The sequence below is a fragment of the Sapajus apella genome, unplaced genomic scaffold (genome assembly GCF_009761245.1).
Source record: "Sapajus apella isolate SASKATOON/1434 unplaced genomic scaffold, GSC_monkey_1.0 scaffold86, whole genome shotgun sequence".
Taxonomy (NCBI): Eukaryota; Metazoa; Chordata; class Mammalia; order Primates; family Cebidae; genus Sapajus; species Sapajus apella.
Window position 1 is genome coordinate 8,957,750 of NW_022437026.1, and position 127,906 is coordinate 9,085,655.

Here is a 127,906-nt window from a genome sequence, read left to right on the forward strand (position 1 = left end):
CACACACACACACACACACACACACACACACACACACACACACACACTGTGTCCTGTACAAATGGAGGCGCGCGCGCGCACACACACACACACACACACACACTGTGTCCTGTACAAATGGAGGCAGAGCTTAGAGTGGCCTGGATCTGTGTGTTGTCTCAGTTCTGGGTGCTCCCATGAGCCTACAGAGACTGCAGGGTCTTCCTGAACATTGCCTGAGGAGGAAAGAGGGACTCAGACTAGTGCCCCGCCCTCCTTCTAAACTCTGCTGGGCTCTCCCACTCCCCCTGGAAGGCTTCCCCTGCTTACTTCTGCCCTGCAAGTTGACCCCTGCCTTTTCAAGTGCCACCTGCCGCTGTGAACTTGAATGGGTTCCTCTGTTCTTTGCACAAGGGCAGAAATGTCTGCCTGGGCTGCAGCTTGTCCTAGTGGCTGGGACTTTCCTGACACACAGCTCCCCCCACCTGCTGTGGAGTGGTCTCACTGACATCTGGGCAAGTGACGGGAAGAAGCCACAGCCCCAGTTCTAAAGGTTCACAGTGACTGGTGTTGAGACAGACCCGCCTTCTGCGGGTGGACTTTGGCACTGGCCTCGGTTGTGCTTTTATAGACATTACCTGTTGTGAGGGGCTCGACTTTCACCCTCCTGCCCAGCCAGTGTGGCAGTGCATTTTTTATTCTTTACATTTTACTTATATTTTATTCATGTTATTTCTTGTTCAGTTGAAGATATACTTCTTTCTGGGTGTGCCTGTGGCACAAGAGGCTTTCTGAAGGAAGTCACTCAGGCGACGGCCTGGAACTGGGGCAGGCTGCAAGGAGGCATTTTCTTGAGCCCTCAGTATGTCATCCATGAGGGATGGGGTGGGCTCTGGGATCTTGTTCTTGACTCCTTCCAGAGCTGAGACCAGAATGAGGCAAACTCAAACTCTGAACCCTAAACACCGCCTCCCCAACCCCCTTCTTCTCACCCCATGCCACGTCAGTGTTGCACAGCTCTGCTTAGAATCATGTTTCCACTATAAAAGCAATATTTGTTTCACTGTAGGAAGTAATTAAATCACAAATTTTTTTAAGGAAAAGAAAAATCACTCACCCCAGAGATAACACTGCTAATATTTAATACCTGTCCTTGCAGTCCTTTTTAAAAAAAAAAAAAAAAAAAAAAAACCTAATATTGATAGACACAGATGAGGAAAGTCCCAGACATTAAGTCAAGTCACACGCCCACGTCCCCAGGCTTCTGACTCATAGAGCTGGTGTGGAAACTGATCTGGCTGGTTCTGAAGCCCCTGCTTTTCCATTTCACCGCTGACTTGGAGGAGAGAAAGGACCCTGAAATATTGTTTAGTTCAATACTCGACTCTCTGGTCAAAGAGCTTGTAGTGACACACACATACAAGAAATAAGGACTGAGGTCAGCTAGGCATTCCCTCTGAGGAATCAGTCATTCACCATGCTCTCAAAAACAGCTTATGCAAAATATGATCTCTTAACAGCATGGTATTCAATTCCCTGATTAGGTTTAAGTCAGAAGGCAAACACCTCAAGGACAAGTGTTTGCAACCAAAAAGGCAACAACAGCACCCTGGACCCTCGAGTTGGGACATTCCGATGTGCACACGCATCTGTAAGCACAGAGGCACTCTGAAGATAATCTACAGAAGCAAACGTTCTTTCTGTTTTGTCTCTACATCAAAGGAAGGAAATCGTCACATGGAAAACAGGAACAAATAATTTATAACCCATTTCTGTTCGGTCTGAGAATGAAACGAATACCCTCACACCCTATCACAAGCACCCTTCACCCCTCCCTTCCTGCTTAGAGGAGTTAACAACTGGGCTTCCCGGAGCTCCCATCCGACTCAAACCCTCAATCTTGACTGTGCCTAGAAGACCCAAGAGGACTCTGGCCCCACTGCTCGTCTCTCATCTCATCTTCTGCAATTCTTTTTGCTCTCTCCGTGATCATCATACTGGCTTCTTGATCCTTGAACATGCCAAGGGCTCTTCCATTAGAGAACCATAGAGTTCTCTTCCTCACTTCCTTCAGGTGTCAAAGAAAAATATTGTTTCAGGACCCTCCAAGTTTATTACACCCAGAGGGATGTTAAACCCTGAGACTGACTCACACCACCTGTTTCCAATTCTGAGAGAGGAACTCTCTTCCCCATTGTTCCCCTTCTGTGAATGACTAGGAGAGACAAGAGACCAGGCCTTCCCCACTACCAAACCCATATCTTTGTTATGGATTAACTGCCTCCTTTACAGGTATTGATCGGCTTACGACCTATGCAACTTACGACCATTCGACTTTATGACCACAATCGCTAGCCACAACTGCTCCGCGTCTGGCAGCGCAAACATTGCCCACCTGGGTGTACGACAGTGCGGACCAGCTTCTGGCAGCACTACCATCTCTGTGTGCACCATTTCAACTGTACATATAGCCTACTCAACTTACAACCAAATCGTGTTATGACCGGTCTCCCGGTCCCAATCGTGGTCGTAAGTCGAGCACGGGCTGTATTGTCCTGTACCTAACTCAGACCAGATGACACCTGAGATGCAAGACTGTTAAATCTTCAGTGAGGAAGGTTAAATCTACCTTTCCCAAAAGAAAAAGACCACCTCGACTTACTAGATCATTTAAACAATGCATTAAACCTTACATAGGAAGATGCTGACATTCTATTAGGCTTTCCCAAGCTTCCTCTGTGTAAAGGATCCCAAAATTCACTTTGGAACACAGACTTCCCTTCTGTGGAACCTGGGCTTCCTGGACAGGCCTGTTCTCAATCTTTGTGCTTGAATCAACTCTGTTTAAGGTAGATTCTGACCTTCTTCAGTCCTTTAGGTTAACACAGGTCTCTGGTGAAATGCCTCCTTATCGGAGAGGACATCTCTGTCACCTCACCCTCATACACTGCTCAGCCCCTCCCCTTGCTTTATTTTCTCCATGATGCTTCCCTCACATGGATGTCCTTGTTGAGGGCCTGCTCCCTCTCCTTGGCTAGAATGTAAGTTGCACAAAGCCAGGGACATCAGCTTAATTCGGTGCGGTGTCTCCAGGGCTTAGAGAAGCACCTGGCACACAGGAGGTTTTCAATAATTAAGAAATTAAACCGCAAGGGCGGGAGTCGGCAGAAGTGCACTCTTTATAACAGGTATTGGTGTTTGGCTATTCGTGCTAAGGAAGGCCATGAAAGGTGAGTTCAAATTTTGCTTCTGATACACATTGGCAGCATCAGCTCTTCTTTCTCCATAGCCACAAGTCCCACGCCCTACCTCTTTTCTTTCTCAGGGCTTTGGGAAGATGAAAGAACGATGTTAGGTAGAGAACATGGGCTATGGAAAGAGCCCGGAATTGGAGATTCTCTTACTGGTTTTCCCAGTCATTCTCTATGTGACCTCGGACAAATGGCTCAGCCTCTGAAATGGGTAGGGTTGGAAGTTAGGATGGGTAAATGAGAGTGAACTGGCAGTCTGGTGTCTGGATGAGTTGCTCAGGCCCTCTCTGTTCTAAACAGCCTCGGAATCTCTTTTATCTTAGAAATTTGTGCCTAGCTTGCATTTTACCCTGTAATTTGTCCACTACAACTTTTTTTAAATGTTTCAATTTAAAAGAATATGATTTTAGAAATACACGCCAAAACAGTTATAGATGAAACAATAAGAAGTCTGAGACCTGATTCACAATAATCCTGGCAGGGAGACAGTGTAGGTAAGGAGACAGAAAAACACAGGTGGCGCTGAGTTGCTGGAGCTGGGGAATGAGCACGCGGGAGTTTGTGACACCACTTTCTATACTTCTGTAGAGCACTGAAAACACAAGTGAAAATCGTTGCAGCCCTAAAAAAAACAAGATCATGTATTTTTCAGGGACATGGATGGAGCTAGTTGATAATACTCAGCAAACTAACAGAGGAACAGAAAACCAAATACTGCTTGATCTCACTTATAAGTGGAAGCTAAATGCTGAGAACACATGGACACATGGAGGGGAACAACACACACTGGGGCCTATCAGAAGGTGGAGGGTGGGAGGAGAAAGAGGACCAGGAAGAATAATTATTGGGTACTGGGCTTAGTACCTGGGTGATGAAATAATCTATACAACAAACCCCGGTGACACGTGTTTACCTATATAACAAGCTTGCACATATGCCAATGAACTTAAAATAAATGTAAATAAATAAAAAGAAAACAAAAGAAAATTTTAAACCACCTAGAGAAAGATCACCTACAAAGGAACAAAAATTAGAATGACCCCGAACTTCTTAACAGCAACAAAGAAAGCCGGAATACCATACTATATGATACCTTCAAAGTGCCAAGGGAAAACAATTGTCACTCTAGAATTGAGTCGACAGCGATGTTTCAAGAATGACAGTAAGATAATGTTTCAAACAAAAACTAAGGGAGCACACCATCAACATAAGAGCACTAAAGAAACTTTTAAAATTTGACTGTGGGCTGTAGCGGAGTTCTCCAGGCCCTGTTCCGGCCGGTCCGCAGAGCTTATAGCTTGCAGTGAACGCCAAGAATGAAGTACTCAGACACTTCCAGCTGAGCAGGGCTGGAGGTAGCTCTTCTGAGAAGAGTCTGCCCCAGCATCTGTCTTCCAAGTATTTGTTGAAAGGGCTTGTATTAACTACAAACATCCACTAGATGGCCATTTGAGGTGGGCTAATGAGGCGCGTGTGACCTTGTACACACTCAAACTGTATCCTCAGGAGGCTGTTTTCAGCGTTCCTTATCACACCACACACTCCACTCCCTGTCTTGTTTTCAAGGTCAAGGAGTTTATTCTCACGCACAAATAACCTACACACAGTGCCTCAGTATTTTTCCATGCCTGATCTCAAATGCCTTATACATTTGCTGTGCGCCCCCAACATGGTCTGGAGCTGAGCCCCTGAACGTGGGCTGGGTGTTGGGGCCCAGCCATGCTGGCTGTCTTTCTGTCTGTTCCAGCCACACATCTGCGGCCCCCTGTGGTCTGTACCCAGACGTGGGCTGACTGTGGACCCTTTGTCCTCCTGCCCGCCGTGTCTGTTTCTTAGCTCATGCCTAGGTCTGGGTTTCCCACGCCTGCCCTGCTCTGGTGATTGAAAATGACTCTAGCCTGGGGTGCAGCCTCATCGTCAGCGCTCAACATGAGGCACCTCCTGTGTTCCTCAGGGCACATTTACCTTGAGCTCTTTCAGGTCTCGAGAAGCAGTGATGTGCTCGGGTCACCTCAGGGCGGGGGGCTTGTGGTAAGGTCAGGCACAGCAATGCGGGCGTCAGCCTAGCTCAACCTCTAGAGAACTGGAGCACCACGGGGCTCAAAGGGGCCTGGGGTCAAACACCGACGTCTGTGGGACTTGGCTCTGTCTCTGCTCCTAGCCCCACTGTCTCTTCGGTCTCCTGCAGCTTCATGCCAGCCGCCATGTGTCTTCTGGCTTTTGTTTTGCTCTCTCTTGAAACCGCTTCTTCTGACTCCCTGAGAGGGAGCATGTGATTGGACTCGCAGGACTGAGTCCCCCAAGGTGGCTGCTGTCGGCTCAGGCACAGCCCCACATGAAGCCCATTGCCAGGGTGTTAGTACCACAGGGAGCAAAAGAGGCCAGGCCACGGCTCCCGTCTAAGTCAGAATCACTCACTCCAGAGGGGCAGTATTTAAAGTTTGAAGGGAATGAATTACCGACGTTAACGAAAGGCCGCCTTATGTGAATGTGCTTTGGAGGAAGGAGTGTCGGGGTCTGGAAAGGAAGAGAAATCAGCCACAAAGGAAGCCCTTCATGGCCAGCCCTTGAGGACAGGGGAGGAGCAGGGACCATGGAAGAGAGGGTGGATGAGAGTGCCATGTTGGCATTTCTCAAGTGGGAGACCAAGTTTAAAGAGGGGCTTCCAGCCCCTCACCAAAAGCACCAGATGAATTAATGCACCTTTGGTGGCTTCAGGTTGGGAGTGGAGAATGGGCGTGAGGGACGGGGCCTTCTAGCTTGGGCATGACGGGCAGAAATCCGGAGGTGAAGAGGGTCTGCAGACAGGATGGAGTGAAGGGGGAGCCACTTCAGAAGTGGGTCTGTCCTCACTTCTGCTCTGCCCCCCCCTTCCCTCCAGTGAATTAACTCGAACCCTTTCCCTTTGCCACCTTGATCAAAGAACCTGATATTCACAAAGCTTGAGGTGGGCTTTAAACACTTGCACCAGAGCAGGCTGCCTGGCCACCACCCCAGTGTGCGCAGAGGCAGCAGTGGAAGCAGCCTGTTCTCTGGCCTCTGTCCCAGGAGACCTGGCCAAGGGCCTTCACCTCAGAACCCTCCCCCAGGATTGGAGGGTCAGCAGCAGGTGGGGTTGAGCCTACTAAACTAATTTGGCTTGGTCCTCCTGGCTCTTAATTGCTCTTTAACTAGTGGCCAAAAAGTGGGGTGAGGGAGGGGGACTGCATTTCCATTTTCAACATATGAGACATGAACCTCCAAGAGGTCAGGTGACGTATCTGCCAGTGCCCCGCACCACACCCCTCAGTGACACAATAGTTGGGACAGGGCTGCATGAGGCCCTGGAAACAGGACGTTCCTTTGACCATGTGGTCCCAGGTCTATCTCTAGCTCTGTCTCTTTGCTAGCTGTGTGACACAGGGGAAGGCCCTTAAGTTCTCTGAGCCTGAGTTCACATCTGTAAAATGAGGATAATAAGTCCCACCTCACAGGGAAACTCTGAAGCTCAAGCAGGAAGGCAAATACAAACTGTTTAGCCCAACTCCTGGCCCCTAGCTAGGTTCTCAGTAAGTGTGCTTTCCTTCCTCATTTAAACCACATCCAAGTACTCCAGGGCTGCCACACCATGCGCCACCCCTGAGCGGGAAATGGCAGCCTCCCGTTGCCTGCAGTTCTTCCGGCCCCAAGGTTCTTGATGCCCCAGACTATGATCTCTCCGGGGATGGTTCATTTAGAAAATGGAGCCACGAAATGAAGTGTTTATGACATTTTTCTGGATCATGGACCCCTTTGAGAATCTAATGAAAGCTATGGATCCCCCTCCTAAGAAAAATAACCTATTAGCTGGGTGCGGTGGCTTATGCCTATAATCCCAGTACTTGACGAGGCCGAGGTGGGCAGATCACAAGGTCAGCAGTTTGAGACCAGCCTGGCCAACATGGTGAAACCCTGTCTCTAATACAAATACAAAAATTATCTGGCATGGTGGCGGGTGCCTGTAATTCCAGCTACTTGGGAGGCGAGGCAGGAGAATCACTTGAACCCAGGAGGCAGAGGTTCAAGTGAGCAGGGACCACAGCCTGGACAACAGAGTGAGACTCTGTCTCAAATAAATAAATAAATAAATAGAAAAATAACCTAACACATTATAACTAACCCCATCGTAGCGTTTCACAGGACACTCTTGTCAGCAAAGATGTTTTGTTTAATAAACAAACAAAAAGGCTTGTTCAACCAGATAAAACACAAACAAGCATACCCTTCCACTATCAGTTCTTGCCAGCAGACTCTAATTATAAAAGATTAGGCCTTTGGATATATACCCAGTAATGGGATTGCTGGGTCAAATGGAATTTCTATTTCTAGGTCCTTGAGGAATCACCACACTGTCTTCCACAATGGGGAGAAATGCCAGATATAGGCGAGGGGGAGGAAGGCAGCAAATCACACTGCCACGTGTGTACCTATGCAACAATCTTGCATGTTCTTCACATGTACCCCAAAACCTAAAATGCAATTTAAAAAAGAATAAAAATTTTCTCTTTATAATTCCTATTAAAAAAAAAAAAAAGATTAGGCCTTCAGCAGCTCAAAACCATCTTCACTGACACCGTTTTGCAATCACTCATGATGAAAACTTGGTGTTTGCTGCCTCAGGCCCTGCCTCCTCAAAGGCGTTTCCGTGCAAGACCGACAAAGCTCCCAGCCCAGACCAGGATTCCTTTTGTCTCCTTTACCCCCCTGGACTGGTTCATTTACGCTTTCTCCTATCTCTTTTCCTCTTGATGTTAATATGACTTTGTTGGGGAATGTTTAACCTATTACACTGATATATTCATTAAGCATGCTAATATATACGGTTTGCAGTACTGACTGACTTGTAAAGTGTCCTAAGCCTGTGTGTGCACAGCCCTGACTCCTGAGTGAATGGGAAGTAGTAAGTACCAAGGAGAACTGCCTGCTTGGGAATTCCATGGAGCTCGTGGCTTTTGTGATTGAAATCAAGTCAATAAAAGCCTGACATTGTGGAAAGACACAAGCATGCGTGGACCTTGTTATTTCTAACTTTGCAACAGTCGTGACACACTGGCATATCCACCAGCCACACTGTTTTCTATAGAATTTGAAGCAACTCCCAGAAACTCTGAAACCACAAGCACAACTCCTCTCCCAGGTGGAAGGGCAGGACCTGTGAGTACACGTTCAGCATCAGGAGCAATTTGTCGTGCAGCCTGATCATCCCCCAATTCACCAACAGCCTTTTCTTCCCAAAACGACCGGGACCATCCTTCTGAATCACCCACAGGTGAGGGTGAAAGGCGTGGGAATGGGACAGTGGGGAAGCTGACCTTGCGGGGCAGGGTGCAGGGGAGAGCTGGCTTGGCCTGGAGGGGAGCAGTGAGGAACCCATCAGAAGAGGACAAATGCCCTGAGCACCTGCCTTTTCTTACCCCCTTGACTAAGGATTGAACAAGAGGAAAAAAAAAAAAAAACAACTCACCAGACAGAATTGAAACCCTTTAGCCACGAAATCGGATGCACAACAGAACAGCAGCTGGGGTTCTCTTAAAGGCTTTAAACACATAGGGCAGATGTGTCTTTTCTTGGTGTGGCCGAGGTCCTAGCAGTATAAGGGATGGGAGCTCTGGCCTCGTTTACCTCATCCACGACGGCAACTCTCAGGCTGGAGAAAAAAAGTCTGGGGAACCGTGCCACCATGGCTTTTAGTGAACCAAAGAGTGCTATTGTTTTGTTTGCAGAGGAGGTGTCTCCTAAAGGGGAGGTACTGCTTGGTGTCTTCACTGCACCAGTGTCTGAGTGAGCTCTGCAAGGGCAGGATTGGAGTCCCTGAGCCCAGGTTGAGCACTGCACACTCTCAAAACTGCGGGAGAGCAGAGGCAGGAATTCTCAACTCCCGTTCTGGGAGAATGCCCTAACTGCTAAGCACACGTTTTTTTCCCCCCAGGCAGGGTCTTGCTCTGCCCAGGCTACAGTCCAGTGGCAGGACCATGGCTCACTGCAGCTTCACACTCCGGAGCCCCTGCCTCAGACCCCCTCAGAACACTGGCACCTACGGTCTCCCAAGGATCCTCCTTGCAGGCTGAGGCCCGAGAGCCTGGAGAGGAAAGGAAGTGAGGGATTTCTCCACTGTGTTTGAGCATTTTGAGCTTAATTTTCTGACTCCTTGAATGCAGATTAGAGGGATTTTCTTGGAGCTCTGTGTCCTGGTACTTACATCTCAGTTTCTGGTTCCCTGGCCTGCAGGCTGGGGATCCCAGGAGATACTCCAGGCCATGCCCCTAGGTTATTGAGACAGTCATGTCCTGCAACCCCTAGGGCAGGTGGAGTGTTGGCAAACTCTTCATTTTTGCTCCCTGGAGATTTCTCTTTCCTACAAGCTCAGCTGTGCATTAAAAAATAGGAATTTTAATATATATTAAAATAGTAAATAATATGTTCAATAAAATTTGTTAAAATATATTTTAATTTTTACAATAAAACATATATATTAAGTATATATTATGTTAAAATATATATTATATACCTAGTGTATATTTTGTATAGCATTTCAAGGTGTTTAGAGTGGGAATATCTTCCATATCGCTGGATTTGGAAGTCAGGAGTTATAGTCCAAGCAGCAAATAGTGAGTACCCATCACCTACACAGTGGCCACGCGGGAAAGTGGAAAGAGCCATGTGACAGAGGCCCTCAGATCTGAATGCTGGGTGCTGCTTTGTCGTTTGCCCAGTTGTGTGGCCAGAGGTGGGGCACCAAGGCAAAGCTTACTGGTCTCATCATCTACGAAGCTTTCTTGTAACATTTTGATTTGCATATCCCCTCTTCTGTCTGTTCTTAGCTATTTCTCTTCCATTTAGACCCCTGGAAGCATGTGCAGTTCATGGAATAAAGATGCAATGAAGATCGTCCTAAAGTAAAAAACAAAACAAAACAAAACAAAACAAAAAACAATCTCCAACTGGTTAGATGAAGCCCATCCACAGTCAACCTAAATTCCACTGATTTAAATGTTAATCTATTCCAAAAAGTGTTCCTATTTCTCCACATCCTCTCCAGCATCTGTTTTCTCCAGATTTTTTAATGATCACCATTCGAACTGGTGTGAGATGGTATCTCAACGTGGTTTTGATTTGCATTTCTCTAATGACCAGTGATGATGAGCATTTTTTCATATGTTTGTTGGCCTCATGTATGTCTGCTGGTGGGAGTGTAAATTAGTTCAACCATTGTGGAAGAGAGTGTGGTGATTCCTCAAGGACCTAGACATAGAAATTCCATTTGACCCAGCAATCCCATTACTGGGTATATATCCAAAGGATTATACATCATTCTACTATAAGGACACATGCACATGAATGTTCATTGCAGCACTGTTTATAATATCAAAGACCTGGAACCAACCCAAATGCCCATCGATGATAGACTGGACAGGGAAAATGTGGCACATATACACCATGGAATATTATGCAGCCATCAAAAACGATGAGTTCATGTCCTTTGTAGGGACCTGGATGAACCTGGAAACCATCATTCTCAGCAAACTGACACAAGAGCAGAAGATCAGACACCGCATGTTCTCACTCATAGGCGGGTGTTGAACAATGAGAACACATGGACACGGGGAGGGGAGCACTACACACTGGGGTCTGTTGGGGGGAAATAGGGGAGGGACAGTGGGGGGTGGGGAGTTGGGGAGAGATAGCAAGGGGCGAAATGCCAGATATAGGTGAAGGGGAGGAACGCAGCAAATCACACTGCCATGTGTGTACCTATGCAACAATCTTGCATGTTCTTCACATGTACCCCAAAACCTAAAATGCAATAAAAAATTTAAAAAAATAAAGAAAACTTTAAAAAATCTATTCCAAAAACACCTTCAAAGAAACATCCAGAATATCATTTGACTACATTTCTTGGCCCCATGGCCCAGCCAAGTTGACAAATCATCCGTCACACCTAAGTAATAACCAACGCCATTTTTTTTTAAGTACTAGGGATTAATTTTTCTTTTTTGTTGTTGTTATTTATTTATTTATTTTTCCCATTTATTTATTTTATTGCATTTTAGGTTTTAGGGTACATGTGAAGAACATGCAAAATTGTTGCATAGGAACACACGTGGCAGTGTGATTTGCTGCCTTCCTCCCCATCACCTACATCTGGCATTTCTCCCCCTGCTATCTCTCCCCAGCTCCCCACCCCCCACCGTCCCTACCCTATTTCTCCCCAACTGACCCCAGTGTGTAGTGCTCCCCTCCCTGTGTCCATGTGTTCTCATTGTTCAACACCCGCCTATGAGTGAGAACATGCGGTGTTTGATCTTCTGGTCTTCTGTCAGTTTGCTGAGAATGATGGTTTCCAGGTTCATCCATGTCCCTACAAAGGACACAAACTCATCGTTTTTGATGGCTGCATAATATTCCATGGTGTATATGTGCCACATTTTCCCTAACCAGTCTATCGTCGATGGGCATTTGGGTTGGTTCTAGGTCTTTGCTATTGTAAACAGTGCTGCAATGAACATTCGTGTGCACGTGTCCTTATAGTAGAACGATTTGTAATCCTTTGGATATATACCCAGTAATGGGATTGCTGGGTCAAATGGAATTTCTATTTCTATGTCCTTGAGGAATCGCCACACTGTCTTCCACAATGGTTGAACTAATTTACACTCCCACCAACAGTGTAAAAGTGTACCTATTTCTCCACATCCTCTCCAGCATCTGTTGTCTCCAGATTTTTTAATGATCGCCATTCTAACTGGCGTGAGATGGTATCTCAATGTAGTTTTGATAAGCTTTTTTTTTTTTTTTTTTAAGTTTGGGGTCTGTCACCATGGCTGGAGTGCAGTGGCATGATCATAGCTCATTGCAGCCTTGAAATCCTGGCTCAAGTGAACCTTCTGCCTCAGCCTTCTAAGTTTACAGGCGTGAACCAACACACTCAGCTTACGCACATGCTATATTCCAAGTACTCGGCACTGCTTCATTTAATTCTGTAAAGCCTATAAAGTAAGCTTAAATATTGTCTTTCATAAACATGAGGAAAGTAAGTCTCAGAAAAATCTTATCTAAAGGCGCAGAAATTTTAAAAGCAGTCAAAACCATTCCGACCATAGCCAACGTCAAAGATATAAAATCAGCCTGTTTTAGTCAAACTGGAAGCAAGTTCTTTCATCTTTCCACATCATTCAAAATGCTCAGAACTGAATTCCGATACCCTAAATGCTTCATTACATTTGAAAAAAAGAAGTTGCCCTCTGACTTCATGCCAGACAACCTGCTAAGCGTTTTATATCCATTATCTTCTCTAATGCTTACAGCAATGTTGAAAGATTAGGTACATACACTAGGATCGGGTTTGCCTGTGACCAAAAACTCAAGCTCCCTTCCCCTCATATCAACAAAGTCTGAAGATAAGCTGCCCAAAATGATGAACAGCTGAACTACCATAAGTGACCTAGGTTCCTTCTAGCTTTTGGCTCTGCCACTTTAAATATTATATATTACTTCCTCCTGATAGTTTAAGACAGACGTTTAGCCGCAGCCGTCGTGTTCATGTTCTAGTCACCAAGAAGACAGGCAAGACAAACAATTAGGTTCAGGGGTACATGCGCATGTTTGTTATATACGGAAACTCCTGTCATGGGAGTTTGTGGTACAGATTATTTTGTCACTATATAAGCCTAGTACCCAATAGTTTCTTTTTTCTACTCTTCTCCCTCCTCCCACCATCCACCCCCAAGTAGGCCACAGTGTCTGTTGTTCCCTTCTTTGTGTCCATGAGTTCTCATCATTTAGCTCCCACTTATAAGCGAGAACGTGCAGTATTTTGTTTTCTGTTCCTGCATTAGTTTGCTAAGGATAACGACCTCCAGCTCTATGCATGTTCCTGCAAAGGACATGATTTCATTCTTTTCTGGTTGCATAGTATTCCATGGTGTATATGTATCACATTTTCTTTATCCAGTCTACCAATAATGGGCATTTACGTTGATTCCACGTCTTTACTATTGTGAATAGTGCTACAGTGAACATACATGTGCATGTGTCTTCATGACAGAATGATTTATCTTCCTTTGATGTATACCTAGTATTCGAATGGCTGGTCAAACGGTAGTTCTGGTTTTAGCTTTTTGAGAATTCTCCAAACTGCTTTCCACAATGGTTGACCTAATTTACACTCCCACCAACAGCGTATAAGCATTCCCTTTTTTTCCACAACCTCACCAGCATCTATTATTTTTTTGACATTTTATTTTATTTTATTTTATTCTATTTATTTTTTATTATACTTTAAGTTCTGGGGTACATGTGCAGATCATGCAGGATTGTTACATGGGTATACACATGCCATGGTGGTTTGCTGCACCCATCCTCTCATCATCTACATTAGGTATTTCTCCTGATGTTATCCCTTCCCAATCCCCCACCCCCTGCCATCCCTCCCTTAGCTCTCTCACCCTCCAACAGGTGATGGTCCCCTCCCTGTGTCCATGTGTTCTCATTGTTCAACATCCACTTATGAGTGAGAGCATGCAATGTTTGGTTTTCTGTTCTTGTGTCAGTTTGCTGAGAATGATGGCTTCCAGCTTCATCCATGTTCCTGCAAAGGACATGAACTCATCCTTTTTTATGATTGCATAGTATTTCATGCTGTATATGTGCCACATTTTATTTATCCAGTCTATCACTGATGGGCATTTGGGTTGGTTCCAAGTCTTTGCTATTGTGAACAGTAAGACAATAAACATACCTGTGCATATGTCTTTATAATATAATGATTTATCATTGTTTGGATATATACCCAGTAATGGGATTGCTGGGTCAAATGGAATTTCTATTTCTAGGTCCTTGAGGAATCGCCACACTGTTTTCCACAAAATAGTTGAACTAATTTACACTCCCACCAACAGTGTAAAAGTGTTCCTGTTTCTCCACATCCTCTCCAGCTTCTGTTGCCTCCAGATTTTTTAATGATCACCATTCTAACTGGCATGAGGTGGTATCTCAATGTAGTTTTGATTTGCATTTCTCTAATAACCAGTGATGATGGGCATTTTTTCATATATTTGTTGGCTGCCTAAATGTCTTCTTTTGAAAAGTGCCTGTTCATATCCTTCACCCACTTTTGGATGGAGTTGTTGTTGTTGTTTTCTTTCTTATAAATTTGTTTAAGTTCTTTGTAAATTCTGGATATTAGCCCTTTGTCAGCTGGGTAGATTGCAAAAATTTTTCCCATTCTGTTAGTTGCCAGTTTACTCTAATGATAGTTTCTTTGGCTGTACAGAAGCTCTGGAGTTTAGTTAGATCCCGTTTGTCTACTTTGGCTTTTGTTGCCATTGCTTTTGGTGTTTTAGTCATGAAGTCCTTGCCTATGCTTATGTCCTCAGTGGTATTGCCTAGGTTTTCTTCTAGAGTTTTTATGGTGTTAGGTCTTACGTTTAAATCTTTAATCCATCTGGAGTTAATTTTAGTGTAAGGTGTAAGGAAGGGGTCCAGTTTCAGCCTTCTGCTTATGGCTAGCCAGTTTTCCCAACATCATTTTTAAACAGGGAATCCTTTCCCCATTGCTTGTTTTTGTCAGATTTGTCAAAGATCAGATGGTTGTAGATGTGTGGCGTTACTTCCAAAGCCTCTGTTCTGTTCCATTGGTCTACATCTCTGTTTTGATTACTGTAGCCTTGTAGTATAGTTTGAAGTCAGATACTATGATGCCTCCAGCTTTGTTTTTTTTTGTTTTTTGTTTTTGTTTTTTTTTTTTTTTTTTTTGGTTTGGGTTTTTTTTGGTTTGTTGCCTTTTTTTTTTTTTCCTATGAAGTTTAAGGTGGTTTTTTCCCGTTCTGTGAAGAAGGTCATTGGTAGCTTGATGGGGTTAGCATTGAATCTATAAATTATTTTGGGCAGTATGGCCATTTTCATGATATTGATTCTTCCTAACCATGAGCATGGAATGTGTTTCCATCTGTTTGTGTCCTCTCTTATTACGTTGAGCAGCAGTTTGTAGTTCTCCTTGAAGAGGTCCTTTACATTCCTTGTTAGTTGTATTCCTAGGTATTTTATTCTCTTTGTAGCAATTGTGAATGGGAGTTTGCTCATGATTTGGCTCTTTGTTTGTCTATTATTGGTGTATAGGAATGCTTGTGATTTCTGCACATTAATTTTGTATCCTGAGACTTTGCTGAAGTTGCTTATCAGCTTAAGGAGATTTTGGCCTGAGACAATGGGGTCTTCTAAATATACAATCATGTCACCTGCAAAGAGAGACAATTTGACTTCCTCTTCCTAATTGAATATCCTTTATTTCTTTTTTGCCTGATTGCCCTGGCCAGAACTTCCAATACTATGTGGAGTAGGAGTAGTGAGAGATGGCACCCTTGTCTTGTGCCAGTTTTCAAAGGGAATAGCCATTCTGACTGGTGTGAGATGGTATTTCATTGTGGTTTTGATTTGCTTTTCTCTATCAGTGTATTAGTTCATTCTCACACTGCTAATAAAGACATACCCAAAACTGGATAATTTATGAAGGAAAGAAGTTTAATTGACTCAGTTCAGCATGGCTGGGGAGGCCTCAGGAAACTTACAATCATGGTGGAATGGGAAAACAAACCTGTCCTTCTTCACATGGTGGCAGCAAGGAGAAGTGCTGAATGACATGAAGGAAAAGCCCTTATAAAACCATCAGATCTAATGAAAACTCGCTACCATAAGAACAGCATGTTTGAGTTAAAAAAAAAAAAGTAAACATATTTTGGAGTAAAATACTTCAATTTCTTTCAAGACCTGCAATCTGTCATGTTGGTGTCTTATTGCTACAAAAAATATTTTGTCTTAAGGTCTCTGTTTTAATGTTAGTGCTGGTCAGCAGTGCCTGGATTCCAAAGGGGGAAGGTATGATCAGATACATCTGACCTCCCACTCCCAGGATGGCCTGAACTAGTGTTTCAGATTTACTTTAGAATATTCTTGGCTGACAGAAGGGGTTCATTCCATTGTTTGGGGGCTTAGAATTTTATTTTTTGTTTACACTACAACAAAAGTATAACTTTTTGTGCCAAGGGGTTGCATTTACCACAGACCTTTTCCAACAGAGTCCTGAACACACTCTGCCTGAGAGACTACCTCTGCTTCTACGGGCAAAAAGCTCTGGAATGTTTATGACTTGTTGTGACAGCTTTAATGCCAAATAAAACAAGTTTATTTGGGTACAGGGCTTAAAACCCTGATTATGTTCAGTAATGATAACTCAGAGGAGAGCACTGGGAGCTGACACAGCCCCGCCGCAGACACTTATGCTTGTGAGAGCCCTTAAGGGAGAGAACAGCTGAGCATTGCTTACCATTGGGTGGGATGAACCACTGCCTGCTGAGACTGTGGACAAAGGGCTTCTCAAGAACAGGTTCTGCAGAGAGGACAAGTTCCCATTTGTCCCATGACTCATGGTAAGTTCCTGGCAAGTTTCCCAAAGCCCTTCATCTACTGCCTATGAGGAAACACTGCATGCTATGCAAAGTGATGACAGCCAAAGGTTGCAAAGTGATTTGAGTTATTCCCAGAAGTTTTATATTTTCTTAATATCAAAAATGATCAATACTACCTAAAGAATCATACTTTAAAGAAAATGAAGCAAGAAAGATGGTGAAAACATAGGAGAGAAGTTATATTCTGAAACTGACCTTGGAAGAATAAACAGATCTTCTCTAAGTTTGGAAGCATAGTTTATTCTTTTTCTTCTTTTTCTTTTTACTTTTCATGAGTATATATGACTTGCTTATTTATTTATTTATTTTTATTGTACTTTAGGTTCTGGGGTACATGTGCAGATCATGTTGTATATGTACATACGTGGCAAGGTGGTTTGCTGCCTTCATCCCCCCATAATAATATCTATATTACCTATAAACTCTTCAGTTACTTTGTATTGTAGGGAAAGACATCTTGAATATAAAATATTTATATTAAATATATGAATGTTCACTGAAATAAAAGCAGACAATATCTATTAGTAACATTATTCCAACGTATTCACAATATACTCAGACTTGGACTTAAGTCTTATTTGTCTTTTATTTTGACAGTTACTGAATTCATTTTTTTAAATTTCATGAAATAAATTGCTGCTGTTAAAAAAATTATAATAAAAGGCATCCCTGATGCCTTTTAGAAGATCATTAGAACACTGATCTTAGGTTAGAAACATTGATTTAGATTTTGTTTAGAATTCTTTTTTGTAATAATTGTAAGAAGGCCTTAGCCCAGCATTGCACTTTTATCATCGTAATGAAACACATCTCTGCTTCACAGGATGAGGAAGTGAACAATGGAATGTGTGTGAATAAAGAGGGATTTTCCCATATGCTGGAAACGGCATTCCCAGTTTGCCTAACAGACAACAGTCACCCTCATTTTTCTCGCTTTCTCCACACCCTTAACTTTATTAATGAGATCCTCTCTAGTAAATGATGAAATCTTTTCGCACATTAGAAGGGGATTTCCCCATGCATAGACTGAGAATTAGAAAAAGCTGCTCTGTCTCCTGTATGTCATTGTATCCTAAAAATCTTATGTATGTCTGTGTTCATGTGTACATAGGTCTTTCTGTTATTCTTACTGTTTCACATTTAAACAGTTAGAAGACTGTTACCAAATTTAGACCTCCCTAATACATCTTCTATTTAGTAAAATAGAAGGTGTATTAGGTAGGTCTATATTTATATCTATTTTTCAATCTGGATAATGTCTAATGTATACAATTCACTTTTGAGATTGGGGGACTATCTAAAAAAATAAGCAATCATACCCTAAGTCAGATGTAACTTAGAGAGTCAGAGGCAAGTATAAATAATATTAATAGAATCATTTCACATGTGTTATAATTTCATGGAACAAGAAAATAAATCATAATTCTAGACCTGAGTCTCAGATAGAAGGTTAGGGCATTTACTTCAAATTTTAGATGCTAATTGGCAATCTAGAAAATTCTCATATATACAAGTCAATGTAGTATGCTCAAAGGTGACATATATTTATTTATCAGAGGGCTATTATTCAAATATTTAAGAATTATGGTTTCTTCCATCAAATCAGATACATGAGATTGTATGTGTGTTTGTAAATGTAAATTTAATGCTCCTTATAAAAGATAAGTGTTCTGCAAGATCCGCTTTCTACTCAACAAATTCAAACATATGTATTAATTTGTCTTTCGGAAATTTCTTATATTAACTTTCCTGTTGTTGATGTTAGATTTGGATTTCTAAATTGTAATGGGTTATTGAAGTCTTAGAAAGCATTTGATCTCCAGATGTGCCCTACTACTGGTATGATTTATATTCTGCATTTTAATTGATAAAGATGCTCTCTCTGTAAGTACTGGCCTGACTGTGTTCTTCAATAGTAAGTGATCATTTTAGATTCACACTTTGAAATGAGTGTTGTGGCAAGGGATAAGGAAAGCCCAAGGAATCAGTAACCTGCAAACATAAAGAGAGGTAGGTTTGGGTGATGCTTTCACAAAGGATAACACAAGTAGTCACTTATCTGAGACTGTGAGCCAGCTGGGATATAAAGAGGAAGCAGTAGATTGAAAGCATAAAGTTCATGATCTTAGTCAAATGATTAAGGGCGATTGTCTTTAGATTTGGCCAAAACTTCATAGGTAAAGAAGAACATGATACCAGGCTTTTTAGAAAGTTTAGGTGAAAATACAGTAACAATAAAATGAAAACTAATGCCTCATTAAGTTGACCATACCCTAAATACAGATGATGATTAGCTTTAATCTTTTCTAGTTCTCTGTAATATATAGAAGCGGGAACCCAACAGAAAACATTATTCATCAGAAAGATGCATCTGCTTCTCACCGCATTACAAAGCCTGTGTACACCCCCTGGATAGAAAGCTAGCCCTCCAATAATGGGTTTGCTTTAAAAGTCTGGGAGTCAAGAGTGCTTACTTCAAATGCAGCATAGGATAGGTTCAGTGAAAAGAAAGAAGCTCTCCTCTGGGAGGGTTAATATTCTTCTATTTTGCTCCCTAAGAATACAGTCAGTTGTACACAGACACAAGGTTCTATGGAAAACCTGAGACTGACTAAAAGTCATGAATGACTAAGAGGTGCTTGCATTCATATTCCTTCCATTGGAAGTCCAACAACGAATAAAAACATTCAGGCTGTCTCTGAGGTTTCCACAGCCGAGTGGGAAACACACACTTGCCGTGTGACGTGACATCCTGTGAAGCTCAGGGCTAAAAGGAGCGGTGGCTGATTTCAGCTTGGGAATTATGAAAGTTTGAACAGAATCATAAAAGAACAAGGAGGATATATGTACTTGGTAGACAAGAAGTCATATAAAGAGAGGTTCTAAACAGAAGATTTCGCTCACAAATACACATGGAGAGATGAAAGGGTGTGGCACATTGCTGGTGTTTTCAGGGAAGAAAGCAGAACGTCTGTGGGCAAGCTGGGTTGGGGTAAAGGTAAATAAGAACCATAAGAAACTTTCATTTCTAAAGAGTTTGGGATTTATCCTACAGGTAATAGTGGACCATTAAAGGATTTTTAAAGAGGATGTGATATAATTAGCTTGAATTTTAGAGAAAGAAAGAGTTGGTAAAATGGATTTCCTGCTGTTTTCAGTAAAAGGGCAATATCAGAGGCAAAGACCAATGAGACCACTTTGTGATACGTGATAAGGTCACAGCAATCATGGGATTGTCTTCTAAGAGCATCTTATTTGGTCAGAACTCTCAAGACAAACACAAAATACCTGGCAATAATTTTGGTAAAGGAAAAGAAGAAAATGAAATGCAAAAAAAGAAAAAGTAATGCTTCAACAAACTTTCCTACCAGGATGCCTTTATATCATGGACACATAGAGGCTTACCTACCTCAGATTCATCTTAACAAGTTTCACTTGTTCATGTCAAGATGCAAATGTTAAAGTCAACTTTTTGTCTCCGAATGCCTTCTTACGCTCCTAAGATGAATTGTTCCACTACTTCCCTGGGTTCTGCAACCTTCGTGTAAAAAGAGATGCAACCTTGGCAAAGTAATGTCGGGGGGCCCAGGAGGTAACAAAAAATGACTAAATAATATTTTGTTGCATTCTTCCATGCTTTGTTGCATGTGTTAGCAGTTGAGGGTGTCCAGGTTCTTGGCGTTTTGAACAAAGAACTGGACAAAATGCACAAACAAAGCAAGGAAGGAATGAAGCAACAAAAGCAGGGATTTAATGAAAATGAAAGTAAACTCCACAGGGTGGGAGCAGGCCCAAGCATAGGGGCTCAAGGGCCCCATTACAGAATTTTCTGGGAGTTAAATACCCTCTAGAGGTTTCCATTGGTTACTTGGTGTATGACCTATGTAAATGAAGAGAACGTAGTAAAGTTACAAAGTCATTTACTCAGAGTACGCTATATGTAAATGGAGAGGATATTTCCTGTCATCACAGAAGTGTTTCCATTTGATGTCATTCTAGGAAGTCAGTGTGAATCAGCCTTATGTTCCCTGCCTCCAGACCCTATCCTGTTGCCTCACGTGGAGTACCAGCTTGCCTTATATCTGTATTTCAAGGCAAAATCTAAGGATATTTTTAATATGGCCGTTTCTCTTGCTAAATAAGTTAATAAATAAGTGCTACTGCTACTTTATTATGTACCTTGTTATATCTGTAAACAATTTGGAACAATAAAAGGTAATTCTTACTATAAATTTTGTTAGCTTTTATTTTTTTGTCCTATTAAAAATTCAAGGTCTGAAGTTAATTGTTTCTCATGGATTTCAAACCATAAGTATATATTTGACATACAAAAATATGTCGTATGGAAACACATCAACAATTAATAATAAAAAATGCATGGTAATATTTTAATCTTTCTTTTGCATTAGCACTTCCTTAAGTCTTTATTATTTTTAAATTGCTTCCATTGTAATAACTATATGAAACTATTGCCAACCAGAAATTGGTACTGAGTTCTCAAAATAGATTTAGCTCTCAACCAAGAAATAATAATGAGATGCAAATTAATTTACAATAATTGAATTTATTGAAATGAGGTTTAATTTGTTCTTGAAATGTTCACACATAGGCATCATTATGTCTAGGAAGTGCTGATGCAAGACTGTCTTGTAAACTAGATGACACACCTAATGACATGTAACTGGGAGGTGGCTAAAATTTAAAGAATGCATTTAGTTAAGTAACACGAATGACTTAGGAAATACTGGCAAAATCTCCTGCATGGATATATAGTCTCACACTCGGCTTCCCTGACTACCGAGACTGTCTGGGCTCCTAGTGCGTTGACCCGTACATGGATCTAGTGGAAACAGCCTCTTGACTTCATCTAATTGGATCATGATGTGGAAGAGAATACTTCTGGGCATTTTTCTCTTTCATCTGACTCTTTCTCAGTCTCCAAACGTGTAAGTGATTACACAGTTTATTATTTCACATGGAAGGCAAATAGAGCTTGGTTTTAAAAATTCGGGCCGGGTGCGGTGGCTCACGCCTGTAATCCCAACACTTTGGGAGGCTGAGATGGGCAGATCGCCTGAGGTCAGGAGCTAAAGACCAGCCTGGCCAACATGGTGAAAACCCGTCTCTACTAAAAATACAATAGCTGGCATGGTGACACGTACCTGTAGTCCCAGATACTCTGGAAGCTGAGGCTGGAGAATCGCTTGAACCTGAGAGGCAGAGGTTGCAATGAGCCGAGACAGCGCCACTGCACTCCAACCTGGGTGACAGAGGGACGCTCTGTCTCAAAAAAAAAAAAAAAGAAAGAAAAGAAAAGAAAAAGAAAAAAATTCAAGTGTTACATTTTTATTGCAGTAATTTGATTTTAATAGTATTACCATTTAACAATATAATTCAAAATATGCCCATGGGAATAGTAAATTTCAAATTTGAATGGCGCCATCAGCTCTGCCTTGTAGACATCCAGAATGTTGATTAAGGGCTACAACAGCATTATATTTATATTGAGAAAGAGGTGTCTGACAGCTGCTGGGGAAGGAACTGGACAGACAGTAGGCAAATGCAAATCAGAATGTGCCGTGTCTGTTTGGGGGCAAAAGCATTGTATAAGAACACTGATGATGTTGACCTTTATAGAACTGATGACAAATTACTTGCTGATTTTTAATTGTGAGTTCCTTTTTGATTCTATAAAATTTAATTCCTAGGCCAGTATCTTTCTGTTTTACACAGATTTAGCCATTTGATGTACTTCTAACATTTAAAAATAACGTATTTTTCTTAAACTAAAAACTTCTTCAGTTAACACCGTAATTGCTAAGTAACGAATCACTGGCACATTCAGTTGTAATAGTCTTGCTCTAATTTTGTAGGCAGTATGTTCTGCTGATTCCTTCTGTTCTACAAGAAAGCTCCTTGGATAAAGCTTGTGCCCAGCTTTTTAATCTCACTGAATCTGCTGTTCTGACAGTCTCCCTCAACTATGGTGAAGTCCAGACCAAAATATTTGAAGAGAATGTTACTGGAGAAAATTTCTTCAAATGCATCAGCTTTGAGGTAAGCGCTTCTTTCTGCTTAATCAGAAAAGAATATTACAGGGGCATGAACATCACCCACATAACTGACTTTTCAGGGACAGAGATCAGGCTATATGACTGGACATGCAAAGTTATTTTAATTTTTAAAAGAATAATATAGTCTTCAGTTTGAGATGATGTAAGTGCAGTCATAAATGGTAACGAGGGCAACAGCCAAAAAGTTTGATTTTATGATAGAAAATTGTTGAAGGGAATAAGATATATAAAAAGAATGACTCGTGTACAGAAAAGAGAAGTTTTAAGAAAGGCAAACTATTCATTTAAATGGTGAGATAAGGAGGTGACAAAGCAAGAGAAATAAAGAAGATTGATTATTGAAGAAACAGATATGACAAATTATGAATTAAGACTTTTAGTTATACCAACACACAGTAATAGAGATTTCTTGACCGAAAAATCGATCTCATGGAGTATTTATTTGCTCCCTAGGTTCCTCGGGCCAGATCCGACCCACTCGCTTTCATTACATTTTCTGCTAAAGGAGCCACTGTCAATCTGGAAGAGAGGAGATCTGTGGCAATCAGATCCAGAGAGAATCTGATCTTCATACAGACTGATAAACCTTTCTACAAGCCTGGACAGAAATGTGAGTATACCTAAATCAGGTTATATTCAACTAATATCACTTATGTGATATTTGAATTTATGGTACACAACTTAAGCTTAGAAATTTTATTATATTAAAATTTATTAGAAAGCCTGCTTAAAAATACAAAATAAAAATATAGATGACATAGCCTAAATGTTAGAGATTTCATTTCCGTGAGTCTGGGGTGGGGAGCCTCAGAAACTGTATTTTTAAAGAGCACCTTATTCTTATTTTCTGATAATATCCATATTATTCTAATAATAATCTAATAATATTTGTATTATTCTAGTAACATTCTAATCACATATTTGGGAATTTTGAATTTTAGTTTATGCAAACTTACAAGGTTATAGTTGACATAGAAACAAAACAGCAACAAAGTATGTCATGAACACGTAATGAGATGCCCTTAGTGACTAGAGAATTGCTCGAGTGGTAGAATGATCAGTATGACATTGAATTAAGCTGAAAAGCCTCCTCTCTTCTCTTGGGTACAGAAGGAGTTGATAAATACAGATTACAGCAGTCAAAGCAAGACATTTCTGATGAGATGAATGGTTCGTAACAAAGCACAGGGGTAGAATTAATTTAAAAATTGTGCCATAAAATGAGAAGTAGATAGACTTATTTGGAGTAAAGAAAACAGGTGAAAGGAAGGAAAACAAGCTGAAGTGAATAAACAGTTCAAGGAAAGCCCTGAATATAGAACTAAAGAGGCATTTTCACGCAGTTAAGGAATACCCATGGGGAGTCACTACAGAGGTGGGGATCACGCCTTGAGGAGGCAGTCATGGGTGAACTGGGAATCAGTGTAATCAGAGCCTTACACACTGTGACCCCAGAACACAAGCAGACGGAGGTGAGGGAGATGTGCTGGAGACGGAGGGATGCACTGCATGCATTGTGCTGTCCCCAGCCCTCCACTCCTCTTCCCCGACCCTTTGCCTCCTTCCCTCACTTCACAAAAGAAGGCATTCAGATCAGTACATAGGCACCAGGGAAAGACTGAAGGACTAGACAAGAAAGACAGGGCGTGGCTGTACAGTATGGGCGGGCACCCACAACGGCACCAACATTACGAATGCATGCAGGGGTGGGAGGTGCTCACGAGGGGAAGACACAATGTGGTTGACGCAAGAGGATGTCCAAGGAAAGCTTCTAGGATTCTTGCTAAGGTGAGCTGTAGAAGGCAGAGGTGAGGAAGGGGACTACCACTTCAAACAGCACAGAAACGTTAAAACTTAATTTAAAATGAATGCTGCCTGTAGTCCCAGCCTCGGGAGGCTGAGGCAGGAGAATTGCTTGAACCCGGAAGGCCGAGGTTGCAGTGAGCCAAGATTGCGCCACTGCACTGCAGCCTGGAGACAGAGCAAGACTCCATCTCAAAATAAATAAATAAAATAAAATGAATGCTTGTTTTTTATTTCTTATCCATCTACTTTCTAGTAAAGAGTCTAATGTACGGATGAAAGGTTATCACATAGCAAAGAAATTGAGCCAGGAGTCTTAAACAATTGAGAGATATTCGATTTTCAAAAAATGGATCATTATAATCTGAGATATAATGCTACAAATAACTCATAATCTACTCAGCATCATGCTTCTTTTTTTGGAGAAAAAGTATGGTGTGACATTAACTATGACTGTACGCTAAAATCTCATTGCACGTTTAGTTTGTTGTTGCTTCATATGTGACTGCCACCTGCATTTTTTTTCTTTTTTTAAATTATACTTTAAATTCTGGGGTACATATGCAGAACATGCAGGTTTGTTACATATGTACACATGCGATGGTGGTTTGCTGCACCCATCAACCTGTCATCTACATTAGGTATTTCTCCTAATGCTGTCCCTCCCCTTGCCCACCACACCTGACAGGCCCCAGTGTGTGATGCTCCCCTCTCTGTGTCCATGTGTTCTCATTGTTAAACTCCCACTTATGAGTGAGAACATGTGGTGTTTGATTTTCTGTTCTTGTGTTACTTTGCTGAGAATGATGGTTTCCAGCTTCATACATGTTTTTGCAAAGGACATGAACTTATCCTTTTTTGTGGCTGCATAGTATTCCATGGTGTATATGTGCCAGATTTTCTTTATCCAATATATCTTTGATGAGCATTTTGGTTGGTTCCAAGTCTTTGCTATTGTGAACAGTGCCACAATAAACATACATGTGCATGTGTCTTTATAGCAGAATGATTTATAATCCTTTGGTTATATACCCAGGATTGGAATTGGTTGGTCATATGGTATTTTTATTTCTAGATCCTTGAAGAATCACCACACTGTCTTCCACAATGGTTGAACTAATTTTTATTCCCACCAACAGTGTCAAAACATTCCTATTTCTCAACATCCTCTCCAGCATCTGTTGTTTCCTGACTTTTTAATGATTGCCATTCTAACTGGCATAAAATGGTATCTCAATGTGGTTTTGATTTGCATTTCTCTAATGACCAGTGATGATGAGCTTTTTCTCATATGTTTGTTGACCACATAAATGTCTTCTTTTGAGAAGTATCTGTTCATATTCTTCACCCACTTTTTGATGGGGTTGTTTTTTCTTGTAAATTTGTTTAAGTTCTTTGTAGATTCTGGATATTAGCCCTTTGTCAGATGGATAGATTACAAAACGTTTCTCCTATTCTGTATGTTGGTTGCTCACTCTGATGATAGTTTCTTTTGCTGTGCAGAAGCTCTTTAGTTTAATTAGATCCCATTTGTCAATTTGGGCTTTTGTTGACATTGCTTTTGGTGTTTTAGTCATGAAGTCTTTGCCCATGCCTACGTCCTGAATGGTATTGCCCATGTTTTTTTTTTTTTTTTTAGGGGTTTTATGGTTCCAGGTCTTATGTTTAAGTCTTTAATGCATCTTGAGTTAATTTTTGTATAAGGTGTAAGGAAGGGATCCAGTTTCAGCTTTCTGTATATGGCTACCCAGTTTTCTCAACACCATTTATGAAAAAGTAAATCCTTTCTCTGTTGCTTGTTTTTGTCAGATTTGTCAAAGATTAGATAGTTGTAAATGTGTGGTATTATTACTGAGGCCTCTGTTCTGTTCCGGTGGTCTATATATGTTTTGGTACCAGTACCAGTACCATGCTGTTTTTGTTATTATAGCCTTGTAGTATAGTTTGAAGTCAGGTAGTGTGATGCCTCCAGCTTTGTTCTTTTTGCGTAGGATTGTCTTGCCTATACAGGGTCTTTTTTGGCTCCATCTGAAATTTAAAGTAGTTTTTTTCTAATTCTGTGAAGAAAGTCAGTGGTAGCTTAATCTGGATGGCATTGAATCTATAAATTACTTTGGGCAGTATGGCCATTTTCACAAGATTGATTCTTTCTATCCATGAACATGTAATTTTTTCCCATTTGTTTGTGTCCTCTCTTGAGCATTGGTTTGTAGTTCTCCTTCAAGAGGTCCTTTACATCCCTTGTTAGTTGTATTCCTAGTTATTTTATTCTCTGTAGCAATTGCGAATGGGAGCTTGCACATGATTCGACTCTCTGTTTGTCTGTTATTAGCATATAGGCATGCTTGTGATTTCTGCACATTGATTTTGTATCCTGAGACTTTGCTGAAGTTGCTTATTAGCTTAAGGAGTTTTTGGGCTACAACAACGGGGTTTTCTAAATAACAATCATGTCGTCTGCAAACAGAGACAACTTGACTCTTCCTATCTGAATACCTTTTATTTCTTTCTCTTGCCTGATTGCCCTGGCCAGAACTTCCAATACTATGTTGAATAAGAGTGGTGAGAGAGGGCATCCTTGTCTTGTACTGGTTTTCAAAGGGAATGCTTCCAGTTTTTGCCCATTCAGTATGATATTGGCTGTGGATTTGTCATAAATAGCTCTTATTATTTTGAGATATTTTCCATCAACACCTAGTTTATTGAGAGTTTTTAGCATGAAGAAATGTTGAATTTTGTCAAAGGCCTTTCTGCATCTATTGAGATAATCATGTGGTTTTTGTCATCGGTTCTGTTTATGTGATGGATTACATTTATTGATTTGTGTATGTTGAACCAACCTTGCGTCCCAGGGATGAAGCTGACTTGATTGTTGTGGATAAACTTTTTGATGTGCTGCTGGATTTGATTTGTCAGTATTTTATTGAGGATTCGATTTGTCAGTATTTTATTGAGGATCCCCGATGTTCATCAGGGATATTGGCCTGAAATTTTCTTTTTTCATTGTGTCTCTGCCTGGTTTTGGTATCAGGATGCTGTTGGCCTCATAAAATGAGTTAGGAAGGATTCCCTCTTTTTGTACTGTTTGTAATAGTCTCAGAAGGAATGGTACCAGCTCCTCTTTGTACCTCTGGTAAAATTCCATTATAAATCCATCTGACCTTGAACTTTTTTTGATTGGTAGGCTATTAATTACTCCCTCAATTTCAGAACTTGTTATTGGTTTATTCAGGGATTTGACTTCTTCCTGGTTCAGTCTTGGGAGGGTGTAGTGTCCAGAAATTTATCCATTTTTTCTAGATTTTCTTTTTTTTCTTCTTCTTTTTTTTTTCTCATGCTGGCATCAGTATTTCATGTTTTATTTGCATAGAGGTGATTATAATATTATCTGATGGTGGTTTGTATTTCTGTGGGATCAGTGGTGATATTCCCTTTATCATTTTTTATTGCATCTATTTGATTCTTCTCTTTTTTCTTCTTTATTAGTGTGGATGGGTATGAACAACAAACTCTCCTGTTACTAGCTCACTGTGTACCCAGGCCACCCAGTTTTATGCTTGAATCCCAGGGCCTGGGTGGTGTAGGCACTGTAGGGAACTTCCTGCACTGAGGGTTTCGAAGATTGTCAGAAAAGCGCAGTATCTGAGCCGAAATGTACCGTTCCTAACAGTACAGTCTCTCAGGGCTCCCTTGGCTAGGGGAGTTGAATCCCACAACCCCTTCCACTTTCCTGGTGAGATGACACCTCACCCTGCTTTAGCTCGCCCTTCGTGGGCTGCACTCACTGTCCAACCAGTCTCAATGAGATGAACTGGGTACCTCGGTTGGAAATGCAGAAATCACATGCCTCTGTGTCAATCTCGCTGGGATCTGGAGACTGGAACTATTCCTATTCCGTTCCCTGTATTTTGCCTGGAAGTTGCCACCTGCATTCTGATGTCTGTATATTCATCTCCCCTCCTCCCTTTGAGAAATTACAGGAGATTGAACATCAGTGCAGGCTAACGATTTTATAGAAAACTATTGATGGCTACGGTATTGCAAATGTAGGCATTTGAAACTCTAAAGAGGGGCTTCAGAAACTGTCTAGATATGTTTCTGTAATTTTTTGTTCTTCGGCTTCCTACATTTGCAATTATCACCTTCTTTGAGTTCCTGGCTTGACCAGAAGTATTTGCCTTACTGAAAACTGGGTACTTGTTTGACTGGCTTTTATCATTGTTCTCACTTCTGCCAAACATGCCTAAGATCAAAGATAAGGCACATAATGAAATTTAACTCCGAGATCAGAAATAAAGACAGGACAGCCAATTAGTTTTTCTGCTATCTTGTGAGCCATGAGCAAAAGGTAGCCCTTAAGAAATTTGGAGTAGGTTTTACCTCATATAACTTCAGGTTGCAAAAAGTCTCTCCCCAAAATAATAGCCAACTACTTCTTGTATCTTGAAATTTTGTTTTAAGAGTTTCATTGCATTTCTTTAAAGCATTTATCCCTGCTAAAACGCAAGATTTAGAACAGAAAAACATGTTCTTTATTTAAACACTTAACTCAATACATTTTTAGTCTTTTTCTTGAAAATACATACTTACGGGTAAATCTATAAAAGACACCAGGCTCCTAAATAGAGAAAAAAAAAATCACCAAAAATCTAAAAGGCTTTTTTAAGCTCTCAAATAAAACTCTTAAACTTCAACTTCCGAGAATTACAGAGAGGAAGTTACTTTAATTTACCTACTAATCCAGAGAAAGCAATAGCATTCCCATTATCTAGAAAAGAATATTGTATTTTGTTTACACTGGCAACCACTGTCATTCTATTAAGAAAGTAGTTTTTAACACAAGAGCAGAAAATCAAACACCGCATGTTCTCACTCATAGGTGGGTGTTGAACAATGAGAACACACGGACAAAGGGAGGGGAGCATCACACACTGGGGTCTGTTGGGGGGAAATGGGGGAGGGACAGTGGGGGGAGGGGAGTTGGGGAGAGAGCATGGGGAGAAGTGCTAGATGTGGGTGATGGGGAGGAAGGCAGCAGATCACACTGCCACGTGTGTGCTTATGCAACAATCTTGCATGTTCTTCACATGTACCCAAAACCTAAAATGCAATAAAATAAAAAATAAATAAAAAATAAAAAAATAAAATAAATAAATAAAAAGAAAGTAGTTTTGTCCTGTTTTGACAATCTTGTGCTATTTTGACAATTAGTGCACTAGAAATATTTGTGAATTATGTAAATTTAAATTATATGGCTTTGAAAGTTTATGATGTGAAAGTATATTTTTATAATCTCACTCTTGTATGTAATTTTGGTTAATGAAAATATTTCCCCCAATGTTTTAACTGACTGAAAATTTACAGTTGTCATAGTTTTAAAGCGGGCAAGCTGAGTGCATTATCAGTTATTTATGCTATGGCTACATGAGGGCTATACTTTTATAGTAATACATGTAATCTTTTAACAACATAGCTCCTAACTAAAATAGTTTTAAGCTGAGATTTTCAAGAATACATCTTGCGCAATAAGGGTACCCTACCTATAAAAGGAATAGTAGTAAAAGCTATCTGTACATGACTTAATACTGTGCAACTATCACAGATATTTTCCGGGGACTGACATAATTCTAAAACACCTATTGTAGCTTGTGTGAATTTTTTAAAATAGGGAAAATATATTATCATTAAAGACATCCTATGTAGAAAATACACATATAGATGCAAACACACAAGCTATGAACAGTATGTTTTTAGATTTGTGTGTGTAATTGATTTATAGTTCAACTTGTTTCTATCTCAGGAAATGTTTCTTAATTCAACTTGTTTCTATCTCAGGAAATGTTTCTTAATTTTCTTTAATGAGCACAGGTTATTTTACATTAAACTACCATGAATTAAAATACTACCTAAACTATTTGACATTTTAGGAGACATTGATTCTTGATTCCATAAAAATCTGCCCTTCAAATAAATAGTAGATTATATGATAGTAAAACATCTGGTACAATCTTCATATTTTAATACAGTTTAAAAGTCCGTTTCATTTACAACTTACTGAACCCTTGCTTTGTGGATCTTGAACCCGGATAATCTGATACACTGTAGCAATGTAGAAGTGAAGAGTAATACAAAACTTATAAAAGGGAAACTGACCCAGGAAGTTTACATATTTATAACACAATGTGTTAACTGCTATATAGTGGCATGAACAAAATATAATAAAAAGTATGGTAAATAGATAGAAAGTGACTAATTCTTCAGGTATTAAAAAAAAGTATATCAAAGAGGATATATAGGAATGCATTTAGAGTAAGGAGGGATAAGGTGCTTGACTGATACACAAAGTCTTCAGCAAAGCAGATTCTAGTTATGTCTGGGAGGATTAAACAAGGGCCATCCAAGCTTCCGGCGTCGGGTCAGAAGGAAAAGCAGCCCCTCTGTGTGGGAAGGAAAGTGCTACTATAGAAAAAGCCATGCCAGAAGTAAAGACAGTGCTCATGGTGAAATAGCTGCAGGTAAGGCATGCTGTGTGGCTTCAGGTTAGGTGTCTCGGTGGGAATGGCTGGAGAGGCGGCGATGGTGGAGGGCCAATTCAGGACTTAACCGAAAGTAATGTGGGACTTGTAATGATAACTACACATTAAGTTATGAAGACATTGACTTTTTTGCAATGGGAGGTTCTCATCAGCGAAAATTCAAGATTTAAGATTTAGTCTTCAGAAAGTAGCTCTAATAATCTTAGAAAGATTAGCTAGGTTATGGCAACACCAATGGCAGACAGCCAGTCAGTGACAGTTGTGAGAGTCCAAACAAAAGATGATTATATCTTGAACAAAGAAAGAGACAGTTTTGGAGTTAAACAGAAGTCAATTTTTTTTTTTTTTTTTGAGACGGAGTTTCACTCTTGTTACCCAGGCTGGAGTGCAATGGCGCAATCTTGGCTCACTGCAACCTCCACCTCCTGGGTTCAAGCAATTCTCCTGCCTCAGCCTCTCGAGTAGCTGGGACTACAGGCTTCACCACCATGCCCAGCTAATTTTTGTATTTTTAATAGCAACGGGGTTTCACCATGTTGACCAGGTGGTCTCGATTTCTTGACCTCGCGATCCACCCGCCTCGGCCTCCCAAAGTGCTGGGATTATAGGCGTAAGCCACCGCTCCTGGCCTCAGAAGTCAATTTTTAAATGACGGAGCTAACAAAGTAGGTGAAAAGATTAGAATTAGAGGGGAAAAGTGTTTTAAGATAATTAAGCAGAGACCTGAATGAAGTGAGGATGTCTACCATGCGTGGGAAAATCATTCTGGGCAAGAGGAACAGCAGGTAATATCTTTAAGGTATGTTTTGATGTAGAGCGTAATATAAGGAGGGAATGAGAATGGGGAAATGACAAGAATGAGGGAATAAAAATAAGTCCAAAATATCTAGCCTAAACACCTGGAAAGACAGAATTGCCATTTACTATAAGGAAGTGTAGGGCAAGAGGAAAGAAATCAAGATTACATGTTTGGGCACACTAAGAATAAGACATCTTTTAAATTCTTAAGCAGATATGTCAAGTAGGAAGCAGTATTTATGAAACTTTAGATAAGAAGAAGGGGTAGGGCTGGGTGCAGTTGCTCATGCCTGTAGGCAGGCAGATATTACTTGAGCCCAGAAGTTCAAGACCAGCCTGGGCAACATGGCAAAACCCCATCTCTACTAGAAGTATAAAAAACTTAACCAGGCATGGTGGGGCAGGTTGTCCCAGCTACTTGGAAGGCTTAGGTGGGAGGGTCACCTGAGCTTGGAAAATTAAGGCTGCGGTGAGCTGAGCTTGTGCCACTGCACTCCAACATGAGCAATGAGAGTGAGACCCTGTCTCAAAAGAAAGAAAGAGAAAGAGAGGGAGGAAGGAAGGGAGGGAGGGAGGGAGGGAAGTAGGGAAGGAAGGAAGGAAGGAAGGAAGGAAGGAAGGAAGGAAGGGAGGGAGGGAGGAAAAAAGGAAGGAAAGAAAGAAAAAGAAAGGCCTAAAGATACGAATCAAACCATCAATGTAGAGATCACACTTAAAACCATGAGCTATAATGGGATCGGCATTTCCCAATCTTATAAATCCTGTGATAGCCAAACAGCAAGTCTTTTTTAAAAAAAATTTTTAGCATCTGACACCCATATTTGCATATACATATGAATAGAATTATGAAATAGGTTAAAAATAAAGACTTTTAAAATTAATGTGTGAATAAATGAAACTAGGAGAGAGTCAATAATCTGGAAGAATGAGATTAACGAAGTTGAACTCTAAAGGAACCTGAAAACACAAAGAGAAAGTTTGTATAGACAGATGACAACAGAGTGTTGTCATCAGTAATTGACATTTTTTCCAAAGTACAATAGCTCGGTATGATGACCGATACCAATTTTGACATGAATCGTCATTTCCCTTAAAGCATGTCAAAATTTCCCGTTGACACCTAAGCAGCAGAAAGGACGACCATTAGCTAGGTGACCTTCTATGACAGCAACGAGGAAGTCATTAGATGACATCAACAGGAATAAATTTTCTGAAACTAATGGCATCTAAAATAATAATTTCTCTCTTTTGAATTAAAATGCAAGAAAAAATGTTTTGTCGGAGTTGTGAATCCCGAAGTTACTTATTTCCCTTTTCAAGCCATGTGGAAGATGAGAGGTCTCCACCGTAGAGACCTAGAGGGAGAGAGAGGCAACTTCAGGGCAAAAAAAGTGGTGGCGTATTTTGCGAGATAAATGGGGCATAGACAAACATCTTCAAAAGAGGATGAATTTTACTGACAGCACAGTAACATGAGTTTGACAAGGTCCATCAGGCTGCGAACCAACTTGGGGAAAGGACACAGGTGGATAAGAATATGAGAGTGGCAGAATGCAGCTGATTGCAGGTGATTCCACTGCGGGTTAAGGGAATAAGAAGATTGGTTGTTGAGGGATACACAGAAAAGGCAGACATTGAATAAGTATGTGTGCAGCACCTGTGAGGAATTGTACTAGCAGTTAAGTGATCTGCTTCCTCTGTCTTTCTTTCCTTTCTTTAATGAAGTCATTAGGCTGCCTGAGCACGTGTTGTGATAATGAGTAAGAGGAGAAAGAGAAAGCAGGGTTGGAAGTACAAAAGAAAGACAGGAAGTTCTTTTACGGAACCCTTTCTTGGCAGTATAACTTAATAAGCTCAACCTGGTAACCCTGGAATCCAAAACGTCTTACCTACAATGTGCGTGTAACTCCTCATCACAGATGGTAGTAACCTCGTGCTTTTGGAGTCACGTAAGTTAATGAATGTGGGAAGAAAGCTGTGATGACACAGAAGTTAATTACTTTCTTTACATCATCTTTCTTTCTTTGTTCAGTGACGTTTCAAGTTGTATCTCTGGATGATCATTTGAAGCCAGCTGATGAAATGGTAAGTTACAGCTAGAAATATGTAGATATTTGTGCATGGTTTTGCTTCTTCAAATTGATCCATGAAAACGAGGCAGGCCAGTCTAAGTCATTAGTTCTACATTCTTATTAGCCTATGTGTTCCTCCATTACCATCAAACTTTTTCCTTTTTCCTTCTTTCTCACTCCCTCTTTCTTTGGTCAACACAATTAAACATATTTCCTAATCACAAGTAAAAGTCTATAATGTACTGAATCCTTACTGCTTATAAAGCAGTGTGCTAAGTAAGCCAAGAGTCAAAGATACAGAAGATGCTCTCTCAGTCCCGAGAATGATTACATTAGAACAGAGGTTGTAGGAGAAGAACACAAATGAGGCAACATGCATCACTATGTTGCTGACATCTGGAATAGGATACAACAGATAGTAGGCTCTTAATAGTATACCATTATTAAATTATGTATTGAGTGAATGAGCAATGTTATATAGAGTGAATGTTTTATTTATGTATATATTTTAGAGATGGAGTGTTGCTCTGTTGCCCAGACTGGAGTGCTGGTGTGATTATAAGTCACCAGCCTCAACCTCCAGGCTCAAGCGATCCTCCTGCCTCAGCCCCCCAAGTAGCTTGGACTACCAGCATCACCATCATGCCCAGCTAATTTTTTTTTTTTTTTTTTTTTTTGTGGAGACGAGGTTTTGCTATGTTGCCCAGGCTATTCTCAAACTGCTGACCTCAAGTAATACTCCTGCCTTGGCCTCCCAAAGAGCTGACTTTAAAGGCATGAGCCAGTGAGCCAAAGCACAATATTTTATAAGGACCGAAAGAGTGAATTATATAACCAGTGAATGAAAGCATTGTGGCTGCTTTGTATTTGGAGTTACCAGGAGAGGTATTATCTTAGGTCAACTTCTCCAGAATCAGATTCTGAGAGAGGGAAAGATGGACAACTGAATTATTAAGGAAGTGCTGCCAGGAAAAACCAGTACGAGAGTGGAGAGGAGCAGGAGAAGGGAGGGAAGCAGCCAAGCGTGGGTGCCATTGATTTTGGACAAAGTCTGCAGCCTGACTGGCAGGAAGCTCTGGAGCATATGTTACACTTCAGAGTTTGTTCCACTTTAGGAACTAAAGCTGGGCTATTGTACTCCAGCATTGGGTAGTTATTGGCTCTGGGTATCCCCTAACATAGAAGCAAACCCCTGGGAACTTGACAGAAGGTCCCAAAAGAGGCCTCTCAAAAAAATCAGAGGTGAAAGCTGTTAGGAGTACAACACAGGGGAGCCAGGGGTGGTGGCAAAGAGCCATAAAAAGGGATCTAAAGGGGGAAGCGCTGGCCATGCCTGATACAGATGTCACGGGGCAGGTGAAATCAAGGCACTCCTCAGAGAACAGAGATGATCAAATGTAGGCAGAGAAAAGCTGTTAGTGAAGGCATGTGGGTAGAGAATCAGGATTTAGAGAATAGTCATAACCCAGCTTTGCTGAAACGTAAAACAAACATAGAAAGTCATGGTGGAAAACAGTTTGGAAAGGAAGCTTGGTGCCATGTTGTGAAGGCACTTGAGTTACAATTGGTCATAGAGGAGCAGCTTGTGCGTAAAGAAATAACTTGACTGGGGATGTGTTTCAGGACCCCATCCAATTTTTCCAGATATTACTCTTTATTTACACCGGCATAGTAAAGGGGGAAGTGTTGCTACCCATTAGGGAAAGTGACTCTGCCTCACTTTCCCTAATGGGAAATTCAGAGAAGTTATCTCATAGATGCTGATGTACAGTTAAGGAACGAAATACATAGCGGGAACATGGTGATGGTAGTCTGACATACGCAGGAGACTGCAATCCTGCTAGAGACGATCTGAGAACAAGTGTGATTAATAGTGAAAATGTCAAAAGACAACGAATCATGACCCGGGAACGACTGAGGTCTTTACAACAGGATACTTAACAAATTTTATTTTGTGTACTTTAGAAACCTGTTAGAACTAAGCATTCTTTTGCAGCCTCTCAGGTCAATCTGTCAACTAAGTGCAGTTACGAAGAAGCTTTGTAAGCTTACAGAAGCTGTGCAAATGGCTTCTCCATTACTGCCTTTTCCTCCTCCAAATTGTACTTCATCTTAACATATTTAAGACATCATCACTTTTAATCCAGCTCGTTTCCCTGTCTCCTATAGTTATGCTACATTCACTAGATTGTTGCTTAGTTTTAATTCCCAGAGCAGGGATCTAATTTTTAGTGCTCCAAAGACCTTGTATTAATCTGAATCCTAAATCACTTCCAAATGATAGCATGTGCTTCCTGTTCTCCTTGGTTTATGGAGAATTTCTACTGCAATCCTTTGACAAAGGGCTTCTTGGAAATAACAGCAGCTGCGACATTATATAACTCCCTTATTAGTTCTCACCCCCCCATCGTTACTTACTATTGTCAATTAGACCAAATATGATTATCCAACTCCCTGCTTTAGTAATAACGACATTTGCATAAGAACAACAGGATGACTGAGCTGTTCCTTCAAATACGGGTCATAGATAAGAAGATCATTTGTACCAAGTGTTTAAGGCAAGGAGTTTCCATGGCACAGCAAACTGCATGTGCTTATGTAATAGAGACAGAAATTGATGTAGCATTTCCAAAAATGATGGTAGCTAAGAGATTATGTGGTTTTATCTTTCCAAGCGAGTGTTTCTAATTGCTGGACATTATCCAGTTTGGTATTCCATTTAAGTAAATATATTCAATGCATGACTGGCCTGTGAGGTTTGGGCATTCATAATAAATTTGACTACATAATCAAAATATAGTAATGATGCTTGGCTCATTATGAAATGAGCCAAGCTATAAAGCATATACCTAGTTTCTTCTGCCCATCAGTCTTTTCTTTCCTTTTCTGCAATTTCTTTACTGATGGTACCTTTCTTTCCCTTTCGGTCAGTATTTTGTAGAATATTGAGACATTTTTTTTCCAGACAGTTTTACTTGCATCGAGAAGTTTCAAATCTTTCTTTAAACTTATCTTAAGACCTGGAACTACTTGTCCGCTAAAAAGAGGCCCTGTCTATGGACAGAGAGACATAGTATGAATCAGAAGGGGACATGAAGGAATTGTATTATTGGTTCTTGGCTGGTTCATACACAATTTAGTGCGGACAGTCATTAGTGACGAGAGCAGAATCAGCCTCATTTTAATAATTATTTTTGGGGAAAAATCAAGCAGCTTAGAACAATGAACATGTGGTTTTAGTAGGTTCTTGTTCAGTAGTTTTTTTAAATAGACCAAGCTCAGTAAAATTACCAACAACAAGACAAATTAAGTAATAAAAAATTTGTTGGACACAGTTGAAGCCACCTGCATTGGAAGTATAACAAATAGAAAACAAAAAGGGACAGTACTCTAACTTCATTTCTCATTATTAGAGTCTTATCCAAATGGCTAATGTGTTCCCATGGCACCTTTAGGTAATATATTCTTTATTTCCTTCTCATGAGGAAATCTTATGAGAAGCTCTACTTCTCTTAATGCTTGAGTTAATGATGCAGCAGTAGCTTTCTTCAATACCATCTCAATAATTCACTGAGATTCAATTCCATGAATTTAGAACAACAAATGGGGCCCTTCATTCAACTGTTTTATTTCTCAGTTCTAAGAATTCTGGACAAAGTTGATGAATCATGTTCCTATCTCCAGACACATTATGTTTTATTGGTGACTAAATGCTGCAGTTAGTGGGAAGGAGCACTAAGCCACTTGGGGAACGGGCAAAGGACCCTACATACTCATTTGTAAGCTTCTCATCAGCCTATTCACATGAGGGCTTTTGGCCTAGGAGTCTTTAATTTCGACTTGTTAGTTTTAGGGTCCTGAGAGGATGCGCTAAGAAATGAAAGTCAAACTGTTGACTCTGTAGGTGTAGAGAGGGGAAGAGTGGCAAACACCGGAGAGAACTGAGAGGGTATAAAGAGTTAGAAGGAGAAGGAAGGAGAGAAGACTCAGCAAGGGGAACTTGGGCAAATGCCAACATTTAGTTACTTGTCCAATAAGGAAATGGTGGAGTATAGGAATGGTCAAAAATCTAAGACAAAAAAATTAGTGCTAGATATAGAAATCAAAATTGGAGTATTTAAAAAGAGGCAACCAGCAGTGAAGAACGTAGCAGTTGCCAGAGTGAAGACTGACCATGAATTTGTTGATAAAGAAGTTATTATTCATCTAAGAGAGCATTTTGATTATGTGCGAGAGACCTAAGGCCAGGGTTGCATACTGACCCTGCAGACTGTGTGTTATAAAAGAGAGAAAAGTAAATGAAAATTCTTGAAACCTAGGCAAATAAGTTTCAATATAATCAATAGATATTCAAACTTTCAGTCAGAAACCAGTGTTTGTTTGGGTTGTCCTAAATGTGTTTATATTTCTTAGCTTAATAATAGATTTGTAATTAATCTCTTCACTCATCTAGAAAAAAAAAACCCATGAGTTCATATAATAACATTATTTTTATTTTTATTTCAGTACCCAGTGATCACCCTTAAGGTAAGCTAGTTGAAGAATTGTTTTCTAATTTTTTGAACATCTCTCCAAACCTCAAAATCAAAAGGCAGCTCATAGGGAAGATTGCCCGTTTAAATTGTCACAGAATTATTTATTTCATGTAGACAGCCTCAAGAGGACAGAAGTGGGTTTCTGCCCTCCCCACCCCACCACCATGTGACTCATATTTGCATCCACCCACTAATATAGACAATAGGCAAATATGAATTTATTTCATTTAATGCTTAGTTATTGAATGTGTATAAATGTATACTTAATGATTTATGCACTGGGGATACAATATGGCTTGCCCTTAAGAAAGCAGAGATTGACAGAAAAAAATAAATGTAAAAAAATCACAGCTAGCTCTAAAATATACTAAGTGCTGTAATATGCAGCTGTGTGACCCCAGAGAGAAGAGTAACCAACTCTCCTCGGGGAATGTGAGAACACACTCATGTTTTGATCCTAAGTAAGTTTAGAATTCTAAGTAGGAAACACCCTGCTGAAACTTTGTAATGAATAAAAACATCCAGCGTGAAACAGAATACATTTTCTTATTCTTAGGATCCAGAAGGCAATCGAATACAACAGTGGATGAATGAGGAGTCTGTGGGAGGTATTCTACAGCTCTCCTTCCAGCTAATCTCAGAGCCCATCCTTGGACAGTATCAAATCACTGCAGAGACGCTTAATGAGAAGAAAACGTATCACTTCTTCTCTGTGGAAGAATATGGTAAATAACAGCAATGAAAATGTTACCTATTGGTATAAAATTACAAAATCATTCCAATTTTGCAAGGGCGGGATTATTAAATAATGTATTCTTAAGGGAGTATCTCTTCCTTTCCTCTTTCCCTGTTCTCTGTTACTATTTTAGGGTTCTCCATCTACTCTGATTTTTATCCCCTAGTGCAGCCCATGGTCTTTTTTGCAATTCTCCATTAACCTAGGCGATCTATTTTATCTTCCTTTTGTGGTATCTGGAATCTATTTTACATGATGGTTTCTGGGATGTAAAGCACTTTTTTACAAAAAGAATGGAATTAACATTAGTCATTAGTCATATGTTAGCCATTAGTCCCTTTATATTTTCCCATAAAATCTTCATGAAATTTCTATCGTAGTGTCATTATTCCCGTTTTACAGATGAAGATATTGAGAAACAGTTTCTCAAGTTCAACACCTGAGAAGTGATGAATTTGAAATTCAAAATATGCATTTTTCTATCCAATTCCAAAATCCAGTTCTTATGTGCTTCAGTGCCCTCCTCACACTGTTCGTTAATGGCAAACATAAACGACGGTCGATGGTTTATAAAGGAGAAACAGTTATTTTGTATGAATGTATTTATGTTAATAATATGTAATATATACATTATCACACATAATATAATATATAACTTTTCTTTTTACTGGCAGTGTTACCCAAATTTCAAATGACTGTGGATGCACCAGGAAGTATCTTGGTTGTGGACCCTGAATTCAAAGTTAACGTCTGTGCCTCGTAAGTTGAAATCGTACACAATAGAATGATACATTCATAGAAAGCTATTAGAACGGGATAGATAACTAAAAAGAGGTAAAATATAAATGTATAGAAGGTAAGGAAAAAGGAAGGCGTGAAATTATTTTGCTGGTTTTATAAATTCTTTCATGCATCAGTAATTATTTTAATAAAACACATGGTTTTAGGTAACAGTTTAAGACAACTGACTACTGTCTTTCTTACATACTGTTTTAGACCAGCCGATAGCCACTGACCACATGTGAGTATTTAAGTTTCAGTTAAAATTAAATATTCAATTGCACTAGCCACATTTCAAGTTGTCACATGTGACTAGTGGCCACTGAATTGAAGAGCACTGACACAAAACATGGAACATTCCATCTGCCAGAAAGTTCCATTGGACAATGTCCTGTGTTTACAATGACTTCTCCCAATTCAATCTTTATATTTTACATGATTATAGAAGAAAACTGAAGCTCAAGACATATCATGGAGAAAACTGCTGTATGAGTTAGAAGTGGCAGTGTGGGCGCAGTGGCTCACGCCTGTAATCTCAGCACTTTGGGAGGCCGAGGCGGGTGGATCACGAGGTCAAGAGATCGAGACCATCCTGGTCAACATGGTGAAACCCCGTCTCTACTAAAACTACAAAACATTAGCTGGGCATGGTGGTGCGTGCCTGTAATCCCAGCCACTCAGGAGGCTGAGGCAGGAGAATTGCCTGAACCCGGGAGGCGGAGGTTGCGGTGAGCCGAGATCGCGCCATTGCACTCCAGCCTGGGTAACAAGAGTGAAACTCCGTCTCAAAAAAAAAAAAAAGAGTTAGAAGTGGCTCTACTGTAATGCTGGTGCATGGTGTGGAGGATACTAAGGGCAGACAGGGACTTAGGGGCAAATAGTGAGAAATAACATGTGGCCGGAGCAGCAGCCAGGCAGGTCACGTTGCTTTCCCCTCTTCTTGTCACTAAGTTAAGCAGCATAGACAGGAGTTTATGTAACCAGCAATTACAGCCAGGGTGCAAACATAAAACTTTGTTTCCTCAGACCTGATGTGAGGATTCATTCTTTCCCTGACTCTTGTGTACTACTTTTCCTTTTGATTTTGCAAAGTTAAAAATAAAAAGTGACCTGGTGTAGGGAACCAGCCCCCACACCCCACCCATGGGTACCCTGAGTTCAGTGGTGACAAAGGAATGAGAAAAAGACAGATTAAGAATGAAAGTGGGATGAGAGGACCATCACTTCGTAGTGGAGGCAGTGAAGGCCCCCAGCTTAGGTTACCCACAGTATTTATTGGTTACAATCACTTTAAGCAGTCAGCAGATGGTGGGGTGAAGGTGAGGTAATAGTGGGGTGGGGGTGGCGTGACGCTGGAATATTCTTCGGTGAACAGGAACTGATGCATCATCCTAAAGATTGCTAGCAGTGGTGGCTTTGTGGGAAACTTTGAAAAGGAGAAGCATGTGGTCATCTGTAGATTGCATTCTAGGTGCAGCTGGAGGGAGTGAATCTCACAGGGAGCCTACAAGTCTGGTCACTTTGTAATGCTACAAAAGGGGTTTTAAGTCCTTGAGCATGTTATGTACTGTAACAGAGTCAAGGTCACTCTGCACCTGGAACACGAAGGCTTAGGGAAGTTTGCCTCCCCAGAGGTCTGACACAGTTAGCGGCTGTTTATTGTTCCCAGTACTTGTGGCCATTTTATGTAGACACTGTAAGCCCTTCCTCCATTACTGTTTCCCCCAACAACCTGGTAATTTCTAGTTATTAGAAAATCTTCATTACAGCAATCTAAAATTCCATGCCTAACTTCCAGATGAAAGCTCCGCCTGTCCTCCAGCCTCAGTCTGCTTTAGGCTGGAAGTCCATAGCTAACTCTTTGATATCACTACCTTGTGCTTCACCTCCGGAGATGGAGTGGGAGAATGCAGAAAAGGCAGAGAGTAAAAAGTCTCATTGTGGTTGGGTCATAGAGGCAGGGAATTTTCAGCATTGCTGGAAAATCCCCTGAGTAACAGAAATTCCCAAAGCCCAAATGTCTAGGTACTTCCCTCTCACAGTGGCTGTGTGTTGGCTCCTTTGTCATTTTTACTGGAGAAGTATTGCATAAGCAAAATAAAGCACTCTAGGACAAGCCAGCTGGGAATCCCAAAACACTAAATGGCTGGGAATCCCAAAACACAAAAATATGAATCACTAAATGGTTGAAGACTCTAATGACTTGAAATCAAGGTATTAAACAGACAAAAAAAGAGCAATACATACCTTAGAAAATAGTTGAACATCAATCAGAGCAAAAATTTAGAAATAAGTAAAATTTATATACTCAGATATGAGTCAAGTGTAACTTTTAAAATAATTAAAGACCTTGGAATTAAGTATATTATTAATTTAAAAATATATGTATAGGAGGGCTGATTAGAAGAATGGATAATGCTGAAGAGAGAATTAGTAATTTGGAAGATGAAATTGAGGGATTGTCATAAAGCGTAGCCCAGAGAAACCTACTGTTATTCCTTACAAGCAATTTTGTTCTTTGCTCTTTTTACCTATTTCAATTTTTTAACAGTAAAAAAAATTTGCGTACTTCCATGTAATTAAAAATAAATATAATTGGAGCCTACCACAGCCACTGTCACCAGACTGCCTCTCTAGATTTCTCCCCTCTGGGAAGGGCATCTCTGAAAGAAAGATAGTCCCCCAGTCAGGGACTCATAGATAAAACTCCCATCTTCCTGGGACAGAACACCTGGGTAGCTGTGGGCACAGCTTCAGCAGAATTAAACATTCCCACCTGACGGCTCTGAAGACAGCAGCGGATCCCCCAGCACGGTAGTCAAGCAAACACCACATGTTCTTACTCATAAGTTGGCATAGGGAGGGGAACATCACACACCAGGGCCTACAGGGGGTGAGGGATAAGGGAGGGATAGCATTAAGAGAAATACCTAATGTAGATGATGGGTTGCTAGGTGCAGCAAACCACCATGGCATATGTATACCTATGTAACGTTCTGCACATGTATCCCAGAACTTTAAAGTGTGTATGTGTATGTGTGTATATATATAAATAGAGAGAGAGAGAGAGAGAGTTTTACTTCTTCCTTTCAAAAAGAAAAGACCTGAAAATCTGGTGGCTTAAAATGACATTTATAAATAAATAAATAAAATTTACATTTTAAAAGTAAAAACCATAATAATATGCCCATTATGGCAGTTTAAAAACAAAAAAGCTAAAAGAAGCAAAATGTTATTTCATTTTTGTGTGTTTCAATACTCTATTGCCATCAGTATGCAAAAATATTACTTTTAATGAAATAATGACTGATGTATTTTTTCCTTTACTATTAATTTTTTGGTAATACATTGTATTTCAGTGACTGGAGTATATGACTTCTACATGTTGCCTGTTTCAACCTTTTTAATTAAAATAAATCTTTGCCTAGAGCGTTCAACTCAATTTTAGTCAGTATCATTGTTTTAGATTTCCTCCAGAAAATAAAATTTAAAGTAGCTATTTAAATGTTGTTACATTGCTGGTTTCAGCGACTAAAAAAAAGTTTCAAAACCCTATACAGATTAAAAATGACATTGACACCTGTAATTTATTGTTATTATATTCTTCTACTAGATATACCTATGGTGAACCTGTGGACGGGAAGGCCCAACTTAGCGTGTGCAGAGAATCTACTGCTTATCATTCCTGTGCTCACCTTCGCAGTTCACTCTGTAAAAATTTTACCATTCAGGTAAGGGGTATATCTGCAAAATTCTAAATAAGTTTGCATTCAGGTTTTATCCTCACCTTCCATTTACCTTCCCTTCTTATTTCTCTCTTTACACTTAAAAATACACACTTTTATTCTGAATTTCTTTTCCTATTTGTAAATTTTATAGTCTTCTTTTTTCATGATCATTTTCATTTTCTAATGATTGTCAAAAAGCAAATTATAGTATCAGAAACTAAGTAGTAAATTTTGATTCTGAATTAAAAATGGATTTGGTTTCATATCAAAATCTATGCCATATCTATTTACTAGGAACATATGTTCTGTTCTTTATTTTATGCTTTGTGGATTCAGTCAGGGAGATATGATGATGTTTGTGTGTACTCAAGAGTATTCGATGCATAATTATTTTTCTCTTAATCTATTCTCACTGGAAATAAGTGTATATAGGAGCTCCAGATGGGAACTCTATCAGTCAGGGTTTCTAACCACTAAAGAGAAGCATTAACTTTTCCAAACTTACAAAGGAGGAATTTCCTAAAAGATCTACTTGGAAGCATGGAGAACCAACATTCAGAAAATGGACACAAACAGGCTGGTCTAGGACGTAGCAAGGCTTTCAGCTATAATCATGCCAGAGTCTGACTGGCTAATATACAATGTCAGCTGCAATCCCCTTACTACAAACAGCGTGATACGACTTATCCACACGCACATGTGCACACACAGGCACGCACGCATACTGAGTCATATATTCCTGTTCTGCTTAGAGAATACTTTAGTTTGGAAATAATTAAGAACCTTCTCATTCTGTAAAAAAAAAAATGGACAATAAACACAGTAGTAACAATTATAATAATTACTAACATTTAATGGATGCGTATTTTATGTCAGTCACTGAGCAAAGTAGTTTATGTGTATTTGATTCTCAAAACACATAGTACACCATGAGGGGGTACTATTATCGCACCCTTACTGATAAGTGAATTAAAGCAGACAGAGGTTAAATACATTGTATATCAATAAATGCATATATTTTTAGACAGAGTCTTGCTGTGTCACCCATGCTGGAGTGCAGTGGCATGATCTCAGCTCACTGCAACCTCTGCCTCCCTGGTTCAAATAGTTCTCATGCCTCCACCTCCCAAGAAACTGAGACTACAGGTGTTAATGCCCAGCTAATTTTTGTATTTTTTAGTAGAGACAGGGCTTCACCATGTTGGCTAGGCTGGTCTTGAGCTCCTGACCTCATGTGATCTGCCCGACTCAGCCTCCCAAAGTGCTGGCATTACAGGCGTGAGCCAGTGCACCCAACCAAGATCATATAAATATTTAAATAACTAGTGGGGATGTATCTTTAAGGATATCAGTAATACAAAAATGTTCTCCACAATTTCATTAAACAGATAAATTTTGAGGTCTTTTAGTAGGTAAGGATAATTTTATTTAGAAGCTTCAATGTTGAGCAAGACAGATCAGGTACCTATCCTCATGGGTTTTGCACTTTATGAAGCTGTTGTAATCTTTAAAAGATGCACACTCTAGAAGGGAATAAATCAATGTTAGTCAAGTACACAGTGTAGGTAGATCCCAGAATGCATTATCGAAGAAGGCTATGTTATATAGATGACCTTGAGGAGATTTGAGAGATCTGGAAATTTAAAATATGCATGTAGGGTGGGAAGGGTTGAGGATCAAAAAACCACCTATTAGGCTGGGTGCGGTGGCTCAAGCCTGTAATCCCAGCACTTTGGGAGGCCGAGGCGGGTGGATCATGAGGTCAAGAGATCGAGACCATCCTGGTCAACACGGTGAAACCCCGTCTCTACTAAAAATACAAAAAATTAGCTGGGCATGGTGGTGCGTGCCTGTAATCCCAGCTACTCAGGAGGCTGAGGCAGGAGAATTGCCTGAGCCCAGGAGGCGGAGGTTGCGGTGAGCCCAGATCGCGCCATTGCACTCCAGCCTGGGTAACAAGAGGGAAGCTCCGTCCCCCCCCCCAAAAAAAAAACCACCTATTGGGTACTATGCTTATTACCTGGATGGTGAAATATCTGTACGCCAAACCCCCATGACACGCAATTTACCTGTGTAACAAACCTGCACATGTACCCCTGAACCCAAAATAAAAGTTAAAAAAATAAATAAAATGCACATGTGAAGCAGGAGTGTGAACTAAATAATTTATCTAATTATTCATCTTCAGCATAGTGGAAATTTTTCTAGACCTTTAACTTTGTGGAAATGGCTCTAAACCTTCTTACGGTTTCAGGGATCCCCTGAAGTGGCACATGATTTTGACATGTCACCCACATCTTGAGAACTAGATTACCTCATGTCATCATAAGGTGGAGTAGAACCAGAACTCCATTTCTCCCCAATATCATAGTCCCGGAATCTATGAATACAATTTATCCCACATTTTTAAAATATTTGCCAATTCCTCCTGTTTAACTTTGGTTATTAATTGTGACATTTAAAATTTCACTTAGTGAGACAGCCTCACTTGTCTAGACACTGAGAGAAATTTAAAGGAATCTAATATAAAAATCTACTACTTACTGAATGTTTACTAAGTGGCAGGCCCTGTGCTAAGCACTTGCCAGTTACTATCTAATGTAATACAATTCTACAAGCTCTTTATTAACATCCCATTTTGTAGGAAGTAATAAGGGGCAAAGCCAGGGTTCAAATCCTGGTGTTTGACTGTTAAACATATGTTCTTAACGTCTATGTAAGTAGTCCCATCAATGTCCAAGGCACGGTAGCAATATAATATAAAACTCAGTTTCAAAACCGTAAAAGAATATGGCTGAAATTACCAAAATTGCAAATATCATGTGTGAATACATGTGACTAGTGATGGATATGTTTATTGTGTACATTAACAAAATAATGTCACCATGAAGAGTTTTTTAAAACACAATATTGTAAGAGTAAATATTTATTAAAAATTCAAATGTAGTTAGAATTAAATACATGAACTGAAAATTTAAATGATAGAAACACAATGGATTATTTTCTAAAACTAAAATTTGGATAATACAGTAGTATTCTTAAAGTTGCTTCAGTGAGGTTACACATTTCCCTGTTACAATTATTTCTTACAGTCTTCTTTTAAAATTTAACTTTTTAAAATTGTTCTATTCATTAACTTTTCAGTTAGGAAAAGATGGCTGTGTCTCCAAGTTTATTAACACAGATGCTTTTGAGTTAAATCGGGAAGGATACTGGCATTTCCTCGAAGTGCATGCTCTTGTTACAGAAGATGGAACAGGTAATGCTCTCTAAGAGGTCAGACCTCAATGGATATCACTGCCTCATTGGAATTGTTACCTGGTTAATACAGTCATTTCTTCCCCAAGGGCTTTTCTTTGCATTCATCTGATTCAAATTCTGAATGTTTCCTATATAAACCAAAATTTTTACACGCCTGTTGATGGATGGTCAATTATTAAATTTAAATAAGACTACAATAGAAGAATGCCAATTTATTGATTTATAATGGGAGTATTTGGTTTTAGATACAAGCATATTCCTTTTCCTTAATTATTCCACAGGTAAATATAATTGAGACATGTAATTGTTGATTATTAAATTTTTTTTGGTGAGCATAGAATTAGAACATGGGAAGTAAAATAGTTTGGGGAGAATATTTTACCAAGCCTCTGAAAATAAATCTAGTACCTAGCTTCATGACCAGGAAAATACTTATTTAAATATTTATCTCATGACCAGGAAATATTTCTTTCTTTCCCCTCCCTCCCTCCCTCTCTTCCTCCCTTCTTTTTTTGGATGGAGTTTTGCTCTTGTTGCCAAGGTTGGAGTGCAGTGGTGCAATCTCAGCTCACAGCAACCTGCGCCTCCCAGGTTCAAGCGATTCTTCCGCCTCAGCCTCCGGAGTAGCTGGGATTACAGGCGCCCTCCAGCATGCCCAACTATATTTCGTATTTTTAGTAAAGACAGCATTTCATCATGTTGGCCAGGCTGGTGTCAAACTCCTGACCTCAGGTGATCGGCCCGCCTCAGCCTCCCAAAGTGCAGGGATTACAGGCGTGAGCCACCCGGCCAGACAAAAATATTTCTGATGACTAATTTCTTGTGTCTCCTGGACTTAATGCCCCTTTTCCCATAAGCACAGAATGCCCTTTTTAATTACATATATATATATATATATATATATATATATATATATATATATATAAAACAATTCTTACTATTAATAAATTAAAGCACATGTTTTAAGCAAGCAGAGAGTAAAAGAAATGTTGTTAAGCAATTACTTAGGAATAATGAGAAATCAACGTTTACTAGTCCATCAGGAAGGAATGATAAATTAGTTGAATATTTTATAAAAAGCAGCGACAGCAGTTGTCACAAGCGTTTTGTGCCATCTTGATTAACTTTCTTTATAAAAGACATCTGAAGAAGTACCTATATATTAAAACTGCTTAGGAAAGGGAAAGGCAACCATTAGAAGGAATGGTGAGCCTTTGTGGGTTTTTTTGTTTTTTTTTTTTTTTTAAACCTTTTTTGGAATTTTTTGGGGGGACATTTTCTTTAAAAATGTTTCTTGACTGCAAGGGTACAGCTTTCAGGGCTCCAAGTCCATATACATAGACTCGTCAATGGTGAAGATTAGTTTTAAGAATATGGATATGTCCTACAAACAGGGACTCCCTTATTTTGGCCAGGTAAGAGAAGCAATCTTTTTTTTTAAACATACCTTACTCATTCATTCATTTGCTCTTTCATTTATCGATTAATCTTCCAACAGCTTTCCCTCAGAATTACTACGTAGGAATCTCTGTGCTCAGCACTTTAGCATGTCCTCCAGTGTTGATTTTCACAGGTCTGTCCTGGTGCATACGTTTTATCAAGTTGTGCCTGTTAATAGTATCCTGCTTTACCCTCAAAATGTCCAAGTTTGGACAATAAATTATATAGTCAATGTCAGAATTAGGAATTAAATGGTGATGTAGAGAGGCACGTTTATCACTGCTTTTATGGAGTTTATAGTGTAACAGAGATAATAAGCATTTAACAGATAATTTTACAAATAATTCTTTATTGTAGTTGTGATAGGGGCTATGTCAGTGAAATACCAACCATTTAACTACTCTACTTCAGGAACTGGCAAACCACAGCCCACAGGCAAATCCCACAGAGACCTGCCTTGTACAGCCAGTGAGCTATGAGTGATTTATTTTAACATTTTAAAAACATTATTTTTAAACAATTCAAATATATATCAGATGGAGACCATGGTGCTTTCCGAAAGAAGTTTGCTAAAATCTGGACTAAATGATCATGGAAAGTTTTTCTGAGGAAGTAATATTCAGGTTGACAGAAGAACACTAAAAAAGAAATGCAAAAGTGGGTAACCTGGCTTTGATCTTACAGAGCAGTGGTTCTCAAACTGGCATCAGCATCACTTAAAGGACTTGTCGAAACAAATTTCAGTAAAAGTCATTTTATGAGCCAATTTAGATTGAAATACAGCTTTGGCAAATAGATAATTTGATATATGTTAATTTCCATTACTGAGTAGTTGTGGATAATGTTAACATAATTTTTTTCTAACCTTTCTCTTTGCTTTGTACATTTTTGCTTTATATAGTTCCATGTTCTGTTACTAAATATATAGAACTGAGAAATATGATACCTTCAAAGAATATAATTTTTTTTGAATATAAAATAACCTTCCCTAGACTTGGGAATTCTACATTTCCTCCCTCTTATGTTATTGTTACCCGAGATGATTTCTTGGGTTCCTGTTTGTCTCTTGTATCTTTTTTGTGATTTAAAAGTGTTTTCTGTGTAAAGAGTATTTTATGTGAAAATGATATATTTTAGCTTCCTTCTGAACTTAATCTTCTGAGGTTTTCGTTATTCATTAGTTTGTTTTATTCGATTGGCAAAGATCTCCAAATTGAATATTAGAGATGATAGTAGACTTTCTGGTTGTGTTTGCATATTTTGGGGAATGCTTTTTAAAATTTAATCCATAAGCCTAATAAGCAACTGTAGAATTTTGTGAGATATACTCTATCAAGTCAAAAATTTTCCTTTTTTAATTTACTAAGAATTTTCTATAATGTGTTAGTTTCTATATCTAGATATTTCTCATTAAATTTAGTTTTTTAAAATAGGGGGCATAAAATAGTTATGTTCACTTATGATTTGAAAAACTAAATCTACCATAATTTATTTCCCCTTTTTTATTCCTAGTTGTTTGTGATTTTTTCCCATTGGTTTTTGCATTTATTAATATCTTTATTTTTAATGTTATTTTAAATGATTTTCATTTCATCATTTATTTTTATTATATATTTTTTCTACTTTTTTTCTAGCATCTTGTTATAAATACTTATTTTGAACTTCCATGTTTTCAAATTTATACAGTTTTTCCTAAGTGCAGCTTTCCTCCTCACAGGTGTTTTTCTATATTATTTTTATTTTTTAAATTATGGAAAAATGCATATAATATGAAATTTATCATCTTAACAATTTTAAGTTCAATTAAAATCATTTTTGATGATTGTATTATTTTTGTTTTTACCTAAGAATTAGTTAGAGTTTTAAGTTTTCTTCTCTAGTATGTGTGATTATGGTTGTATATTTTTTTTAAAAAGTAATTTTTTTTCAGTAACATCTACAATTTATTGAGTACTTATTAGGTCTTAATCATTTGCTAAATGCATACACAGTATTCACAATAGCTTCAGGAAATGATAGATGTATTTAAGTTTGGATCCATGATTAACAATTAGCTGAGTAAAAAGCTCTTTTCTACCCTACAGTAAGCTCAACATTAAAGACCGACATTCCAATTAATATAATTAACCCTGCATTTACAGAGCTGTTTTCTCATAATAATGCACGTCTACTGCTAAATGACTACTTTCAAAGTTGCTTTCTTTTTCATGTTCAAAGAAAATTACATTTGCTTTCCTCTCACTTTTACAATGGAATACTCTTCCATGCTACTGTAGAATCTATTAGGAAATTCTTGGAAATAGAAATCAATTAAACCCTATAATCAGAGCTTCTCTTCTTGTTAAACTGCTTTGCAGGGGGGAAACGGCATACATTCACAAAATAATACTCTGCTGAAACACAACACTGACTCCCAAGAATATTAATTACTTAACATTTGTCAAACACTGTTACATGCTACCAATGTTACATGTGTCAGGACTCCTTTTTCAGTAACCATGGTTCTTGAAATCCTGGATAACTTAAAAAAAATAGAGTCTGGCTAAAGAAATTTAAAAGTTCTCTGACTCTCAGCTGGACACCTTGGGAACTAGAATATGGATACATCCCACCCAGTTCCCGGGAATACATAATGAAAAAGTTCACATACATCCCACATTCCACAGTAATATCTCAAAGCTCTCTCCTAGTTCCAGCATCCTTCCACAGCACGAATACCAAGAGTATTAATCAAGGAGGGACAACCTTCCACTATATCCCTCACTCACAATTCCAAAGATGTTTGTCCTGGAACTTCTGTCTTATTTTCGTGAGCTCTTGGCATATCGTGATAGCATGACATCTTCACATCGAGTATACTGCTTGGCTAGCATCAATAGTAGTTCAAACAAATTGCAACACTTCTTATACTTCACATCAACTAGGGGAAAGGCGACAAACATTGTAAGACAGCTTGAAGCACAGGTTAACACCAAGGTCTGTGCCTGGGAGATAAAACAGGCAAGATCAACAGAGGACTAACATTGACTAATTCTGTTGCTTAGCAGGGACAAAACAGTTCTCTGATTTATAATAAAATCCATTCACCTATTTGTAGTTACTTTTACGGTAGAGAATATTCAAGTTTTATTAAAGTGCTTCGAGCAAAATTTCACAACTCCTGTAAGGCTTCCTGCTGTTCATCATCAAGTTGAGATACACATTCCAGCCATAAGTCTTCAGCGGTCTGTACCTGACACACAACATTAGCTAGGCGTTTGGTATAAGGATCTTCATAGTTAATAGTTCCATTAATTTTTCCTTCTGCAATTATACTGATTATTTTGGGAAGACTGGAATTATTTGGACCAATTACAACTGGGTGGTTACCTTTAATTAGGTCACAGAGAAAACTCAAAGTCTAAATAGCTTCATGTTTATCTTCCTGCAGTGGAAGCCATGAAAACCAGTGTGGAAGAACTTCATCTACATTTACACAGTTAGGCTTAAACTTCAAACTCTTCCCTACTGCTGAGATACAGCTCTCTGTAGCAATGACTTTTTTTGGTTTTGTTTTTGGAATTTGCACACTTGATAACTTTTACCAGCAGTGGCACAAATTCTGAACATAAAGAACGACAGTCATCTCCAACAATTTGCCATGACGCCCAGGCCGTATGCAGCAGCTTGCCTTACTTCAAGGTTGTTACCTCTCGTATTTAGAAGCATTGGCCACCAAAAATATTCTACATATTTAAGTGCAGTTGGACTGCAGTGCTCTATGGTGTCATCAGGTACACACGATCCCCACTGTCTGTCTGGCCATGTCGTACTTGAACAAATTAGATTTACAATTAACGGAAGTCATTGTTCAAACCATGGTAAAATCTTTTAAGTACTAAATAAGAGTGCAAAATATCTGATACTTTGGTTAGAATATAAATGTCACGTTCATCCTCATCTTGCAGAGACATCTCAACCTATTGATCTTAGTTTTCTTCCTGTCTTTTAACCTGTCTCCATTCTTGGTTTTAAAGTGTCCTGAGGTTTTGCTTTCAGTCTTCCTCTCAGTTCTTCCAAGTGTTCATCATTAAGGCAACCATCTTCCATAACTTCAGTGGACTTTGCAAAAGAATTCATTATTTCTGAGAGCACGTCTTTATCCAGTTTAGTACCAATAGCCTGGATTAAGGGATCACATATGAATTGCCACATCTGTGCAAGACACTCTGGGCCACTGTTCTACTTGCACAGATGTGGCACATTCCAGGAGAACAGGCATGGACTCTGCTGCTGCCACTCGAACATTGCCATGGAAATAAAACTTCAGTAAAGGAACCACCAGCTTCACAAGTTGTTCTGTATATTCCACAGACCCTTCCCTGAACTCCTTAGCATAGTAAACCAACATCTGGCAAGCAGTTGCTTTTGCTTCAAGTCCTGAAGTATTAATTCCAAAACTTTGCTGTTCTCCGAGATTTACAAATTGCCAGCCATCATCCTTACTCATATTCTCCACATCCTGTGTGTCTAAGAGAGCAACATCAGGCTTAGCTGAAGCAGTCTTAGTAAGAAGCTCGATAACCAGTGGAAGGTACTGTTGAAGATCTTTTCCAAGAATTCTAGGCCATGCTGAAACCACGTAAGAGGTCTGAGGGTATCATTTGCCGTATTATTTAAGTCTGATTGTGTCTTCAACAACAGCTGCATCACATTTGATCCATCTTGCAACAATTTTTCCTTCCCAGCAACAGGACCAATATGGCTAATGCACGCAATAGTTTTTCCTCTCAAATGCTTGAGTTCCTTCTGAACAGCAAGCTTAGCGATGTGCTTTAGTGAATATTATATGATACGGGATAAATTTTTCTTCCATTATATCTGCAACCAATGCAATGGTTGTCACAAGTTGTTCCAAGGCCAACTTAGTTCCATTCTGAATCAACTCTTGAAGCTTAATCACCAAGATGGAATGTAGAGTTTTCTACTATCCAAATACAGAACTAGCAATGATTTGGGCAGTTGTCAATAGAAATAATAAGAGCAGAAGCTGCGTGTGATTGCACACACTGATTACCTTGATTTTCCGTGGTACGTAATCACGATTTCATGAAATTTCTTTTGGAGATTAGGTGCAAAACCCGTAGCTATCTGTCCAAGTGTAGCACAGGCTGCAGCCCTCACCGTTGGACGAAGATCCTGGGATATTTTCATAGATTTCCTCTGCTTGCCTCCACACCATACAGCTTGGATTGATCAGGTTCTTCAGAAGCTGATAAAACTCTTGTTTTTCCAACATGGTCGCCGGTACCCCTGCAGACGTGGTCGCCACCATCGCGCTCTGTCAAGCTACCATGACTGGGAAGGAAAATAAGTAATTTTTAAATCGCAGACAACGTATATACTAAAAAGAAAAATAACAACATAAATCAAAATACAAAGAACAATGAGCACCTCTCCCCTTAATCCCTTCATTTTGCGAATACTTCCCCAGAAGTAACTACTTTCAGTCCCCTGTGTTTCATATAAGCCAGTAGGTAGCTTCGGAAGCTTGATCAGATTCAAGTTCATTTTTGGTGGGTGCAGTACCAAGCATATAGTACAGGTAGTGTCATGTACTTTTCACAGAAAGCACTCTTCTGCTCTTACTGAGATGTTAGCAGACACCGACAGTCATTACTCAGATGCATTGTTTCTCTAAACCATTCTTTCTTAGCCTTGGCACAGCTGAAATTTTGGGCCAGATAATACTTTGCAGTGAGGGCTACCCTGTGCATGGTGGGAGTTTAGCGACATCCCCAGTCTCTACCTACTAAATGCTGGTAGGACCATCCCCTTCCTATTTGTGATAGCCCAAAGCATTTGCAGACATTGCCAAATGGCAAAATTTATTGGCTAATAAGTTAAAAAGTGATAAAATAGGATTTGCCACTCTTAGAATAGTGATTCTCAATGAAGGGTGATTTGGAATGTTTTAAAAAATGTTGCCTAAATTCTGTTATCCCCTCTAAAAAATTAGCTATAATCCCCTAAAATCTGCCAGTCAATCATACTCCAGATTAGCTCAGGGGTTTTATTTCTGTCTTCTCTAGCATAAGACCTGGTTGAGAGGGGTGTGTGTGTATGTGTGTGTGTGTGTGTGTGTGTGTGTATGTGTGTGTGCACATGAACTTAAGCCTTAGCCTAGTCATTAAGGCCCAGCTCCTTCCCATTACCTCTCAGAGCTTCTGGACACTTCAAGGTAAAGTATTATCTTATCCTATAATGAGGAGCTCCAAGACATCTTTTCCTATAGAGGAGAGCTGGGAAAACAAGCTGAGGTTAGTAAGAATTTATCATGGAGGTAGGGAATAGGTGGTACCTACATGAATCAGGCATCCTCGGACAAAGTAGTCTGTCATTAATATATTGTAATACAGGTACAGCGTCCTGCCTGGACACACCCTCTTCATTAGCATTTGAAAGAATTAATTATTGAAAACTCGCGTAAGAGCTCTCATTTCCTTGATCATTTCAGGATGACCAATGGCAGCTATGAACAGATGTGAGTCTCAAACAATAAAATGTTTTAGTTCAGAAATATAGTTGTATAAAGTGGTACTTTTTAGGTTTGTGGCCATTTCACAGTGGTAAATGCTCTGATCACTTCCAGGAAATGTGCCGGGAGAAACAAGTCATTTCTGTTCCACTTTTGGAAAGGGGGCTGGTTTCTCAGTGATATAGTGAGTCACTATGGCAGCTGCATTACTGGAAATTAAAAATGGTTTATCTGGCCGTGCCTTGTGTCATAAGGTCATCAGACACGTGGCTCAGTATTGCTAGGGAGCACTTTTGAAGGGTAAACTTTATTGCCAGAATAGAGGTACTATCTGCTTTTTCAATGTCCCCTACAAATTTCAAGGCTTTGGAGGTATGCTACTCCAGGAGTAGCATATTTGAACATAGAAAGCTGGGCAAGGCTGTGGGCTAACAAGGGAATTTCTTCATAAGTGACGTAGCAGCATCCACGGATGACTGAAATGATAACTGCTTAAAATTGGAAGACGTATGGCAAATACCTCTGCCACAAGAAACATCTGCCAATGAAGCATTGCATGCCTGGCCCCTGCAGTTGATAATGGGCCTGGTACCATCACTTCGGCACTGTTTGCATTTGGGGACAAAGAAAGAAAGGAAAGTGCCCAGAAATCACATGGCTTATTCGTTTTTCTGTGACTAGAAATTACTCAAAGGATCTTTCCAGTCGAGGTGTACTAAAATTAGGGCAAACCTCTGTGTGATCATAAAGGCATGGTGTCATGTGTCTGTGGCCTGTGGATTGCTGAGACAAGCTGAATTTTTCTTACAAGATCAAGCCTTGAGATGAAATACATTCAAAAGCTGTGTAGATGGTGCAACTGAGGCATCAGTCTGCAGATGCTGAGCAAGAAAAAAGGATTGTGTTTGCTTGGGCCAGCAGGAAAATGATAAGTGACAGAAACAGCATGAAAGGCTCCAAGGCAGAAGTTGTTTTGCAGAAACTGACAGCTAAAAAAAGAGTATGTCTTAGACAGTTTTTTTTCTGGTTATTGTAGCCTTAGATGTTGTTAAGAAGGTTGCCTTTAAAGCCTTCCAACTGGCATAGATATGGATGCAGGCATTCTATCTACTACAAATATTACAATTTCAGAAGGGACTTTTTTTTTTTTTGAGACGGAGTTTCGCTCTTGTTACCCAGGCTGGAGTGCAATGGCGTGATCTCGGCTCACCGCAACCTCCGCCTCCTGGGTTCAGGCAATTCTCCTGCCTCAGCCTCCTGAGTAGCTGGGATTACAGGCACGTGCCACCATGCCCAGCTAATTTTTGTAGTTTTAGTAGAGACGGGGTTTCACCGTGTTGACCAGGATGGTCTCGATCTCTTGACCTCGTGATCCACCCGCCTCGGCCTCCCAAAGTGCTGGGATTACAGGCGTGAGCCACCGTTCCTGGCTTTCAGAAGGGACTTTTTAAAGCAATCCTTGCCTCTGCTAGTAAGACAAGGAGAAAGAGAGTTCTAGCAAATAACCATGACTGATCAGAGCAGTCGCTACAATATTTTAGGGAGGAGAGTGCTAAACTTTGCATTTTAGAAAATTTGGTTTGATGCCAGTATAGAGAAAGAACAAGAAAAGCAATACAGGAGAGGGAGACTGGATAGAAAAAAATAGATGTATGAGGTATAAAAGATAAGAAACCGACATAAGGAATAGCAGCAGGAATGAATATGATCAGTTGGAAACAGAAAATGTTAAAAAGATACAATTGAAAATACTTTATCAACAATTGAAATTATAGGAAAACAAAAATAAAAAGTCTCGGATACCTCTAGATATTTGACCTCAGTGTCTGCGTGGTTGAGCTATTCACTGAGATGAATAAGAGAGAGAAAAAAGGGACGCTTGGGTACAGTAATAATCATTCCAGTTTGAGGGTTTCTGTAGCATTTTTATTATAAAAAATATTCAGGATAATTATATGGGCATGGGTTTTCAGAGATCTTTGTGGGTAGGAGAATCAGAGTTTCGGCTCAGTAGTACATGAATGGTACATGTCACACACTCGCCGGGAGTAGAGGAAACCGCCCAGGAAGTGCATCCATACCAAGGAGAGGGGAGTGCCCATGAGAGAACCTTGGCAAATGCCATCAAGATGCTTCCCAAATTTACTAAATACTTCAGAAATGTATTTTCTTCCTCTTGTACAGATTAAATTGCTTAATCCAGACAACGCTCCAATCCCAAATGAAGTTGTCCAGTTGCATCTGAAGGACAAAATTGTGGGCAACTACACCACAGATGTAAACGGCATTGCTCAGTTTTTCTTGGACACATCCACGTTTACGTACCCAAATATCACTTTGAAAGTAAGTTAAACCGAAGGCAAGTAAAACAAACACAAGCAAGCAAGCAAAAACCTGCACTGGCTAGCTAAGGTTTAGGTCTATACAAAACTATGTTTATGGAAAAGAAATGAAAAGATACATCTTGGTATGAATCTCAAGTACCGAAAATGGTTAAATATTAAGAAGATAGGCCCCATGAAAGGTAAATTAAAATTATTTTGTGAATCCCTGGAAAAGATGGAAGGATAGCATAAAGTGTATAAAAGATAATTAGTGGAAAATAAGCAGCGCTTCACTTTTATTATGGAAATAGAAAGAAAATTGCATTTTTATAGAAGGAAATATGTGAGAAGCCTTGTAATCTATCGCCTTGGAATAATGTAAAGAATTTCTCTGGATATATTCAAGAGAGATGGAAACTACTATCTGTAATAATTAACTATCAATCCTTCTTAGATATTTTTAAAGGACTCCTCAGACTGTTTGTGTTGATAATGGTAAATTACTATGATTACAATAAACACCTTGCTGGTATTTCATAAAAACCTGTCCATCTTTCAGCAAAATTTCGTATTGTGTTATCAGAAGCAAAGTAAACTTTTGCTCTCACAGGTTCTTCATGTTATAGTGAGGGAGATATAGCAATCTGCATGCTGGAAAATGTATAATTATAGTAACGAATACAGTAAAATATTTAATGTAATATTATTGAACCAGGACTTGAATAGACTAAATTGTAAAAACCATAGTGGTTGCTCTAGAGTATAACTAGAAAATGGAGAATTCGGTTAGACTTCATGTAGAATGGCTATAAACTTTTCTTGCAGAGATAAAAAGCAGGATGACAATAAACCATCTTTTCAAATATTCTTTCACTCATCCTTTCTCTTTATCCTAAAATTCCTGTAAATTTGATTTTTTGTCTAGGCAGCCTACAAGGCCAATGAAAATTGCCAGGCTCGTGGCTGGGTGTTGCCTCAATACCCTCAACCGGAGTACTTTGTATACCGATTTTACTCCAAGACTAACAGCTTCATAAAGATTGTCCAAGAGATGGAAGAACTGAGATGCCACCAGCAGAAGAGGGTGCTGGTGCACTACCTTCTCAACATGGAAGACTTGGAAGACAAAACCTACACAGCAAACTTCAATTATTTGGTATGAACTGAAAATATTCTTCCGCAACCAAAATTGTTTCTTTTCTTTAAAACTTCTTTGAACCTAATGAAATCCTTTTTCCTATAGGCCATGAGGAAGCTCAAAGTCAACATAAATGATAAAACTTATATAACTGATTTCTATTTTTAAGTAAAGAGGAAAAAGGCCATGCCACCACAGCCCATATAACCGTCTGTCATTCTCAGACCCTTTCTTCAGAGGAACCCCTTTCTATTTAGACATAGCTGGGATCAAATCATAGTTCTGATACTTACTACCAGCTTTGTGTTACTTTTTGAAAGCCATTTAAATCTCTAGAGAATCTTAATTTTTTTGTAAGATAATGTCTAATCACAGGGTTGTTAAGATAAATTATTCAATAATATACATAAAGCCCTTTGCCCAACTTCTGGCACACAAAAGATATTGTGTTAATTTTTATTATATTAGATTGGTATTAGGGATGATTTTACATGGTCTAAATGGATGCATGATACTTCATTGATATAAAATTAATGAAAAATGAATTAATTCAATCAGCCAACGCTTACTGAATGTTTTTTCATGTTCCAGGAACTGTATTAATAATTGTAACAATAAAAGAAATAGAAAAAGTATAACTGGGGACAAAACAAATTATAATGACATAAACACAACAAATGAAACATGTATGGCTACTAAAGTGTTACAGAAAAATGAATGATTAACTCTAGCTAGAGTTTAGGACAGTGATTATCAAAGTATAGTTCGTAGAGTAGCTGTGTCAGCATCGCCTGGGAATAAGTTAGACATTCTGGAAATAAGTTAGAAATTGTCTTAACAAGTCCTCCGGGTGATTCTGAAGCAAATGAAAATTTGAGAACCTCTAGTTTAGGAAAAAGATATATGTCTATATATTTACACTTATATGTATATACACATTTTAAAGGAAAAAGACATAAAAATACATAAAGAGAATATGCCTAAATAGGGCTTTGTAGGATGAATAGGAGTTTTCTGGATAGTTAGCAGATATGAGAAATACATTTAAGCTTATTTTAGAAAATAACATATGAGGTCCAAGATGTCTGAAGTGTATTATTCTGAGAACTAAAGGTGTTTGAGTATATCTACATGAAGAGTGAAAGTAGTACCACACGATTTCTCACATTTTTCAAACTTAGAATTCTGGAATAATCTTTTGATACTTCCTTTTTCACACTACTGCATCATCAATTTCTATCACTTTTTCATTATATTATCTCTCGCACTTTTTCTTTCCTTCATCATTTCCGCAAATATTAAAATATTTCAGACTAGCGAGGTATGGACACCAAGCCATTAGAAAAAGTATGAGTCATAATTCCACTGAAGCTCTTAGCTAAGCCAAGCATGGCTCATTTAGACTGGGGCAGAGAGGTGCGGGTGAGAGGAGCTGGTTGTGGAGGAGAGGCTCTAGGGAAGCAGGGAGGGGGCTCTGGGGAGCTCAGGGAAGTGTCTCTTTACCAGTCGGTACAGAAATTCTTCAACATGTCAACGATAATATTGCTGTAATGGGGTGGGAAATACCAAGCATCCTTAGGGCGAAAAGCTGAACCTCTTAACTAGTTTTTATAAAGACACTCCCACATGCCCTTGACTTTTGCCTTCCTCTTTTCTGGCCATGCCTCTGCTCATCTTTTCTTTTTTTTTTAATTGTACTTTAGGTTCTGGGGTACATGTGCAGATCATGCAGGATTGTTGCATAGGTACACACATGGCAAGGTAGTTTGCTGCCTCCATCCCCCCGTCATCTATATCTGGCATGTCTCCCCATGTTATCCCTCCCCAACCCCCCCATTCCCTGCTGTCCCTCCCCTAGCCCCCCCACAGCAGACCCCAATGTGTGATGCGCCCCTCCCTGTGTCCATGTGTTCTCATTGTTCAACACCTGCCTATGAGTGAGAACATGCGGTGTTTGACTTTCTGTTCTTGTGCCAGTTTGCTGAGAATGACGGTTCATCTTAACATCCAACACCTCCCAATGCAGAGCTGAGCCATCTTGCAGGTCCGTGGTGTGAATTGAGTTATTTGTCATCAGCTCCCCTCTTGAAACACCTTATATTTGCCCCACACTCTGATCTGATAAGGCTTTTGCAATTACTTTGTCTCATTTCCATTTTAAATGAGTCTCCTAATATAATTAAAGACTTTTTCTTCCTCTCTTTCTCCTTCCTCCCTCCCTTTTCTTCTTTCTTTCTTTATTCTGGCAATCTAGAGTGCTTTTTTCAAAAGCAATTAGGATTATTTCACTCCCCTAATTTAAATACAGTTAATGACTGCCTATTTCTATTAAAACAAATACCGGGTTCCTTTCCTTTGCCTGCAAGACTATCTGCTCTGCGACTGTGCCGCTCGCCAGCTTCATTTTGCATCATTCTACACTTGAGCCTTCTTTATGGTAGACGCAAAGGGCTTCCGTTTTCTTGAATAAGTCACGTGCTTTTCCGGCTCAGAAGCCTCCCACAGGTTTTTTCTTCTGCCCATAACTACCTTCGTTCCCTTTTGCTACCATAACTCCCAGCCTGTCTGCACCTTGTTTTCCTAGCTGATTCCTCCTCAGCATTCACCTCTTGGCTTACATGAAACTTTCTAATCTCCTAGACAATTCAAGTCTTCCCTTACGTATTCTTTCATAATAGGCTGAATGGAGTTTCTGCCTAGCAGGGTGCACATCCCAGAGAGAACCCTCAATATAATATTTTAGAATGAATGGATGGAGGCTGAACTAATTTGATTCTCAGGCTTTCAAGAATTAATTTGATACTCAGGCCTTTAAGCTTTTTTTTTCTTCTTCTTCTTTTTTAAAATGAGGTTTCACTGTGTTGATCAGGCTGGTCTTGAACTCCCGACCTCATGTGATCTGCCTGCCTTGGCCTCCAAAGTGTGTGGATTACAGGCGTGAGCCACCACGCCTGGCCTAAGCTTTTTTTTAAATTGGGTGACCTGACAAATATCAGTACCTCTGCGTGCCTCTTCAGTTTACTTGTCTGTTACAAGAGCTGTCTTTCTGTTGTGCGAAGTCAAAGTTAATATAGCCAACAGTACTCAGATCTTTAAGGCTCATTAAACATTGAGCTTTATACCTTTTTGCAAATGTTCTAGTTCCAAAACAATATCTTCCAGCTAGTTGAGGTTCAGTTCTTTTTTATGAACTAATAACCCGAACTCGGCACTTCAGAGATTTAAAGCAATTTTAATATTCAGTGCAATATTAAACAGAGGAGGAGTACCAGCTCCAGCAACTTCAAGCTACAAGATCTTCTGGAAGCTTTAGATTTTCTGCAAGTCTCAGCATCTTTTAAAATAATATTCTAAAATTTTAATTTAAAAATTCAAGGAGTTTTTACTAGATTTCAAGTCTCCAGCCTTCGTTTGCACTTTAGAGGTCTGCTGATGTAAATTTGCACAAGGTTGCTGATAAAGGTGAAGTGAGAGAAGCATTTTTCTGGGGTACCCCCTGCTAGCTACTTTCTTTTCTTTAAATTTTGGGTGGAGATACATGAACAGGCCTTCTTATACCTTGCTTATCAAACACAGCTTTCAGAAAACGCTTCAGTGCTGGGATCCTCCTAATCCTTTGTGTAACTTTGTTTCACTAAAGTGAATACATTTACATGTAATTCAGCATTTACCAATATAAATAAAAAGTTGTTTATTGGTCTTAGAAAACTGTTTTGGAATGTGGAACATTAAATTGCTTTATAACAAGTTTATGACTCCTAAATTATCTTGAATATAGTTATTAGAGTCATATGTTTGTTTACTGGTAACCTGAGTTTACTAGTAAATGTGTCAATAGTATTGTTCAGACAAGAAAAAGGAGGTAAATCACATTAGTTATAATTAAATGAAATTTAGTTTCTGTTCTCTAAACTTTATCATTATATTTTCATTTTCCTAGATGATTTCAAAAGGTGTAATCATTCTTCATGGGCAACAGCTAATTGAGATCAATGATAATGGTGAGGCCTCTAATTTTATCATATAATTTAATAAAAACAGAATGCTTTAATTGGGATATATTTTATATTTTTCTTTAAAAGTCACTATCCTCCCATTTTAGGATCGTTTTACTGCCCCCCAGACTGCCCTTGGGGAACATGTAAAGATAGGTGACTAGGCACAATGCCAAATGAAAAAATAATTAATTAATATTGTGTTAATTATATTCCAAACACTACTATAATGGAAAAGGGTCATTGGTTCTTCCCTTTCTCTTCCAAGAAAGACAGGTAAGTATTTTTGTATTCCAAAGAGAAGGGATTTTTTTTAAATGAAACAAACTTAGACTGAAGTTTGAGGTATTAAGAAATGTTCGACTGTCTCTTTCTTTCGTAATTTATGGAATAGGTTATGAACTCCTCCTAGAAATGCTTTACAAATTAAATTTGGTGGGTCGGAGCAGTCTCTTTCATTGGCAGTGGGTAGGATGGCTAGAAATTCAGTGGCAGGTTTCTGCAAGATGACGATTAACTATCTCATCAAAGCACTTTTTCAGTTTGAAATTTTCTTTTCACAGGGAAGAAGGGCGTATTTTCCATTTCTATAGATGTTCGCCCTGAGTTAGCGCCCTCAGTAGATCTGCTTGTCTATAGCTTGCATCCTGGAGGAGAAATGGTGATGGACAGCGCCCAATTCCAAATTGAGAAGTGCTTCAAAAATCAGGTGGGAGACAAAAATGATTCTTTTTCAATTTTTGGGAAAACTAAGGAGAACTTAGGGAGTGCTGGGTTTAAACTCCCAATTTTTCATAGAATTGCAAAATGAAAAATAAAGGAAAGCTATCATGGAAAAGTGACTATGTTGGATGATTGAAGAGTAGCAGAATTATAACATTCACCTTGGATGTTGTTCCTGTTTTACTAAATTGTGGCTATTATTAGGTGGGTATATCACAGAAAGCCCTTCTAACTTATGTGTGTTTTTAAAAAGTTAAGAGTAGTCTACAAGATGCTTCTTCTCATACAACTTGCCATCTTTTTGCCCTTTTGTTTATTTTCATTTTCAGGTCAACTTAAATTTTTCTAAAGAAAAAAGTTTACCAGGATCCAGTATCGATCTTCAAGTCTCGGCTGCTTCAAACTCTCTCTGTGCTCTTTGGGCTGTAGACCAGAGTGTATTGCTACATAGGAATTATGGTCAGCTATCGGCACAAAGTGTGAGTGATAAAAGCCACTTTTGTTCACAACCAACGGTATAGCTTTATGTCTTTACCTTTGGATAAAAACAGGATACCTTAAATAGACTAGAAAAGAAAGAAGTTGGCCAGAGTTCCAAGCATAAAAAATATTTTAGGTTAGAAATCATGTAAAAGGACTCTACTCCAATTGTACTAATTCTCCAATAGAAAAAGTGAGTAACACTTTTAAAAATAAGTAACAGTTGCTAAATGTCTACTGTTTAACACTTACTCTAGTGAATATTCCCATATCTATTATCTAATTTTAATCATATTAATCAACCCTATAGAACTGATGCAGTATTCCCATTTTGACTAATGTCTACTCTTAGGCTTAGGGAGATTTAGTAAATTAACCGAGAGCATTGTCTAACAGTGTCCTTGAATGAGTCCGCAAAGAATATTGAGCAGTGCCTTTATCTGGACTGTATTAAAATCCAATTGAATCTCATGTATTTTTTTGTTAGTTTTAATGTGATTTAGCCAGCAATTATTTAACTGATTAAATAGTATGTCCAAGTTTTTATAGATCTAAGATCCTATACTTTCTCAAAATGTGTTTCTATGGTATTGGTATTATGACAATTTTACATAGGATATTCACAGGATTATATAGGTTATTTATACACTGCTTGCATGGAGAAATGAATTGTTTCCTATAAAAATTACAGTTGGGTTAGGCATGGTGACTCACTCCTATAATCCCAGCACTTTGGGAGGCTGAGGCGGGTGGGTCACAAGGTCAGGAGATGGAGACCATCCTGGCTAACACGGTGAAACCCCATCTCTCCTACAAATACAAAAACAATTATCCTGTCATGGTGTCACACGCCTGTAGTCCCAGCTACTCGGGAGGCTGAGGCAGGAGAATTGCTTGAACCAGGGAGGTTCAGGAAGGTTGCAGTGAGCGGAGATCATGCCACTGCACTGCAGACTGGGCAACAGAGTGAGGATCCATTTCAAAAAAAAAAAAATACAGTTGATTCTCTTCTGCCATCTAGGTGTATAGTAAGCTATATTCCAGGGAACTACATGGCTACTATTTCAAAGGACTTAACTTAGAAGATGGCCTTAAAGTGCCGTGTCTTAAAGATGAACATGTCCTTTACAATGGAATTTATTACACACCTGCGTGGGCAGACTTCGGAAAAGATGCCTATGACCTTGTGAAGGTAAGACAACTATGTCTTAAAATGGTGAATGTATGTGACAATATATAAATAAATAGAAATATTCATGGTGTGGGTTTTTAATCTAAGAATTTAAGCTTAGAGTACTAATTTATAATTATTACTAATGTCTGATAAATAATATCTCAAAGAATAGTGTATTAGCAAAAAACTAATAAATTTCTTATATTATAGTTATAATTATATGATAAAGTTATAATAAAGTTTTTATTTTATATAGTTATAATAAACTATAAAGTTATAATATATTTTTAAAAGTTATAGTAATATACTTTTATTTAAGTAATTATAAAGTTATAAATGATAATAGTTATAATAAGGTTATTATAACTATTTAAAGTGTTTACAAGTGAGATACTATCCCTAGTTCAACAAAAATGCCAAATTCAAAGTAGTGAAAGTGTAGTGGGATATTAGATATCTTTTTTGTCCTTCCTTACTTAAAGGTTTTAATCAACTGCTCTTAATTAGGAAAATAGAGCAAAAGCCATTAGAATTAGAGAAACTAAGGAACTCAGAGACATGAAATTTAGGAAATGTCAGTGAAGTATCTCTACATATATGACAATTAGAGATGGAGAAATAAATAAGTGAAAATTGAAAATATGCATAAAAGAAAAAATCGGTCCAAGCTGTTAGTCTATATTGATCTATATTGATAAGTGATCTACACTTGATTTTATCTTGAAAGGCAATGGGATTAAAGATTTTTACCAACTCTCACCTCCGGAAGCCAGTATTATGCAAGGATTCCAACCATCCTCACTATGCTGATTACGTTTCCTTAGGTAAGTCGCAGTATAATATGAAGGGCAGGTGACAGGTTATGACCTCTTAATGCTTTTAAACTGATCCGGAAAAGACGGGAGGTCATTGTTTTCTTTTGCTTCGTCTTTTAATTCATTTAATGTGCCTGTCATATCAGATGTTAGAAATACAGTGAGAAACATGCAGGTAATACTCATGAAGTTTACATTGAATTTGGGATGCAGACAATATACAAATGACTGCATATTGTCATTTGTGTATTTCTTGTGTTGCTATAAAAAAGTACTTGAGGCTGGGTAATTTGTAAAGAAAATAGGAGCCAGGTACAGTGGCTCATGCCGGTAATCCCAGGACTTTGGGAGGCTGAGGCGGGCAGATCATCTCAGGTCAGGAATTTGACACTAGCCTGGCTAACATGGTGAAACCCCGTTTCTACTAAAAATACAAAAAGTTAGCCTGATGTGGTGGCGCACACCTGGAATCCCAGCTACTCAAGAGGCTGAGGCAGGAGAGTCACTTGAACCAAGGAGGCGGAGGTTGCAGTGAGCCAAGATCATGCCATTGCACTCCAGACTGGTCAACAAGAGGAAACTCCATCTCAAAAAAAGAAAAAAAAAAAGAGAGAGAAAAAAAGAAAATAATTGAATTGGCTCACAGTTCTGCAGCCTGTACAAGCAACATGGTGCTGGCATCTGCTCAGTTTCTGGGGAGGCCTCAGAAACCTTGCAGGCATGAAAGATGAGGGGGAGCAAGTGTCTCACATGGCCAGTATGGGATCAAGAAGAGGAGAGGTGTCACACACTTTTAAACAATCAGATCTCACAAGAAGTCACTGACTATTGCATGAACAGCACCAAGTGATGGAGGATCCGCCCCCATGACCCAAACGCTTCCTGCCAGGCCCACCTCCAACACTGGGAATTACATTTCAACATGGGATTTGAGGAAATAAATATTCAAACTATATCAATGGCATAGTTTCAGATCGTAATAAGTGCTCCAATAGTTCATCTTTACTGAATGGTTGCTACATGCCAAGCAATGTTCTAAGCATTTTACAAATGTTAACCCATTTATTCATCACAGTCTATAGATTAGAAGCTATTATCTGCAATTTATCAATAAGAAAAATGAAACTTAGGCAGGTTAAGTAACTTGTCCAATGCAACAGATGCTGAATAACAGAGATGAGATTATAATCCAGGCGTTCTGATCCCAAAGTCTATGTTTCTCTATCATGAGATACTACCTCTCAAAGAACTACTGTAAAGAAAATAAAACAAGATAAAGAAAAAGAGCAGAACATCAGGATGCTATTTTAAATAAGATAGAGAAAACCTCTATGAAGAAGTGACCTTCAATCAGAAACCTGATCAAAGACTGTACAAAACAGCCTGGTATATTTAAAAATAGGCAAAAAATATAAAGGCACAATGTAAAGAAGGGGAACCAAATAGATAAGAACTGTAAGAAGAAATATTTAACTTCACTAATAATCAGAAACAATTTAAATGAACATCAAGAAACCAGTTAACACCTACGCCAATGGTGAAAAGAAAGAAAAATCAAATGGTAATTGTTATTCAAACAAGGCAAATGGGAGCACTGTGTGTACTGCTAATGGGATTATAAGCTTGTACAGACATTGTGTGGGGTCTTATAGTACTTATTAGGCATATACCTTCTAACACAGCAATCAAACTTCTTGGCGTAAACACTAAGGCCTACAACCCAAGTAAACGAGGACACGCACGCTGTGTAATATTTGGTGCGTTGCTGGTTGCGCTAGCATGTAATGAAGATAAGCTAGGTGACCATGACTAAAAGATGGGTTAAGTACTATGTGGTGAGTACAGGCTATGGAATATTGGGAAGCACCAAGAAATAACATAAGTAAATTTTGAGAATGAAGTTTTAAGTGGGAAAAGTAAGAAATATAGTAATGGCTAAATTGTAAGATCATTTGTATGAGTTTAAAAGAAACTCAATAAGCAAAATTACATATTGATGAAAAACATATACAGATCCAGGGTAAATACAAAATACATTTGAGTGCTGGAAAATGAAGAGGAGGGATGCCTCAGGAAGAGGGGAGAAGATAATATTTAAATATTTATAAATTACATGTATTATATATTTATATATATAAAATATTAAAATATATATTATATACTATAATATATATTTTAAATATATTATATATAATATGTATAATATACATATATTTGTTTATTCATAAATATAAAGATGGGTGAAAATTAGGAAAAAAAAATCAACACAGATCATAGTCTGTATACAAGGTTATTCCTAAAACCAGCAAATAACTAATAGCTCTAGCTAGCACTGATTTGCAGTAATCCTGAACAAATTCAATAGGCCAATATTAAGTGCTGAAACTGTGCAACCCAATTGTGATTGAGACCAGAAATAAACCATTATACCTCTACACATGATGGGGTCTGGAACTGTGGAATAGCTGCAGGCCCACAGCCAAATCTGGGAATAAAGAATCATAAGGCTGTTGCAATTTAAAGCTTACCTGTGCAATCTCCTATTGAATCAGTTCTCACAGTGAAGCCTTATAGACCTCTAAGCAATATTTACACTTTTAAAGACTGTGAAAGATGGTACGTGGACAGTAACCCAGGGAATTTACATTGGAGGCTAAATGGGCAACTGGGTAATAAGAAAAATAAATTAAAATGAGCATTATATTATTAAGATATTCAGATGAAATGGGAATTGGTGGTAGAAGTCAAGGGAAAGTTGATTTTATTTTTAATCTTTTAATTATTGTATAGGATAGTGTATTTGCATATTACTTGTATAATGTATTTTTAGGTACAATATGACAAAATAGCTCTGATAGGTTATTTCAGGGATGAATAATTTATAATATCTTAATTTTTAATAAACATCTGTGAAATATTCATATATTATTCACCAAACATAAGATATATCTACATGGACTTCTAAAGCTTTTTCAAAGATTATTATGAAGATTGAATGAGTTTATATATTAAAAAACATTTTCAGTCATGACTGAGAAATAGCAATAATTCAATAAATGATGGCTACTATTATTATTAAATTTTGCCCTCGGGCCAGGCGCGGTGATTCACACCTGTAATCCCAGCACTTTGGGAGGCTGAGGTGGGTGGATCATGAGGTCAAGAGGTCGAGACCATCCTGGCCAACAGGGTGAAACCCCGTCTCTACTAAAAATACAAAAATTAGCTGGGCATGGTGGCGTGCACCTATAGTCCCAGCTACTCGGGAGGCTGAGGCAGGAGAATTGCTTGAACCCGGGAGGCGGAGGTTGCAGTGAGCAGAGGTCGCGCCACTGCACTCCAGCCTGGCGCCTGGTGACGGAGTGAGACTCTGTCTCAAAAAGAAAAAAAATTTTGCCCTCAAAACATAACTTCACTTGTTAAGAAGTTAAATTTGACTTTTTAGATATGAAATAGCTAATTATTTTTTATGTTGCTTTGCATTCCTCCAGATAAAATTTTACTTTTTTAAAGTTTTATTTTATTTTTAATTAATAGATAATAACTGTATATATTTATAAGGTATAATGTGATGTTTTAATACATTTAATACATTATGTATTGTTAAATGATCACATCATTGCTAATTAGCATTTCCATTAGTGCAAATATTTATTTTCTTTATATTTTCTTTATATTTGTATAGAGGCTACAGATTTAAAGATTGGGAGTAAATTTTACGGTGAAACTCTGAGAAAATCATTTCCTGAAACTTGGGTTTGGAATCTTATTACAACTGAGTGAGTATTTTTAATTGCATTTTTTGTTGTTTAATTTTTCTTTTTATCTGAGTAAAAGACAGTAGTTGCATTTGCCAGCCTTATGGAAATAAATGTGTCCAAAAGACTGAAAACTAAAAGAGTGTGCAGCACCTGTGATAGGATTATAACTTCTCTTTTTTCGTCCTTTCACTTTCTCCTTTTATTTTTTCTTTTATTATTATTTTTTCAATTTATTTTATTGCATTTTAGGTTTTGGGGTACATACATGTGAAGGACATGCAAGATTGTTGCATAGGTACACACGTGGCAGCGTGATTCGCTGCCTTCCTCCCCATCACCCATATTTGGCATTTCTCCCCATGCTCTCTCTCTCCCCAACTCCCCACCCCCCGCTGTCCCTCCCCTATTTCCCCCCAACAGACCCCAGTGTGTAGTGCTCCCCTCCCTGTGTCCACGTGTTCTCATTGTTCAACACCCGCCTATGAGTGAGAACATGCTGTGTTTGATCTTCTGCTCTTGTGTCAGTTTGCTGAGAATGATGGTTTCCTTATTTCTTTTTCTTATTTTTGTCACTTATTTATTATTATAATTTTGAGACAGAGTCTCAGTCTGTTGCCCAGGCTGGAGTGCAGTGGCGCAATCTCGGCTAACTGCAACCTCTGCCTCCCTGGTTCAAGTGATTCTCTTGCCTCTGCCTCCCAAGTAGCTGGGACTACAGGCACATGACACCATGCCCAGCTAACTTTTGTATTTTTAGTAGAGAGGGGTTTTACCATATTGGCCAGGCTGGTCTCAAACTCCTGACCTTATATCACTTATGTTTTATAAGAACTTGGATATTGTTGGAAGAAAAGTTGTATGAGAGACTTAAAACAGACTGAAATTTTTGTTATTGTTGTATGACATGATGAACATCATACTCAGCAAATACATATGGAGGTAAGGGAGAAAGAAAGGGGAGAAAAGAAACTCTAAAAGAGGAAGAAAAAAGGAAACAATGAAGAGGAGGAAGAAGAGGAGAAAAGGAGGTTGGAAAAAAATAAATTTCTAAGTAGGTGCCATAAAAATTTCAAGTAAAGGATAATGTGCACACTCTAAACTTAAAAACCGTGTAATATGGCTCATGTTCCTATACTTATCAGTAAAGTTAAATAAATGTGATAGCAATTACTTACAAGTAAACTAAAACAAACTGCTAATTTACGTATTTTGAGAACATTAAATGAGTCATTAATTTATGTCTCCTGCTCCCTCAAACATTGCCAAATATTTTGGTGTTGAAGACCACTCACAGTGTCTACTGGTAACAAAAGACAGAAATACACAGAGATGAAACTATCTTTCTCAGTGTTTTCTAAGAAAGTAAAAGATTAATGCCTATGTCAAGTATTTAAACAGTTTATAATTTTTCAGGGATTATAAGAAAAGACATAATATCATAAATTTAAAATAGAATTAAAAGATGAGATCTCAAAATGAAGAAACAGTAGAGTCAAAGATGACTCAAAGGGAAGGAAAGCTTATGCACTGGACACAAAAGCTTACAGTGTAGCTTCTTTACAGATAAGGCATGACATAGAGCTAAACAGAGGAAGAATGGGGTAAAGAAAAGAGAATTTGCCTCTTGTAGTTTAGCAAACTGTCGAACAGTCAAAGGAAGAAATATAAAGGTCCAAGAAGTGATATGATCTAATTACACATGTGTTGTATGGTGACAGCTTCTCTCTGACTCTGTATGCTATCTCCTTTATTAGCTCCGCGGGTGCAGCCAACCTTAAGCTTACTGTTCCGGATACCATCACACAATGGAAAGCCAGCGGATTCTGCATGAATGACAAAGCTGGCTTTGGCCTCTCACCAACTGTCTCCATGACAGCTTTTCAGCCCTTCTTTGTGGACCTCACTCTGCCCTATTCGGTGATCCGAGGAGAAGCATTTACTCTGAAGGCCAATGTCTTCAACTACCTGAACAGATGTATTCAGGTACCAGCTCTTCTTATAATAGCAAGTTCTTCCCTATGTAAATTATCTTCAGATATTGGTTGTCTGATGATCAGAACCTGGTAAGAACTTGTTTTGCCTTCCTAAGTTTTCAAAAAATGTTAACAAGCTCTGCCAACCACTCAATGTGTGGTTTAGAAGTATAAATTCTTATATCTAGGTGGCTGGCTGAACGTAAAAGAACTTAAGACAAGCTCTGTGGTGTAAGTTAGTTTTCATTATTGTGTGTGAGGGGAGGGTCAGTGGAAATGATTGAGTGATAAGATCCCTAGAACTCTTGATTCTTCAACATATTCAATAATTTTATGTATAAGACCCTTTCGAAGCAGAAGGACTTGTGAATAATTAAGCTGGATATGATCAAATTAGATTAGCAAATTAGATTTTAAGTATCTTTGGGATACTTAAGGATACATGACAGCATAGAGGTCTCACAGGCCCTTGAGAGCTGGCCAATAGCTGTGGAAAAAAAAAACCCAGCAATTTCACAACAGAAAAAGCACAACCATTTATACCTAGGTTCGTATCTTGGTTTTTAGACTGTCTAGTTCTGTTGCTTTGAACAAGGTACTACCCTCCACCAGCCTCCGTGTATCAGCTGTAAAATGGTGTTAATAATACATATTTGGCTGGGTCCTTATGAAAGTTGAATGAGCTAATGTAAATCATGAGCCTTACACAATACACTGCAAATAATAGGCATTCGCGTTTGTTCCCCTTCTCTTTTACCTAAATAACAAATTTCAACTAGATCTATAATAATAATTTGGCCTTTAATGGTTGCATTAGCTCATCTCTTTCGATGATTTTCAATATAATGTGATCCACAAACCCAGCCTTTTGTTGACGTCCAATTATTTGGTGAACATGAGTAGAGAGTAGTGACAACATGACATATCCAAAGCGCCAAGTAGTAGACCTAATCAGCATATTTTACTTTAAGCGATACAGTTTATTTTTAAAAATCAAGCAGGCAGAACTACTCAGTTTATTAGAAAGCTATTTTTTTAGGAAAAAAAATACATTTTTTCATATTTAGGAAAGTTTGTTTTTGCTTCCTTGTTAGTAAAATTTTTATGTGTAAGCCTGAGTTGTGATACTTTCTTCTAGACGCTTCATATCTGTTATTTGCTGTAGCACACACAACTGTGAGCTATAGATGACAATGGCCTCAATTTACAGAAAAGAAAAAGTAAACAGGCTCCTAAGAGCTTATGATAACTTGGTCAACCCAAATTGGCCACAACATCTGCTTATTCTGCTGTAGTTCTATAAAGTAATGCATTATTATATAAGACCAAAGTACTGGTTTTTCAAAGTAATTAGTCACTACGTGCCAAAGGTCGAATTATAACTATGTAAGAAGACTTTGAAGGGCTCCCCGTGGTTTGGAAACCATTCTTTCCACAGCAGAAAATATGAATGGTAGGGAGCTTCCTTTCTAACTTCTCAGCCATGCATGACTATGCATGTTTATATATGGAAAAGATTAAATCCTTCTTCTCTCTCCTTCCTTATCTGACCCTCACAGGTAAATACAGTACTGAGAGCATCTAGTGATTACCAAGCCAGACTTCTCTCAGCTGAACATGAAAATATTTGTATATGTGGCAATGAGAAAAAATCCTTTACTTGGCTGGTTACCCCCAAAACACTGGGTAAGATTTGCAGTTATTATATGTCTTTACAGCCTTTTGTAAATCCCCCTAAGAGTTCATGTCGGACTATTTCTCTATGTAAGCAAGTTACCCGTTACTTACCACCATCGCTTATCCATTCTTTCATTCCTTATGACAGTACTCTTTCACAGCCCAAGACCAATATGCCTGGGGACAGGGGTGGGGAGTTGAAGTCAAGTCTTGACTTTAAGAGTTCTTATTTTCCATGTCATATTTTATTCTCTTCCCTGTCGAATTTCGATTATTTTAACAATTTACCTCTACATAGAGTTCAAAATAATTTCTGCCTCCTTGTATCTTCATTTGAATAACTTCCATTTACATTTTCTGCCGCTTAAGGTACAGTCAACCTCACTGTCACTGCTGAAACCCTCCAAAATAGTGGCTGCAGGAATGGGTCATCCACAGCTCCAGACATTGGCTGGCGGGATACACTGATCAAATCCTTGCTGGTAGAGGTATGGCCTCAGGGTAAAACTTATGGGCCTCGAGGAAAACAGCCTGTCTGTATTTCAAAGGTTTATCTCCATTAAGAAGTGTGAAGTATAGCTTTCAGAGCCCATGGAAATAGGAGTGAACCACTTATCCAAAGATAAAACACAGTATTTTGATCAAACATTTGGAAAACAGGGCCAAAGACAGACATTTCATCCACTCATGCAAAGAATATTTTAAGTCAACTGTACAGTATTCTTGAAGTAGAGTGACAGAACTTTGGAGCCTAAAGGATCTTTATGAAAATCCTTGCCTTTCATTTTGGTAACACAGCTTATTGTATAGCATACAAAATCGAATGGTTCATTTCTGTATTCTCTTGGGCTTAATAACTCATAGCTTCACTATCTGGAATACATTTTGAAGGTGATTTGTTCTATTTAGGCATTATTAATTTATGAATATGCTGAATATTCAGAATATTGTTGATCTATGAAATTAATTATGACTACTTTCTTTTCTCCTTCCAACAATTAGCCTGAAGGTATTGAAAAGGAGATGACACAGGGCTCACTTATTTGCACAAATGGCAAGTAGATCCCTTCACATAGTTTTGCTGACATGGCAACATTGAATGAAAGTTTTGTCTTTGTTTTAGAATGCAGGGTTTTATTATTTATCTTCTCAGAACATGGCTACTGGGAAAGATTAAATTACTTTCAAGTAATAAAATTTAATAATTCCACAAGCCAAAGCAAATTTTAAACTTTTAGTTCTTTCTTATCGACTGTTCCCTCGTTCAGGTACTCAAGTATCCTTGACTTTAACCCTTATCTCCACCTCTTCATTTCTCCCCATCCAAACCTTAATTTTGTCATTAAATAATAACTATGATTCTAAAAGTTCTGTCAAAAGGCCCCAACCAGGGAAAAATTTTCTCTACCTAATGTATATCATTTCCAGAACTTTCTCTTATCCTCCCACCTCTGAGCCAAATTCTGATAAGTCTTTTTTTTCTGATTACTACATCTTCTGATGTTCATTACCTATCTGGGGCTTTGTTTCACATCCATTGCCTGAAACTATTTCTGTTTTCATCACTGCAACAATTAATTGCCCTACAAATAGTAGCAGACTGCAACAGGATTTATTTCTATTATCTAATGTATTTTGCTTTTGCCACTATTTATTGGTTTGAATGTTAGAAATACTAGAGACTCCTATAGTTAAGAGAAGCCAGAGATCTCATTTTATTTTCCAATATTTTGTCACCTTAAGGAGCATATTCAGGTAGTGAAGTGTTTTAATACCATGAAAATTACATTGAACCCAGTTCGAAAGCACTGGGTTCAGATTCAGTGTTTTATTACTTATAATTAGGTGATGTCCCAAATTTATTTTCTTTTGGCCTAAGCATACTCTTCTATACCAAGGCAGGAAAAGCACCTGGTGTGTTCATCCTATAAGTTGTTTTGTGAAAATCCAATTGAATAATATGTGCAAAAGTAAATTGGAATGTACTTACCAAAGTTAAGGTTTTATTATATGTTATATTGTAACTGTGAAGAGTTTAAGTAAATATGATTAGCTGTAATTATAGGAATCTTTTTGACCTTTTTTCTGATTATTTTAGAGGGGAAAAGGCAATAAGTAGACATGAAGTGATTTACTAATCAAGAAGATAAATTATAATCAAAGTCAAAATCATGGACTTTAAAATATATGAGAGATCTGAATTAATATTTTCACTTTGCTGTTTCCTAGGATCCACAGTATCTCAACCAGTAGTGCTAACTTTACCAGATAATCTTGTAAAAGATTCACCTAGAGCCTACTGGTCTGTCCTTGGTAAGTCTGCAAAGCATTATAATACATAAGCTTGGAAAGAAGAGAAAAATTTTACCTATTTCTGCCATGGTTCTGTTTTGTCATCTTTTTAGACTCCATTTCTATCCTTAGAATTTTATAATTGAGGTTGGTACATATGACTAAATACTCAACCACATGAAGAAATTAAGCGTCAGAGGCTCCAAAGCACACACTCACTTTCCTTTCTTAAAGGCCATTTGATCTCCGAACATACAAATTTACTCCTGTCATTAGCATTTCTGGCTAATGTCTCATTTAAGCCTACCTCAGTAAAGAAAAACTTTGATGCTTTCTCACAGATGAGTGATTTTTACAGCACAGCATGCTGAACTGGTTAACACTGATATTTCACTCCTTTTGCACTGAAATTGTACAGACAGGTAGGAGCTAACAGCGTTCCACACAAAGGCAACGGTCCCTGTGGGACAATGACCAAAGCCAGGCAAAGCTTCTTACTCGTAACTCACAGGCCCTGTAAGCCTGGAACCCCAGTAACATGCCCGCAACTGGACAAGCTTGAGGATAATAGGAACAACTGTAAGACAGGTTTTGACATCGAAGCATGAAATGTATGCCAAAATTAAATAGAATATATTCCTGTCATTGTTTCCTTGTTAAAAAGCGAGAACTGCTTTCTTGTTCATTCAAGATTTCAAAGATAGTTACCTCCATGATTTATTTCTATCATTTTTAAAAGCAATTCTGGACTGTTTAGGCCCTGCCTTCTAATCATCATCAATATACAGCCCAGATTAAAGACTTAACATGGATATCTAAAGAATACTGTACAGTGGAAAAAACGTACAGTAGAAGAAGTATAGACCAGAAAAATACTCATGACGGAGGGGACAAACACTCATTTTACATCAAGAACATCTTCCAGTGTCAAAACCAAAGAAGAGCTGGGCTTACCTGAGCTTTTGACTTTGAGCAAATAAGTCTCGTTACCAAAATGATGTCCAACAAATATAAGTCACAGATGCTGCGCTATTATATCCAGCGCCGACATTCTAAACCCTTCTTATTTTTAGGGTACTTAATAGCAAATGGCTCAATTTTCATCTATTTAATGAGCTGTTGAATTCAATTTGCCAGTATTTTGTTGAGGATTTGGGGGGTTTATATTCATCAGGGATCTTGGTCTGTAGTTTTCTTTTCTTGGAATGTCCTTCTCTGGCTTTGGTGTCAGAGTAATATTAGATTTGTTAAATGAATTTGGAAGTATTACTTTGATTTTTTGGAAGAGCGTGGCAACAATTGATATTAGTTCTTTAAATATTTGGGATAATTCAGCAGGAAAGCCATCCAGTTTGGGACTTTTATTTGATGGGAGACCTTTAATTATTGATTAAATCTCCTTACTCATTATTATTACTCTGCTCAGATTTTTTATTTATGGTTCAGTCTTAGTAGGTTATCTGTGTGTAGGAATGTATCTACTTCTTCTAGATTATCAGTTTGATGGCATATAATCATTCCTAGTAGTTTTGTATGATCCTTTGTATTTCGGCGGTATCAGTTTTTTTTTCTTTTTTAAAATTTTTGTTTCGTTTTGTTTTGTTATGTCTGTGGTATAAGTTCTAAGGTTTTGTCCTTCATTTATGTTCCTATTTATTTTAGTCTTCACGCTTTTTTTCTGATCCTAGGTAATGGCTTGTTGATTTCATTTATGTTTTCAAAAAACTAGTTTCATTGATTTTTTTCTAGGCTCTACTTTATTTATTTCCGTTCTGATCTTTGTTATTTATTTCCTTTTGCTACCTTTGGGCTTAGTTTGTTCTTTTTCTAAAAAACAGTGTTACACCTTTCCTTAAAGTGTAACATTAGATTATTTATTCGAGATAATTCTTCATTTTTGATATAGCAGTTTATTAAGATAAATTTTTCTCTGCAGATTGCGTCTGCTGTATCCCATAAGTTTTAGTATGTTGTATTTCCATTTTCTTTTGTATCAAGGTATTTTTTTATTTCCCTTATGATTTCTTCCTTGACCCAGTGGGTATTCAGGCATGTGTTCAATTTCTACCTATTGTGAATTTTCTTCCTGTTATTTATTTCTAGTTTCATACCCTTGTGATTCAAAAAGATACCTGATATGATGTCAGCCTTCAGCCTGTAGAAGTTCTTTACAGAGGCAATGCATAGTGGTTAAGAGAACTGACTTTCCCAGAAGGCTGCGTCGAATCACATATTCACTACTTGCTGTGTCACTTGGGAAAATTGCTCAACCTCTTTGTGTCTCATTTCTTCATCCCTTAAGTGAAGATAATGGTATTACTTATTTCATAAGATTGTTATAAAAATTAAATGAGTTAAGATGCTTAGACGTCTCCAGATAAGTAGTAAGTGCTACACAACTATTAGGTACTGGTGGAAAGTGTGTAGGAAGGTGGTCAAGTCCAAGTACTCCGAAACTCTATTTTCTGTGCTTAGTTCCTGACTCTGCTGTGTCTTTTCTGGATGATGCTGGGAGAAGTTTCAGCCTCTCTGTGCCTCAATTTTATTACAGATGAGAAAAATAGTACCCATTTGTATTATTATTATAAGCATTGAATGAATTAATATGAGCAGAGTGCTCAGAACAGTATCTGATAAATGGTAAACATTTTATAAAGGCTTATTTTGGGCCCAAAGTCTACTGTTTTTGAATTAGTGGTGGACTTGGAGTTTTCTATTTCACCCGGGGAGCTCTCAAGAAGTGTTGATTCCCACAAACTTTTGGGTTCTTCTGCTCTTGGCTGTGCTGCTTTGGATAACATATCTCCACTGTAGTTCTGAAAGCAAGGCCCTGAGGTGTCTTGCTGATTCTATAGTGTGGGCCCAACAAATAGAAGAGAAAGTAAAATCCAGATAATATTAAAAATAATCATTTTGAATATCTATGACATAGAGATCTTGAATACAAACTAATATTCTTTATCTTATCAATTTTTATAAAGTCCCTCATATTGATTTGATTGATTTTTCAGGAGACCTTCTTGGTTCTGCCATGCAAAACTTACAGAATCTTCTTCACCTTCCTTTTGGTTGTGGAGAGCAGAATATGGCCCTATTCACTCCCAACATTTACATCTTGGACTATCTGAGTCAGACACAACAACTGACAGAAGAGATCAAATCCAAGGCTATTGGATACCTGACCGCAGGTAAAGCATTTAGAAGCTTTATTTTGCTTAACTCAGTGAAATCCCTGAATCCCGGCTGTTTTGCTTGTTAAGTACATGAATGTATTTGTCTATATGTATACATCCACTTATAACTAACACAGATATTCAACTTATCCAACTTCTTCTGGATGATTCCTTTTAGTTTGAAAAATAATATCTCTTCTTGTTTTAGGATATCAGAGGCAGCTGTCTTATAAACACTTAGATGGATCATATAGTACCTTTGGACATAAAGATCAACATGGACATACATGGTTTGAATGTTTATTATTTATATCAGTTTAACTAATTGTTTCTAATTACTTCTTATCTACTTATTTTTTTCAAGTGATTTTTGTGAATTTTATAAAAACTATGGATCTTCCCCCACAAACTACATAAACAAACTTCCACACACATATGTACATTCTTTTAGCAGGATTCTTGGGCTCTTGGATTAAGGACTTATGGTATGGTATTTTTATCTTTTACTTACAAAACTATATATACATGATAAATAAGCAAATTATTAGGCAAAGTAATTCAATAGAGCAGGATAAAAGTATTGAAACTACATTTATTATATAAGCAAATTATTCCAATGAAAAAATCATATCCCAGCCTAACCTAAAGATAGCTTCAAGATTGTTTATGATAACTGATAGTACCACCCAGAAATCATGTTGTGTGGCTATGAATCCTCTTAATGAGACATTAAAAACCCATATGGGAGCAGAGCCGTAGTTGCTGCAAATGGTGAAATAAGTACTGAAACCAAAATAAATTAAGCAAAGATTACATTATTATTGTAAGCCTAAAAGACAGGGTGATCCATGAGATGCTAGTTACATTTTAAACTTTATTCCTTATATTATTAACTTTTATTTACAAATACATATTCACCTCTAGCTGCTATATCCTGGGAACAGTAATACATCCCTGAGATATAAGAAGACAAATGCTAGTTTTAATCATCATTACTGTTTCTTTTCTAATTGAGGATAGTAAATCTCCATAATAACCCAGTGAAGCAGATAGCATCATAACACTCATTGTACATATAAAGAAACAGAAACACTATGTATTAGTTTGCTAGGTACCATTAAAAAGTACCACAGACCAGATGGCTTAAACAACGGAAATGTGTTTTCTTATGATTCTGGAAGCCAGAGATTCAAGATTAAGGTGTTAGTAAGGTTGATATTTTTTCTGAGTCTGTCTTCTGGGCTTGGACATGGCTGTCTTCTCCCTGACTTCTCATGGTCTTATCTCTGTGCATATCTGTGTCCACATTTCCTCTTCTTGTGAGGACAGCAGTCATATTGGATTAGAGTCTACTAAAATGAGGTCATTTTAACTTACCTCTTTGAAGACTCTATCTTTAAAAACAAGTCGAATTCTGAAGGTACTGAGGCTTCGGGGTTCAACATATGAATTTGAGTGAGGGGGTAACACAATTCTGCCCGTAACCCACAGAAAGGTTAAATAATTTGTGCAAGTTCATGTTGCCAATTTTGTGGCAGAACTTGAATGTCTGTTCCAGAATGTGAGCTTTCACTCACTACATTATTTTGCCTCTTGATAGTGCATGATCCTTGACTCTGGGAAGTGTAGAATATAGTGGGTAAAGGCAAGTTAAAAAAAAAAAGTTAAAACACAACGTGATGAAAGTTGTAATAAAAATATGCGCATGATACTGTGGAAGTATATAGGCACGGCAACTTTTCCATCAACTATATGAGGATATGTTTGGACCAAATGCAATGCATATTCACACATGGATAAATCTGACAGTGTTTACCTGTTAGGAATGCCAGTTTACAATGGAGAAGTTAACTAAGCATAAACTATAGCTCCTGTTTGGATGAGCCATTTAAACCCTGTAGACCTCGGGTTATCATGAAATGATAAGGCACACATACCTCATCTTGGCCTCTGAAATATTCTTCTAGTTACAACATTCTATAATTTCCCAATAAGCTGTTAGATGTTGAGAGAGAACAAGTGCAGGAATTCTAGTTTTGCTACAGATTGAGATAAAAGAATCTGGAAAGACATTATAGAGAAGGTATCTCCTCGTTGAGGACATGAATGATGAATTCAGAGAAAGAGGAAGAGAGAATTTAAGTCGAATGGATGGAGACTTGATTTAAGTTATTAATCAGCAATATGTAAATTATTACCAAATCGGTAATATACAAATTAAACAAATCAGTAATATGCAATTTAATAAAATATTATTCATATTTCAACAACTCATAAATAATATTCATTAATATTTTGGCAATATTTTCCTTCATTCTTTTTCTCCTGTGCTTTATAAACATAACTGGGATTATCCTGTATGAGACTTTAGTCTTCCTTTTTCAAAACCTAACATTATTTATAATAACTTTGCCATGTCACTAGAATAACTGAAATCATCCTTCAAGCCAAAGGGCTGGCTGGATGGACACACTTGGCTAAAACTTGAGAAAGGGATTTTCAGGATGTGAAACTAAAAAATCTAACTGAAACAAGTCACACTTTTCTTTTTGTTGAGACAGAGTCTCACTCTGTTGCCCAGGCTGGAGTGCAGTGGTGTGATCTTGGCTCATTGCAGCCTCCACCTCCCAGGTTCAAGCAATTTTCTTGCCTCAGCCTCCCAAGTAGCTGGGACTACAGGCGCCTGCCACCAAGCCTGGCTAATTTTTGTATTTTTAGTAGAGACAGCGTTTCAACATAGCAGCCAGGCTGGTCTCGAATTCCTGACCTTGTGATCAGCCTGCGTAGGCCTCCCAAAGTGTTCAGATTACAGGCGTCAGCCACCGTGTCTGGCAAGAAGGAAGTCACACATTTTAATGAGAATTCACCTGCCTCTCAATGGTTGTTATAATATGGACTGTATATCATTTTTTCCAGGCTCACTGCATTTGTTTACAAGTCATTTGCACAGGCTAAACGCTACATTTATATTGATGACAAAGTTCAATCCCAAACCCTTATTTGGCTCTCAAATATTCAGAAACCGGATGGCTGCTTCCTGAATTTTGGCAAAGTCTTCAACAATGCTTTGAAGGTACTGAAGAAATTCTACCTTACAGTTTCCTGTTCTTTTATCATAACTGTTTAGTGAATCCCAAAGTACTACTGAAGAAATTGGTAAAAATTATTGAACTGGAATTTTGGTAAAAATTATTGAACTGGAATTTCTATTAGCATAAACGAATTATCCTGAAAACCAATAAAATGTTTCTTTATAGCAAATGGAACATTTTCTTTCCTTCAATCAGGTTAAAACCTCTAGAAGATTCTAACAGTAATTGTGGTGACCGGGGGCAGGGTGCAGTGACAAGATGATTAGTAAAGTGTGAATGAAGAAATAACAGAATCTGGATAATTCTTAATAGTTTAGTGCTTTATAATTTAAGAAACTCTTTACTAATATTGTTTTATTATTAGAATTCAATTTGTTTCACTCTTACTTGCTAATATCCCTGAGTTAAGTGTTCATAATGAATATGTCTTTTATTTCTAAGGTTTTTTTAAAACTTATATTTTCTTCATAATTGTTATAGAAGTACTTATTTATTGAAAGTAGCTCGGAGATTTCATACAAGGAATTAACCAAAATATTATTCATATGTCAACAACTCAGAAATAATCACCATTAATGTTTTGGCAATATTTTTCTTCATTCTTTTTCCCAATGCTTTATAAACATAATTGAGATTATCCTGCATGAGTCTTTGATCTTCCTTTCTTGAAACCTAACATTATTTATAATAACTCTACCATGTCATTAGAATAACTTAAAAACATAAAATTAATAGCTCCCTATACATCATTGTATGAATAAATGAAAACTTGTTTATTACTCTTGCTTGAGTTTTTTTTTTTTTTTTTTTTTTCCCATTTATTTATCTTGCTTGAGTTTTAAGTAATGCTTAATAAACTCAACATAATGTTTTGTTTACATTCTTATATGTAAATGTGCCTCTCATTTACATTCTTACATGTAAGAATGTAAACATATAAGCTCATTGACTTAGAATAGCTACCTAAAAGTGTAATTTTTTTTATTATAATAATATATTTAGCTCGACATGTCCAAAATATGTCATCTCAACATGTAATTAATATAAAAATGTTAGCTAGGTATTCTTTTTGTCATAAAAGTGTAATTTTTTAACTACACAATATTGATTCTTTTAACATGTAGAGTATCTGATTCATAGCACTACTGCTAACTCTGAGTAATATAAGTATGAAAACAAAAATATTTGAAAATATGAAAAATATGTTTAATGTCTATTTTTGCATATAGGCTAATTGGTTCAAAAGTAAAATATTTTTCATATTTTTTTTCTGAGATGGAGTCTTATTCTGTTGCCCTGGCTAGAGTACAGTGAGACAATATCAGCTTACTGCAACCTCCGCCTCCCTGGTTCAAGCAATTCTTCTGCTTCAGCCTCCCAAGTAGCTGGGATTACAGGCATGTGCCACCACGCCCAGCTAATTTTTGTATTTTTAGTAGAGATAGGGTTTCACCATGTTGGCCAGGCTGGTCTCATTCACTTGAACCTCGTCATCCACCCACCTTGGCCTCCCAAAGTGCTGGGATTACAGGCGTGAGCCACCTCGCCCGGCCTGTATGATCATTTTTAGTTTAATTTTTCTCGTTTGTAATTGCCCTTTCATCTTTTGGAGCTAGTTTGATTTTCTTTATAACTAGTATTATTGACCTGCTAGAATTTATTTCAGTGTGTCACATAATTTATATATAATTTACTTCTATATTCTAAATAGTTCACCACTTATGCCACCTCTCGTTATTTAGTGCTTTCTGTTCCTACTGATTTTCGAGGCTAACTTCGTCATGTTGTTTTTATACTTGATATGATTTCTTTCTCCTCTACCTATTCTATTGATTGATCTGCTGCTTATAATTCTATAAAATATTTCTATTTTATACTATATTCTTTTAATCATTGTAATATCATAGCATACTTTTTTTTATGATACTTTTTATATTATTTCTAGGGTAAATATGAGGGTGAGAATTGAATTCGAACTTTGCAGAACATTCTCTCCGTCCTTCAATTCTAAATGCCTTTTGAGGCCCACACATTATTTCTACAAGTGATGTTCCCATTTCTATAAATTTTTCAGATTTTTGCTCACTATTTCCTAATTTTCATAAACAGTGTCTTTTGAGCATATGAAAAACTTCACCTCCCAAAAATGTAGGAAAAAGCAACCAATCTGAGATTTCAAATATATTAGATTTAGAAAAACCCTTCCTCTGAATTCCATAAGACTGACAAATTACCGTTACATTTCATTCAGGGAAAAGAAGATGATGACATCTCTCTAACTGCCTATGTTATCAGCGCCCTGCTTGAAGCTGGCCACCCAGTCTCGGTATGTAGCCCACTGGTGACACTTAGAACATTTTATGCCAACAATATAGTAATAGGAACTAGAACTATATGTTTGTAGCTACGGCATATGCTGAATAATGCTGAATCAATATCCTTCTGAATAGTCAAATTACACTGTGCAGATGGAACTATATAGAAATTAAAATGAATGTGTTACATTTGCCCTTTGAACATTTCAGCACAGACAAGATTCATTCCTGAGTTTCTTCCAGCAGTAATCATGTCTACATCTGTGTTTTTGTATGTGTTTTTGTGTGCACATTTGATTTTTTCTTTTTTAATCTTTGCAGTTTACGGTTATTCAAAAGGGCCTCCAGTGCATAGAGACCATATCTAGGGAGAGAGCTGTGACTACTTATGAACAGGCTCTCCTAGCCTACACTTATAGTTTGGTAGGCTATGAAGACAAAAGGGAATTCTTCCTCAGTGAGCTGAGCAAAAAAGCAAAAAAGGAAGGTGAGTGTTTTTAACCTTTCCTGGAGTAACATACAGGATAAGTAGAATGGTTCGCAATGGGATCATTATCATTCCCTCATGTTTCTTTTTTTTTTTTTTTTTTTTCCCCATTTATTTATTTTATTGCATTTTAGGTTTTGGGGTACATGTGAAGAACATGCAAAATTGTTGCATAGGAACACACGTGGCAGTGTGATTTGCTGCCTTCCTCCCCATCACCTACATCTGGCATTTCTCCCCTTGCTATCTCTCCCCAGCTTCCCACCCCCCACCCTCCCTCCCCTATTTCCCCCCAACTGACCCCAGTGTGTAGTGCTCCCCTCCCTGTGTCCATGTGTTCTCATTGTTTAACACCTGCCTGTGAGTGAGAACATGTGGTGTTTGATCTTCTGCTCTTCTGTCAGTTTGCTGAGAATGATGGTTTCCAGGTTCATCCATGTCCCTACAAAGGACCCAAATTCATCATGTTTCTTTATTACCAGTTGTAAGGTTTGCACTCCCTCAAATACCGCCCATCTGACTACACACAGGTATATCTCATGCTTTGACTCAGACACTGTTAAATTCCTTTCACTTTTTTGGTCAGGTGGCTCTGTGTACTGGGAACTGGAAGAGTGGTTTTCTACGAAAGGATCATCGTCTTTCTACTACCATCAGGCTTCCTCCGCAGATGTAGAGATGACCTGTTATGGGCTGTTGGCCCTTCTTTCCAAGCCACGGCTAACTTCAGAAGAACTTTCCTATGCCTCTCAGATTGTACGCTGGGTGGCAAAGCAGCAAAACTCCCGTGGAGGTTTCTCTTCCACAAAGGTAACTCTATATCTTTTTTAAATTTATAAGTACAAGAAAATTGAGCACCTGCTTTGCATTGGTGGTATTGGTCTTTAAATTTATATATTGCATTTGTGGAATTAAATGAGCTGATTGTCATAATTAAACTTGCTATCATCTTTCAATTTGCTGTCTTTTAGGTTTTTTACAGATGTAGCATTTTTATCTAGTAATCTCTAAATACTTATTCAAAGATACTTTAATTTTTAAAATAAAAACTTAAGTAATAACCTGCTAAATGTTCTATGTAAAATTAGCTACAATTTTATCAGAAAAGGTGCATCAATTTGCATTATCATCTGCAGTGTGTGAGTACCGTTCATTATATAATTTCAAAATCATTTCACAATAAAAGTAATAATTTATTCTGTATAAAAATAAATTTCATTGTTTTCTACTTAGATAGATATGCTTTCATTTTTTGAAGATCTCTTTTATTTCATGTGTTATAAATTTCCTGGTCATATGATTTGTGCATTTCCTGATAGGGATATTAATCTTTTCCTTATGTATATGACTTTTGAATATAGTAAATTTATACTTGTCAATTTTTTATTTTTCTTCCAATTTTTATCATGCTTTAAATATATAGATTATTTTCATTTTCAGTCCATGTAATTATTCTACTGAGGATTCTCACTTTAAAACTAAGTGTAATACTCAACACACAAAAAATTATATAAATATTAACCAGACTTTTCTGTACTATGAATTCACTGTATTTCGATTACTAATTCATTTTATAGGATATATTTTGACTTTACAGGATATACTTTTATGAGATGTAATTTCATAGGGTGTGTTTTGATAGATTTACAGTAGAGACCTAACTTGAAATGGCGAGCTAGTTGTCTCAATGTCATTTATGTAATAATTAATTATCCCAATGATTTGAAATGCTACTGTTATTGAAATATAAAGTCATATATATTTTGTCATCTTTTTAGTCTTGCTGTTCTTTCCATTGATGTTTTAGCCTTGTTGTATGTTTTAATACCAGGTAAAACAAAGCCTGATTTGGTAGGCATTTAAAAAAACTTATTAGCACTTCGTACATTTTTATTCTATTAAATGATGTTTTGTCTGTGTTAAATAATTGAATAGAAATATTGCCACAAACCACATTTGTTATACAGCACCCAAGACAGCATAGTTAACAAATAAAGCAAAATGCATGGAAAAAATATAATGGCATTTTAAATTATTTTTAAATGAATCACAGCTGTATTTGACTGATTGCTAAGCCCTATGGTATGCTTTAATACCATCTGCCATTTTTTTTTTAGGATACCATTGTGGCTCTCCAAGCTCTGACTCTATTCCAGAGGCTCACTTTCTCCAAGAGTAGACAAAATTCAGTGCAGATTTTCTCTGACCAAGCATTCAATACAGCCTTCCAAGTGAATGATAAAAATCGTTTGTTGCTACAACAAATTCTATTGCCAACAACTAAGGGAAAGTATATGGTGGAAGTGAGCGGCAATGGCTGTGTTTATGTGCAGGTAACTTGGGGCTTGTTTACCCTTATCAAAAATTATAATCTAAGTGAAACTAGAAAGAATAGTATATTGAATAGATTCAATGCTTTGTTCACATTTGGTCATTTTTGCTTCACCTTGTTTTGTTGAATTGTAAAGTAAATTAGAGATATCACGCCACTCCTAAATATGTTATATATGCTTCTCTTTAAAAAAAAAAAAAAAAAAAAGGATATACCATTACATAACTGCAATGATGTTATCAGAGTAAACACAAATTAACAATAGCCTGGCCAGGTACAGTGGCTCACGCCTGTAATCCCAGCACTTTGAGAGACTGAGGCAGGCTGATCACTTGAGGTCAGGAGTTTGAGACCACCCTGGCCAACATGGTGAAACCCCATCTCTACTAAAAATACAAAATTTAGCTGGGCTTGGTGATACATGCCTGTAATCTCAGCTACTCGGGAGGCTGAGGCAGGGGAATTGCTTGAACCGGGGAGACAGAGGTTGCAGTGAGCTGAGATGGTGCTGCTGCACTCCAGCCTGGGCAACAGAGTGAGAGTCTATCTCTAAATAAATAAATAAATAACAGTAGTTTGTATTATGATATGATTTAATTATCAAACCTCTATCCTCAAATATACTTTACGGTTTTCAAGCCAGGATTTAATCAAGGACCATATTTTGCAGTTATTTGTTATGGTTCTCAAGTCCCTTTTAACCTAACAGATCTATCAAGTTTTTTGTATTTTTTGTGACATTAATTTTTTGAAGAGATCAGGCGAGTTGTAGTATAGAATTTCTGTAATTCTGACTTTATCAGATTGTTCTCCATCAAATTTGGTGCCTCATTCTGTGTCTTCTGTAACTAAAAGTTAGATCTCTATATATACTATATCACATCCAGAGGCACATCATGATTAGTGATGTTAAGTTTGATCCCTGGGTTAAAGGTGGTGATAGCCATACTTCCCCATTAATGTTGCTTCTTTTTTCTTCTTTGCACCAGCAATTAACATTTAAAATATTACATTGAGATCATGCAAATGTTGAGTTCATCATCAATTTTTACCTAAAAGGCTTAACATGCATTGATGATCTTTACCTGATCAACCATTTCATTAAGAATTACAAAGTGGTGATTTTCTAATCCTATCACACCTTCTACCTTTATTAGCTGGCATTTCCATACTGTGTAGTCCAATATACCAGAGTATACTCAATATGTCAAATGTTTCTGGACAGTTGCAGTAGATCCCTTCTTTGATTAGTATATATAGAATTGAAATTAATAATGTGAATATATTACTTCATACTTGAACAGGTATATCTTCTGGAAGTATTTCTTGAAGTGGGATTATTAGGTCAAGTTAAGTCTTTAACCAAGCCTATTATCAAATCATATTATTTTAGATTTAGATTCTATAATTTCTCTTTTAACTTATTCATTGTATTCATGATATTTACATTGATTCCTGAAGTTCTGACATTATAGTAATTTTATCAGTTGCTTAAGGCTGAAATCAGATTATTGAAATTATTATCCAAACATAGCATAGATATATTCTAACTCTGCTACTCAATTGCTGTATAAATTTGGACCAGTTACTCATCTCTCTGTCCCTCATTCCCCTCATCTATAAAATGGATGTTAAAAATAATGTCTACCTCAAGGGGTTGTTGGAAACATTATATAAAAAGCATTTAAAAGTAATTACAGAGTATATGTTCAATATGTCAACTAAAGTTACTAGTGTTACTAATTGTATAGAAAAAAAAGAAGCAGAGAGGTAAAAATTAACTTTCAAGTTGAAATGTTAATGTGGAGGTAATAAGTTTAAAGTGAATCCTTTAGTTAATAAATAACATATTCTATATTTATTCAAGCCTACTCTGAGATATAACATCCTGCTCCCTAAGAAGTCATCTGGATTTTCCCTTTCTGTGTATACAGCCAATGTTTTCTGCAGAGGATTATTTGATGCAAAATTTGACCTTGTTGTTTCAGCCAGGTAACTACTCTTTTTTAGGTAATCACAGATATCCCTCTTCCTCTAATTCAGGTAGCCTAGGGTCTTTCTCTGCCTCAGAGTGAAACCACATCCCAATTATTGTATGGGAAGGATTGTCCTGTCTTGATCCTCTTGGAAAATATATTGTATCTTGTTTAAATTGCCTAAATTTTATAAGATTATAGTAGGTGCAAAAATAAATCTGGCTTTGTAAAAATATGGAAGAGAAGGAAGTTGGAAGGGAAAAAAGCTCTATAAATTCCTCCTCAAGAGGTACATTTTCTTAGTTTCTAGTTTGCAAATCAACATATTGAAATCTCTTAAATTTTGAAACATCAAATTCTAAAATAAGACTATCAGACCTGGGTTGAATTCTCTGGGTCCACTTAGGAATGAATTAAGATGTATGTTGTGTCATTTCTGAGCACCACTCACTTCAGTTTATAATTAGATTATTCCGATCTCAGAACAATAACCTCTATAAAGGGTATGATAAAATAAACTTTTTTGCATGAAAATTTGTTTTATTTTTAATTTGTTTTCCTAAGTAATGATCAAAGTGTATCTGAATTTTAAATTTTGTGCTTTTAAAAAAATAAAGTTATTACGGAAAGCGCAACTCTTCCAACATGGCAATCATTGATGTGAAGATGCTTTCAGGATTTGTCCCCGACAGACCGTCAGTTAAGAAGGTAAAGATTTAAATGTTGTCAACTGAAATAACTTCAGAATGGATGAAATGTGTTGGGGCCTTTTCTACGCTAGACATTGGCCACAAGTTTATTTTTAAAAAAGGAATACATTTTCTATTCTTAAGGAGTAAATTCGAATCTTATGTGTGTCTAAAAGTAAAATGATGAGTTTCTCAAAATAATTTATATTCTTATATTGTCCAAACAGTGAATCATTAAAAAACAGGTAGATGAGTTAGTGTTTAGTTATTATTATATTCATTCTGTTATTCTATTTATTTAAAATTAGAAACTAATATTATACAGACAGATACCTCAAAAATGTTGAATGAATAAATCTCCAAAATTAATGTTTGTTGTTGAAGCTTTATAGAAACATTGCAAGTTTTATAAAGATACAGGAAGACTACCAAGTTGAAATCAAGTATTTCATCTTTGGATAACTAGATGTTTGTATTCCAAATTCCCTGAATTTTCAGCACTCTTTTCTTTCTTATTTTTAGCTTCAGGAAGATGGCAAAGTACAGCGAGTAGAAATCAAAACCACCCATGTCTTTTTCTACCTGGAGAATGTAAGTTTACTGTCATAACTTAGTTTGTGCGTTGATGTATATGCTTGATGCACAAAGTGGTTTTACTTTTGTCTTTGTTTTTGATGTTTAAAAAAGCTTTCCTAAGGGCTTAAGTATCAAATTAGTGTTGCTAAAATAATTCTGAATATTTGAAATGGAGAGAAATTGAGGGAATACATCTCAATATGCATAACAATGTTAATTTATTCTCAGGTTACTCAAAAAGAAATTCAGTTCTCATTCTCTGTCAAACAAGATGCACTCGTATCCAACATCAAGCCAGCATCTGTTCAGCTCTATGATTATTATGAAACCGGTAAGAATTGTATTTAGTAATTGCGATTTTTATCATTAAGTAATTGTGGGTTTTGCCATTACATTCAAGTAAAAAACCACAATTACTTTTGCACCAACCTACATAGTTAAACCAATCTTCATTCTCTCTACTGGTGTTATAGTCCCTATTTTTGAAATCTTTTTCTCTTATTTGATGTTTTGTAACTTTTCATACTACCTAATACAAAAAGCATCAGAATTTCAAGAGCAAAATTTGAGGTTCTTTCTATCTATGTGGACACCACCGGCATGATTTTTCTCAAGGAGTCTTTTCACTAAAATATTCATTAAAATTATTGGAAAATAAATGTGAAGTAGGCTATCTGGCTGAATATAGATTTAGGCAAAAGAAAGTTAATGGCTATGAAGGTGTGAATTACAGGATATAGAAATTATATGTTTATTTGAATAAAGAAAGAGACATATACTATTAGAGATGACAGAGATATGTTAGTGAAAATATTCTTATGAAATATATTTTTAAAGCCACAGCCATTTATTATGCCTCACAGTTCTATGGATCAGCCAAGCCCTTTGGTTTAGGCTGACTGATTGGGCTGATTCAGCTGTTCCCTCTTTGAATTGTACCTATAATTCACCTGGTGCGTTGGCCAGCTGGATGATCTAGGAGGCCTCATTCCTATGTCTAGCATTGGACTGGCTCTTGATTGGGGGCTGGCTGATTGCCAGCTGAATCAACTTATTCTTGCCTCTCATCCTTCAACAGGCTCGTCTGGGCATCCATCTATTTATCTAGTTAGCTATCACCTATCTATATATTGCTCAGCACAGTGAGATTTTTAAATAAAAAAAATTATAATCAGAGCTACTTGGTCAGGTAACTTTGGGTTTCTGGTTGTTTTTTTTTTTCAACCAAGTTCTTATTGTGTTGTTATTGTTTCAACCAAGACTCAGGAAGGTAAATTCTTATTGATAACACCAAACAAGTAAGTAGAAGAATAAGATCTCTAAATGAAGTCTTCTGTTTCAAAATTGAAGCTTATCTGAACACGGTACTTTTCTTAGATAAAAATTATGTCTATGAATACATTAAAATATAGGTCTAATAAGTTTACCAATTAAAAAATTAAAAGGACAAGTTAATTATTTTCAAGTCAGATTACCTCAGCCAATAAATGACTCATAGACTTTTAGAGAAAAAAAAAAACCTGTTTTATACATACTCTCCTGATAAATAGCCAAAAAAAAAGGGAGTGAGTCAATAGTGATACAAACTATTAAGTGTTTAGTGTAAACCAACAGTGATTTACAAACTTTGAGTGCCTTCATATTTATTAAGTACATCTTTACTTCTTTCCAAAACCTGGATGATTGAACTAAGGCTTCACTATCCCTCCAGCTTATAGACATTTTATTCTAGAAGAGAAAGCCCTAACCTCTGTTAAGTTTTAATATGTATCATATACAAAACATCATACCTGAAACTCTTAAGAATAATCATATAGGCATGGATGCAATGTGATGTAATTCAGAAAAATAAAAATACAGTGTATTTGGAAGTCGTTAAGTAAAGAAACTGTTATAGTAGCATAGATTTAGGGGAATAAACATATAAGAAATAAAGATATTTTCTTCTTGAACAATGTTGTAAACCTTTCTAATAATTACTGTCTTTCAGATGAATTTGCACTTACAGAATATAGCACACCCTGTGGTCAGATGTCTTTTGAAACCTCATTCTAGGATAAGAAACATGAGCTGTAAAAGAAGATACTTGGTAACTGGGCTATATGTCAAGTTCGTTCCTGGAAGCATTAAGCCTGCCCTTCCCAAAATCTTCAACCGGCGGAGACCAGGGCCAGTAGACAAATGCTCCAGCCTCTGCCTTTAAGTCAAGAATAGTGGGAGGGGTTCCAAATGCTTCTTATGAAGTCCCCTTGAAACCCATCTCCCAGATTTTCAGGAAGCAGCCTCATCAACAAATCCGTAAATTAGCTCTTTTCCATTTTTGTCTCAGTCTCCCTGCTCTCTCACTCATGTTTCCTGGGATCCCCTCTGAAATGAAATGAATTATCTGCATCCAAGCCCTAGCCTCAAATTCTACCTTCAGGACAACCCAAGCAGAGAATGCCTATCCCGTCAATCACTGAATGACTAAAGAAAATATTTTGTTAGATAAGGAGTATTCCAGTGTGTTGATACTTTAGTTGTTGTACGTGTTTCTGAATAATTTCTCTGGGAACTGTGAAAAAGCAAGAACTCATGTTATATAAATGTAAACATGTTTATTTTCCTTGGCAACTATTGTTGAGTAAAACCTGACCAGAATTCATGGTTGTTTATTTTTCCAGTAAGAACCTATGTATTTTTAACTTCCATTTTAAAACTGTATTTTCTCTTTCCAGGTAAGTTTAGCATGAAACAAATACACCCCTGATCTCCTCCCCAAGCCAATCACTTAGAGTATCATTTCTGAAGATATATTTGTAGAGTTTTCTTGACAATAACATATTATACACTTGATTTAATTATAAGATCAAATATTCATTAGTATGTTATTAAACAGATATATTTTAGAAAATTATTTTTGTACATGTACCTAAAGTGTTTACTTATATGTAATTGTTAAAATAAAAGAATAAATGTATGTTGTTGTGAGCCACAAAGTATGAGATAATTTGTTATTGCAGCAATAGAAAACTAATGCTCTATCTCATAAATATCTCAAACATAACGAACTTAAACATTTCAAACGTCATTGTCATTCCTAGCTGCTCCCTATCACAGTCAATCTCACTCCATACCTGGTCACCCAGTCATCTCATTAATGGAGTTGCATCCACCAGAATCCTGTGGTGCAGGTCCCAGACGTGTGTATTATGCTTATTTCTCCCTGGCTCGCAGACTTGACATTCATCAGTAATACCTATCTTTTATACTTCCAAAATCAATGTTCTAAAACAGAGCTTTAAAACTTTCTTTTCGTTTGCTTAGATCTCTTCTTCAGCAGCTTTCCATTGTACATCAAATAGCGATGAAGACTTTACCATCGTGTACAAGGTTTTAAATGGAATAGCCCCTGTTTATCTGTCAAATATTATTTTATTCCACTTTCCCACTAAATCTCAGTGACTTCTTTCAGTTCTGGCTGTATTCAAGTATTCAAACCATACAATATCTAGAAAAGGCAAAACTATGGAGACAGTAAAAAGATCAATGGTTGCCAGGGGTTGTAAGGAGGGAAAGATAATTTGGTGAAACACAAAAGGTTTTAGGGCAGTGAAACTACGCTGCATGACACTATAATGTATGTTAGATACATGTCATCATACATTTGCCAAAACTCATAGAATGTACAACACCAAGAGTGAACCTGAATATGAACTATGGCCTTTGGTGACAACGGTGTGTTAAGTAACTTCATCAACTGTTAACAAATGGACCGCTCTGGTGCAGAATATTGATAGTGGGGAACCTGTCCATATGGGAACAGAGGGTGCGCATGAGAGCTCTCTCACTTTCTGCTCAATTTTTCTATGAAACTAAAACTACTCTAAAAATAAAATATATTTTAAAAAGATATTAAGGGTATCTTCATTATTGCTGCAGTAATGGAGATTTTAAAACCCAACCCCAACCTCAGTGGCTTCCAACAATAAGTATTTATTTCTCCCTCTTATCGATCTGTGGATCAGATGTGGCTACATTGGGCTTATTTGGACTTAGCTAACCTTGTGCCCAGAATGATGATTGGTTTTAAGTCTGATCCATGTACCCGTCATCGCATGGCAAAGAACCACTACAAAGGCCCTGAGTACAGAGCCTTGACTTGTTCTGTGTAAGAGATTCGTAAATATGTCAGTCATTAAGTAGCAGGCATGCGTATCATAGAGGAATGCTAATTAAATAAGTTTTAACCATTTTTGTTGTTGTTATAAAGAGCGCCCGTAGCTCCCGAATCAATTTCTAAAAATTGTGCCTTCCCAAACATTTGTTCTTTGGTCAGCTTTTTAATGTATTTTTTCCTTAATCCTCATTGGCATCACCATGGACCTATGCATGATTTTTCAATAAAATAAAAGAAGAGGTGATTCCAAAGAATAAACCATGTTATAGAAAATTTTACTACAAAAAGTATGATTGAATATATTTCCAAGCATTGATATGCTACTTCATCAAATGGGATTGGCAATCCCATTTGTCAGTTAAGCAAAAAAGCATCCATTATTGCAGGGTGTAAGGACAAATAAAAATTTTAAATGGTTTTAATTCTCTGTTGAAAATAAAGGAAGAGACCAATCTTCCCTCCCCTTTTTAAATTTCCTGAGAAAACTTGTTACTTTAAGTCTTTTCTCCTCTTTGAAATGTATACAAACCTTTTTGAACACTGGGTAGGATTTTCGTCAGCATTATGAAGAATGTGGGAACTATTTCTTTGAAACATCAACATCAAAGGAGATTGCATCCCTATCTGCGATTTCTGCAGAAGGGTAGGAGGCCAACTTCCATGGGCATCTTGCTCCAAGTTAAACTACCTCTTATCATGAAGATAAGAGGAGTTTATTTTTCATTTAGATAAATCCCATTAACACACACGATCGCCCCCATAACCACATGAATCTAGGACGAATTATGTGTGATAAATGGTGCAGTCAAATCCCCATAATTGAAGGCTAGAGTTTATGTTAAGAACATGTATGTAATGGGCTGCATCAGCTCAGCAATACAAAAGGCTGAGATATTTTTCTGTCTTTGCAAACTCTTAGCAGATTGCCTGTGACGCACATCACATTCTGGCTTAATGATTATTCAATAATAAAAGTGTTTTCCTTCTCCAATACCCTTATGGTGAGGACTTCTGGGTTGGTACCTTTTACTTTCATTTATATTTCCCCAACAAGGGACACCTGTAGAAATGAAGATGTCACATGTAATTTTTCAAGGTTACCTTTAGGTGTAAAAGAGAAAAAACATGGAAAAAGTAAGCAAACTAGGGAAAAGTGATTGAACAAATGGAGGAATTTGCCTCAAACTAGAATTGAAATAAAGCATATACTAGCGTGACGGTCCAAAAATACAGAGAAACACATTTCAAATTCCTATTTGTTTTAAATATCACTAATACTGAGTCAGGAAAAACAGACACCTGCCATTGCCCCCACTAGGGTTGATTTGTTTGAAGCACCCAATGTAAAGCCAGGCAATCAGGAAGTGGAAAAGAATTCCTTGGTTTCTGAGAGTGACTACGATGGAGGGTGTGAGTTGAGAACAGAGAGGATACTAAGGAAAACTTGCTTAGTGCTAGGAAAGAAAGAAGGCAACAGCCACTGGTGAGTCAGAGTCATCGCCCAAAATGGAAGCCATCTAGATGGCAGCAGAGAGGCCTCCATGGCAGAATTGCTCCCAACTTGGTGACACTAGGAAATAAAAGCTAGTGGTTCCAAATACTTGAAATTTCCCTAAGTTCTAATCTGGAGGATACACAAACAAGAACATTTTACAGTGATATAAAATGGACAATGGAGTCATACAATTTTGAAATTTAGTTAACATTACAGTAAATTAAATATCATTGAATGATGGGTGTTATTTATATTTTTATTAAGGTAATCTTACACCATAAAAAGAAGAAGAGATTTCTCAAAATGTTGCATGAAGTAATAATGGATGAAGTGAAGAGCTGCGTTTCTACTGTTTTTCCACAGTTGGGACCTGTAATCACTTTTCTCAGTACCTTTCTTTATTTCTTTGCAATGCTTATTTGGCTTAACAAGGAGCTGTGGCCCTTGGTTCGGACTGGCAGTGAAACTTTTAAGCCCACTGGCTTCACCTTATCCAGGTTTATTTTCTTCAAGAAAAGTGCATAGGGCGAGAAACTTGCTCTGATGGATGGGGTCACTGGCTTTCTGAGTCTCTGAGGTTGCATGGATCCTCTCTGCAGGCCACTGGCTCTCAGGGTCACCCCCATCTCCAGGGGCAGATCCTCTGGATTCCTCCTTCCATTCCTGTGTGCAGAGTTAGTATCCACCCAGAGACCTGTTGTTAGCTACCTCCTCCCTCCCCATTAGAAAAAAAGAAAAAGAAAGGCTGGGCACAGTGACTCATGTCTGTAATCCCAGCATTTTGGGAGGTCAGGAGTTCAAGACCGGTGTGACCAACATGGAGAAACCCGTCTCTGCTAAGAATACAAAAATTAGCCAGGTGTGGTGATACATGCCCCAAGTTGGGAGGTCCTTGGTAAAAGAAAAATCCTTAATACTATCTGTGGAGTCCTAACTGAGGAGAAAGAGGCTGGCAGGAGAACGAGACAGCAAAGAGGAAAAAGCCGATACGCTATGTGTCTGCCTTTCTTTTTGGCCCAGGACACGTAGCCCTCTTGCTCAACTAACTCACAACCTTACTGCGCCCAGCTATCACTACACCCTCAGCTAACAGAAAAATGCAGGTTAGCTCACTGCAGCACGGTGCAAAGCCCTCTTCAGCACACAGCACAGGCACCCGTATACAAAATCCCCAGCAATGCTTTTCAAGAAATAATAATAAACTAGAAGAATGTGAAAGAGAATGGCATTCTTTCTTTCTTACATTAAGTAACATTTTTAATGGTTTTGCAGAAGATGTGTGTGTGTGTGTATTCATCTATGTCACTAATAAAAGGGGAAGAAGGCCCTGTGATCTGCTGATAAAACCATATTATTGACTCTGTTATATGATCGCTTGCACAAAGACTGACTTCACATCATCCTTAGTTATTCCTAACTCATTCTTCTGGAAATATTATTGCTTCTTTCTCTATTAAATATGTACATACAACTCAATTTATCCATTGATCTTTTTATATACTTATTTTTTAAATTGTACTTTGGGCTCTAGGGTACATGTGCACATCCTGCTTCCTGCAGAATTGCTGCATAGGTACATACATGCCATGCTGGTTTGCTGTCTCCATCCTCCCACCCCCTGTTGCCTACATCAGGCATTTCTCTAGATGTTATCCCTCCCCCGCCTCCCCGCCCCCCACTGTCCCCCCCACCTCCTCCCCTCCACCCCCGCACCTAGCCCAGTGAATGTTGTTCCCTTCCCTGTGCCCAAGTGTTCTCATTGTTCGTCACCTGCCTATGAGTGTTTGGTTTTCTGTTCTTGTGTCAGTTTGCAGAGAATGATGACTCCTAGATTCATCCATGTCTCTACAAAGGATACAAACTCATCATTTTTTATGGCTGCATAGTATTCCATGGTGTATATGTGCCACATTTTCTTTGTCCAGTCTGTCATTGATGGGCATTTGGGTTGGTTCCAGGTCTTTGCTATCGTAAACAGCACCGCAGTGAACATACCTGTGCATATGTCTTTATGATAGAATGATTTATAATCCTTTGGGTATATACCCAGTAATGGGATTGCTGGGTCAAATGATATACTTTTAAGAGAGAAAAAACAAGTGTTATGTCCCATGGTGGCATAATGCTTTCATTTATTTATCCAACAAACAATTATAGAATGCCTGTTATTAGTGGATATACTTCTCAATAACAAGAAACAGTGAAAAACAAGACATCTCTGCTTTATATTTTAGAGAGGAGAGACAGGCAATAAACAAGAAACATAAGTAAGTTCATTATGTAATATGTCAGAAAATGACAAGTGTTATCTTTTGAAAGGCACAGCAAGGAAAATCAAGAGTACCACAAGATTGGGAGTTAGACTTTGCAATTTTAAATGCTGTGATCAGGGCAGACCTCATTGAGAAGCTGATAGATGAGCAAAGGTTTAAGGTGGTGAAGAAGTTAGCTAACAGAACATCTGCAGAAGAACAATACAGGAGAAGCTAATAAAAGATGCGAAGGCTTCAAGTCAAGTAGAAAGATTCTCAACTGCTAAAGAAAAGCAAGAAGTTTCGTATGGCTGAGGCATCAAAGGTAGAAGAGTCAGCAGGTTGGGGTTGTGGTAACTGGGCATCCCAGGTGTGGAACATCTCATTATCCTGAGCAAAACTACAATTGCTGACTCTCTAAGAAGAAGAAAGACTAGTCTGGAATGACAGAATGAACACCCCTGTGTTTCTGTAAGTGGAATTATATGATTTGCGATGTGTTTGTGTATCCGTGTGTGTGGGGAATCTTATGCTCAGTTCTATATTCATGGGATTCGTTGACATTGATGCAAGTGACATTATTCCATTTTATTGAAAAACACTATATAGTTTTAATTGTATGAATATACCACAATTTACATATCCTGTTGTTGGACATTTGAGTTGTTTTCAATTTAGAGCCATTACAAATAATGCAACTACAGATGTTCTTATACGGGACTTTTTGCACATTTGCTGTCACTGTCCTTGGTATTTATGTAATGGTAAAAATTGCGGCAGAGGTCATGCAGATGGTGATTTCTAGTAGATAACGATGATTCATTTTCACAATTGGATGAGAAGTTCGATTGCTCCACATGCTCACTAAAACTTGGCATTATGAATCTTCACTTTAACCATTTTTTAGGATATGTAGAGTATTTCATTGTGGTATTAATTTGCATTTTGCTGGAGACCAAGTACTTTTCATATATTTGTTAGCTATTTGGGTATTCTTTTGTGTAAGATGCTAGGTCTTTTTCTAATTTATTTCTGGAAGTCTTCAATATATTCTAGGTATAAGCACTTGTCAATTATATGTACAGAAAATATCATTTTCTTCTCTGCGATTTTTCCTTTCACTCTCCTAATAATGTTTTTAATGAATCAAAAATTTAATTTTAATATAATAAAGAAGACTGGGCTGGTAGAAGATTATTTTGCCACGAGGGCAGTTTTGAATAATGTGTATAGAAGGAGGAGCTACTGAAATATTGACTAAAGCAGTCAGGTGGAGTTACAGCTCAGCCGACAAGCCCTCTGGCCTGATCTCTGAATATTAGTATAGTGTCATATTCAGTGTGAGTCTTTCTTATAAGATGAAAAGTACACTCATCATTTTTTTATCATTTGTTCTGCCTCTCAGGATCCATGCAGGGAAATACGTGAAGGATGGAAACATGGTCAGCAATCTCCTGATTTTTCCAGCCTGCTCTCTGCCAGGCCAAGTATTCACAAGAAGAGAAAACATACAGGATTAACCAGCATATTATCATGGCAGATAAATTTTACAACCAAGAATCCTGCTTTTTTTTGTTGTTTGTTGAAAGTATTGCTACTTACATTCCAAATGTGCTAATGTAAGCATTAATTTCATTCCACATATGCCAATGATTCCAACTCTGCCTTCCCCATTGTGTACTCAGGTGGTAAGAACACCTTCATTCTCAACCCACTCAAAGTTACTCAATGCTCTGTAAACACATTTGTCTTTGAAAATAAAGTTTGTTTAGAAACATGTCCAAAGGTAATGATGTCTTTGGTAGAGTTCCTTTGAAAAATAGCTTTATTTTGAACCATTTGAAAAATCTTTTATACAATTAACATATCAAAACTATTTGCAATTACAAAGTCAACTTTTTTCACATATATTTCTTCTCTTCTAGTCCCTATATTTAATGCTATAATTATGGTCATAACTTAGCTTTTGTCTTGTCTTTTCATTAAAGTCTTTGATGTTGCAATGAAGTCTTCAGGTTTATCACTTTTGATAAACACATACCGTTTATTGGGGCACTATGACATTTATCTTTGACTTTGACATTTGGCTAAAATCTTTTAGTTACAGCCAGCTTTGCCCTCAGTTTATGTCAATGTCATTTCTGGGATCCTCGAAGTTGTGCATGATCAATAATCCTATGATTGTAGTAGGTAATGATATAATATCACTGTCATCATGCTGTAATATAATCAAGGCATAACTTATGAGTTCACTTTAATGTAACAATTTTCTCTTGCAATTTTAATATCTATTTTAGATGTATCTTGGAATGAAAAATGTCTTGCAAAAAGATTAATCAAAATACTGATATTTGCACAAACTCTTTTTCTTTTTTTTTTTTTGAGACGGAGTTTCACTCATGTTACCCAGGCTGGAGTGCAATGGCGCGATCTCGGCTCACCGCAACCTCCGCCTCCTGGGTTCAGGCAATTCTCCTGCCTCAGCCTCCTGAGTAGCTGGGATTACAGGCACGTGCCACCATGCCCAGCTAATGTTTTGTATTTTTAGTAGAGATGGGGTTTCACCGTGTTAACCAGGATGGTCTCGATCTCTTGACCTCGTGATCCACCCACCTCAGCCTCCCAACGAGCTGGGATTACAGGCTTGAGCCACCGCGCCCGGCCCACAAACTCTCTTAATCAAGGCATCATAAGCCCATTGTAGCCCATAGTAGGTGTCATATACCCATCTGTCTTAAAACAATTTCTGGTATAAGAAAAACGTGATGTTAGAAATGGATTCTTTTGGCCTGTTCTGAAATTTTCTGTACTCGTACATATTGTAGAGGTGACAGATACAATTACAATTTACATTTAAAATTCCCCTCTTCTCTTTTCCAACTCTTGTCAACGTTTATATTCCCCCTGAGAGTTCCATAAGAATTAAGCAGACAGCATGGAAAGAAATATCAAAGTAGGGTTGTCTTACTTCATCTAAGTAGCAAATATTCAGCCAAACTCTTCATCTTAGAATTGCAAAATGGGAGAGTCGTCCCGGGAATACACGTTAGTGGGTTTATTTAAATTAAAAATATAACAACAGTTTTTCCTGTCAGAAATGAGTCTAATTTGACTGATTATTTTGACAATAAGGACGGGTTTTATAAATTAGGTTACTGGTGGACACTTTCTTTAAATGAAATGAGTTAAACGTACAGGTTATGGTTTTGATCAGATGAAAGACTTTTATGAGGCTTTATATTGACAAAAGTATATTAAAGTTAATGATATTACAAAATTTCCAAACTTTCTGAGTATATGGTAAAAGTTGTGTTTTGAAGTAACAGAGTAATGATTGGTGGCCGTTTATAAGTCCTTTTAAGCCTTTATTGAATACTTTCTGGGAACCAAGAATAAGAATGATCATAATGACTGATTTCCAAATCCTTTTGCAATTGACCTGGTTTAGCACTTTGTTTTCAATAAAATTACAGAGGATTTATCAGCTCATAGATCATTAAAACAATTTTTAATGATTATAATGTGATCTTTGGCTTATAATTTGGAAGCCTAAATAGTAGGACAACATTGTTATAATAGAATGTCCTCTACTTCTATTTCTCTTTTTATGTGAATAGATTTTCTTACTGCTTACATCTATACAATAAAAAAGAAAACAGAATTATTCCAGAAATTGAAATAGAGTAGAAAAAATAGAGAATAAGTGAAACATTTTAATCCAGTAATAAGCAATGTTCATCCAAGAATACACAATCTTATTTGAGGGAGCCAGCTGAAATACACAATTTATTTCACTAAAAAAATATTTTGAACAACATGTTCTCATTTTTAATATCTATTAAGATTATAGTAGATATATATATAATTTTACAAATAGTATGTTGATAATAATTTTAATGATAATGCAATCTAGAAAACATTTATTACTAATTAGAACTTTATAGGCTCAAGAATACTTTTTATAATAATTTTTGATGATATTTAATTCCAGAAACGTAATAGGGTAATCAATAAAATATACTGAAGTATGCAACTCCAGGATAAAGTTACCTGAGGAAGCTGAGTGAAAACACAAGATCAAAAAGAAACAAGAGTGATATAAAGTTTCTTACTGGTGAAAAATGTATTCACGTGTGTTTTACAGGAACGGTAGTAGGCCAAAAAAAAAAAAAAAAAATCACTGCAGTATTTACATTTCATTGGATACATTTTAAAAGTGATATTACCCTTTTATTTTTTAAATGTCAGTATTGTACTACACTTTTTTATCATCTTGCTAATGGTTAAAAATTTTTGATGTCAAGTATATGTAAGATATTACATATACATTTATTAAAAGAATCTTAATACATTTATTAAAATAATTTTAATAAAATTCTTTTAAGGAATACAAGGAAAATGTTTGAAGATCACAAGAGTATAGAGGCCTTAGCTGACAGTGTTGAGAAATTATTGTTTTTGCCCTGTAATGTCAAATATTTCAAATGTATCATCTAAAATTTTTAATTAAAAATTAAGATGTTAAAATTTTGATAATTCTTGAGATTTATTCGTCTATTCCAGAAATTCAAACTATGAAAATATTTTAAAATCTGATTAATGACCTGAGCTAGCGGTAGCCTCAAATGACTATTTTTTAGGAATTTAGAAAATTTGGGAAAGTAAATAAAATAATAGATATGGTCATAAAAATTATCTGGAATTGATTTTTTTTATACTGGAAGTAGTTAATGTGTTACAAAAATAAATGATTGGCAGTTTACTTTCACTGCCCATCTGGTAAAATAAAAACCAGCGAGTTGGAATAAGAACATGGTTCAAAGACTTGAGAGCCCATAATCCCATTCTTCTGCCCTCTTCCCCGCAGCACCATGACAGGAAATCAACTGCCCCAGCCGGTATTGATCCTGCTCTTGCTGCTCCTTCCCAGTGATGCTTCAGCTGCTGCAGAACCGTAAGCACTATTTCCAGAAAATTATATTGTCCTCCTTTTTTCCCACTGCATTTTCTCTTTGATCTGTATTTCCTAATTCCCTACACAATTTTCTGCTGTCAAAAGGGCTAGGAAGAATCAGTAAGTCATTACTGCTCATGTGGAAAGAGACATCCACCAATTTCAGGAAACTCACAGACATAGGTCAGTAACATCTATGAAACATTTACCAAAAAAGAAAACAGAATTCCTACCCAAAAAGGGATACATTGTTTATTGATTCATGAAATGGATTTCATGTTGTTAACAGTTGTGAAATGACTCCGTAACTCTGTTCCTCAAGTCAAGCATTGCCAGGATGAATGCATGATCTACAGACAAGCTAGGATTTGTGTGGCAGTTCACTCAATCCTTGGCACACCGTTAGGAGCTGGCATTAGGTCTTGGAAATCTACAGTTTAACAAAAGTCAGAAGCTGCTCTCAGCACCTCACAGTATGGAAAAGTAGAGAGATGGTGCACAGAGAATGAACTCTAGAACAAAAACAGAAGCAGGCATTGCAGGGTTCTGACAGACTACTTCCAAAGAAACCTCACTCTTCATGAGGCCTGATGTGAGAGAGAGGGCTTCACCAAATTCTGCACAGAGAAAGTCACTTTTGAGATAAGTCCAATAAAGCACATAGAAGTTTTCCGGGTAGACAGGGACACTCAAGAAGAGAGAGAAGAGTGTGCACACGTACGGCATCCCAGGGTGTAGTCTGTTTGGGTGACTGTGAGAGGCAATAGGTGACAGGAGAGTCATATTTTCTTCCAAGTGTGTATGGCAACATATCTGGTGGTTAGCCCAGCCCAGCATGCCTTGTCTCCATCACCAAAGGGCTAAAGAAAGAAAAGATATGGCTACTCCCAAAGTTGTAGAGATAAGCAATTCAGCTTCTCCCAATGTATTAAACGTATTTTTTTTTTTTGTAGTTTCCTGGAACAAAGACATTTGTAGTATCATCCATGCCAAACCCCAGACCACATGCAGAGAGGTTCTTAATGCTTTCAATGATGATTTGTTGATTAATTCATATCTTAAAATTTTGAAATTTGTATTCAAAATATATAATGACTCATGGATTACTTACCCATGGCTATCGACAGGATTTCTAATATTATGTGGGGTGAATATTTCCACAACAGAAGAGAAGCATATCTAGGGGTTAATTTGGGGTTTTCTCAGTTCCTCAGATCTTTTGGGTTGGCCTTTGGAGAATACAGTCCTGCTGGAACACGTCCCTGTTCCCTGACTGGTGACAAAAGCAACGATTATCTAGAATATGGTCATAATAATGATGTCTTTTTGACCCCTCCATAGTTAATCTGGACCTCTCTCCTCCACAGGCAGTACCTACTGCTGGTCCCATCCCACCTCTACAGTGGAGTTCCTGAACAGGCCTGTGTTGTCCTTAATCACCTGAATGAGACGGTGACGCTGAAAGTAACTCTGAAGTATAACACGCAGAGCAGGCCCCTCCTCACAGACCGAGTGACCAGGAGAAGCTCTTTCTACTGCCGTTCCTTCATTGTCAGTACTGCTCCCTGAAATAAGGGAGATGGGTAGAGAAAGGGCATATTCGCTGATACCTTTGTTTGTGATCCTTTGAAAATAAAATTGCATCATGAAGGAAAAATGAGGAATACACAGTGAATCTCAAATCAGATTTTAGGAATGGAAGTTCTACTGAATATGCACACATAACATTTACAGAGTGCCATGAATAAAATGTAACAGTAGTTACAGAAATGATTTAATCTCATCTTAAACTTCTGAGATAAATAATATTCGTGCCAAGACAGACAGAAATGCTGAGATTTACAAAGTCAAATGACTGGCTTATCTAAGATCTCACCAATGGTTGACAGTTGATGTATTGCCCTTTTGACCTCCTACTACTTAAGGTATTGTTTAATTATACATGATTACCACAAATAATAACATATAATTTTTGTTTTTGAGACAGGGTCTCTTTCTGGCACCCAGGCTGGAGTGCAGCGGTGCCATCATGGCTCACTGCAGCCTTGACCTCCCAGGCCCAGGTGATCCTTCCACCTCAGCCTCCTGAGTAGCTGGGACTATAGACATGCACTGCCATGCCTGGATGATTTTTTTTTTGGTAGAGGTGGGAGTCTCACTATGATTCCCAGGCTGGTCTTGAACTCCTGGGCTCAAGCAATCTGCCCACCTTGGCCTCCGGAAGTGCTGCGACTGTAAGCATGAGCCACCATGCTTAGCCAGATAATATATAATGCTTTTGACCTTTGAAAAATAAAATTTAATGATTATTTTAATATCACCATTTTGCTATGAAAGTGCAAGCATCCCATTTCAGTCATAACTGGCTTGAAGAACTAGCTCATTTTATTGCAATATTTTCTCCTTCAATTGTGTTACTGTCATGTTACAACATCATAATAATCTACTTTTAAAACAAGCAGCATAATCCTTGACTTTGTCCCTTACTAATTCTCAGGGATTAACCAGGGAGACAGAAACTCCTAATGGCTGAGAAATTTGGAAGTGAGTCTGGGCAGATTCTTCAGCTCATTTCTGTTTTACAGATTCCAAAATTACCATTTTCCTGGGCAGACATTGCTGTGGAGGTAAAGGGGCCAACTCTGAGTTTCAGAAAGAGGAAACCAATATATGTGACCACGCCAGAGAGCCTAGTCTTTGTCCAGACAGACAAACACATATACAAACCAGGACAAACAGGTATGGGGGATCAAATGAGCAAGCGGACCTTTGGGGAGGGGAGGAGCTTCTTCATTACTTAATTCTGCAGTCCTGGGAATTCAGGGATGCTGTTACTCCCTCAGGCTCCGCTGGGGTATTTCACAGGAAAATATCTCTGTTTCAGTGAAATTCCGTATTGTCTCTGTGGACGTCAATTTCCACCCTGTTGATGAAATGGTGAGTCTCGTAACGATAGGTGAAGGTTGGGGGAAAATGTAAGACCTATTCTTTTGGGAAACTTGAGACCAATAAAAGAGGTACTTTAAACCCACTACGGAAAGATCTCATAAGGGTACCTCTGCTAGAAGAATAAAAGAGGTCAGAAGCAAGGTCCTCCACACAATGCATTCTTAAAATGAATTCAGCATGCAATTGAGGTTGCCCTCTTAAAGATCCCAGTCACTTTCATTGAATAAGGGTGTGAATTTGATTTCCTTCTTACATGAAGATCATCGTGAAATGATAATAAACTTATTATTCAGACCTTTTTATCTCAGTAGGTTTCCTCAAATGTACGTTATTTAACAATAGGAAAGTCATGACTTCTTGAGAGGTTTATGTCCCAAACTAAACATATAACGTGCTGGGACGCAAATGGTATTTCCTCGTTTGGAAACAGAAACTCACTCTCTCTGTCCACACGCTCTGTCAGTGCTGGTGTCATGGCTTCGTCCTTCTGTATTCCACCACGTGCTCATACGCGCTTCTTTTCTTTTCAGTTTCCAGCGGTTTATATTCAGGTAAGCATCATATTGTACATCACAGCTGGAATGAGGCTTCCCTGAAAGTTACATTAAACTGCCTCTCTCCCTTCTCCCCTCCCCATTTCACCAAAGCTAAACAAATACTGTTTTCCCTCTCCACCTTAAATTCTAAGTGGATAAGATATAAATGGAGAAACATTTCTTGAGATGATGCAATTTAGTGACTCGTCCAATATTTCTGACCAACCTAAATATACATAATACCAACAAGAGGCATCAGTGTGGAATGTTATCTGTAATATCTCATAGCTAGTAAACTTATTCACCTTATCTCGGGCTGGAATTCCTATAAACCTATGCTAATACCTTTGAGCCAGTTTACCCACCACCTGTGATATAGCTCCCTATACCATTCTTACCTGTAAAGCTGCCGTTCTACTCAAAGGCATATATTTCCATTGTTTCTATGAACTCATACTATTTTTCTCTATAGGACCCCAAGTGTGACCGAATTTTCCATCGGCAAAATCTCAAATTGGAAATGGGACTCAGCGAACTCTCTTTCCCGCTATCAGTGGAGCCGTTTCTGGGTTCCTACCACATCCTACTGCAGAAACAGTCAGGGAAGACTATAAAGCATTCATTTGAGGTGAATGAATATGGTAAGAATGCTACATGTGTAGGGCATTTATAACATCAGAGTATTTAATGTTAGATAATTTTTACATATATGTAAGAATCAAGGTCTAGCATATGACAGTTGAAAATTAGCCAGCTTTGAAATGTACCTGTCTATTTGCTAAGTGCTTTTTGTGTACTGCCTCATTTAATTCTCGCAATGCCCCTCTGGGGCAGATACACTATTATGCTGTTTTGCAAATGAGCATATCAGCACTGAGAAAGTTAGTAACTTACAAAAATCCAGAGTCATTAAGAGGCAACAAAGATTTGAAGAGATCCCTTTGATCTTTTTTTTCAGTTTATTTTTTTATTGCATTTTAGGTTTTGGGGTACATGTGAAGAACATGCAAGATTGTTGCCTAGGTACACACATGGCAGTGTGATTTGCTGCCTTCCTCCCCATCACCTATATCTGGCATTTCTCCCCATGCTATCTCTCCCCAGCTCCCCACCCCCTTACATACACTATGTACTTGTACCTGTTTTTTGGGGTTTTTTTTTTTTTTTTTTTTGAGACGGACTCCTGCTCATTGCCCATGCTAGAGTGCAATGGCACGATCTCAGCTCACTGCAACCTCTGCCTCCGGGGTTCAAATGACTCTCGTGCTTCAGCCTCCCGAGTAGCTTGGGATTACAGGTTTGTGCCACTATGCCTGGCTAATTTTTTGTGTTTTTAGTAGAGACGGGGTTTCACCATGTTAGCCAGGATGGTCTCCATCTATGGACCTTGTGATCTGCCTGCTTCAGCCTCCCAAAGTGCTGGGATTACAGGCGTGAGTCACCGTGCCTGGCCTGTTTTTTATATTTTATAACTGAAAGTATTTCCTGGGATTATTTTATAGTTGTCTATAACCTACACCTATACTACTGTAATCAACTATGATTCCTAAATCATAGAATTTTGTAATCAACTAAACTGTGGTTCAAATAAGTATAGTAATCAGCTAAACTTTAACACGGTTGATTTAGTTAATACTCAACCATAGTCGATCACTAAGTCAGACATTGAAGCCATCTTATCAGTCATCAGTTATGTGGATTTTGTAATGTAAATTTAATGTTTCATGCCATGGCTGAGAAGTCCTATCACAAAGCATGGTTCTCAAAACTCACCAGAACTGCCATCGGAATCCCAGAATAGGAATATATTATAGGAATAACACCTTACAAAACTGTGAGAGAAGCCAGGAAAGTAAGAGGCCATCAGGAGGATTTGGCAGACGAGAGAAAGTTACTATCCAGTTCTGAAGCATGATTGCGGGTATGTAAATGTGAGCTTGAAAAGGTCTGGGAAGACAGGTACGCTCAGCCGCCCAAGTGGACCAACCACGCAGAGGCGCTGACAGAAGAATCTATGCGAGGTGACTGTCTCTGCGCTCTGCAGAGCTGGCACTTCAGTAGGCTCATAGCCAAGTGTCAGATGGCGGGCCTGCGACCTGTTAGTCAGCAGGGCTAGCATTTGGGAAGAAGAGCTGGGCACAGGGAGGGAAAGAATAAGGCTGTTTTGAAGCCTATTGGTCCCTCTTTACCACATCTAGCTGTGACGATCTTCAGGGACTAATGGGGCTGCTTTCCCTCTCTTTGGGAAATCTTGCACAAATTCAGAGAGAGTAATGTATTATCACCTTAACCAAGTGAACTTAGTACAGATTGCTCACGGTAATGGATGTCACCTCCGTCTCAGTATTGTCCCTGGGCTCCCTCTTGTAGCTGAAGTCATTTCATGTGATCACACTGTAAAGATTCTGTCGTAGCATCTATTACTAAACACTCGCAAGATCTCCTGCCCACTCTCACCATTTTTTTTCTCTTTTATGAAAACAGTTTTGCCTAAATTTGAGGTCCAAGTAAAAATGCCCAAGGTTATTGGTCTTCTAGATGAAGAATTTGTGGTAATCGCCTGTGCCTTGTGAGTTGCATTTTTTCCATCTCATTTCTATTTCCATACCCTATTTGAGGGGAGCTGTTGTCCGTAACAGTCACTAAACTTGGAAGTATTTCGTAGGTGGCCTAAGCTCACAGTAGGGAGCAGGGACGGCTGCAGATGATGTGTCTGCTAATCACAAAATCATTTACTGGACATTTAAAATGTGCCAGACAGTGTTCTAAGTGCCTTGTGCTTACTTACATTTTTTTTTTTTTTTTTGAGACGGAGTTTCACTCTTGTTACCCAGGCTGGAGTGCAATGGCACAATCTCGGCTCACCGCAACCTCCGCGTCCTGGGTTCAGGCAATTCTCCTGCCTCAGCCTCCTGAGTAGCTGGGATTACAGGCATGCGCCACCATGCCCAGCTAATTTTTTGTATTTTTAGTAGAGACGGGGTTTCACCGTGTTGACCAGGATGGTCTCGAACTCTTGACCTCGTGATCCACCCGCCTCGGCCTCCCAAGCTTACTTACATTTTTATTCTGAAGGCAATCCTGTGACATGGGAAGGATTGCTATCCTCACTTTACAATGGGGAAACTACAATAACATTTAAAGAGTAAGAAATTTGCTCACTTTACAGCAGGTAGTAAATGGCAGAGTGGAATTTAAATCCAGTGTTCTGGAACCAGACCCCAAACTCTTCGTCACTATTCTGTATTGCTTCTGCAATTTAAAAAGCAATCTAGCTTTATGAAGCATGTATGTATCCTAGACTCAGTGCTAAACTGAATCTAGTCCATCCAACTAGGGATCTCACGCTCATGCCTTCTGTGTCCTATTATCTCCCTTTCCTTTGTTGCTTCTAATTTCTTAAACTATGGGAAAAGATGGAAAATCATTGGGAGGAAGCTAGGCTCAAGTCCTGGATGCACATGACAGAGTTAAAAATACGTATTGTAGTTATTTCTTCCTTCGATTGCCGTTTACTGCCTTTTAGTTCACCACAGCATCCTCTACACACAAGAGAGAAATGTCCCCTCTTCCTTTTGGGAGGAGTGTGAACAACATGCTTTCATCCTTCTCACTACACTCAGTGCTTTAAATTTTTTCACCAGAGGGAAAGCCTTTTGATCCAGATTTAAAGAGTTCAAGAGTAACTGAAATTTAGTAGATGATTTACTTATTGGAATTCAGGGAAAAAACTATACAAAGGGGAAGCTTGGGGAACTGACCCTAAACCTTATCTGCCCCACCATTTGGGCTAAGGCAATAGTTTCAAACATCAATATTCATCAGAATCTATGGGTGCGGGTGTGTGCTTACTTAAAATGCAGATTCCATGGCCCCATGTCCAAAGATTCCAGTTATACATCTGAGGAAAGTCTCAGAAATCTGCATGTCAGCACATATCCCAGATCATTGCGATGCTGGTGATCCACAAAACATGCTTTGAGAAACAACAAGTTAGTTATGGCTTTGTGTCATATTCATCGATCATATTAGGCAGAATTAAACTGATTCATTATGATATAACATTTTTGTTTTATAGCTACTGCTTTTCCATCCAACTTCTCATTTACCCTCTTAAAGTACTTATAAACCAAGGAGAACTCAGAAATATACTATCTACATATTCTTAATATGTTGCCCTAAAACAGTGTCGGAGGTGTTGTCAAAGCTGGAATCAGGATCGAGATAGTCCGACAGCAGAGAGAGCGGGAAATAGGACCATCTTATAGTAAAACCGCCACTTACAGGGAAGAAAGATCTGAGAAAAACTAAATTGGGGCTGTTTCAGAAAGATAACTTCCAGTACTTTTTCTTAGAGTTATAGACAATTAAGACACAGTCTCTCAGAATAAGTGTTTATAAAATGCAAATAATATGGGAGGCAATACAATTGCTTAAGGTGGATGTATGAACGCATCAAATCAGGTGAAGAAACATCTGTATTATTTGTATTAAATAGCTTTTTGCGTGACCACCTTATTGTTATAGGTACACATACGGAGAGCCTGTCCCTGGTCTGGTGACACTTAGTGTATGCAGAAAATATTTATCACTCCAACGCACCTGCAACAGTAACTATTCATGTGATATCTGTGAAGAATTCAGTCCACAGGTATGTGGAAACCGCTCTCCTCGGGACACTAATACCAAGGTTTTCTCTTCTCGTGGATGACAGTAGTGCATACAATACAACAGAGAATTTGAAATACCCATCAGGCAAAATGGAGGAGTAGGGGAAAACTCTAAGATTGTCTGGCAGTGTTAGGGGCTTCCTTGAGGGCTAGGCTCAGGGGTGCAGAGTGGTATTTATTTGGTCAGTTTGGTAATTTCCTTCCAACAGCAGTCAAAATGCCAGACATAAGGGCACAGAAGGATATGGAAGGATCCAAAGTTGGCTTTTATCAAACAGATAACAGAAAAATATCTGTGGCAGGTGTTAAGAATTTGGCTAGTGGGAGAATCAAATGGCAATGCCGTGGAATGTAAACCGCACTGGAGGAGTGAGTGTTAAACCAGTACAGGCTTAAGGCTGAAGAGAGGAAGACTTGGATGGACAATAGATCGCAGGCCCCATGCATATAAGGAAGAAGTGAAATAAGAACAATTAAGGGAAACAGCTGAAAGTAGAATGTGATGTATTTTTATAAGGGACAAAAATTACTGATTTCAGAGGCAGAATGTGTAAAAGTCCAGGGTGTGTCAGTATGCACAGACACCGGAAGGGTGATGCAGGGCAGGCAAGCCCCCAAATGGGGGTTTAGCCCAAGAGGGTTCTTTCCTTCACCCAGGAAAGAGTTCAAGGGCAAGCCAGAGGTGTTAGAGACAAAAACTTTTATTGAAGCGGCAGTGCACGGCAGCAGCAGAGGTACTGCCCCTTGCAGGCCAGGGCCACCCCATCAGCAGTGGGCCCAAAGCAGCAGCTCAAAGGGAGTACTGCAGTCATATTTATACTCACTTTTAGTTACATGGAAATTAAGAGGCACATTGTGCAGAAGTTTCCAGGAAAAAGGTGGTAACTTCCGGGGTGTCATGCCGTTGCCATGGAAAAGTGCGTGACCTCTGTGTGTTGCCATGGCAACGGTAATCTGACGTGGCACACTGATGGGCATGTCTTATGGAAAGCAGCCTCCCCTGCATCCCCGTTTTAGTGAGTTCTCAATTTGGTCCAGTGTGTGAGACCCACTTCCAAAGCTGAGTCTCACCTCTTACGTCAAGGGTATGGAAAAGAACGTTATCAAAGCTGCAGAGAGCAAATGAATGAGAGGCCAGAGTAACCAATATAATAATGAACACCAGGGCAGATACTGATAAACAAGATCCATGGGAGGAATCTAGCTGCCCAAATCTGTAATGTATCAGGGAGACTAGGATTAACTTCTATTTTCAAGTGCGTCATGACATCTATATAAAAATAAATTAAATATGATTATATTTTATTATGCAATAAAGACTTTCCTATAAAAACATTTAAATGAAAACAAATCTTTATTAAAACATGTACCCCAATGTTTACTTTGAAAGCTTGTTTATGGCAAGGATTCATCTATTTATTAAATGTATATCTTCCTGTTAATATCCTAGATATTGAGAATATACAGTTAAGAACATAACAATCCTTGCTGGGTGCAGTGGCCTACACCTGTAATCCCAGCACTTTCAGAGGCTGAGGTGGGAAGACTGCTTGAGCCCAGGAGTTTGGGACCAGCCTGTGTAATATAGTGAGGCCCCCCTGCCTCTATAAAAAGTTAAAAATCAGCCAGGTGTGGTGGCACGTACCTGTTGTTCCAATTACTCGGGAGGCTGACGTAGGAGGATCCCTTGAGCCCAGGAGGTTGAGGCTGCAGCAAACCGTGATCATGTCCACTGCACTCTAACCTGGGTGACAGGGTGAGACTCTGTCTCAAACAAACAAAAAATCCAAACATAGCAATCCTTAGTCAATATTTAGGTAATGGTGGTTACGAACGCCTTCTCAGAATATGTTATGTCTGAGTTTTGAGGAGCCTAACTGTTGGCTAAAGTAAGAATGGGAGAAAGAAACTTATCATTTGTGGAACAGCATATGCAAGAAGGTAGAATTACGAAATATCACGGCACGTTTGGAAACTCTAGGAAGTTTAATATGGCAGAAATGGGATCAGTTTTCAGAGGAGAGGGGAGAAGCCAAAGGTTGATAATGAGTAAATCAATGATGGTTGAAGAACCATTATGTCATTCTTGGGCTGGGAAAAGATAAGCACCAAAAGGATAGTCAGAACATTTGTTACATTTATTTGTATGACTATGAAAAATTCTCATAAATTGACACCTAACTTTTTAAGTAGCAAATTGGAAGACCGAAGAATTCTCTTCCTCTCTCTTCAGGCAAACAGTGAAGGATGTTTCACACAACTCATAAAAACTGAAGTATTTCAGCTGAAACAAACAGGGTATGACATGAAAATAGAAGTGGAAGCCAAGGTCAAAGAGGAGGGAACTGGTTTGTATTATTTTTAAATATTTATTAATGTGATACCCATTTATCAAACTTTCATTTCATGTAAAGCACTTTATAGTTTCTGGAGGTTATGAAAATAACATGGTGCCTGCCTTCAAGGAATTATGCATCTAAACACAGAAATTAAGTGTGTGTGTGTGCACACATAGCCACAATAAGATTTCTGCAAGAAATGCAAAATTGAGGGCCAAGTGAATATGAAGAGCGGTAATTAATTCTAGTATACCTTCTAGATCCCAAAGAAAACCTTATAGATAAAATAGCATTTCAGCTGATTTATATAGGTAGGTAATATTTTGAAAGATTAATGATGGACAGGGAAAATGTGATAAGCATCAAAAGCTGTGTTTGATCTCAGAAGAATCTGAAAATGTAGGCTGGTGCTAAGGTGTGAAGAAAAGCAAATCATACACTAAAGAGTTTAAATTTATTCTGAAAAGCTTAGATATCTTTCAATGTATTTGAGAAGAATAATCTGAATAAATTGATGTTCTTAAAAAGTAAGTCTAGCAGACCTGAAGAGGATAGACTAGATGAAAAAATGCGCTACAATGTGGTACGTCAGAAGATTAGTAAAGGTGGCCCCAAAGATTCTAAATTCGGGGCCTGGGAAATGGAAATGCCGTTAACCAGAATAATGAGTTGATGAAAAAGAACTATTGTGATGAGACGTGTTAAAGATAACTAACTGTAATTTGGAATATCAAAATGCAAGGGTATGTATTTAGCTGATAATTTTAAAAGAGGGCCAGAGTTAAATTAAGACCAGAGGTGTAAATCTAAATCCATTCTCATTGTGTCTATGTCTTCTTAAGAGTAAGTGCAAATATTCTGAAAGTGAGCTCATTTAGCATTGCTAAATTTAGGATAGAGACAGGACAAAGAGGTATCCAAGGAAGAAACAACTGAATTTCCGAGATAGAAATTAACAAATAAATCAGAATAATTAAATAAGAATCATAGAGCTGAGGCAAAAAAAAAAAGGATAATTTTTTAGAAGCCACTGGAAGGAAGAGTTTCAGTGATACTTAGTGTGGAGTACTACTGAGAGTTCATCCGTGGTGAAGTCTGAGATGAGAATTCAATATGCAGGGCAAGTAAGGGATCTTTTAAGAGTTTGATGGCACTGTGTTTTTGATGAGAACAAAATGCAGAGTATACATCATGGAATGGAAAAGTACCAGATGTCCACCATCCTTTGGATAGGTGATGCAGTGAAATGACAGGTCTTTCTGGAAACAAAGTTTGTATTAGAAATTTAAGCACATTTTAGACCAGTGTGATTGTGAAGAATCCAACCATGTACAGAAAGTTGTGGAGGGAGAGCAGGGATGTGAGAGAGGGGGAAACCAAGATGGAACAAGATCATAGAGGAGATGAGAAAATCAGTAACGTGGGTGGAAAACCAGAGGAATGAGGGATTATGGGTACCAATACTGTTTCATGTGCAGGTGAGGCTAATGTCAGGTTGCTATTCAAATAGCTTGTAAGTGTGGGAAACTCTGAGAAGAATAAAGAAAAGAGAAAGTGGATGGTATTTTGCTCTTCACCAAAGAGTTTTTAATACACAGAATGGTTCAACTTCATTTCTCTTTCAGGGCTGGAATTAACTGGGTATGGATCATGTAGAATCACAAATAACTTAAGCACACTGAAATTTACTAAAGCAAATTCAAAGTACAGACATGGACTCCCCTGGTATGGGCAGGTAAAAAAAGTATTTTTAACATGATCACAGTTTGGGGCACGAGGTTTTTAAGAAAATAAGTTTTAAATCACAAAATCAAAATTTACTTTAAAAAATAATATTTCAAATAGAAAAAAGTACACAAATTATAATTTTAAAAGCAAATATAATTGCAAAATTCAGAATAACAAAGCATGTTTTATTAACTTCCTCACATACCTGTGTTATACATTTGTGTAGTTCAGCTGCATACTCTTTGATTGTCTCTTTATAAACAATGATTTTATAACATGATTTTTACAGGAAGAATTCAAACACATTCACCTAGATGATTGAATGTTTTATTACTGGTACTTTTTAAAGCAGTTTTCATTTTAAACTTTAAAACAGATCTCAATATTGATACATTTTAGAGCCAATAATTTAGTAAACTATCAATTTTCTTTCATATAAGAGATGTAAGATTTCTAGGTATTTTAAGTTATCTTTTGTAATAACTAATCTTTGAATTAACAATTCATGAGCAAATGCTTCAGGTTATATTTTGAATTGTATATCTGATATTTTATATTGGATTTTATATTTTCTTCATTTATCCTAGTATTTCATATCAAATTATCAAGAAATTAATAAGTATACAGATATAGATTCGTATAGCCATTTCAGGTAGAGAGAAGATCATGAGAAGAACTGATTACTTGAAGGATGAGTATGACATGGCCAGAAATGTCAGATAAAAGGGAGAATGCCAAAGGCTCTAGGTGTGAAACAGTTTTTCAAGAGCAAAGAACTAAAAAGCAGCCAGTGTAATGACCGCTAAGGTTAAAAACATGACCAAATTGACTGAATAACTGCAGGCAAGCAAGAACAGTTATTAAGGCCTTTTAAGATTGGTAAGAATTTTGGATTGAGAAGTGACTGATGGTTTTAAGAAAGACAGTAACATGATCAGGTTAGCTCAGGCTGTATAGAATGGTTCAGACAAGAATGAAGCAGAAATAGAAAGCCACTGGAAACCAGATGGGAAAAAATATTGTGGTTTAACTAGAATGATAGGAACAGATTTGGAGAGAGGTAGATAGAGTTAACATGTATCGATGGGAGATGTGGAGAAGAGATAGCACTTGACAATGAGTCGGAAATAAGCAGTGAAGGAGGAAAATGACTCATTAAAAAAACCTAACTCCTCAGTATTCCTGCATCAATTATCCAACAGATGGATGAACCATATACTGAAAGAGAGAACACTGGAGATGGAGAAAGTTTGAGATGATAGTATGATGATCCCACTTTTGGATATTCTCAATTTGAGTGCCCATGAGCTATCCAAGAAAACGATTCAAGATTTTGAGATCTATCACATAACAGGATGATTATAGTCAGCAATAATATGTTGTATATTTCAAGATAATAAATAAATTACAAATGTCTCATTTGAAAAAATGATGTGAGGTGATATATATTAGTCTATTTAATCATTCCACATTGTATATATATATATCAAACCATCACATCGTGCCCCAGAAATGTATATAATTATGATTTGTGAATTTAGAATAATAATAGAAAATAAACTGCCATTTATCTTTCAAAATAATTTTTAAGAAGTAGAATTAAAAAGAAAAACCAAAGTATACAGCTCAGAAAACAAGTTTTGTTTTCAGATTCTAAGACTGCTGGTAAATAACAGGGAGTGACCTGGAGGTAAACGTGATGGAGTGGAAGACGTTATTGCCATATGACACTTTAACCAGCTATGACTTTTATATTTCTAGGTTCTTCTAGTCAATGAAAAGCATCAGCCAATCCCCAACAAAACTATATTTGTTAGTGTGGAGGAAGCTGGATACCATTCTCGTGCAACTACTGATGAGCATGGTTTAGTGAACATTTCCCTTGACACCACCAACTGCACATCACCCTTTATTACAGTTTCAGTAAGTGGAAAGGGGCATCTGGGATCAAACAGAGATGACTGTGGTTAGAATTAAAGATATTTGAGAAGCATATGAACTTCGGGAATTTTTTTTAAAAAGTGATAACGAGTAAAACGTAAATTAAGCCATGTGGAGACCTAAATGATAAAAAACAGAAAATCTGTCAGAAATCTTTTACTTGTATGTAAACTCTCTTGACAATATGATTTAGCTTCAAGAGACATTGAATATATCATCTTGGTATTCCTTTGAAAAATTGAATATTTTTATGATTCTAGTACAAGTTAGATCTTGCTTGGTTTCTTTGGCATACTACTATTTTCGTTTTGAGTTGAATGTTTAAATGTTCTCCTTATGCACGTTGCAACCATAGGGTGCTAAGAAAAAGTAATTGACCTTGTTTGTGAATGAATAACATCTACTAAATCAGTATAGCATAAGCTTAAATGATCTCAAGGGGAAGCAGTTTATAGATTACGCTGCATTTGAGAAAGCAGCTTCTGATATGGCTTTATTATATCGCTTTGTGTGTGTGTGTGTGTGTGTAAAACATTTATATTTATTCTTTCTTCCATTAGGTCAAATACAAAGATAATGACAAACGTTTCGATAACCAGTGGGTTCAAGAATTTCATACACAAACACACTTTGTTGCAAAGCATTTTGTTTCCCCAAGCAACAGTTATATTCACCTTAAACCTATTATGGGTACTTTGGCCTGTGGACAAACCCAGGAGATTCAAGCACATTACCTCCTGAATAAACAGATTCTCAAGGATGAAAAAGAACTCACCTTCTACTATTTGGTAAGACTAAGAGCCACTGTAACTCTTTCTGACTGCGTAGACTCCAAAATTGCTGGGTTTCTGTCTAAGTGATGTCATTTACAAGATATCAATAATACATTTTTTGTTGTTTTATGCTTGAAGAGAAGTTACTTCCTAACAAGTCTGAATACTTTGATATCTCCTCTACGCTCTGGTCACCACTGAAACTTTCAGAATTTTTCCTTCCATAGTCCCAATGGCAACTCATTGAGCAGGAGAGGAAAGAGCCGAGGATAAAATAATTTTAGTCCAACAGAAAAATTTTTCTTAGAACTCAGTAGATAAATAACCAAAGGCTGGGAACCATGAATGAATTCAAAAGGAAACAAAACTTATAAACAAGTTTCTGGAAAAATATTCAATTCTAATTATTTTGCAAAGCTCATGACTGGTGTGATTGCAGGGAAAAGGTATATTAGCAGGCAGACTATAAGTTGGAGTGATACGTTTGAGGCCAATATTCCTATGAATGCCCCAAAATTTAAAATGTCCAAAGCTAAAACTTAACTAAGTCATTTTAAGAAGAAAAAGTTAAATATAGGAAATTCTGTATAAGAGGATTAATTATCAATAACATTTTCTTAATTCCATGAAAAATAGAAAAATTAACAATAAATTTGAATTTTCTAGGTTTATTGTTTCCTAGATATATGACCTTGGATAGTTTACTAATTTCATCTGGAAAGAGAAATGTCAGTCATCTCAACTTAGTCCTGTAGATAATATTAATACCTACTTCATGGAATTATAGTGTAAATTAAACAAATTAATATTAAATTACTTAAGTTCCTGGCATATAGAAAATGCTCAATACATTTAGTTTTTTAAAAATAGAGGCAATTATAGAGAATATTTATGTATACTTTATGTCTGCCTTCACTATGTATTTGCATAAGGTAGATGTTTGAAATGTTTGTTAAAAAACTGCATAAATTTTGTTTACATATTTACATATAATACATTTATTAGGAGTGAAAAACTTTAAATAGTAAGACATTATAAAATTATATATTTTTTATTTAAAGTAGGTGAAGACACATAAATGAAGATATTGAAAAGGAAGTTTAGTGAGCAAAATAGGTTGGGGTAATAAAATTATGGTTCACCAATATATCATGACTGTTTTAAAGTTAGGTTAAAATGTTTATTGTTAAATTGTTTAAAACAATAATGAACATATTTGCCTCTGTCTTCAGATCAAAGCAAGAGGAATCATCGTCCAATCAGGAAGCCATGTGTTATCCACTGAGCAAGGAAACAGTAAGTATTTTTGATATTTCATTTTTCTTTCCTCTATCACCTTGTCAAATTCTGAACAAGTTAGCAATCTGGGGCATTTTCACATTAGAAGAAACAGTCATCAACCTCTTCATCCAAAGATGAAGAAGCTGATGTAATAGGATGACATACTGGGTTCGCTTTAGCCCAATTAAGATTTTTTCTTCTTTTATAGCATTCCTACATTTTAAATTGTATTCCTGAACTAATATATATTCATTTTATAATTAAATGTCTTTAAAAGGCAGAAAATAACTGAAAAACTATGGAAAATAACCACAGGATAAGTTTACTTCTTATGCTTGTATATTCATTTCCCATTACTACTGTAACTGATTATCACACATTTATAGGCTTAAAACAATACTTCTAGTTCTTCATTTTAGTGTCTTAAAACTCACTTCTATCTTCTAGTTCTGGAGGTCAGAAGTCTCACTAGGCTAAACTCAAGGTGTCACGACTGCGTTCCTGCTGGAGCTTGATGAGAGACTGTTCTTGCCTTTTCCAGCTTCTAAAAACCTCTTGCATTCTTTGGCTTGTGATTCCCTTCTTTATCTTCAAAATCAGCTGCATACCATCTTCAAATCTCTCTCACCTTCCTGTCTTCCTCCTAGAAAGGCCCTTGTGATTACATTGGGCTCATCTGGATAATCCAGACTAACCTTCACACCTCAAGATCCTTAATTTAATCATTTCTGCAAAGGCCCTTTTGCCATATAAAGTAACAAATGCACACGTTTTGGGAATTGAATATCTTCAGGGGCCATTATTCTATTTACCACTATCTTCTGATTGGCCAGAGATTCACATTCATCCCTCCTGCAAAGTACATTCGCTCTATCCATCATCCCTAGAAGCCTCAATCCATTACACCATTAACACAAGATTAAAAGCTCACAGTCTCATCAGCTCAAAAGATCCAAATCTCATCATGTCAATCATCTAAATTAGGTGTTAATGAGGCCCTGGACATAATCCATCAAAGGGCAAAAAGAGTCATTAGTCTCAAGAAGTGATGAAATCTGGCTGGGAAAACAACATAGTTTCAACACCTGGGAATAATCCTCTTTCGTTCATGTCTCTATCCTCTGGGCTCCAGGATCCACTTTTGGAATCATTCACCCTTTTTCATGAAGAACGTGTTTGCAGCTGAATTGTTTTATCAAACCTTGTTTCCTGCTTGCATAATATGAGAGGACACTCTTCTTTTATTCTGTGCTCTCTCTGTCCCTTTTAGCTGAAGCTGACAGTGTTTCTGTTAGTATAAATTTTTCAAGAACCAGGTAGCTCTCCTGTGTGTCACAGAGAATTCTTCTGTTAAACAAAAAGCTTCTTCTATCTCCCATTTTGGCTTTTGCTGAGATGAGTAAGAGTATCTAAGAGTCATGCACTTAATATTTTCAAATAGCCCTATTCTGTGACTAAATTACTCTGACATTTTTGTTTTTCTGCAAAGCAAATCTTTAGCAAACAATTGTCCAGTCACACCATAGCTTTTTTTTTCTAGAGCACAATTTCCTGACAGTGAATGTCTTAATTTTACTGATTGTAGATAAGCTGAGAAATTTTCAAATTATCAAGTCCTAGTTCGTTTTTGATGACTAATTCCTCATTCAATTTAAGTTTTTTCTTTCCAGTTTTATTATAAACAGGAAGAAGGAGTCAGACTAACCCTTTAACACTTTTCTTTAAAAGCTTCTCCCTAAATATCTAAATTCATTAACATTTGGTATTTCTTTTTCTTAAATATTTTGTTGACTTTACCAGTGAAGCCATCTGGACATAGAATTTTCTTTGTGAGAAAGCTTTAAATACAAATTTATTTTCTTTAATTAAGTACAATTTAAGCTTACTGCTACTTTAGTAAATTTTTGGTTGTATATGTCATTTAAAATCTTGTCTATTTTTCTAAACTGTTTAATTCATTGACATAAAATGAATTAAACAGTTTATAAAGGTCCATAACATTCTTTTATAGCTTTAAAATATCTGTAATTTCTACAGTGACAGCACCACTTTTACTCAAGATACTTATAATTTATGTCTTTTCTTGATCAGTTTGGCTAGAAGCTTCTCAATTGTAATTTCAAACAGCTAGTTTTTGGTTTAATTGATTTTCTTTCTTTTTTTATTTTTGTGTCAGTGGTATTCACTGATCTTTATCAATTAAAGATTGATTTTAATTTAGTCTTTTTATACTTTCTTCATGAGGATGCTGGGGTCGTTGATTGAGAACTTTCTTCTTTTCTAATACTAGTGTTTAGTGTTACACATTTTTCTGTTAATAATGCTTTGGTTGCATCCCATAACATTTACAAGTGATACTTTAATTTTGAATCAATTTAAAACATTTTCTACTTCCCTTTTTGATTTCTTCTTCGGACTATGAATTATTCAGAAGTGTGTTATTTAGTTTCTAAATGGGAGACATTTTAGAGATCTTTCTGTTACTGATTTCTGATTTAATGCCATTATGATTGTAACTTTACTTCTTTTAAATTTATGGAGACATTTTATAGCTCAGAAAATACGGTCTATCTTGGTAAATGTTAGAATATGTATTCTGCTGCTGTTAAGTGTTCTCTGAATGTCACTGAGATCAACTGGGTTAATAGAATTTCTCTTTCTTAGATCACACTTTTCTTCTTTATTTCCTTAAATCATAAATATCTTATTAATTTCTGTTATCTTGGGAAGAATGTTTAACATTTCATAGAAAGATAAGTAAAATTTTTTTTTAACAAAAGTTAAGTACAGCTGGCCTATTTACTTGTTACCTGTTGTCCCCACATTAAATCTCGTAAGGAAATAATAGACTTCTTTTTGTTAGTTTGTTTTAAAATTTAAAACAAAATTGAATATTTGTGAGCTATCATTTGACCGAAGCAACTTTTATTAACAGAGCTCATTTAGAAAGATCAAAACACCCGTACCTTCAGGATCAGTTAATATATCCAGGAAAAAGTGAAGAATATATAAGATTTGGCATATGTTTTATATTTTAACTCTGAAACATTGTTTTTTGTATTAGCACTTGGCACACAGTGAGTAGATAATAAATATTTTTAAGTGAATTCATAAATCAAGGATAAGCTATCTCTTGGTTTACAATTTACCAGAGCCAAATTGTGAAAAAAAATCCATCAGAATCATATCCAAAGGGAGTATACATTCCTGTCGTAATGCATCTCTGTAACAGGAATTTTGGATAACAGTGTTAATAAAGCATGCTCCATGCCCTCCAGATTCCCACAGTCAGATAGAGATAACGAGGTGCTGCCTCTGTTTAAGCACCTAAACACTGACAAGTTATAACAATCCCATTTCTTCTAAATGCTCTTACTAGAAGAGCTAAATAAAATCCTAGAGTTTTCCGTACACTTTATTTTATGTGAAAGTTGATACGTAAAAAAGTATCTCAACTTGCTCAACTTAGTAGAAGCCTACGCCAAGAAGACTCTCCTCTCAGTCACTATGTTTCTCTAGCTCCCCTTTGCCTCTTTATTTAAGTAGTTCAATGCAGCATCAAGCAAAACTTATACCCTAATATCCTGTACATGTTTTCAAATAAAAATTGATTTTTAATTAGTCACCTAACTCAATTATTTACAACTTTTCCTTTAAATAGTCATGTAAAATTTGATTAAAATACCCTTTTAATTAATCATGAATTTAAGTTTGATTTCAAAATATGAATGTTTGTCTGTAATTTTTTTGAGCTCCAGATTAGCCGCTAAATAAATTTCCTGTAACTCTACGTCTAGATGAAAACTTTTTTTTTTTTCATAGACTTTCTCCCAGTCTTTTTGAGCCAACAAGAGGCTTCTAAGGTCATGATAAGGGTGTAAAACCCACACTCTGAATCCCCGCTCACCGTAGGTTCTTCTTAGGTCTATAACATCTCTTAGGCCTCTATTATCTCTTACTGGTTGTTTTCTTTCTGCTTGAAATAAAGCATAAAATTTAAATACAGTCATTCAGATATGAAACATTGACTCTAAATTTCCATTTAATCCTTGATTTTATGTTATTGAACATCATATTGATTTTTTTAGAGCAGGTTAGGTTGTCTCTCATAACATATGAAAAATAAACTGCCTCACAAAGCAGTGTCTTCAAAGTTTGTTTCTGCAGTAGAGTTTAAATCCTGTATGGACTGAATACTGAGGTGGTGGGTGGGGAGAAGTGTCTCTCTCTCTTTTGTGTGTGTGTGTGAGACAGAGTTTCACTCTTGTTGCCCATGCTGGAGTGCAATGGTGCGATCTCAGCTCACCTCAGTGTATGCCTCTTGGGTTCAAGTGCTTCTCCTGCCTCAGCCTCCCACGTAGCTGGGATTACAGGCATGCACCACCACACCCAGCTAATTTTGTATGTTTAGTAGAGGCAAGATTTCACCATGTTGGTTTGGCTGGTCTCAAACTCCTGACCTCAGGTGATCCACCCATCTCAGCCTTCCAAGGTGCTGTGATTACAGGCCTGAGACACCGCATCCGTCCAAAGTGGCTCTCTTTTTAAGAAAAAATATACTTCATTTTATTTAATGACAGCTATGTAAATGGTTGTTTTGACTTTGTCTTTGAGATTGAGGAAACTCAATGAAGATCTTAAGTACTCTAGTGTAATAACCATTTATTGCAGCTTCCTAATAAAATTAACTCCTGCCTATGTCTAACCCTGCTCCAGAATTCCACGTTTATTTGGCTTTCATCTTACTATTTCAGATTTATTTTGACTCTGCTGTTTCTCTGTATTTTCATGAAAGCTGTCTTCAAATCTTTCATATATATAGTAAGGGTACAATTTCTAGAGAATAATTTTATGCTACAAAGATCAAACTTAGAACATTTATGAGAAAACTCAAGGGGAATGTTACATAAACACTATGGAGTTCACACAGAGGACAACCACTAAGACGAACACACAGAATTCTATTCTAAAAATCAAAGGCTCACAAGGCTTTGTATGTGATCTGTATCTGTCTCCCTGCTGTATTATAAGCGGCCTGAAGGAAAAGACTGTGTTGCATTGTTTGTATTGCCCTTACATACACAAGAATTATAACCAAGTGTCTAGACATTCTCTTTCTTCTCTCTTGACTGCTTTCTGAATAATATTTTTAAATTTAGAAATAGAGACATGCATTAAATGTCTTTTTCCTACTTAAGCAGAGGAAATGGACAATTAAACCTATATCTTTAAAGGAAAATGTCATTAGCTCAGCATATATTCATTGAACACTACTTCCCGCACAGTGGCATAAATGCAAGTCTTTTCTTACTTCAGTGTGCTCCAAATGTAAATAAAGTCCGTAGTTGGAAATGCCTTTTTTTAAACAAAAAATTGATAATTCTGTTTCTAATGTGTTATTCTGGACTTCTTCTTTTTAAATTCTCCAGTGGAAGGGGTGTTTTCCTTCTCCTTTCAAGTGGAATCAGTCCTTGCTCCCAGTGCCCATCTGCTTGTTTATACTTTTTTACCTAATGGAGAGATTGTCGCAGACACTGGCAAGTTTGAGGTTGAAAACTGTTTTGCCAACAAGGTGGGTTGTTTTGTTTAAGACTACGTAGTCCTTTTATTCTCCCATTGTGATGTGTGGAAAAGAAAGAAATAAGACAAACAGACATGCAGTGCTCCCAAAGCCTTCCTCCCAACTACCTCTAATGGCAGTGATGTCACACTGAGAAGTCCAGTGCTGACATCTGAAACAGGCAACCCCAAACACAATTTTTAAGTCTCTTGTTTTGTTATAAAATTCATATGGATTTCAAAATCAAGTAATCTATAAACMTTTAATAGTTTTAATKTTTTAATGTTTTGTTAYTAATATTTTTGGATGGGTGTGGTGGCTCATGCCTGTAATCCCAGCACTTTGGGAGGCCAAGGTGGGCAGATCACGAGATCAGGAGTTTGAGTCTAGCCTGGCCAACATGGTGAAACTCCGTCTCTGACGAAAAATACAAAACAATTAGCTGGGCATACTGGCACACACCTGTAATCCCAGCTACTCAGGAGGCTGAGACAGGAGAAAAGCTGAACCTGGGAGGCAGAGGTTGCAGTGAGCCAAGATCACACCACTGCACTCCAGCCTGGGCAACAAAGCAGGACTCCAGCTCCAAAAAATAAAAGTAAATTTAAAAAATAATGATAGCCTAAAATTTTAACATAGGTTCAAATGGCATCTTTTTTATTTAAGGAATTCAAAGCTGCCATGTGAAGCTCTCTGAGATCTAAGTATGCTTTATTCCAACAGAATTTGGTGCTGTTTATCTGATTTTCACTACTCTAGCAGCATAATCATAACATTAGCAATCAGATAAGAGCTGTCTAGTTCAGGTACCTGTTTTCAAATATACCTGGAAGGATGTTTTTTTTTAACATGGGCTTTGTGGAGGTCAAAACAAAATATGTTTATAGCAAGTGAACGTTTCTGCCCTGAGACCTACATTTAGATTATCTTGTTTTTAATATACAGTGAAATAAGAAAAATATACAGTGGATCCTGATGTAAACCTTTAACTCCATTTTACTAAAGAGTGCTATTAAACTTGGACTGTGTGTCCAAGAAGCGTAGCGTCTGTTCTGTTTGGATTTCTGGGTGTTTCATAGCCACTGAGAAGAGACTCCTTCATGCTTGAATACCTTTACTGTTAACGGTGGGTAGTTAGTTGGTTGTTCCGTCTTGGAATGGCCGTGTTACGCTCTGGTTTTCAGCACACTTCATTCATTCTAGCAGTGGAGCCTCTTTCTGGATCAGTATCCTTTTCACACGCTGGAAATTGGAGAAGTATTATAAAATAGAATTGGCAGAAAACTAATTCTCTCCCCAGACTCCAGTCTGAAAAACACTTCTGATTTTGCAAAACATATGATCGTCCCTGTGCAACAGTATAAAACTTCACCAGAGAAGCAGAAGCCCGTGGAGATTATATTCAATTACTTCATGTTAAACACCTTTTAAACCATCATTGATCAGAATTGAAAATCAGCTATAAAAAATAACACGAACAAAGATTCATAAGACGATTCAGAAGAAAGTTGACTACTACGAAAGTTTAAAAAAACAGTAGATGTATTAAAATGACAAATTAAGCACCTAAAAAGTTAGACATCTTGGTGAGACAGTGAGCAAATGAACAGTGCACAGAGGATGTGAGGAAAGACCCCACGTCAGACACGAATCCCTACAAAATGATACATTTAACTTTTAAAAAATCTTTGCTGAGACAGAGAAAATAGTTTTCTATTCAAACTTCATGTACTTATTTCTTCACTTACAAACAACAGATTTAGTGCACACATTAAATATTATGTAATAGTTGGAATTGTTTATTATACCCAACTGGATATGATTATTCATTAAGAATAACATTGGTAATAACTAATTTAATATATCAGGTACAGACGCCTTTGAAATATACCTTACAGTTCTGTTTCGGTTTTCATATCAGTAAAACATTTTCTATGTTCTAAAATGTCCACTTCTTGCTAATAGTGTTTCTAGTTTATTATAATCCCAAATTGCTTGTTCTTTTGACATAGACAGTCACTAACACATTTTAATGAACTGAAATTTTCTAAAAATAAAAACAAGTATATTTCAAAGAGATTCTCTGTAAGCAATGTTTTTGTAATGTTTTGAATTAGAAAGATGAATACTACTGCATCTTGAAGATAAATAATTATTGATTTATTTTTCATATATGTCTTATGATAAGCGATTCCAAACTGCTGTATTAATTCGGCAGACCACAAAGCTGGATTGTCACAGTGAAATTTAGCAACCTAATTTAGCTAAACATTCTGATATTTCATTCCAATACGAATCAGTTTTCAGTCCAAGAATCAAGGAAGTTACCTGATGCTACAACTATATAATCCAGATTCTTCTCAAGAAACGTCTATATCCACAGAAGGAATTAATAGATTCACTCACCAATTAATTTTTTTGACCAAAGCAGAATCAAATCTTTGGGAAAATTCTGTACATTTTCTGTTGTTTTTTATTCACCATTTTTTGAATTGTCTGAACCGATTAACTCTTAGGCTGTATATTAGATATTTAACTTTTTAAATAGACCAGTAAATCCCCAATCATGATGAACAGTCCCACACTGCTTTAGAATTTCATATGGCTGAGACCGCCAACCGGAGGAGATGCCTGTTGGCTGGTCCCATGGGTGGAATGTGATTTTCACATCACTGTGCAAACTACACACAGTCATCCAGTCATCACAAAAACACGGCACAGAGATAGGTCAGTGATAGCAAGGGATGCATCTTTCTTGTATGTGTGTTTTCAGTTCTATTCAGAGTTCTATTTCTATATGATTAAAGTCAATTCATATTTCACCAGTTATACAAGGAATGGAAAACCTGAGTTAACTGGAATCAAATTTCCAGGTTTTCCAGAAACACTGAATTGGTAGTTCCTAAGCTGTTCACCTCTTAATTCTGCTGTGAGATGAATAAAGAGAAAGAAAGTATAGAAAAGCCTACTCTTACTCTGGAGTAGAAGAAGGGCTGCTTACTGTAATAATTATAAAAGTGTCTGCTTTAATCATGTCCTTTTTACAGGTAAATTTGAGATTCTCCTCAGCTGAGAGCCTGCCAGCCTCAGACAACCACCTGAAGGTGACAGCCACCCCCTTCTCCCTCTGTGCCCTCCGTGCTGTAGACCAGAGTGTGCTGCTAATGAAGCCTGAAGCTGAACTCTCACCTCAATCTGTGAGTCCCATTTCAACCTTGGGGATCATGAAATGCTCACATGATAAGATCATTTTTGGAAGTTAGAAGTTCCAAAAATGTTTGCAAAA

General features: G+C 37.6%; 4 protein-coding genes and 1 long non-coding RNA gene across 5 annotated transcripts in view; 4 read left to right on the plus strand and 1 right to left on the minus strand.

The window, feature by feature from the left end:
- Positions 1–2,487: 2,487 nt before the first annotated feature.
- LOC116534133 lies at positions 2,488–3,862 on the plus strand. Its single transcript, XR_004261601.1, has 2 exons — positions 2,488–3,724; positions 3,767–3,862. It is a non-coding gene; the product is annotated as an uncharacterized LOC116534133 (long non-coding RNA).
- An 18,405-nt stretch (positions 3,863–22,267) lies between these two features.
- LOC116534107 (ovostatin-like) lies at positions 22,268–74,113 on the plus strand. Its single transcript, XM_032254214.1, has 21 exons — positions 22,268–22,768; positions 23,239–23,395; positions 33,955–34,007; positions 38,501–38,521; positions 39,086–39,254; positions 39,940–40,024; positions 43,659–43,776; positions 46,918–47,032; positions 48,340–48,449; positions 57,176–57,334; positions 58,241–58,471; positions 62,394–62,454; positions 63,012–63,157; positions 63,501–63,650; positions 64,673–64,843; positions 65,553–65,649; positions 69,326–69,419; positions 71,156–71,384; positions 72,934–73,060; positions 73,421–73,539; positions 74,054–74,113. The coding sequence occupies exons 3-21, from the start codon at positions 34,005–34,007 to the stop codon at positions 74,111–74,113; spliced, it is 2,265 nt and encodes a 754-aa protein (XP_032110105.1). The 5' UTR covers positions 22,268–22,768; positions 23,239–23,395; positions 33,955–34,004.
- On the minus strand, positions 53,582–53,788 carry LOC116534338 (ran-binding protein 6-like). The gene has a single exon (XM_032254699.1). The coding sequence runs from the start codon at positions 53,786–53,788 to the stop codon at positions 53,582–53,584; it is 207 nt and encodes a 68-aa protein (XP_032110590.1).
- Positions 74,114–75,222: 1,109 nt separating the features above from the next.
- On the plus strand, positions 75,223–94,533 carry LOC116534108 (ovostatin-like). The gene is made up of 13 exons (XM_032254215.1): positions 75,223–75,364; positions 78,355–78,531; positions 78,725–78,806; positions 81,433–81,589; positions 83,860–83,934; positions 84,245–84,410; positions 84,997–85,220; positions 86,528–86,743; positions 88,610–88,734; positions 89,336–89,426; positions 89,930–89,998; positions 90,212–90,314; positions 91,974–94,533. Exons 1-13 carry the CDS (start codon positions 75,223–75,225, stop codon positions 92,036–92,038), a joined length of 1,692 nt encoding a protein of 563 aa, XP_032110106.1. The 3' UTR covers positions 92,039–94,533.
- Positions 94,534–102,703: 8,170 nt separating this feature from the next.
- The window catches only part of LOC116534109 (pregnancy zone protein-like), a gene marked incomplete at its 3' end in the record, with an annotated part of 40,095 nt that continues 14,892 nt past the window's right edge, over positions 102,704–127,906 (plus strand). The window contains exons 1-15 of the mRNA XM_032254216.1: positions 102,704–102,843; positions 104,211–104,394; positions 105,429–105,582; positions 105,728–105,780; positions 106,323–106,343; positions 106,801–106,969; positions 108,813–108,897; positions 110,856–110,979; positions 113,232–113,346; positions 114,963–115,072; positions 116,827–116,988; positions 117,567–117,794; positions 119,012–119,075; positions 124,490–124,632; positions 127,668–127,817. Of these exons, the coding sequence (XP_032110107.1) occupies positions 102,761–102,843; positions 104,211–104,394; positions 105,429–105,582; positions 105,728–105,780; positions 106,323–106,343; positions 106,801–106,969; positions 108,813–108,897; positions 110,856–110,979; positions 113,232–113,346; positions 114,963–115,072; positions 116,827–116,988; positions 117,567–117,794; positions 119,012–119,075; positions 124,490–124,632; positions 127,668–127,817 (1,845 nt within the window). The remainder of the gene's footprint in view (positions 102,844–104,210; positions 104,395–105,428; positions 105,583–105,727; positions 105,781–106,322; positions 106,344–106,800; positions 106,970–108,812; positions 108,898–110,855; positions 110,980–113,231; positions 113,347–114,962; positions 115,073–116,826; positions 116,989–117,566; positions 117,795–119,011; positions 119,076–124,489; positions 124,633–127,667; positions 127,818–127,906) is intronic.

Excerpts from the sequence above, each read along its gene's own strand:
- LOC116534338 (XM_032254699.1), bottom strand. The coding sequence starts at position 53,788 with ATGGTGGCGACCACGTCTGCAGGGGTACCGGCGACCATGTTGGAAAAA.
- LOC116534107 (XM_032254214.1), top strand. Across the intron at positions 57,335-58,240 it reads ACCCAAATATCACTTTGAAA|GCAGCCTACAAGGCCAATGA; the intron begins GTAAGTTAAACC and ends TTTTTTGTCTAG. Across the intron at positions 63,651-64,672 it reads GTCAGCTATCGGCACAAAGT|GTGTATAGTAAGCTATATTC; the intron begins GTGAGTGATAAA and ends TCTGCCATCTAG.
- LOC116534108 (XM_032254215.1), top strand. The coding sequence starts at position 75,223 with ATGGACTTTAAAATATATGAGAGATCTGAATTAATATTTTCACTTTGC. Across the intron at positions 78,807-81,432 it reads GATCAACATGGACATACATG|GCTCACTGCATTTGTTTACA; the intron begins GTTTGAATGTTT and ends CATTTTTTCCAG. Across the intron at positions 85,221-86,527 it reads GAGGTTTCTCTTCCACAAAG|GATACCATTGTGGCTCTCCA; the intron begins GTAACTCTATAT and ends TTTTTTTTTTAG.